This window comes from Nipponia nippon, unplaced genomic scaffold (assembly GCF_047370975.1).
Source record: "Nipponia nippon isolate SJK-2023a ecotype South Korea unplaced genomic scaffold, ASM4737097v1 scaffold_51, whole genome shotgun sequence".
NCBI lineage: Eukaryota > Metazoa > Chordata > Aves > Pelecaniformes > Threskiornithidae > Nipponia > Nipponia nippon.
In genome coordinates, this window is record NW_028262371.1 from 719,684 (window position 1) to 832,500 (window position 112,817).

At 67.5% G+C, this 112,817-nt stretch overlaps 9 protein-coding genes and 2 long non-coding RNA genes across 57 annotated transcripts in view; 5 read left to right on the forward strand and 6 right to left on the reverse strand.

Annotated features, from left to right (window-relative positions):
- Positions 1-1,153: 1,153 nt before the first annotated feature.
- MRPL52 (mitochondrial ribosomal protein L52) lies at positions 1,154-3,062 on the reverse strand. The gene is made up of 5 exons (XM_087735004.1): positions 3,035-3,062; positions 2,422-2,491; positions 2,233-2,300; positions 2,044-2,108; positions 1,154-1,352 (listed from the first exon to the last, which is right to left on the reverse strand). The coding sequence occupies exons 1-5, from the start codon at positions 3,060-3,062 to the stop codon at positions 1,221-1,223; spliced, it is 363 nt and encodes a 120-aa protein (XP_087591130.1). The 3' UTR covers positions 1,154-1,220.
- Positions 3,063-3,341: 279 nt separating this feature from the next.
- OXA1L (OXA1L mitochondrial inner membrane insertase) lies at positions 3,342-10,019 on the reverse strand. 7 transcript variants are annotated; one of them, XM_087734954.1, is made up of 10 exons: positions 9,782-10,019; positions 9,118-9,201; positions 8,582-8,863; positions 7,889-8,032; positions 7,078-7,163; positions 6,416-6,580; positions 5,833-5,937; positions 4,299-4,458; positions 3,625-3,705; positions 3,346-3,487 (listed from the first exon to the last, which is right to left on the reverse strand). In XM_087734954.1, the coding sequence occupies exons 1-10, from the start codon at positions 10,002-10,004 to the stop codon at positions 3,384-3,386; spliced, it is 1,434 nt and encodes a 477-aa protein (XP_087591080.1). In that variant the 5' UTR covers positions 10,005-10,019; the 3' UTR covers positions 3,346-3,383. The 7 variants fall into 7 exon arrangements, with proteins under 7 accessions (XP_087591076.1, XP_087591081.1, XP_087591080.1 ...); XM_087734953.1 differs by having other exon boundaries at positions 3,348-3,487; positions 8,578-8,863; positions 9,765-10,019; XM_087734949.1 differs by having other exon boundaries at positions 3,352-3,487; positions 8,578-8,863; positions 9,782-9,913.
- Positions 10,020-10,072: 53 nt separating this feature from the next.
- On the forward strand, positions 10,073-30,770 carry LOC148051926 (E3 ubiquitin-protein ligase RNF31-like). Of its 4 annotated transcripts, XM_087734944.1 has the most exons (24): positions 10,073-10,261; positions 10,622-10,948; positions 11,492-11,650; positions 13,104-13,259; positions 13,763-13,816; positions 14,039-14,090; positions 17,348-17,590; positions 18,142-18,411; positions 19,694-19,873; positions 20,529-20,747; positions 21,590-21,763; positions 22,450-22,548; positions 22,627-22,716; positions 23,529-23,643; positions 23,751-23,869; positions 24,531-24,644; positions 25,298-25,355; positions 25,462-25,558; positions 27,459-27,956; positions 28,054-28,237; positions 28,336-28,569; positions 29,263-29,652; positions 30,409-30,524; positions 30,603-30,770. In XM_087734944.1, the coding sequence occupies exons 1-24, from the start codon at positions 10,088-10,090 to the stop codon at positions 30,675-30,677; spliced, it is 4,197 nt and encodes a 1,398-aa protein (XP_087591070.1). In that variant the 5' UTR covers positions 10,073-10,087; the 3' UTR covers positions 30,678-30,770. The 4 variants fall into 4 exon arrangements, with proteins under 4 accessions (XP_087591070.1, XP_087591071.1, XP_087591074.1 ...); XM_087734945.1 differs by lacking the exon at positions 29,263-29,652; XM_087734948.1 differs by lacking the exons at positions 28,054-28,237; positions 28,336-28,569; positions 29,263-29,652; positions 30,409-30,524; positions 30,603-30,770 and adding exons at positions 15,280-15,346; positions 16,731-16,828; positions 17,124-17,245 and having other exon boundaries at positions 27,459-27,819.
- A 759-nt stretch (positions 30,771-31,529) lies between these two features.
- On the forward strand, positions 31,530-39,384 carry REC8 (REC8 meiotic recombination protein). The gene is made up of 13 exons (XM_087735005.1): positions 31,530-31,585; positions 31,675-31,743; positions 32,818-32,955; positions 35,105-35,216; positions 35,437-35,508; positions 36,092-36,185; positions 36,837-36,878; positions 36,962-37,008; positions 37,137-37,259; positions 38,170-38,236; positions 38,300-38,388; positions 38,482-38,530; positions 39,215-39,384. The coding sequence occupies exons 1-13, from the start codon at positions 31,530-31,532 to the stop codon at positions 39,268-39,270; spliced, it is 1,014 nt and encodes a 337-aa protein (XP_087591131.1). The 3' UTR covers positions 39,271-39,384.
- Positions 39,385-40,003: 619 nt separating this feature from the next.
- IPO4 (importin 4) lies at positions 40,004-59,061 on the reverse strand. The gene is made up of 33 exons (XM_087735006.1): positions 58,579-59,061; positions 58,337-58,384; positions 56,625-57,082; positions 56,451-56,537; positions 56,290-56,369; positions 56,166-56,207; positions 55,451-55,580; positions 55,082-55,261; positions 54,912-54,977; positions 54,511-54,612; positions 53,716-53,799; positions 52,714-52,881; positions 52,040-52,093; positions 51,334-51,441; positions 50,638-50,746; positions 49,666-49,789; positions 48,616-48,729; positions 47,829-47,942; positions 46,852-46,959; positions 46,439-46,461; positions 46,334-46,356; positions 46,164-46,241; positions 45,328-45,385; positions 45,044-45,131; positions 44,183-44,372; positions 43,930-43,971; positions 43,715-43,837; positions 43,405-43,616; positions 42,868-42,985; positions 42,055-42,159; positions 41,362-41,431; positions 40,725-40,843; positions 40,004-40,094 (listed from the first exon to the last, which is right to left on the reverse strand). Exons 1-33 carry the CDS (start codon positions 58,685-58,687, stop codon positions 40,065-40,067), a joined length of 3,564 nt encoding a protein of 1,187 aa, XP_087591132.1. The 5' UTR covers positions 58,688-59,061; the 3' UTR covers positions 40,004-40,064.
- On the reverse strand, positions 58,931-62,552 carry TINF2 (TERF1 interacting nuclear factor 2). The gene is made up of 11 exons (XM_087735007.1): positions 62,401-62,552; positions 61,524-61,695; positions 61,314-61,421; positions 61,132-61,233; positions 60,392-60,502; positions 59,999-60,098; positions 59,795-59,864; positions 59,670-59,725; positions 59,508-59,563; positions 59,315-59,357; positions 58,931-59,010 (listed from the first exon to the last, which is right to left on the reverse strand). Exons 1-11 carry the CDS (start codon positions 62,418-62,420, stop codon positions 58,931-58,933), a joined length of 918 nt encoding a protein of 305 aa, XP_087591133.1. The 5' UTR covers positions 62,421-62,552.
- Positions 62,553-63,830: 1,278 nt separating this feature from the next.
- On the reverse strand, positions 63,831-73,491 carry TGM1 (transglutaminase 1). Its single transcript, XM_087735019.1, has 15 exons — positions 73,260-73,491; positions 70,998-71,223; positions 70,194-70,373; positions 69,304-69,573; positions 68,820-68,938; positions 68,302-68,409; positions 67,316-67,490; positions 66,680-66,818; positions 66,322-66,425; positions 66,066-66,154; positions 65,821-65,974; positions 64,999-65,277; positions 64,675-64,835; positions 64,443-64,579; positions 63,831-64,166 (listed from the first exon to the last, which is right to left on the reverse strand). The coding sequence occupies exons 2-15, from the start codon at positions 71,218-71,220 to the stop codon at positions 63,929-63,931; spliced, it is 2,376 nt and encodes a 791-aa protein (XP_087591145.1). The 5' UTR covers positions 71,221-71,223; positions 73,260-73,491; the 3' UTR covers positions 63,831-63,928.
- Positions 73,492-74,522: 1,031 nt separating this feature from the next.
- On the reverse strand, positions 74,523-81,352 carry RABGGTA (Rab geranylgeranyltransferase subunit alpha). 3 transcript variants are annotated; one of them, XM_087735011.1, is made up of 17 exons: positions 81,208-81,352; positions 80,586-80,687; positions 80,351-80,475; positions 79,575-79,741; positions 78,756-78,950; positions 78,531-78,614; positions 77,053-77,135; positions 76,839-76,940; positions 76,603-76,711; positions 76,469-76,520; positions 76,049-76,137; positions 75,824-75,912; positions 75,689-75,756; positions 75,634-75,652; positions 75,307-75,420; positions 75,140-75,227; positions 74,523-74,776 (listed from the first exon to the last, which is right to left on the reverse strand). In XM_087735011.1, exons 1-17 carry the CDS (start codon positions 81,208-81,210, stop codon positions 74,628-74,630), a joined length of 1,638 nt encoding a protein of 545 aa, XP_087591137.1. In that variant the 5' UTR covers positions 81,211-81,352; the 3' UTR covers positions 74,523-74,627. The 3 variants fall into 3 exon arrangements, with proteins under 3 accessions (XP_087591137.1, XP_087591136.1, XP_087591138.1); XM_087735010.1 differs by having other exon boundaries at positions 75,634-75,756; XM_087735012.1 differs by lacking the exons at positions 75,634-75,652; positions 75,689-75,756.
- Positions 80,591-94,505, forward strand: LOC148051932 (uncharacterized). Of its 36 annotated transcripts, none has more exons than XR_015699395.1 (8): positions 81,379-81,586; positions 88,442-88,544; positions 92,500-92,548; positions 92,740-92,803; positions 92,893-92,911; positions 93,032-93,072; positions 93,158-93,195; positions 93,762-94,505. XR_015699395.1 is itself a non-coding variant. In XM_087735014.1 (7 exons), exons 1-6 carry the CDS (start codon positions 81,379-81,381, stop codon positions 93,045-93,047), a joined length of 459 nt encoding a protein of 152 aa, XP_087591140.1. In that variant the 3' UTR covers positions 93,048-93,072; positions 93,158-94,505. The 36 variants fall into 36 exon arrangements, 6 of the variants coding, with proteins under 6 accessions (XP_087591140.1, XP_087591142.1, XP_087591144.1 ...); XR_015699396.1 differs by having other exon boundaries at positions 94,089-94,505; XR_015699402.1 differs by lacking the exons at positions 88,442-88,544; positions 93,158-93,195; positions 93,762-94,505 and adding exons at positions 82,370-82,520; positions 89,931-89,987; positions 90,239-90,381 and having other exon boundaries at positions 81,422-81,680; positions 92,500-92,534; positions 93,032-93,134.
- Positions 94,506-110,547: 16,042 nt separating this feature from the next.
- LOC148051933 (uncharacterized) lies at positions 110,548-111,356 on the forward strand. Its single transcript, XR_015699428.1, has 5 exons — positions 110,548-110,601; positions 110,699-110,761; positions 110,851-111,025; positions 111,105-111,158; positions 111,261-111,356. It is a non-coding gene; the product is annotated as an uncharacterized LOC148051933 (long non-coding RNA).
- A 1,337-nt stretch (positions 111,357-112,693) lies between these two features.
- Positions 112,694-112,817, forward strand: part of LOC148051934 (uncharacterized) — a 487-nt gene continuing 363 nt past the window's right edge. The window contains exon 1 of the long non-coding RNA XR_015699429.1: positions 112,694-112,743. This is a non-coding gene — a long non-coding RNA (uncharacterized LOC148051934). The remainder of the gene's footprint in view (positions 112,744-112,817) is intronic.

The following is a 112,817-nucleotide window of genomic DNA, read 5'->3' on the forward strand; positions in this document are numbered from 1 at the left end:
AAGGCAAATGGGGGTTACTGGGAGCACTGGGAGGGGATTGGGGGCTACTGGGAGCACTGGGAGGGGGATTGGGGGTTACTGGGAGGACTGGGAGGGGATTGGGGGCTGCTGGGAGCACTGGGAAGGCAAATGGGGGTTACTGGGAGCACTGTGAGGGGATTGGGGGCTACTGGGAGCACTGGGAGGGGGATTGGGGGTTACTGGGAGGACTGGGAGGGGATTGGGGGCTGCTGGGAGGACTGGGAGGGGGATTGGGGCAACTTGGAGGACTGGGAAGGCAAATGGGGGTTACTGGGAGCACTGGGAGGGGGTTGAGGGTTACTGGGAGCACCGGGAGGGCATTGGGCCTTACTGGGAGGGGATTCGGGGCTACTGGGAGCACTGGGAGGGAGATTAGGGGCAGCTGGGAGGACTGGGAAGGCAAATGGGGGCTACTGGGAGCACTGGGAGGGGATTGCAGGCTGCTGGGAGGACTGGGAAGGTAAGTGGGAGTTACTGGGAGCACTGGGAGGGGATTGGTGCTTACTTGGAAGGGATTGGGGGCTACTGGGAGCACTGGGAGGGGGATTAGGAGCAACTGGGAGGACTGGGAAGAGAGAAGGGGGTTACCGGGGGCACTGGGAGCACCAGAAGGGGATTAGGGCTTACTGGAAGGGGATTAGGGGCTACTGGGAGCACTGGGAGGAGTGCAGGGGGTTACTGGGAGCACTGGGAAGGGCGCAGGGGGTTACTGGGGTTACTGGGAGCACTGGGAAGGGTGCAGGCGGTTACTGGGGTTACTGGGAGCACTGGGAGGGGCACGGGGGGTTACTGGGAGCACTGGGAGGGGCACAGGGGGTTATTGGGGTTACTGGGAGCACTGGGAAGGGCGCAGGGGCTTACTGGAGGGGCACAAGGGGTTACTGGGAGCACTGGGAGGGGCACGGGGGTTACTGGGGGACACTGGGAGGGGCACGGGGGTTACTGGGGGACGCTGGGAGGGGTGCGGGGGGTTACTGGGGGTTACTGGGAGGGGTGCGGGGGGTTACTGGGGGACGCTGGGAGCTGGCGTCGCCCCCAGTCCCGTGCCTGGGCCGGCCGCCCGCGCGCTGATGTCATCAGCCGCCACATCTGGCGCGGGGGCGGGGAGGCGCGTGACGGGCGCGACGCCGCGTTTCGGGGTCGGAACGCCTGGTTTTTATTAACGCCTCGGCAGAGAAAGGGGGGGGGTTGCCGGCTCCTCACTGGTCCGTACTGGTCCGTACTGGGGGGCGCTGGGAGCCCTTGGGGCGCAGGCGGGGGCCGGGCTCCTCCTCGCGCTCCCCCCGCTCGGCGGCCGCATCCAGGACCTGGCTCAGCTTCACGGCGCGGCGCTGGGGGGGGGGCGGACGGGGAGGGGTCGGGGGGGTCCCAGCACCCAGGGGGGTCCCAGGGGTCTGTGGGGGACCCAGGGGTCCAGGGGGGTCCCAGCACCCAGGGGGGTCCCAGGGGTCTGTGGGGGTCCCAGGGGTCCGGGGGGACCCCAGCACCCAGGGGGTCCCAGGGGTCTTGGGGGGGGGGGTCCCAGGGGTCTGTGGGGGACCCAGGGGTCCGGGGGGGTCCCAGCACCCAGGGGGGTCCCAGGGGTCTTGGGGGGGGGGGGGTCCCAGGGGTCCAGGAGGGGTCCCAGCACCCAGGGGGTCCCAGGGGTCCATGGGGGGTCCCAGGGGTCCAGGGGGAGACCCCAGCACCCAGGGGGGTCCCAGGGGTCTTGGGGGGGGGGGGGGGTCCCAGGGGTCCAGGAGGGGTCCCAGCACCCAGGGGGTCCCAGGGGTCCATGGGGGTCCCAGGGGTCCAGGGGGAGACCCCAGCACCCAGGGGGTCCCAGGGGTCCGGGGGGGGGGGGGTCCCAGGGGTCTGTGGGGGACCCAGGGGTCCGGGGGGGTCCCAGCACCCAGGGGGTCCCACGGGTCTTGGGGGGGGTCCCAGGGGTCTGTGGGGGTCCCAGGGGTCCGGGGGGGGTCCCAGCACCCAGGGGGGTCCCAGGGGTGGGGGGGAGGGGGCACGGCCGGGCCCCTCGCTCACCGCTAAATCCTCGTTCTCCCGCAGGCGGCGGAGCTGCCCCTTCCACAGCGGGGCCGGGCGGCCGTCTGGGGGGGGAGGGGGGGCTCAGGCACCCGCGTGCCCAGGGAACCCCCCGTTTTGGGGCGTGTGTGTCCCCCCCCCCGTTTTGGGGCGTGTCCCCCCCCCCCCCGTTTTGGGGCGGGCGCTCACCGGCGAAGCTCCAGTCGGGGCGGTCGCGCAGGGGCCCGTACCCGGCCGTGCTGGGGGCGAAGCCCTGCCTGGGGGGGGGCAGGGCGTGGGCATGGGGGGGGTCCGGACACCCCCCCCCCCCCCAAGGCCCTGGCCCCCCCCCCCACCCCCCGTCCCTCGCCCCCCAAACCCCGCCCCCCCGGGCCTTACGCCACTCGCCATTGGCCGATCCGCTGGGCGGGGCGGGGCAGGGGCCGGAGGGAGCGGGCCTGGTGCTCAGCTGGGGGGGGGGGGGGGGAGAAAAGGGTGGGGTCAATCACGCCCCACCCACAACCCCTTAGCCCCGCCCACACCCACATAGGCCCCGCCCACACCCCTTACCCCCACAAGCCTTTAATCCCGACCCCCCCCCCTTAGGCCCCGCCCACACCCCCTTAGGCCCCGCCCACACCCGCTTAGGCCCCCCACAACCCCTTAAGCCCCCGCCCCCCCCCATACACGGCTTTGCTGCCCCCCGGCCCCGCCCCGGGCCTCCAGGCCCCGCCCACACCACATTAACCCCGCCCCCATCCTCTTAGCCACGCCCCCGCCCCATTCACCCCCATTGCCAGGCCCAAGCCACGCCCCATCCCCTCCTTTAGACACCACCCCCCCCCCCCCCCCCCCCGCGCGCCTTTTTGGCCGTTTCCCCCTCCGTACCCCACGGCGGCCCCGCCCCCCCGTAACCCCCCCCCTCAAAGCCCCGCCCACACCCATCCAAAACCCGCCCACCGCCGTGACCCCACCCCCAGCGGCCCCCCCCCCCCGCCCCGTCGCCCTCTACCGATCCGCATGGCCTTGCGCGCCGCCATGGCTACCAGCGGAAGTGACGCGCCGCCTCCCCCCACGTGACCCTCGGGGGGGGGGGGCCCCGCACCACCCCGCCCGGCCCTCCCCTTCCGCCCCGCCATCTTGTACGGCGCCGCCGCCGCTGCGCGCCGCCATCTTGCCCCGGCCGCCATTCCGAGCGGGCGGAGCGCTACGGCGGCCGGGCGGGGCCGAACCGCGCAAACGGCGCCCGCGGACCCCCCCCCCTCCCCCCCCAAAAAGCGGGCGACCGGACCCCCGCAAACGAGAGCCGAGAGCACAGGCGAGTGTGGGAGCGCGTTTATTTGGGGGGGGGGGCCCCCCCTTCAGCCCAGGGTCTCCTTCCAGGGGCGCTTGGGGGGGGGGGGCGGGGGGGGGGGGGCCCCCGGCGGGGCCAGGGGGTTGTGGGCGAAGGTCTGGCGCAGCGGCCCTGGGGGGGGAGGGGAGGGGAGGGGAGGGGAGGTCAGGGAGGGGCTCCGGGGAGGGGTCCTCGTGCGAGGGGTCCTCGTGCGAGGGGTCCTCGTGCAAAGGAACCTCCCCCCCCCGCCCCCCCCCGCGCGCGCTCACCCTTGGCGGCCAGGTCGAGGTGGTGCCGCAGGCGCCATCGCCGCTCCTCCCCGCGCTGCGTCGCCTGCGCCTCCCGCCACTCTGCCCCCGCGGCTCAGACGGGGGCGCGGGACACACGGCCCCCCCCCCCCTCGAGCCCCCCCCCCCAGCCCCCCATCACCCCCCCCCCCCCCCACGACCCCCCAGCCCCCCGTGCGCTCTGTGAGCCCCATCGCCCCCCCCCCCAAAGCCCCCCCCCCCCGGGCCCCGTCACCCCCCTGAGCCCCCCCAAAGTGCCCTGTGTCCCCCCCAAGCCCCCCTAGCACTCTATGACCCCCCCGCAGCCCCCCAGTGCCCTGGGACCCCCCACAGCCCCCCACAGGCCCCCCAAAGTGCCCTATGCCCCCCCCGAGCCCCCCGAGCCCCCCCAAAGTGCCCTATAGCCCCCCCAGAGCCCCCCCAGTGCCCTGGGACTCCCCCAGAGCCCCCCAGAGCCCCCCAAAGTGCTCTATGCCCCCCCGAGCCCCCTTATAGGGCTCTATGCCCCCCACAGCCCCCCCAAAGTGCCCTATGCCCCCCGAGCCCCCCAGTGCCCTATGCCCCCCCATAGCCCCCCCAGTGCCCTATGCCCCCCCCCGAGCCCCCCCGAGCCCCCCCAGTGCCCTATGCCCCCCCCGAGCCCCCCCCTCACTCACCCTGGCGCAGGCGGCCCAGGACCCCCCCGGGGGCGGGGGTGGGGGCGGGGGCGGGGGGCGCGGGGGGCACGCGCAGGCGGGCGCGCAGGGCCGGGAGGCGCAGGAGCCCCGTCTGCGCCAGGCTGAAGGCGTTGGACGTCAGCCAGTAGGTGAACACCGCCTGCGGGGACACGCCCGCTAGCCCACCGACACGCCCACTAGCCACCGACACGCCCGCTAGCCCACCGACACGCCCGCTAGCCACCGACACGCCTGCTAGCCACCGACACGCCCACTAGCCACCGACACGCCCGCTAGCCCACCGACATGCCCGCTAGCCACCGACACGCCTGCCAGCCCACGGAGAGGCCTGCTAGCCCACAGACACACCCACTAGCCCACCAACACGCCCGCTAGCCCCCAACACGCCCGCTAGCCACCAACACGCCCGCTAGCCCACCGACATGCCCACCAGCCCACGGACAGGCCCGCTAGCCACCGACACGCCCGCTAGCCACCAACACGCCTGCCAGCCCACGGAGAGGCCCGCTAGCCACCGACACGCCCGCTAGCCACCGACACGCCCGCCAGCCCATGGACATGCCCGCTAGCCCACCGACACGCCCGCTAGCCACCGACACGCCCACTAGCTACCGCACACGCCCGCCAGCCCACGGACACGCCCACCAGCCCACGGACAGGCCCGCTAGCCACCGACACGCCCGCCAGCCCACGGACACGCCCACCAGCCCACCGACACGCCCGCTAGCCACCAACACACCCACTAGCCACCGCACACGCCTGCTAGCCGTGGGACACAACTGCTAGCCTGCAGAAACGCCCGCTAGCCACCGACACGCCCACCAACCCACAGACACACCCGCTAGCCCACCGACACACCCGCTAGCCACCGACACGCCCGCTAGCCACCGCATGGGCCCGCTAGCCGTGGGACACGACTGCTAGCCCACGGACATGCCCACTAGCCACAGGCACGCCCACTAGCCATGGACACGCCCGCCAGCCACCACACACGCCCACCCGCGGCCCCACCCGCTCTGACTGGCACCCCCCCGTGGGGAGGCTCCTCCCACTGGCAGGGGGCTCCACCCCCTCCTAGGACGCTCCTCCCACTGACAGAGGCTCCACCCCCTCCTAGGACGCTCCTCCCACTGACAGAGGCTCCACCCCAAGGAGGCTCCACGCCCTCCTAGGAGGCCCCACCCTCTCCTAGGAGGCTCCACCCACACCCCAATAGGCTCCACCCCTCTCCTCAGAGTCCCCACCCCCTCCTAGGAGGGCCCACCCCCTCCTAGGAGGCTCCACCCACACCCAAAGAGGCCCCACCCCCAGCATGGAAGCCCCACCCCTCCCCTAGAAGGGTCCACCCCCACCCAACAAGGCCCCCCCGCTCTGAGAGCCCCGCCCCCTGCCCTCAGACCCCGCCCCCTCATAGCAGAGCCTCTCCCCACCGAGGGCCCCACCCTCCGCTCCCGCCCCGCCAGGCCCCGCCCCGCCAGGCCCCGCCCCCCCCGCCAGGCCCCGCCCCACTCACCGTGGGGAAGTGGATGATGAAGGGGAGGAAGAAGAGGGGCAGGAGGCGCAGGACCTGCCGCACCGCCCCCGCCCCCGGGCTGGCCACGCCCGTCTCCGCCCCCACCTGCGGGCGGGGCGCGTTGACGTAGGGCCTGCCGCAACCCAACCCCCCCCCGCCGTGTTTACGTAGGGCCTACGCCAACCCCCATCCCCCACCACGTTGACGTAGGACCTACTGCAACCCCCCCCCCCCCCCCGTGTTTACGTAGGGCCTGCCCTAACGCCTACGTTTAGGTAGGACCTACCTTAACTCCTGCGGTTACGTGTGCCCAACCCCAAAACTTTGTGTAGGACCTACCCAAACCCCCCGTGACCCCCAGAATTCCTGTAGGACCTACCCAAACCCCCCCGTGACCCCCAGAATTCCTGTAGGACCTACCCAAACCCCCCCCGTGACCCCCAGAATTCCTGTAGGACCTACCCCAACCCCCCCTGTGACCCCCAGAATTCCTGTAGGACCTACCCAAACCCCGAGGGCCGCCCCTGCGCCGCCCCGCAGCGCCCGCCCCGCCGTTGCCGCGGGCCCCCCTCGCCCCCCGCACCTCGAGGACGAGCCAGGTGGAGGCGGTGACCAGGAGCGGGAGGACGTAGTAGGGGTCGGGGGCCGCCAGGTCGGGGAACCAGGCCAGGCCCCCCCGGTGCAGCCCCGGCACCGGCGCCGCCGCCATCTTCTGCAGCGCCAGGAAGAAGGAGACGAACAGGGGGGTCTGGGCGACCCCCCACCCTCAGACGGGGGGGCCCGGACCCCTGGGTCCCCCCCTGCACCCCTGGATCCCCCCACCGGACCCCAGGGTCCCCTCCCCGGACCCCTGGGTCCCCTCCTCGGATGCTGAGGACCCCCCCGGACCCCTGGATCCCCTCCCCAGACCCCAGGGTCCCCTCCCCGGACCCCTGGGTCCCCTCCTCGGATGCTGAGGACCCCCCCGGACCCCTGGGTCCCCCCCGGACCCGTGGATCCCCTCCCCGGACCCCAGGGTCCCCCCCCCCGGTCCCCTGGGTCCCCCCCCCCGGCCCCCCGGTCCCCTCCCCCGACCCCTGGGTCCCCCCTTGGACCCTTGGGTCCCCTCTTCGGACCCCTGGGTCCCCCCCCAGACCCCTGGGTCCCCTCCTCGGATGCTGAGGACCCCCCCGGACCCCTGGATCCCCTCCCCAGAGCCCAGGGTCCCCCCCCAGACCCCAGGGTCCCCCCCGTCGCCCCCCTCACCTGCACCAGGGGCACCAAGAAGCCGCGCAGGGGGTTGACGTTGTGGCGTTTCTGGTAGGCCGCCAGCTCCGAGTAGGCGCGGGCCACTGCGGGAGGGCGGGGCTTGAGGGGAGGTGGGTCTTGCGGAGGGCACGCCCCCCTCCCTGCCAGCCCCGCCCCTTTCCAAAGATGACCCCCCCTCCTTGTTTTTATATAGAACCTACTACCCCTTTAAAACCCCAACTGGCCTAAAGCCCCGCCCCCCCGCCCCAGAGGCCCCACCCCCAGCCCTGAAGCCCCTCCCCAAGCCCCACCCACACCCCTTCCATACACCCGCCCTGCTGGTAAAGCCCCGCCCCCTCACAGCAGCAACGCCCCTTCCCCAGGCCCCGCCCACAGCCTCAGCCCCTTACTGGAGACCACGCCCCCTCCCCCACCCACCCTGCTGCTAAAGCCCCGCCCCTTCCCCAGGCCCCAGCTCCTTACCGGAGGCCACACCCCTTTCCCCACACCCACCCTCCTGCTAAAGCCCCGCCCCCTCGCAGCAGCCGCGCCCTTTCCCCAAGCCCCGCCCACACCCCTTCCCTACACCCACCCCGCTGCTAACCCCCCGCCCCCTCACAGGAGCCCCGCCCCTTCCCCAGGCCCCGCCCCAAAGTGCCCCCACCCCCTCACACAAAGCCCCCGCCCCACCTCACGCACCACGCCCCCTCCCCCAGAAGCCCCGCCCCCTCCCCGGAGCCTCACCCCAGCCCGCAGCCAGCACAGCTTCCCCGCCCCAGCCCATCGGCCCCGCCCCCCCGCCCCCCGCCCCGCCCCCGGCCCCGCCCACCCCGGAACTGGTCGGTGCCGCGGCGGGCCTCGGCCAGGCGCTGGGAGAGGAGCTGGAGCTGGGGCAGGTGGGCGGCCAGGCGGGCGGCCTCGCGCTGGCCCCGCACCAGGAGGGGCAGCAGGGCCAGGCGGGCCCCCAGCGTCCCTGCGGGCACCCGGCGGGGGTCAGGGGGGGCCGGGACCCCCAGCCCCATGGGGGCCTCTGCCAGGGCCCCGCTGAGCCCCCCCGAGCTGCTGTTCTGCCCCACAGGGGCCTCCTCCAGCCCCACTCAGCCCCCCCAGACCCGTAGGGGCCCCCTCCAGAGCCCCACTGAGCCCCCCCCAGCCCCAGAGGGACTCCTCCGGCCCCATAGAGACCTTCTCCAGCCCCACAGGGCCCCCCAGCCCCCTAGGGACCTCTCCCAGCGCGCCCCAGCCCCACAAGAAGCCCCCCCCGAGCCGCTGTTCTGCCCCATAGGGACGCCCTCCAGCCCCACTGAGCCCCCCAGCCCCATGGGGCCCTCTGCCAGAGCCCCACTGAGCCCCCCAGCCCCCTAGGGACCTCTCCCAGCGCCCCCCAGCCCCACAAGAAGCCCCCCCCCGAGCCGCTGTTCTGCCCCATAGGGACGCCCTCCAGCCCCACAGGGAGGCTTGCCAGCCCCACGGAGCCCCCCAGCCCCACAGAGCCCCCCCCCCCCCGGCCCCGCTCACCCACGGCGATGGCCCCCCACCAGGGCAGCCCCACGTCGAGGTGGAGGAACTGCAGGAAGTTTTGTACCAGCCCCACGGGGGTGAAGGCCCCCAGCCCCAGCTCCTCCAGCCGCACCTCCTCCTCCAGCCCCACGGCGGGGGGCTCTAGCCCCGCGGCGGCTGGGGGGGGGTCCTGCCCCACGGCGGCGGGGGGCTCCTGACCCGCGGAGGGGGGGCTCTGCCCCACGGCGGGCTCCGTCCGACCCACGGCGGGGGGCTCCTGCCCCAGGGCGGCTGCGGGGGCTGCCTGGGAGGGGGAAGAGAGGGGCTGTCACGGGGGGGGGCTGCCCCACATCCCCCCCCAGAACCCCCGATCTGCCCCCCAGATCCATCTACTCCCCGCAGCCCCCCAGAGCCCCTGTCCTGCCCCCCGGCCCCCCCAACCCATCCAACCCCCCCCGAGCCCCCAGCCCCCCCAGAGCCCCTGTCCTGCCCCACGGCCCCCCCAGCCCCATCCAACCCCCCCAGCCCCCCAAGGTGCCCCCCCCGAGCCCCCCCTACCTGGGCGCTGGCAGTGGCGAGGGCCCGGGGCGCGGGGCCCGGCCCCAGGGGGGGTCTGTGGGGCCAGCGGGGCCCCTGCAGCGGCTGGGGGTAAAAACGGGGGGGGGGGGGGGGGGCACACGCGTGACGTCACGGCCCCCGGCGTGATGGCACGGCCCCCGGCGTGGTGCCACCGGCGCCCGGCCGGGGGCCGAGGCCTCCCTGACCTCCCCCCGCCGAGCGCCAGCCAGGGGGCGGCCTCCATGACGTCAGCACGGCCCCCCCCCCCCCGAGAGAGGAGCGCGGGGGGTGTGACGTCGGAGCGGGCCGCGACGTGTTGGTTTTTTTTTTTAAAAAAGCGCGGGAAATGGTCTCAGAGCGGGGGGGAAACCGCGGTGGGGGGGGGACGCACACGCACATGACGGACACACACTGAATTCGCGCGATCCCCCCCGGGCCGGGGGGGGGGGCCTCGCCGTGACGTCACGGCTCCCGGTGACGTCACGAGAAGGCGGGGGAACGGCGGGGGGAGGGGGGAAGCGGGGAGAGAGGGGACCCCCCCCCCCCCCCTCAGAGCCGCCGGGCAGCCTCCCCCGATCGGAGTGACGTCACGGCGCGGGCGTGACGTCACCGGAGGGGCCTGAGGTCACCCCCGAGGTCCCCCTTACCCCCGCTCCCGCCTCACCCGCGCCCGCAGGGCCCGGAGCAGCGGCCGGAGCCGCGGTGCCGCCGCCGCCATCATGGTGGCCTGAGGGGAGAGAGGAGGGGAGAGGGGGCGGGGCCGCGCAGGCGCAGGCGGCGGGGCGACGCCGCGCTCCGCCATGGCGGGCGAGGGCGTGCCCGGGAGGGGGCGTGGCCGGAGCGGCCCGCGCAGGCGCAGGCGGCGGGGCGACGCCGCGCTCCGCCATGGCGGGCGAGGGCGTGCCCGGGAGGGGGCGTGGCCGGAGCGGCCCGCGCAGGCGCAGGCGGCGGGGCGACGCCGCGCTCCGCCATGGCGGGCGAGGGCATGCCCGCGGGGGGGGGCGTGGCCGTGCGGCGTGACGTCAGTCGGGCGGGAATCCGCTTTCCTCCCCTCTTCCGCCGCCGCCGCCATTTTGAAGGCGCCGCCGGTCGGGGCGGTCGCTGCCGCCGCCGCCTCTGCCTCTCCCCGCCCCCGGCCGCTGAGGTAGGCCGGGGCTCCCCGCTGTGGGGTTCTTTTACCCCCCCACCGCCACCGGGGCCCCCGAGTTCTTCCCTGGTACCCTCACCTACCCGCTGGCAGCGGCCCTCTCCTCACACGGGCGGGAGCCCTCCCTGGCTCAGCTTCCCTCACACAGCGGCCCGGGGGGGGGGGGGACGGGGACGGACACGGGACCCCCACACAGGGAAACCACCCCCCCCGGGGGGGGGGGGGTTGGGGGGGGGGCAGCGGGGCAAGGACCCCTCGGGGACCCCAGGTGAGGGGTGCGCCCGCCGATTCGCGCCGCCGTTACACTCGTTCGCCCCCCAAAACCGCCTTTTTCTCCTCATTTTCCACCCCCCTCAGGTGACGATGGCGGAAGAGGCCCCGGTGCCGGCGGAGGGGGGGTCCCCCCCCATCGCGGACGCCTCCCAGGGGTCACCCCGAGATCCTGCGGGGTCCCCCCAAGCCGCGGGGTCCTCCGAGGGGTCCCCCCAGGCCTCGGGGGGCTCTGAGGGGTCCCCCCGCTCCGGCCTGGGGGCTCTGCGGGCGGCGCTGGAGGCGGCTCTGGTCCGGGACCCCGGGGAGGCGACGCCGGCCGAGCTGAGCCCGCTTTTGGGGGTCCCCCTGCCCCCCCCGGACAAGTGTCGGCACCTGGACGGGGCCCGGCTGCTGCGGGACAACCTGCGCCTGGTGCTGGGGGGGGGGGGGCACCCCGAAATGGGGGTGGGGTGGGGTATGGGGGCGATTTGGGGGGGCGATAGGGTGATCTGGGGGGGGGGGGGGACTTAGGGGGGCGGCGGGGTGATGGGGGGGCATGGGGTGATCTGGGGGGCGTTGGGGTGATTTTGGGGGGCAATAGGGGGATTTGGGGAGATTTCGGGGGGCTGTGGGTGGGTTTAGGGGTCTGGGGGGCGGTGAGGTGATTGAGGGGGGTGATGGGGCGATTTGGGGGGATTTTGGGGTACAACGGGGTGATTTAGGGGTCTGGAGGAGCCAGGGGGTGATTTAGGGGGGACATGGGGCGATTTGGGGGGATTTTGGGGTACAATGGGGTGGTTTAGGGGTCTGGGGGGTAACGGGGCGACTTAGGGGGGCACTGGAGGCATTTAGGGGGGTGATTTGGGGGGCGCACCTGGGGATTTAGGGGTCTGGGGGGGCCGTGGGGGGGTTGGGGTCTGGGGGGGCCGTGGGGGGGTTGGGGTGCCCCCCTGACCCCCGTTCCCCCTCCCCCAGGGCCCGGGGCGGGTGCCGGAGGGGCTGGGGGGGCTGCGGACGGCGCTGAGCATCCTGGAGAAGTACGGGCGCAACCTGCTGCAGCCCCGCCCCCCCCGCCACTGGCGCGCCGTCCGCTTCCGCAACCCCGTCTTCCGCGGCACCGTCGGCGCCATCCAGGTACCCCAAGATCCCCTATAGCACCCCTATAGCGCCCCGATATCTGCCTGTACCACCTTAGTACTTTCTGTAGCGCCCCAATATCCCCCCCAGAGCACCCCAGTATCCCCTACAGCACCCCAGTACCCCCCAGAGCTCCCCAGTATCCCCCTATAGCCCCCTAGTATCCTCCTATAGCACCCCAGCATCCCCCTATAGCACCCCGATATCCCGCTATAGCACCCCGCTGCCCCCAGAGCACCCCAATATCTCCCTATAGCACCCCAGTACTTTCTATAGTGGCCCAATATCCCCCTCAGAGCACCCCAGCATCCCCCTATAGCACCCCAGCATCCCCCTATAGCGCTCCAATTCCCCTCTGTCACCCCGCTATTTCCCTATAGCACCCCAGTACCTCCCCATAGCACCCCAGTGCTCCCACTAGAGCGCCCCAGTCCCCCCTGGGGCACGCCAGTATCCACCTATAGGATTCTAATTCCCCTATAGCACCCCGGTATTCCACTGTAGGACCCCAGTCCCCCCTGCGGCACCCCAGTATCCCCCATGCGATCCCAGTCATCCCATATCACCCCAGTATCCCCCTGTATCACCCCAGTATCTACCTATAGGACCCCAATATCCCCCCGTATCACCCCAATATCTGCCTATAGGACCCCAGTTCCCCCTGTGGGGCCCTAGATTCTCCCTATAGGACCCCAGCATCCCTCTATAGGCCCGCAATATACCTCTACGTCGCCCCGATATCGCTCTGTATCAGCGTAGTATCTATAGGAGCCCCGCGTCCCTTAACATCACCCCAGTATCTCCCGTATCGCCACGATGGTTCTCTATAAGGGCTCCCTGTCCCTATGTCGCCCCAGTATCTCCCTATAGGACCTCGCTGTTTCTCTACCTCAGCCTGGTGTCTCTTTGTATCGTCCCGCTCTCCCGATGTATTGCTGTGTCCCCCCATATTCCCCTATAGGACCCCCGTCTCCCCCTATAGGACCCCAATATCCCACTGCAGGGACCCCCCGTTCTCTCATTGTCCCAGTATCTTCCTGTAGGCTCCCAGTATCCCATCGTGTCACCGCGCTGTCTCCCTATGGGCCCCCAACGTCCCTCCGCGTCACCCCGATAGCCTTGCGTATCGCCCTGGTGCTTCTATGGCACCCGGGCATCCCATAATATCACCCGAGTGTGCTCTTACCGGACCTTAGTGTCCCCCCAGATCACCCCCATATCCCCCATACGCCCCCAGTATCCCTATATCACCCCAGTATCCCTAAATCACCCCAGTATCCCTCTGTAGGCCCCCAGTATCCCTCTGTAGGTGCCCAGTATCCCTATGTCAGCCTAGTATCCCCCCATAGGCCCCCAGTATCCCCCCGTATCGCCTCAGTACCCCCCATAGGCCCCCCGCCCCCCCCCCCCCGTCCCCTATAGAGCCCCAACCCCCGTGGCGTCCCCGCAGGGGGGGCGGGGGGTGCTGCGCCTGCTGGGCTACACGGAGGAGACGGGGGAGGGGCTGAGCTTCCCCCCGGGGGCGGGGGCTCCCCACGGCCCCCGCGTGGCCGCCGTCACCGCCGACGTCCTGCTGCTGCGCGCCGAGCTCGACCTCCTGCTGGCCGTGAGCGCGGGGGGCGCTGGGAGGGACTGGGGGGGGCACTGGGGGGCACTGGGGGGGGCACTGGGAGGGGCTGGGGGCACTGGGAGGGACTGGGGGAACTGGGAGGGGTATTGGGAGGCACAGAGGGGCACTGGGATGGACTGGGGGGGACTGGGAGGGGCACTGGGAAGGACTGGGGGGCACTGGGAGGGACTGGGGGAACTGGGAGGGGCACTGGGATGGACTGGGGGGACTGGGAGGGGTATTGGGAGGCACAGAGGGGCACTGGGATGGACTGGGGGGCACTGGGAGGGGCACTGGGGGGGACTGGGAGGGGTATTGGGAGGCACAGAGGGGCACTGGGATGGACTGGGGGGCACTGGGAGGGGCACTGGGAGGGGCTGGGGGGGCACTGGGATGGACTAGGGGGCACTGGGAAGGGCACTGGGAGGGTCACTGGGACATGCTGGGGGACGCTGGGCCGTACTGGGAGTAACTGGGCGGGCTGCGACTCCTCCCCCCAGAACCAGCACCCGAACCCCCAGTTCTTCACCGACATCCTGGCGGGGGGGGCCGAGGTGAGCGGGGACTGGGGGGACTGGGAGGCACTGGGAGGGGCACACGGCTATACTGGGAGGGACTGGGAGGAGGTTGGCATGCACTGGGAGGGATGGGCGGGGCAGGGGGCTGTACTGGGGGTGCCCAGGGATGTACTGGGGGGGGGGTGTGTTACGGGGCCGTACTGGTCCGTACTGGTGCATACTGGTGTGAACTGGGCGGGTCTCCTCTCCCCACCCCAGGGGCCGCTGGTGCCCGACTCGCTGCCAGTGAGGGATGGGGACAGCCCGGCAGGTACGGGGGCTATAGGGGCCCTATAGGGGGGCTCTATAGGGGCTGGGGGGTCTTGGGGGGGCTCTATAGGGGCTGGGGGTGGGTATAGGCTGGGTTCTGTAGGGGCTGGGGGGTCTTGGGGGGCTCTATAGGGGCTGGGGGGCTCTATAGGGGCTGTGGGTGGGTATAGGCTGGGTTCTATAGGGGCTGGGGGGTCTTGGGGGGCTCTATAGGGGCTGTGGGTGGGTATAGGCGGGGTTCTATAGGGGCTGGGGCGTCTTGGGGTGGCTCTATAGGGGCTGGGGGTGGGTATAGGTGGGGTTCTATAGGGGCTGGGGGGTCTTGGGGGGCTCTATAGGGGCTGTGGGTGGGTATAGGCGGGGTTCTATAGGGGCTGGGGGGTCTTGGGGGGCTCTATAGGGGTTGGGGGGCTCTATAGGGGCTGGGGGTGGGTATAGGTGGGGTTCTATAGGGGCTGGGGCGTCTTGGGGTGGCTGTATAGGGGCTGGGGGTGGGTATAGGCTGGGTTCTATAGGGGCTGGGGGGTCTTGGGGGGTTCTATAGGGGCTGGGGGGTCTTGGGGGGCTCTATAGGGGCTGGGGTGGGTATAGGCTGGGTTCTATAGGGGCTGGGGCGTCTTGGGGTGGCTGTATAGGGGCTGGGGGTGGGTATAGGCTGGGTTCTATAGGGGCTGGGGGGTCTTGGGGGGCTCTATAGGGGCTGGGGGTGGGTATAGGCTGGGTTCTGTAGGGGCTGGGGGGTCTTGGGGGGCTCTATAGGGGCTGGGGGGCTCTATAGGGGCTGGGGGTGGGTATAGGTGGGGTTCTATAGGGGCTGGGGGGTCTGGGGGGCTCTATAGGGGCTGGGGGTGGGTATAGGTGGGGTTCTATAGGGGCTGGGGGGTCTTGGGGGGCTCTATAGGGGTTGGGGTGGCTGTATAGGGGCTGGGGGTGGGTATAGGCTGGGTTCTATAGGGCCTGGGGGTCTTGGGGGGGCTCTGTAGGGGCTGGAGGGGGTCTATAGGGGCTCTATAGGGTCTGGGGTGCCTATAGAAGTTGCGGTGTCATTGTATAGAAGCTGTGGAGCCTCTGTGGAGGCTGGGGAGCCCCTGTGGGGTTTGGGGGGGATCTGTGGGGTCTGGTATAGGGCTCTGGGGGAGGGGGTGGGTCTATAGGGGCCGTATAGGTGCTGAGGGTCCTGCCCCCCCCAGGCGGGACCCCCCCCGGCCAGCCCCGCCCCGGCTGCGCCCCCCTGCGCCCGCCCAGCCCCCCGAGGGGCTCCCAGGTAACCTATAGCGCCCCCGAACGTCCCCTATAGCGCCCCGAACGTCCCCTATGGCCCCATGGGACGCACACATCATCCCCAAATCCCCTATAGCCGACCCTATAGCAGAGCCTATAGCCCCATGGGACCCCCGTACCCCCCAACTCCCCTATGGCAGCCCCATATCCCCCCCCCCTGCACCCCCCTATAGCCCCATAGGATCCCCCCCACCCCGCCAGATCCCCTCCGTCCCCCCCATCCCCCCTATATCCCCCCAAATCCCCTATATCCCCCCTCTGTCCCCCCCTACATCCTCTCAAGTTCTCCGCATCCCCCCCGCGTCTCTTCTGCATCTCCTTACATCCCTCCTATATCCCTGCAGATCCCCTATATCCTTCCTGCACCCTCTCAAATCCCCTATATCCCTCCTATATACCCCCGAATCCCCTATATCCCTGCTATATCCCTCTATATCCCTGTATATGCCTCCTATATACGCTCAAATCCCCTATATCCGTGCTATACACTTCCTCTATGCCTCTATATCCCTCCTATATACCCCCAAATCCCCTATATGTCTGCTATGTGCTTCCTATATCCTTCTATATCACTCTATAGGCCTCCTATATACCCCCAAATCTCCTATATCTCTGCTATATGCTTCCTATATCCTTCTATATCCCTCCTATATACCCCCAAATCCCCTATATCCCTGCTATATGCTTCTTCTATCCCTCTGTAGCCCTCCTATATACTGCCTAATCCCCTATATCCCTGCTATATCCCTCTATATCCCTGTATATGCCTCTTATATACTCTCAAATCCCCTATATCCCTGCTATACACTTCCTCTATGCCTCTATATCCGTCCTATATACCCCCAAATCCCCTATATGTCTGCTATATGCTTCCTATATCCTTCTATGTCCCTCTATATCCCTCCTGTACACCCCCAAATGCCCTATATCCCTGCTATGTGCTTCCTATATCCCTCTATAGCCCTGTATATGCCTCCTATATACCCCCAAATCCCCTATATCCTTGCTATACGCTTTCTCTATCCCTCTATATGCCTCCTATATACCCCCAAATGCCCTATATCCCTGCTATACGCTTCCTATATCTTTTTATATCCCTCTATAGCCCTCCTGTATACCCCCAAATCCCCTATATCCCTGCTATACGCTTCCTCTATCCCTCTGTAGCCCTCCTATGCCCCCCCGTGCCCTGTTATATTCCCCTATACTCCACCTATATCCCCCTATACCCCCCCGTACCCCTTCTGCATCCCCATACGTCCCCCTAGATCCCTTTGTATCCCCCCTCCGTCCCCCATAGGGGCTCGGGGGGGGGCGGGCGGGGTATGGACACCTATAGATTCTCACCCCCATTTTTTCCCTCCCCCAGCTCGTCACCCCCGCCATGGCCGTATGGCGCTCTGGGACCGCCCCCCGCCGCTCTGGGACCGCCCCCCACCGCTCTGGGACCGCCCCCCGCTGCTCTAGGACCACCCCCCGCTGCTCTAGGACCGCCCCCCGCTGCTCTAGGACCGCCCCCACTGCTCTGGGGCCGCCCCCCACTGCTCTAGGACCACCCCCCGCTGCTCTAGGACCGCCCCCCACTGCTCTGGGGACGCCCCCACTGCTCTAGGACCGCCCCCTACCGCTCTAGGACCGCCCCCCACTGCTCTGGGACCGCCCCCCACCACTCTGGGGCCGCCCCCCACCGCTCTAGGACCGCCCCCCACTGCTCTGGGACCGCCCCCCGCCGCTCTGGGGCCGCCCCCCGGCAGCACCGGCGAGGGGGGGGGCTGGGCCTGCGCCTCCTGCACCTTCCTCAACCCCGGCCCCAGCGTCCTCTGCGGGGTCTGCGAGCGCCCCCGCCTCGCCCGCCGGCCGCCCCCCGCCCCCCAGGTGGGTCCGGGGTCCCGGGGGGGGCTGGGGGGGGGTCCCCGGGGGTCGGGGGGGGGTCCCCGGCGCTGACCCCCGCCCCCCTCCCTCCCCCCCCCCCCCCAGGGCTGGCGCTGCCCCCACTGCACCTACTGGAACCAGGGCCCGGGGCGGGCCTGCGCCGTCTGCCACCGCGGCGGGGGGGACGCCGCGCCGCCCCCCGCCCCCCCGCGCCCCGCGACGGCGCCGACGCCGATGCCGACGGCGGCGGGGGAGCCCCCCCCCGCCCCCAGCCCTTCCCAGGAGGCCGAGCGGCGGCGGCAGGAGCGGCTGCGGGAGGACGGGCAGCGCCTCGTCGCCCTCGTCAGGGTGAGCCCCCGCGCGTCCCCGGGGCTTTGGGGGGGCCCCAGGGGGTTTGGGGGGGGGCCCCAGGGGTGTCCCTAGGGGGGGTGAGGGGTCCCCACGGGTGCCCCCGGGGGTTTTGGGGTGCCCTTACAGGTGGCCCCATGGCAGTGGGGTGCCCCCAGGGTGTCCCCAGGGGTTTTGGGGGGTCCCCAGGGGTTTTGGGGTGTCCCCCGTGGGTCTTGGGGGGGGTCCCCGTGGGTCTTGGGGGGGGTCCCCAGGGTTTTTGGGGTGTCCCCCATGGGATCTGGGGGGTCCCCGTGGGCCTTGGGGGGGTCCCCGGGGATTTTGGGGTGTCCCCCATGGGTCTTGGGGGGGGGGGTCCCCGAGGGTCTTGGGGTTCCCCCCCCGGGGTTTGGGGGGGTCCCCGTGGGTTTAGGGGTGCCCCGTGTCTCTCCCCATGGCAGCGGGGTGTCCCCCAGGGGTTCGGGGGGGTCCCCGTGGGTGCCCCCCCCCGGGTGTGGGGCGCCCCCGGGGCCGGCGTGACGGGGGGGCCGGTGTGACGGGGGGGCCGGCAGGCGGCGGAGGCGCAGGGGGTGCCGGCGGAGGCGGTGGTGGCGGGGGCGGCGGCGCTGGGGGGCGCGGCGGGGGCGGCGGTGGGGCGGGCGCGGGCGGGGCTGGGGGCGGCGCTGGGGGCGCTGGCGGGGGCGGCGGGGCGGCGGGGGGCGGCCGAGCCGGGGGGGCCGCTGGGGGCCTTCTCCCTGCGCGAGGCCGCCCGCGCCTGGGCCCGCGCCCACGCCCACCCCCAGCGCGCCCTGGAGGCCTGCCTGGGCGCCCGCCGGCGGCAGGTAGGCGGGGCCGGCGTGGGGGCGGGGCCGGCGTGGGGGCGGGGCCTCGCGGGGGGCCCGGTGCGGATGGGGGCTGGCTGGGGGGGGGGGTGTGTGGCTTGGCGGGGGGCGGAGCCGGGAGCAGGGGGTGGGGCTATGGGATGGGGTGGTCCCTGGGGGGGCTGGGGGTGTGGCTTGGGGGGGGCGGAGCTTAGCGCAGGGGTTGGGGCTATGGGCTGGGGTGGTCCCTCTGTGGGGGGCTGGGGGGCGTGGCTTCTAGTGGGGGTGGAGCTTAGAGCAGGGGTGGGGCTGGGGGCGTGGCTTGGCGTGGGGGTGGGGCTTAGAGCAGGGGCGGGGCTGGGGGTTGTTCCTCTGTGGGTGGCTGGGGGTGTGGCTTGGTGTGGGGGTGGGGCTTAGAGCAGGGGCGGGGCTGGGGGCTGTACCTCTGTGGTTGGCTGGGGGCGTGGCTTGGTGTGGGGGTGGGGCTTAGAGCAGGGGCGGGGCTGGGGGCTGTTCCTCTGTGGGTGGCTGGGGGCGTGGCTTAGCGTGGGGGGCGGAGCTTAGAGTGGGGCGGGGCTATGGGCTGGGGCAGTGCCATGTATAGTTGGGGTTGTGGCTTGGTATGGGGGGCGGAGCTTAGAATGGGGCGGGGCTATGGGCTGGGGTGGTCCCTCTGGGTGGATGGGGGCGTGGCTTCCCGTGTGGGCGGAGCTTAGAGCAGGGTTGGGGTTGTCCCTCTGTGGGTGGCTGGGGGTGTGGTCTAGTGTGGGGGCATGGCTTAGGCCAGGAGGCGGGGCTATGGGCTGGGGCAGTGCCTCTATGGGGGCTGGGGGCGTGGCTTAACGTGTGGGCGGAGCTTAAGGCCAGGAGGCGGGGCGATGGGGCTGGGACGCTCCCTCTGTGGGTGTGGCTTAGTGCAGGGGTGGAGCTTAGAGCGTGGGGCGGGGCTGTGGTGCGGGGGGGGGGTGGGTCCCTCTGTGGGTGGCTGGGGGAACGGCTTAGCGCGGGGGGCGGAGCTTAGGCTAGGAGGCGGGGCTGTGGGGCTGGGGCGGTCCCTCTGTGGGAACCTGTGGGCGTGGCTTAGCGCGGGGGCGGAGCTTCCCCCGCAGACCCTGGGGGCGGGCGGGCGGGCGGGGCTTGCTGCGGAGGGGCGTGGTGAGGGGCCGGGGGCGTGGCTAGAGGTGGGGCTGAGGGCCACAGGGCAGGGGCCGAGGGGGCTGCGGGGGGGTAGGGGGGGGGGGCACTGGGCGGGACTGGGCGGGACTGGGCGGGACTGGGCGGGACTGAGGGCCTCTCCCGGCAGCTGCGGGCGCTGGCGGCGCTGGGGTTCGGGGAGCGGGGCGCGGCGGGCGCGGCGCTGTACCAGAACGGGGGCGACGTCTGGGGGGCGCTGGGCGACCTGCAGCGGCCCCGCCTCCAGCCCCTGCTGCGGCGCCTCTGGCTGCCCCCGCCCCCCCTCGACTTCGACTGCCCCGACCAGCAGGTGCCGGGGGCGGGGGGGGCACTGGGGGGGACTGGGAGGGACTGGGGGGGGGATTGGGGGGACTGGGGGGGATTGCGAGGGGGATTGGGGGGATTGGGAGGGACTGGGGGGGACTGGGGGGCACTGGGAGGGGAGTGGGGGGATTGGGAGGGACTGGGGGGCGCTGGGAGGGGATTGGGAGGGGACTGGGGGGGCTGGGGGGGGACTGGGGGGACCGGGGGGCACCGGGAAAGGGATTGGGGGAACTTGGGAGGGGACTGGGGGGCACTGGGAGGGACTGGGGGGATTGGGAGGGACTGGGGGGCACGAGGGGGGATTGGGAGGGGACTGGGGAGACTGGGAGGGGCTTGGGGTTACTGGGAGTGAGCGGGAAGGGGGTTTGGGTTACTGGGAGGAGGTTTGGGGTTACCGGGAAGGGGGTTGGGGCGATGGGGAGTGACTGGGAGAGGGTTTGGGGTCGCTGGGAGGGGGTCGGGGTTACTGGGGGTGACTGGGAAGAGGGTTTGGGGTCGCTGGGAGGGGGTCGGGGTTACTGGGGGTGACTGGGAGAGGGTTTGGGGTCGCTGGGAGGGGGTCGGGGTTACTGGGAGGGCTCCCGGGGGCAGCGGGGGCCCCCGGTCGGGGGAGACGGGCGCCGACGGGTGCCGCGTCGCAGGCGCTGGCGCGGCGGGCGCTGGCGACGCTGGGCCTGGCCAGCTGGGGCCGGGCGCAGCTGCTGGTGGCGCTGGGCCGGGAGCTGGGGCTGGGCCGGGCGCCCGCGGCGCGGCTGGGGGAGCTGGCGGAGGCCGTGGGGCGCTGCCCCGACCGCGCCGTCCTGCGCCGCCGCCTGCGCTGCGAGTGCGCCGTCTGCGGCTGGGGGCTGCCGCGCCACCAGGTACCGCGCCCGCCGCCGCCCCCTCCGCAGCCTCCCCTTCCTCCTCCTCCTCCTCCTCCTCCTCGCCCTCCTCCTCCTCATCCTCGCCCTCCTCATCCTCGCCCTTGTCCTCGCCCTCCTCATCTTCCTCATCCTCCCCCTCGTCCTCCTCGCCCTCCGCCTGCTCCTCATCCTCATCCTCCCCCTCCTCCTCCTCATCCTCCCCCTCCTCATCCTCATCCTCCTTGTCCTCCCCCCTCCTCCTCCCCCTCCTCCCCCTCCTCCTCCTCCTCCTCCTCGCCCTCCTCCTCCTCCACCTCGTCGTCCTCCTCCCCCTCCTCCTCCTCCTCCTTGCCCTCCTCCTCACCCTCCTCATCCTCATCGTCACCCTCTTCACCCTCCTCCTCCTTGGCCTCCTCATCCTCCTCCCCCTCCTCCTCCTCCTTGCCCTCCTCCCTCCTCCTTGCCCTCCTCATCCTCACCCTCCTCCTCATCCTCCTTGCCGTCCTCCTCCTCCTCCTCGCCCTTGTCCTCCTCCTTGGCCTCATCCTCATCCTCGCCCTCCTCATCCTCCCCTTTGTCCTCCTCGCCCTCCTTGTCCTCCCCCTCCTCATCCTCCACCTCGTCACCCTCCTCGTCCTCATCCTCATCCTCGTCCTCCTCATCCTCACCCTCCTCGTCCTCCTCATCCTCGCCCTTGTCCTCGCCCTCCTCCTGCTCCTCATCCTCATCCTCGCCCTCCTCCCTCCTCCTCGCCCTCCTCATCCTTGTCCTCCTCATCCTATCCTTCCTCCTCCTCCTCCTCACCCTCCTCCTCCTCCTCCTCGCCCTCCTCCTCCTCCTCACCCTCCCCCCCCCCCCAGATGCAGTGGCTGACCTCCTGCGAGTGCCCGCTCTGCCCCGACTGCTTCCGCCTGCACTTCACCATCGGGGTGAAGGAGCGGCGGGTGGGCGACCTGGTCTGTCCCGCCTGCGCCCGCCCCGACCTGGCCGACGAGGCCCAGCGCCTCTCCTACTTCTCCACCCTCGACATTCAGGTGTGCTGGGGGCACTGGGAGGCACTGGGGGCACTGGGGGTGCTGGGGGCGCTGGGGGTGCTGGGGGCACTGGGGGTGCTGGGGGCACTGGGGGGCACTGGGGGCGCTGGGGGGTCGGGGGGGCCGACGAGGCCCAGCGCCTCTCCTACTTCTCCACCCTCGACATTCAGGTGTGCTGGGGGCACTGGGAGGCACTGGGGGCACTGGGGGTGCTGGGGGGCACTGGGGGCGCTGGGGGCACTGGGGGTGCTGGGGGGCACTGGGGGCGCTGGGGGCGCTGGGGGCACTGGGGGTGCTGGGGGGTCGGGGGGGCCGACGAGGCCCAGCGCCTCTCCTACTTCTCCACCCTCGACATTCAGGTGTGCTGGGGGCACTGGGGGGGCACTGGGGGGCACTGGGGGTGCTGGGGGGCACTGGGGGCACTGGGGGCGCTGGGGGGCACTGGGGGTGCTGGGGGCACTGGGGGCGCTGGGGGTGCTGGGGGGCGCTGGGGGCACTGGGGGCACTTTGGGCGTTGGGGTCCTGGGGGTCCCAGAGCCGCTGGGGGGCCTGGGGGGTCCCGGGGGTTGGGGGGCCTGGGGGGCGCTGGGGGTCCCAGGGGCACTGGGGGGGACCTGGGGGTGCTGGGGGGGTCCTGGGGGGGCCTGGGGGGGCCGGCCCCGCCCCTCACCCCCGCCCGCCCGCAGCTGCGGCAGTGCCTGGACCCCGCCACCTACCAGCTCTTCACCCAGAAGCTGACGGAGCTGGAGCTGATGCGGGACCCCAAGTTCCTCTGGTGCATCCAGGTGGGGGGCTGGGCGGCTGGGGGGCGCCCGGGGGGGCTCCGGGGGGCGCCGTGGGGTGACCCCCGTCCCCCCCCCCAGTGCTCCTTCGGCTTCATCTTCGAGGCGGAGCAGGGCCCGGCCCAGTGCCCCCAGTGCCGGCAGCGCTTCTGCCCCCGCTGCCAGCGCCCGGTGCGGATGTGGGGAGGCGTGGGGCGGGGGGAGGGGGGGGGGGGGGGGGGAGGGGGGCGGGGGGCGGTGTGGGGTGGGGAGCGGCCCAGGGGCAATGGAGGGGTTGCTGTGGGGCAGCTGGGGGGCTCTGGGGGGTCCCTGTGGGGCGGCTGTGGGTCGCTACGGGGCTGTGGGTCGCTATGGGGCTCCCTGCGGGGTGGCTGTGGGTCGCTGTGGGGCGGCTGTGGGTCGCTATGGGGCAGCGGGGGTCCCTGTGGGGCGGCTGTGGGGGTCGCTGTGGGTCCCCGTGGGGCAGCTGTGGGTCGCTATGGGGCTGTGGGTCGCTATGGGGCTCCCTGCAGGGTGGCTGTGGGTCGCTGTGGGGCGGCTGTGGGTCGCTATGGGCCTCCCTGCGGGGTGGCTGTGGGTCGCTGTGGGGCGGCTGTGGGTCGCTATGGGGCAGTGGGGGTCCCTGTGGGGCGGCTGTGGGGGTCGCTGTGGGTCCCCGTGGGGCAGCTGTGGGTCGCTATGGGGCTGTGGGTCGCTATGGGGCTCCCTGCGGGGTGGCTGTGGGTCGCTGTGGGGCAGTGGGGATCCCTGTGGGTTGCTATGGGCCTCCCTGGGGGTCGCTATGGGGCAGCGGGGATCCCTGTGGGCCGCCGTGGGGCGGCTGTGGGTCACTATGGGGCAGTGGGGGTCGCTGTGGGTCCCCATGGGGTGGCTGTGGGTCGCTATGGGCCTCCCTGGGGGTCGCTATGGGGCAGCGGGGATCCCTGGGGGTCGCTGTGGGTCGCCGTGGGGCAGCCGCGGGGTGACGGCGGCCCCGCCCGCAGTGGGACCCCCAGCACGCGACCCTCTCCTGCGCCGAGTTCGGGGCCTGGCTGAGCGCCCGCGACCCCCAGGCGTCGCCCGTGGGGCTGGCGGCCTTCCTGCAGGAGCACGGCATCGGTGGGTGCCCCGCGGCGGGGGGCCCTGCCCCACGGCGGGGGGGGGGGGGAGGGGGGGGCGCTGCGGGGACGGCCCTGCCCCACGGCTGCCCCCCGGCTGCCCCCCAGCCTGCCCGCAGTGCGGGGTGTGGTACGCGCTGGCCCGCGGCGGCTGCATGCACTTCCAGTGCTCCCAGTGCCGCCACCACTTCTGCAGCGGCTGCTACGGCCCCTTCCACGCCAAGGACGTGAGTGGGGCTGGGGCGGGGGGGGGCTATGGGGCGGGGGGGGGCCCATGGGGCAGGGCGGGCTTGGGGGGCCCCTGTGGGGCGGGGGGGTCTTGGGGGGTCCCTATGGGGCGGGGGGGCCCCTATGGGGCGGGGGGTGCCTATGGGGCAGGGGGGTCTTGGGGGGCCCCTGTGGGGCGGGGGGTCTCTATGGGGCAGGGGGTCTTGGGGGAGGCCCTATGGGGCAGGGGGGTCCCTATGGGGCGGGGGGGTGCCTATGGGGCGGGGGGCTCTTGGGGGGCCCCTGTGGGGTGGGGGGTCTCTATGGGGCAGGGGGGTCTTGGGGGAGGCCCTATGGGGCAGGGGGGTCTCTGTGGGGCACCCTGGGGGGGTCTGTGCGGGGTCCCTGTGGGGCAGGGGGTCTTGGGGGGGCCCCTATGGGGCAGGGGGGTCCCTATGGGGCGGGGGGGTGCCTATGGGGTGGGGGGTCTTGGGGGAGGCCCTATGGGGCAGGGGGGTCCCTATGGGGCGGGGGGGTCTTGGGGGGCCCCTATGGGGCGGGGGGGTCTCTATGGGGCGGGGGGTCTTGGGGGGCCCCTGTGGGGCGGGGGGGTCCCTATGGGGCGGGGGCCCCCATGGGGCGGGGGCTGCCCGGGTGCCCACGGGGCTGGGGGTGCCGCAGCGCTGCCCGGAGCGGGGCTGCCCCCTGCGGGGGTCCCTGCACGGCCACCACCCCCGCGACTGCCTCTTCTACCTGCGCGACTGGGAGCCCGCCCGCCTCCAGCGCCTCCTGCGGGTGAGCGGGGGCAGCTGGGGGCCGCGGGGGGCAGCTGGGGGTCGCTGTGGGGCCGCGGGGGGTCCCTATGGGGCACTTGGGGGTCACTGTGGGGCACTTGGGGGTCACTGTGGGGCAGCTGGGGGTCCCTATGGGGCAGCTGGGGGTCCCTATGGGGCACTTGGGGGTCACTGTGGGGCACTTGGGGGTCACTGTGGGGCAGCTGGGGGGCGCTGTGGGGCAGCTGGGGGTCCCTATGGGGCAGCTGGGGGTCGCTGTGGGGCAGCTGGGGGTCCCTATGGGGCACTTGGGGGTCACTGTGGGGCAGCTGGGGGCCGCGGGGGGCAGCTGGGGGTCGCTGTGGGGCAGCTGGGGGTCACTGTGGGGCAGCTGGGGGTCCCTATGGGGCACTTGGGGGTCACTGTGGGGCAGCTGGGGGTCCCTATGGGGCAGCTGGGGGTTGCTGTGGGGCAGCTGGGGGTCGCGGTGGGGCACTTGTGGGTCGCTGTGGGTCGCTGTGGGTCACTGTTGGGCACTTGGGGGTCACTGTGGGGCACTTGTGGGTCACAATGGGGCACTTGTGGGTTGCTGGGGGGCACTTGTGGGTCGCTGTGGGGCACTGTGGGGCACTTGGGGGTCGCCGTGGGGCTCCCTGACCCCGCCCCGCCCCCCAGGAGGGGGGGGTGCCCTTCGACACGGAGCCGCCGGCCGGAGCCCCAGCCGTGCCCGGAGGTGGGGACCCCCCCCCCCCCGCCCCCCAACCCCCCCCCCCCCGCCCCCCAAGTGTGGGGCGCCCCCCAGGTGTGGGGCGCGGGCGGGCGCTGACGGCCGGGCGCAGGCGGCTGCGGGGTGCTGGAGCAGAAGGAGACGGCGGCGGGGCTGCGGGACGAACCCTGCGGCAGGGAGGCCCCCCCGGGGCAGGCCGGGCTCTGCCGGTGAGCGGGGGCGCGGGGGGCACGGGGGGGGCTCTGTGGGGCACTTGGGGGGCACGGGGGGGGTCTCTATGGGGCACTTGGGGGGCACGGGGGGGCTCTGTGGGGCACAGGGGGGTCACGGGGGGTCTCTATGGGGCACTTGGGGGGCACGGGGGGCTCTGTGGGGCACAGGGGGGGCTCTGTGGGGCACTTGGGGGGCACGGGGGGGCTCTGTGGGGCACAGGGGGGGCTCTGTGGGGCACTTGGGGGGCACGGGGGGGCTCTGTGGGGCACAGGGGGGGCTCTGTGGGGCACTTGGGGGGCACGGGGGGCTCTGTGGGGCACTTGGGGGGCACGGGGGGCTCTGTGGGGCACTTGGGGGTCTCTATGGGGCACGGGGGGCACAGGGGGCTCTATGGGGCACGGGGGGCTCTGTGGGGCACTTGGGGGGCACGGGGGGGCACGGGGGGGCTCTGTGGGGCATGGGGGGGCTCTGTGGGGCACTTGGGGGGCACGGGGGGCTCTATGGGGCACTTGGGGGTCTCTATGGGGCACGGGGGGGCACAGGGGGGCTCTATGGGACACTTGGGGGGCTCTGTGGGGCACAGGGGGGCTCTGTGGGGCACTTGGGGGGCACGGGGGGGCTCTGTGGGGCACTTGGGGGGCACGGGGGGCTCTATGGGGCACTTGGGGGGCATGGGGGGGCTCTCTGGGGCACGGGGGGGCTCTGTGGGGCACTTGGGGGTCTCTATGGGGCACGGGGGGCACAGGGGGGCTCTATGGGGCACGGGGGGGCTCTGTGGGGCACTTGGGGGGCACGGGGGGGCTCTGTGGGGCACAGGGGGGGCTCTGTGGGGCACTTGGGGGGCACGGGGGGCTCTGTGGGGCACTTGGGGGGCACGGGGGGCTCTATGGGGCACTTGGGGGGCATGGGGGGGCTCTCTGGGGCACGGGGGGGCTCTGTGGGGCACTTGGGGGTCTCTATGGGGCACGGGGGGGCACAGGGGGGCTCTCTGGGGCACGGGGGGGCTCTGTGGGGCACTTGGGGGGCACGGGGGGCTCTGTGGGGCACTGGGGGGTCTCTATGGGGCACAGGGGGGCACGGGGGGCTCTGTGGGGCGCGGGGGGGCTCTGTGGGGCACTTGGGGGGCACGGGGGGGCTCTGTGGGGCACTTGGGGGTCTCTATGGGGCACGGGGGGGCACAGGGGGGCTCTATGGGGCACGGGGGGGCTCTGTGGGGCACTTGGGGGGCACGGGGGGCTCTATGGGGCACTTGGGGGGCATGGGGGGGCTCTCTGGGGCACGGGGGGGCTCTGTGGGGCACTTGGGGGTCTCTATGGGGCACGGGGGGCACAGGGGGGCTCTATGGGGCACGGGGGGGGCTCTGTGGGGCACAGGGGGGTCTCTATGGGGCACAGGGGGGCACGGGGGGCTCTGTGGGGCACTTGGGGGGCGCGGGGGGCTCTGTGGGGCACAGGGGGGTCTCTATGGGGCACTGGGGGGGCACGGGGGGCTCTGGGGGGCACTTGGGGGGCACGGGGGGCTCTGTGGGGCACTTGGGGGGCACAGGGGGGCTCTGTGGGGCACAGGGGGGTCTCTATGGGGCACTGGGGGGGGCTCTGTGGGGCACGGGGGGGCTCTGTGGGGCACAGGGGGGCTCTATGGGGCACGGGGGGGGCACGGGGGGCTCTGTGGGGCACGGGGGGGCTCTGTGGGGCACTTGGGGGGCACGGGGGGGCTCTATGGGACACTTGGGGGGCTCTGTGGGGCACAGGGGGGCTCTGTGGGGCACTTGGGGGGCGCGGGGGGTCTCTATGGGGCACAGGGGGGCACGGGGGGGCTCTGTGGGGCACTTGGGGGGCGCGGGGGGGCTCTGTGGGGCGCGGGGGGCCCGGCTGAGGCGCGGCCTGCGGCCGGCAGGGGGCACTACACCGAGTACCTGGTGCGGCTGATCAACGAGCGGCGCCTGGACCCGGCGCGCCTCTACACCGCGGCCGAGCTGCGGGCCGCCGCCGAGCGCCACCTGCCGGGCGGGAGGCCGCCGCGCGGCCCGCAGGAGGGCGAGGAGGAGTACGCGCTGCGCCTGCGCCGCCTGCTGGGGCGGGAGGCGCCGCTGGGGCCGCGCCCCCCGCGCCGGTAGCCACGCCCCGCGGGGAGGGCGAGGGCGGGGCCGGGGGTGGGGCGGAAGCGGAAGTGGCGGCGGGGATCCGGATGGCGGCGGACGGGGGAAGCGGCGGCGGCGGCGGCGGCGGCGGCGGCGGGGGTCGGAAGCTGCGGCCGTGGCTGGTGGCGCAGGTGGAGAGCGGCCGCTTCCCCGGGCTGGTGTGGGACGACGCCGGGCGCTCGGCGCTGCGCATCCCCTGGCAGCACGCGGGGAAGGGCGGGGCGCGGGGCGGGGCCGGCACCGCCCTCTGCCAGGTGAGCGCGCGTCGGGGCGGGGCGGCGGGCGCGCACCCCCTGTTCCCCCGCCCGCCCCGTCCTCCCGGGGTGACGCGGGCGCTACGTCACGGCGCAGGCGTGGGCGGAGTTCAAGGGGCGGCTGCGGCCCGGCGCGCGGCCCGACCCCGCCGGCTGGAAGACGCGGCTGCGCTGCGCCCTCAACAAGAGCCCCGAGTTCCAGGAGGCGCCGGAGCGGTCGCGGCTGGAGGGGCCGCGGCCCTACAAGGTGTACCGCCTGCTGCCGCCGCCGCCGCCCCGAGGTACGCACCGCCGCGGCGCCGGGGCACCGGGGGGGGGGCGGTGCGGGCCGCGGCCCTGCGCACCCAGCCGCCTCCCCCCCCCCCCCCCCCCCCCGCAGGCGCGCAGGCCCCCAAGCGGCCGCGGCCGCCGAGGGAAGCGGCGCGGAGCCCCGGCGGGGAGCCCCGGCCCCGGGACCCGGCCCCGGGAGGCCCCGCCGAGGGACCGGAGGCCGGTGAGGGAGGGGGCGGGGCCGCCGAGGAGGAGCCCGCCCCCCCGGCGCAGGCCCCGCCCCCCGGGCCGCTGAAGCTGGAGGTGGTGGTGGACAGCCCCGAGCCCCTCCCGCCGCTGCAGGGTGAGACGCGCCCCCGGCCCTGGCCCCGCCCCATCCCGCCGTGGCCCCGCCCCCGGCCCTGGCCTCGTCCCCTGGCCCCGCCCCCAGCCCTTGTCCCTGTAACCCCAGCCCCACGCAAAGCCCCGCCCCACCTTCAGGCCCTGCCCCCAGCCCCACACAAGCCCCGCCCCCCGCCCCCCACCTCCAGACCCCGCCCCCAGCCCCCACCTCCAGACCCCGCCCCCCACCTCCAGACCCCGCCCCCAGCCCCCCACCCCCAGACCCCGCCCCCCACCTCCAGACCCCGCCCCCAGCCCCCACACCCAGACCCCACCCCCCTCCAGACCCCGCCCCCAGCCCCCCCCCCCACTTCCAGACCCCAGCCCCACACGGCCCCGCCCCGCCCCTGCCCCCTGGCCAGCACAAGCTCCGCCCCCGTCCACAGTGGCCCCGCCCCCTGCCCCACGGTGGCTCTGCCCCAGAGCGTGACCCTACTCATGGCCCCTACTCGCTGTCCCCGCCCCCTGGGCGTGGCCCCACCCCGGCCCCACCCCCTGGGCCTGTCCCCACCCCACCCTTCCGCCCGAGGGGGTGTGTGTCCCCTGCCCTCCCCCACCCTATGGGCGTGGCCCCACCCCCCGGGCGTGTCCCCGCCCCTCCCCCGCCCCCCGTGGGCCCCGCCCAACGCCCCGCCCTCCCCCCCCCCGCCCACAGGGGAGGCCTGCCTGCAGCTGGGGGTGTGGCTGGGCGGGGCGCTGGCCTGGCGCGGCTGGCTGCCCCCCGGCGAGTACCTGCTGGCCCCGCCCCCCGCCGCCGCCCCGCCCGGCCCCGCCCGGCCCCGCCCCGGGCTGCTGCCCCGCCTGCTGCTGCTGCCCCCGCCCGAGGCCCCGCCCGGGGGCGCGGCCGCCGCCGCAGGCCGGCTGCTGGCGGGGCTGCGCCCGGGGCTGCTGCTGGCCAGCGCCCGCCGCGGGCTCTTCCTGCGCCGCCGCCCCGCCCCGCCCGGCCCCGCCCCGCCCCTGCACCTGCGCGCCCCCCACGCCCCCGCCGGGCCCCTGCCCGAGGGCGCCCTGCTGCAGGCCTTCGACGCCCAGCGCTTCCGCCAGGGTGAGACCCCGCCCCACGGCGCCCCGCCCCGCCCCATGGGGGTCCCTGCCCCGCCCCATGGGGGTCCCTGCCCCGCCCCATGGGGTCCCTGCCCCGCCCCATGGGGGTCCCTGCCCCGCCCCATGGCGTCATGCCCCGCCCCATGGGGGTCCCTGCCCCGCCCCATAGGGCCCTGCCCCGCCCCATGGGGGTCCCTGCCCCGCCCCATGGGGGTCCCTGCCCCGCCCCATGGGGGTCCCTGCCCCGCCCCATGGTGTCCTGCCCCGCCCCATGGGGGTTCCTGCCCCGCCCCATGGGGGTTCCTGCCCCGCCCCATAGGGCCCTGCCCTGCCCCATAGCATCCTGCCCCACCCCATGGGGGTCCCTGCCCCGCCCCATGGGGGTCCTGCCCCGCCCCATAGGGCCCCGCCCCGCCCCATAGGGCCCTGCCCCGCCCCATAGCATCCTGCCCCGCCCCATGGGGGTCCCTGTATCTGCCCCAGGGGGGTCCCATACGGTCCTGGCCCTGCCCCACGGCTGCCCCATGGGGGTCCCTATACCTGCCCTATAGGATCCTCCCCTGCCCCACAGGGTCCTGCCCCTGCCCCACGGGGGTCCCAGCCCCACAGCTGCCCCACAGGGCCCTGCCCCTGCCCCACGGCTGCCCCAGAGGTGTCCCCGCACCTGGCCCTGCCCCGCGGGGGTCCCACAGCTGCCCCGCAGCCTCTGCCCCCCCCCCCCGTCTCCCCCCCCCTGACGCCCCCCCCCCACCCCCAGAAGTGGGGCAGCACCGCGCCGGGCTGGGCCCCCGCCCCGAGCACCGGGTGACGCTGGCCGTGGGGCAGGAGCTGGGCCCCCACGACGGACCCCACAACCGCACCCTCGTCCTGCAGGTGAGGCCCCGGGCGTGGGGGGGGGGGGGGGGCGCGGGCGCGGGGCCGCCCCTCACCGCCCCCCTCTCTGCCCCGCAGCTCGAGCAGGCCTTCGCCCAGCAGCTCCTCGACAGCGCCCCGGACGCCGCCGGCCCCTTCCCCGTGGAAGCCTGAGCGCCCCCGCCCCCCGGGCCCCGGGCCCCGCGGGGGAAGGGGCGCCCGCCCGCGGCCGCGTACCCGCCGACAATAAAGCCGCGTCGGAGCCGCCGCCGTCTTTCTCTCCCCCGGCCGCCATCTTCTCCCCCCCGCCCCCGCCGCCCTCCCGCTGAGGAGAAAGGGCGGGAAAGCAGCGGCGCTCGCTGGTTGGCCGGCGGCGCAAGGCGGGAAGGCTTCCCATTGGCTCAGCCCCGCGCGGCCGTCTCGCGGTGTGCGGGGGGGGGGGGGGGGGGGGGAAACGCTCTGATTGGTCGCCGCTTTCCCGCCTCCCTCGCTCCTCCGCTACCCCCGGGCGCGCCGGCGCTGATTGGACGGCGGCCCTGAGGCGAGCGGCTCGACGATTGGACGGGGCGGGGGGGCGGAGGGCGGGACGGGGCGAGGCTATAAAAGGCGGGGCGCCACGCGCGCTCCCTCACTCAGCCGGCGACGGCGGCGGCGGCGGTCGGGACTCGGCGGCTCCGCGCTCCCCTCAGCGGCGGCGCGGATCGCTCGCCCCTCGCTGGCGGCTCATTCCCCCGAGAGAGGCTGGCGGAGAGCGAGCAGCGGCGGTTTAAATTCACTCGCGGGGGGCGGGGTTGAGCGGGAACCGTTTTGTTTTTTTCTTTTTAAGTCTTTAATTGGGCCGGGTTTGGGGCGGTCTTGACCTAAACCCGGGGTTTTAAAGCCGTAATTTATTGGTTTTAATCGGGCGGATCTGGGGTGCCGGGGCCTCTCGGTTCTTCCGTTGAAGGCCGCCGCCGCCCCCCCCCCCCCCCCCCCCCCCCCCCGGTCTTTTTGGGGTGAATCCGGGGGATTTCGGTCCCCGCCGCCATGTTCTACTACCCGGCGGTGCTGCAGCGGCACACGGGCTGCTTCGGCACCATCTGGTACGGGGCGTCTGCGGGGACGGGGACGGGGACGGGGACGGCGGCTTTGGGGCGAATCGGGGCGAATGCCGGGTGCGTTTGTTCCCCAGGCTGGCGGCCACCTGCAGCTCGCGGCTCCTGCGCAGGGAGTACCTGGGGGTGGACGTGCCCCGCGCCTGGTACCGGGGGGGGGGGGGGGGGTGCGGTTTGGGGCCCGTCCTGCGGCTTTTGGGGTCGTTTGGGGGCTTTTGGGGGTTTTTATAAGGGGGGGAGGGGGGTGAGGGGGTCACGTGGGGTGAAGCCCGCCGCCCTGGCCCCGCCCCTGCCCCGCCCCGCCCGTCCTCCCCTCGGCGGGGTGGGGACGGCGTTCGCGGTGGGTTGGGGTGGCTGGGAGGACCCGCCCCCTCTCGCTCCGCCCCCCTCCCCTCGCTCCGCCCCCCTTGCTCCTCCCTCCCCTCTCGCTCCGCCCCCTCCCCTCTCGCTCTGTCCCCTTGCTCCCCCCTCCCCTCTCGCTCCGCCCCCTCCCTGCGCCCCCTTGCTCCTCCCTCCCCTCTCGCTCCGCCCCCTCCCCCTCGCTCCGCCCCCTCCCCTCTCGCTCCGCCCCTCTTGCTCCTCCCTCCCCTCACTCCACCCCCTCCCCTCTCGCTCCGCCCCTCTCGCTCCGCCCCCTCCCCTCTCGCTCCGCCCCCCTTGCTCCCCCCTCCCCTCTCGCTCCGCCCCCCTCCCCTCTCGCTCCGCCCCCCTCCCCTCTCGCTCCGCCCCCCTCCCCTCTCGCTCCGCCCCCCTCCCCTCTCGCTCCGCCCCCTCCCCTCTCGCTCCACCCCCTCCCCTCGCTCCGCCCCCCTCCCCTCTCGCTCCGCCCCCTCCCCTCTCGCTCCGCCCCCCTTGCTCCTTCCTCCCTTCTCGCTCCGCCCCCCTTGCTCCTCCCTCCCCTCTCGCTCCGCCCCCTCCCCTCTCGCTCCGCCCCCCTTGCTCCTCCCTCCCCTCTCGCTCCGCCCCCTCCCCTCTCGCTCCGCCCCCCTTGCTCCTCCCTCCCCTCTCGCTCCGCCCCCTCCCCTCTCGCTCCGCCCCCTCCCCTCTCGCTCCGCCCCCCTTGCTCCTCCCTCCCCTCTCGCTCCGCCCTCTCCCCTCGCTCCGCCCCTCTCGCTCCAGCCCCCTCCCCTCTCGCTCCTCCCCCCTTGCTCCTCCCTCCCCTCTCGCTCCGCCCCCTCCCGGTGACCCCGCCCCCCGGGCCTGTCTGTCTTCCCCCTCAGCGAGGCGGTGACGGCGTTCGTGATTGGCCGGGGCGGCTGGGAGGACCCGCCCCCGCCGGCCGGGGCCCCGCCCCCCCGCTGCTCCCTCTACCTGGCGGCGCTGCTGCAGCTGGGGCTGGCGCGGGTCTACGGGCGGCAGTGCGGCCTGCTGCTGGGTGCGCCGGGGGGCGGGGGGGGGGGCGGGGCGGGGGGGGGGCGGGGGCGGGGCGGGGGGCGGGGCTGACGGGCCGCTCTCCCCCGGGGGCGCTCAGAGGAGGCGGCGCAGGTCCTGGAGCGGCTGCACCGGGCCCGGCCCCCCCCCAACATCGACGTCAGCCCCCCCCCGGCGGTGAGTCAGCCCCACGGCGCCCCCGGGCTGCCCCATAGCGCCCCACAGCGCCCCCGGGCTGCCCCATAGCGCCCCACAGCGCCCCCGGGCTGCCCCACGGCCGCCCCACAGAGGTGTCCCACAGCCCCATTGCACACTATGGCTGCCCCACAGCCCCCATAGGCTCCGCAGTGCCCTATAGCTGCCCCACAGCGCCGCCATACTGCAACACGGTGCCCCAGAGCTGCCCCATAGCCCTCCCCAGCCCCCCTACTGCCCCATAGCTGCCCCATAGCCCCCCCAGTCCCCCCCAGCCCCCCTGCTGCCCCATAGCTGCCCCCCCGCTGCCCCATAGCTGCCCCATAGCTGCCCCAGAGCCCCCCGCTGCCCCATAGCTGCCCCATAGCTGCCCCAGAGCCCCCCGCTGCCCCATAGCTGCCCCATAGCTGCCCCAGAGCCCCCCGCTGCCCCATAGCTGCCCCAGAGCCCCCCGCTGCCCCATAGCTGCCCCATAGCTGCCCCATAGCTGCCCCAGAGCCCCCCGCTGCCCCATAGCTGCCCCAGAGCCCCCCCGCTGCCCCATAGCTGCCCCATAGCTGCCCCAGAGCCCCCCCGCTGCCCCCTAGCTGCCCCATAGCTGCCCCATAGCTGCCCCAGAGCTCCCCCATAGCTGCCCCAGAGGCCCCCCGCTGCCCCATAGCTGCCCCATAGGTGCCCCATAGCTGCCCCAGAGGCCCCCCGCTGCCCCATAGCTGCCCCAGAGCCCCCCGCTGCCCCATAGCTGCCCCATAGCTGCCCCAGAGCCCCCCGCTGCCCCATAGCTGCCCCATAGCTGCCCCATAGCTGCCCCAGAGGCCCCCCGCTGCCCCATAGCTGCCCCATAGCTGCCCCATAGCTGCCCCAGAGCCCCCCGCTGCCCCAGAGCTGCCCCATAGCTGCCCCATAGCTGCCCCAGAGCCCCCCGCTGCCCCAGAGCTGCCCCATAGCTGCCCCATAGCTGCCCCAGAGCCCCCCGCTGCCCCAGAGCTGCCCCATAGCTGCCCCATAGCCCTCCCCAGCCCCCCTACTGCCCCATAGCTGCCCCATAGCCCCCCCAGTCCCCCCAGCCCCCCTGCTGCCCCATAGCTGCCCCCCCGCTGCCCCATAGCTGCCCCATAGCTGCCCCAGAGCCCCCCGCTGCCCCATAGCTGCCCCATAGCTGCCCCAGAGCCCCCCGCTGCCCCATAGCTGCCCCATAGCTGCCCCAGAGCCCCCCGCTGCCCCATAGCTGCCCCAGAGCCCCCCGCTGCCCCATAGCTGCCCCATAGCTGCCCCATAGCTGCCCCAGAGCCCCCCGCTGCCCCATAGCTGCCCCAGAGCCCCCCGCTGCCCCATAGCTGCCCCATAGCTGCCCCAGAGCCCCCCCGCTGCCCCATAGCTGCCCCATAGCTGCCCCATAGCTGCCCCAGAGCTCCCCCATAGCTGCCCCAGAGGCCCCCCGCTGCCCCATAGCTGCCCCATAGGTGCCCCATAGCTGCCCCAGAGGCCCCCCGCTCCCCCATAGCTGCCCCAGAGCCCCCCCGCTCCCCCATAGCTGCCCCATAGCTGCCCCAGAGCCCCCCGCTGCCCCATAGCTGCCCCATAGCTGCCCCATAGCTGCCCCAGAGGCCCCCCGCTGCCCCATAGCTGCCCCATAGCTGCCCCATAGCTGCCCCAGAGCCCCCCGCTGCCCCAGAGCTGCCCCATAGCTGCCCCATAGCTGCCCCAGAGCCCCCCCGCTGCCCCAGAGCTGCCCCATAGCTGCCCCATAGCCCTCCCCAGCCCCCCTACTGCCCCATAGCTGCCCCATAGCCCCCCCAGTCCCCCCAGCCCCCCTGCTGCCCCATAGCTGCCCCCCCGCTGCCCCATAGCTGCCCCATAGCTGCCCCAGAGCCCCCCGCTGCCCCAGAGCTGCCCCAGAGCTGCCCCAGAGCCCCCCCGCCGCCCCCCCGTGCCCCCCAGGCTGCAGCTGCTGGCGGACGCCCGGGCGCTGATGGCGGCGCTGGAGCTGGCCCCCGACCCCTTCTTCGGGGTGATGGGCCCGGGGCTGCCCAGCCCCACGGCGCTGCCCCAGGTACGGCCCCGCCCCACGGCGCCGCCGCCGCCGCCCCACGGCGCCGCCGCCGCCGCCCCCACCGCCGCCCCCCTCCCCCCAGGTGCGGCGGCTGCTGGAGGAGCTCCCGCCCCCCCCGGGTGAGCGCTGCCCCCCAAGTGTGGGGCTGGGCCCCCCAAGTGTGGGGCTGGGCTGGGCTGACCCCCCCCCCCCCCCCCCCCCGACCCCCGTCGCCCCCCAGGGCCCCCCGACCGTGTCCCCCGAGAGCATCACCCTGCGGGAGCCCGAGCTGCCCCGGCTGCCGGCCCTCGAGGTGGGGCTGCCCCATAGCGGGGGGGGGCGGAGGGATCCCGGGGGGCTGCCCCATAGCGGGGGGTTGGGGGGCTGCCCCACAGCGGGGGCGGGGGCGGAGGGATCCTGGGGGGCTGCCCCACGGTGGGGGGGTTGGGGGGCTGCCCCATAGCGGGGGGGGGGCGGAGGGATCCCGGGGGGCTGCCCCATAGCGGGGGGTTGGGGGGCTGCCCCACAGCGGGGGCGGGGGCGGAGGGATCCTGGGGGGCTGCCCCACGGTGGGGGGGTTGGGGGGCTGCCCCATAGCGGGGGGGGGGCGGAGGGATCCCGGGGGGCTGCCCCATAGCGGGGGGGGTTGGGGGGCTGCCCCACAGCGGGGGCGGGGGCGGAGGGATCCTGGGGGGCTGCCCCATAGCGGGGGGGTGGGGGGGCTGCCCCACAGCGGGGGCGGGGGCGGAGGGATCCTGGGGGGCTGCCCCATAGCGGGGGGGGGCGGAGGGATCCCGGGGCGCTGCCCCACGGTGGGGGGGTTGGGGGGCTGCCCCATAGCGGGGGGGATGGGGGGATGGGGGGGTTCTGCCCCCCGCCGTGGGGCTGCCCCCCAGCGCTGTGGGGCGCCGGCGCAGGAGGAGCTGCCGGAGGTGACGGCGCGGGAGCTGCAGCTGCTGGCCGAGGCGGAGGGCGAGCTGCTGCCCCCCGGTGCGGGCACTTGGGGGGCACTGGGGGGCGGCGGGGCACTTGGGGGGCACTGGGGGGGCACTTGGGGGGCACTTGGGGGGCAGGGGGGCACTTGGGGGGCACTCGGGGGGGCAACTTGGGGGGCAGGGGGGCACTTGGGGGGCACTCGGGGGGGGCAACTTGGGGGGCGGGGGGGCACTTGGGGGGCACTGGGGGGCACTTGGGGGGCAGGGGGGCACTTGGGGGGCACTGGGGGGCAACTTGGGGGGCGGGGGGGCACTTCGGGGGCACTCGGGGGGCAACTTGGGGGGCGGGGGGCAACTTGGGGGGCGGGGGGGGCACTTGGGGGGCAGGGGGGCACTTGGGGGGCACTCGGGGGGCAACTTGGGGGGCGGGGGGCACTTGGGGGGCACTGGGGGGCACTTGGGGGGCAGGGGGGCACTTGGGGGGCACTGGGGGGGCAACTTGGGGGGCGGGGGGGGGGCACTTGGGGGGCAGGGGGGCACTTGGGGGGCACTCGGGGGGGCAACTTGGGGGGCGGGGGGCACTTGGGGGGCACTGGGGGGGGCAACTTGGGGGGCGGGGGGGGCACTTGGGGGGCACGGGGGCGCTGGGGGGGCGGGCCCCACTCGCGGGCCCCAGCCCCACGGCGCGGCTGCCCCGGCCCCGCAGTGGAGGAGCTCCCGGAGGTCCCGGCGCCGCCCCCGCCCCTGGGTGAGCGCCGGGGGGGCAGCGGGGGGGGGGGGGGGGGGGGGCACTTGGGGGGCAGCCCCTCACCGCTCCCCTCCCCCCCGCAGCCCCCAGGCCCCCCGAGGAGCCCAGCCTGCCCCCGCCCCCCCCCGAGGTAGGCGCGGGGCGGCCGTGGGGCGGCCGTGGGGCAGCTGTGGGGCAGCCGTGGGGCGGCCGTGGGGCGGCCGTGGGGCGGCCGTGGGGCAGCCGTGGGGCGGCCGGCGCTGACCCCGCCCCCGCCAGGCGCCCCTCCCCCCCCCCCGCCGCCGCCGCCGCCGCCCGCCCCGCAGGGACCCCCAGCCCCAGGTCCCCCAGCAGGAGTTCCGCGCCCAGCTGCTGCGGCCCCACGGCCACTGCCGGCCCCTGGTGAGTGGCCACGGGGCGGCCCCCTCCCTGGGGCGAGCCCCACATCCATGGGGCGAGCCCCGCATCCATGGGGTGAGCCCTGCATCCATGGGGCGAGCCCCACATCTATGGGGTGAGCCCCGCATCCATGGGGTGAGCCCTGCATCTATGGGGTGAGCCCCACATCTATGGGGCGAGCCCCACATCTATGGGGTGAGCCCCGCATCCATGGGGTGAGCCCTGCATCCATGGGGCGAGCCCCACATCTATGGGGTGTGCCCCACATCTATGGGGTGAGCCCCGCATCCATGGGGTGAGCCCTGCATCTATGGGGTGAGCCCCACATCTATGGGGCGAGCCCCACATCTATGGGGTGTGACCCACATCTATGGGGTGAGCCCCACATCTATGGGGTGAGCCCCGCATCCATGGGGTGAGCCCTGCATCTATGGGGTGAGCCCTGCATCCATGGGGTGAGCCCCACATCCCCGGGGTGCCCCACATCCATGGGGTGCCCCATATCCATTGGGTGACCCACATCCATGGGGTGAGCCCCACATCTATGGGGTGAGCCCCACATCCATGGGGTGAGCCCCGCATCCATGGGGCGAGCCCCACATTCATGGGGCGAGCCCCACATCTATGGGGCGAGCCCCACATCTATGGGGTGCCCCACATCTATGGGGTGAGCCCTGCATCCATGGGGTGAGCCCCACATCTATGGGGTGCCCCACATCTATGGGGTGAGCCCTGCATCCATGGGGCGAGCCCCACATCCCCGGGGTGCCCCACATCCATGGGGTGCCCCACATCCATGGGGTGCCCCATATCCATTGGGTGACCCACATCCATGGGGTGAGCCCCACATCTATGGGGCGAGCCCCGCATCCCTGGGGCGCCCCCCACCCACGGGTGCCCCCGCCCCCCCCAGGTGCTGCTGGAGCCCCCCCCCAAGCGGCGCCGCGCCCCCGCCGAGCTGCTGCAGACCCCCGCGGCCGGTGAGGAGCCCCTCCCCCCCGCCCCTCCCCCTCCCCCCCCCTCACCCTCCCCTCCCCCCGCAGGCCGGCTGCCCCCCGAGCTGTGGGGGCTGTGGGGCCGCTGCGCCCGCCCCCCGCCCCCGGCGCCCCCGGAGCTGCCCAGCGAGGTGGAGGTGAGGCCCCGGCCCCACGGCGGCCCCACGGCGGCGGCGCCCGGGGGTCCCGGCCCCACGGCGCCCTGACGGGGGGGGGGGTCCCGGCCCCAGGTGCTGCGGGAGGCGCTGGAGCCCAGCCTGCCCCCCCTGCCCTCCTGGGGTGAGCGGGGCCGGGGGGCGGCGGCTGTGGGGCGGCGGTAGGGTGCTATGGGGCGGCTGTGGGGTGGCTCTGGGCTGCTATGGGTCACTGTAGGTCGCTATGGGGGGGGCTGTGGGGCGCTGTGGGGCGGCTGTGGGGCGGGTCTGGGCTGCTATGGGTCACCGTAGGTCGCTGTGGGGCGGCAGTAGGGTGCTATGGGGCGGCTGTGGGGCGGCTGTGGGGCGGCTCTGGGCTGCTATGGGTCACCGTAGGTCGCTATGGGGGGGGCTGTGGGGCGCTGTGGGGCGCCATGGGGCAGCTGGGGGGCGGGTCTGGGTTGCTGTGGGTCACCGTAGGTCGCTGTGGGGGGGCTGTGGGGCGCTATGGGGCGCCATGGGGCAGCTGGGGGGCGGGTCTGGGTTGCTATGGGGCAGCGGGGGACGGCTGTGGGGTGGGTCTGGGCTGCTATGGGTCACTGTAGGTCGCTATGGGGGGGCTGTGGGGCGCTGTGGGGCGCCATGGGGCAGCTGGGGGGCGGGTCTGGGTTGCTATGGGGCGGCTGGGGGGCGGGTCTGGGCTGCTATGGGTCACCGTAGGTCGCTGTGGGGCGGCTGTGGGGCGCTATGGGGCACGGGGGGGGGGCGCTGTGGGGCGGGTGCGGGGCACCGGGGGTCGCCGTGGGTGAGGGCGCTGCCCCCGCCCCAGAGGTGACGCTGGAGGCGCTGGAGGAGGAGCCGCTGCCCCCCGAGGAGCGCCGGTGAGCGGGGGAGGGGGGGAGGGGAGGGGGCGACGTGTGGGGCAGCGCCTGACCCCCGCCCCCGCAGCCCCCCGCCGCCCCCCCCCGCCGCCGCCCGAGGCCGAGCTGCCCCCCGCCGCCCTCGACGCGGCCGCGCTGCGCAGGTCGGTGCCCGCCCCACACCCCCCCGCCCCACGGCGGCCCCACGGCGGCCCCACGGCGGCTCCCTGCCCGCAGGCTGGTGGCGGCGGCGGCGCGGCGGCCGGGGGGGGCGGAGCTGGGGGCGCTGCTGCCCCCCGGGACCCCCCGCGGCCTGGTGGGGCGCCTCTTCTACCTCTGCCTGGGTGAGTCGGGGGGCGGCCCCACACTTGGGGGTCAGCCCCACACTTGGGGGGCACGCCCCCCCCCCCCCCAACGGGGTCTGACCCCCAAGTGTGGGTCCGCCCCCCAAGTGTGGGTCCGACCCCCAAGTGTGGGTCCGCCCCCCAAGTGTGGGTCTGACCCCCAAGTGTGGGGCCGCCCCCCAAGTGTGGGGCTGCCCCCCAAGTGTGGGGCCGCCCCCCAAGTGTGGGGCTGACCCCGCCCCCCGCCCCCCCCCAGAGCTGTGCGGCGCCGGCTGGCTGCGGCTGGAGCAGGCCCGGCCCTTCGCCCCCATCGCCGTGGGGCCGGGCCCCCGCGGGCCCCCCCCGCCCTCCCCTCCCCCCCGCCATTAAACCCGCGGGGGGGGGGGGAGGGGCGGCCCCACGCGCACCACAGGCTCCGCCCCGTCGACTTTATTGGCCGCGCCGACGTCGCGCCCGCGCCGCGAGGGGGATGACATCAGCAGGTTCCCGGGGCGTCGGCCAGGCCCTGGGGAGGGGGGGGGGGGGGGGGCGGGGCGGGGAGCGGCCGTGAGGTCACGGGGCGCGGCCGCCATGATGTCACGGGGCGGAGGGCTGTGGGGCAGGGGGTGGGGGGTGGGCTTGCGGGGCGGGACTTGGGGGGCGGGGCTGGACGGGGGTGGGGCTGGACTGGGGGGTGGGGCTGGACTTGGGGGCGGGGCTGGACTTGGGGGGCGGGGCTGGACTTGGGGGGCAGGCAGTTACTTGGGGGTGGGGCTGGACTGGGGGGCGGGGCTGTACTTGGGGGCGGGGCTGGACTGGGGGTGGGGCTGGACTTGGGGGCGGGGCTGGACTTGGGGGGCAGGCAGTTACTTGGGGCGGGGCTGGACTTGGGGGTGGGGCTGGACTGGGGGGTGGGGCTGGACTTGGGGGCGGGGCTGGACTAGGGGCGGGGCTGGACTTGGGGCGGGGCTGTACTTGGGGGGCGGGGCTGGACTGGGGGCGGGGCTGAACTGGGGGGCGGGGCTGGACTTGGGGTCGGGTCTGGACTTGGGGGGCAGGCAGTTACTTGGGGGTGGGGCTGAACTTGGGGGGCGGGGCTGACTTGGGGGCGGGGCTGGACTGGGGGCGGGGCTGGACTGGGGGGGCGGGGTCTCACCAGGGCGTGGCGCAGGCGGGCGGCGTCGCTGTGGGGCAGCCGGGCCAGCCCCTCCCCGAAGGCCGTGGGGCAGCTGCCCCACACCTCCCGCAGCAGCCCCACCACCCCCGCCTCCAGCTCTGGGGGGCGGGAGGGGCATCAGGGACCCCACCCCCACCCCCGGGACCCCCAAGTGCCCCCCCCCCCCCCCCCCCAGAGCCCCACATCTGACCCCCAAGTGCCCCCCCCGCCCCACGTCCCCCCCGGAGCCCCCCAACCTCCCCCCCCCAGCCCCACATCCAACCTCCACCCCCCCAGTCCCCCTCCCTGCCCCCCAACGTCCCCCCCAGCCCCACATCTGACCCCCAGGTGCCCCCCCACCCCGCTCCCTGCCCCCCAACCTCCCCCCATCCCCCCCATCCCCCCCAGCCCCACATCTGACCCCCAAGTGCCCCCCCCCAGCCCCACATCCCCCCCCGGAGCCCCCCAACCTGACCCCCAAGTGCCTCCCCCAGCCCCACATCCAACCGCCACCCCCCCAGCCCCACATCTGACCCCCAGGTGCCCCCCCACCCCCCTCCCTGCCCCCCAACCTCCCCCCCCCCCATCCCCCCCAGCCCCACATCGGACCCCCAGGTGCCGCCCCCCGCCCCGGTACCGGGGGGCAGGCGCCCGCTCCCCACGACGCTGCTGCAGGCCCGGGGCAGCTCGGCCGCGTGCGGCCACAGCTGGGGGGGGAGGGGGGTCAGGGGGGTCAGGAGAGGCCCCACCCCCCCCCGGGACCCCCCAGTGTCTCCCAGTGCCCCATAGAGACACCCCCCCCCGCCCCATAGGGACCCCCAGTGCCCCCCCAGTCCATCCCAGTCCCTCCCAGTGCCCCCATTCCCCCTCCCAGTCCCTCCCAGTGCCCCCCCAGTCCATCCCAGTCCCTCCCAGTGCCCCCAATCCCCCTCCCAGTCCCTCCCAGTGCCCCCATTCCCCCTCCCAGTCCCTCCCAGTGCCCCCCCAGTCCATCCCAGTCCCTCCCAGTGCCCCCAATCCCCCTCCCAGTCCCTCCCAGTGCCCCCATTCCCCCTCCCAGTCCCTCCCAGTGCCCCCCCAGTCCATCCCAGTCCCTCCCAGTGCCCCCATTCCCCCTCCCAGTCCCTCCCAGTGCCACCCCCAGTCCATCCCAGTCCCTCCCAGTGCCCCCAATCCCCCTCCCAGTCCCTCCCAGTGCCCCCATTCCCCCTCCCAGTCCCTCCCAGTGCCCCCCCCAGTCCATCCCAGTCCCTCCCAGTGCCCCCAATCCCTCTCTCAGTCCCTCCCAGTGCCCCCATTCCCCCTCCCAGTCCCTCCCAGTGCCGCTCACCCGGGGGGGGTCCCGGCCGTGCACCCCCACCAGGTACTGGAAGACGGGGGGCTCCTCCCCCAGGTCCTGGCCCAGCGGCAGCGCCCCCAGCACCAGCGGCACCACCTGCCCAGTCACACCAGTACACACCAGTACCCCCCCACTACCCCCCCAGCACCGTCCCAGTACCGTCCCAGGCCCCTCCCAGTCCTCCCAGTACACTCCCAGTGCCTCCCAGTCCTCTCCCAGTCCCCTCCCAGTCCCCCCAGTACACTCCCAGTCCCCCCAGTCCCTCGCATTCCCCCCCCAGTACGCTCCCAGCCCCTCCCAGTACACCCCCAGTCCACTCCCAGTACACCCCCAGTCCCTCGCATTCCCCTCCCAGTCCCTCCCAGTCCCCCCAGTCCGTCTCAGCACACTCCCAGTCCCCCCAGCCCCTCCCAGTCCCCCCCCAGTACACTCCCAGTCCCTCCCAGTACACCCCCAGTCCCTCCCCGTCCCCCCCAGTCCCTTGCATTCCCCTCCCAGTCCTCCCAGTACACCCCCAGTCCCTCCCAGTCCCCCCAGCACACCCCCAGTCCCTCCCAGTCCCCCCAGTCCCTCGCATTCCCCTCCCAGTCCCTCCCAGTCCCCCCCAGTCCATCCCAGCACACTCCCAGTCCCCCCAGCCCCTCCCAGTCCCCCCCCAGTACACCCCCAGTCCCTCCCAGTCCCCCCCAGTCCGTCTCAGCACACTCCCAGTCCCCCCAGTCCCTCCCAGTCCCCCCCCAGTACCCTCCCAGTCCCTCCCAGTCCCCCCCAGTCCCTCCCAGTCCCTCCCAGTCCCCCCAGTACCAGCTCTGGCGGCAGCGCCCCCCCGTGCCGCGCCAGGGCGCCGCAGGCGTTGTCCCGCACCCGGCCCGGCCCCTCCCGCGCCAGCGCCCGCGTCAGCACGGCGCCGCCCGGCCACGCCCTGCGCGTCAAGGAAAAGGGGCGGGGACAGCGGCGCGGGGGGGCGGGGCGACCGGCGGGGGCGGGGCCGCGGGGGCGGGGCTTTGGGAGACGCAGGGGTGGGGACGGGGCTGGGGGGGAGCAGAAGGGCGGGGGCGGGGCCAGGACGAGGGGGCGGGGCCAGGGTGACAGGCGCGCGGTGGGGGGCACGGGGGCGCGGCCAGCCACCGCGGGGGCGGGGCATTGGGGCACGGGGGGCAGGGCTGCTGGCCGCGGGGGCGGGGCCAGGGGCAAGCCGGGGCGGGGCTCGGGGCCGGGGCTTTTGGGACGCGGGGGCGGGGACGGGCTGGGGGGGGGGGGGCGGGTCAGGGCCCGGGGGCGGGGCTCGGGGGCCCGGGGGCGGGGCCCGGCCCGTCGTGGCGGGCAGCGATTGGCGGATACGGTCCGAGGGCGGGGCCGGCGGCCTGGGCCAGGCGCCCCATGGCGAAGAGGGCGTTGCTGCGCACCTCGGGGTGGGGGTCGCGGGCGGCGGCCGCGCCCAGGGCGGGGCCCAGGCGGGGCAGGAAGGGCCCCAGCCCCGCCCCCAGCCCCGCCCCCGCCTCCCCCAGCGTGGCCGCCGCCCACGAGCGCTCCCCCACGCTGCGCCGCCGGCCCTGGGGGGGGGGGGGGGAAGGGGAGACGGTGGGGGAGGGGAGGGCGTCAGCCCCGCCCCCCGGCCCCGCCCCGCCCCCGCCCCTCCCCCCGCGCTCACCAGGGCGGCCAGGAGCGGGGGCAGGGCCTCCTGGAAGAGGGGGGCGAAGGCCGCGCCCAGGGCCCCGCCCAGCGCCACCAGCCCCCCCCCCGCCAGCTCCCGCAGCTCCGCCGCCACCTCGGCCTGGGGGGGGGGGAGGGGAGGGGGGCGTCAGGGGGAGGGGGGCACGGCCCCCGCCCCTCCCCCCGCCCCCCCCAGCGCCCCCCCTCCCCCACCTGCTCCTCCTCGTCATCGTCCTCCTGCTGCAGGCAGCTCACCTGGGGGGAGGGGAGGGGAGGGGGAGGGGCACCGCCTGGCACCGCAGCCCCCACTGACTCCCCCCATCCCCCCCAATCCCCCCCCCCCCTTGGGTCCCCCCATCCCCCCCACCCCCCATTCACCCCATCCCCCCCCTTAATGCCCCCCACCCCCCATTCACCCCCATCCCCACCCCCCCCCAGCTCCCCCTTTACCCCTCCCCCCCCGTACCTTGCCCGCGATGACGTCAGCCAGCAGGCGGCCAATGGGGGGCAGGAGGGCGGGGGGCGGGGCGGGGCCGCCCCCCCCAGGAGCCGCCCCAGGGCCCCCAGCGCCCCCCGCGCCCCCCCCGCCGCCGGGTCCCGCCCCGCCCCCGCCACCAGCGCCCCCAGCGCCCGCTGCAGGGGGGGAGGGGCCGCGCCTGGGGGAGGGGCACGGCGTCAGCGGGGGGGGGGGCGGGGCACCCCAATAGGGGGTGGGGGAGGGGGAGGGGTGTCTCATCGGCGGGGGCGGAGGGGCACCCCAATAGGGGGTGGGGGAGGGGTGTCTCACCGGTGGGGGGGGAGGGGCACCCCATAGGGGAGTGGGGGTGGGGGAGGGGTCTCCCCGTCGGGGGGGAGGGGAGGGGCACCCCAATAGGGGGTGGGGGAGGGGAGGGGTGTCTCACCGGTGGGGGGGAGGGGCACCCCATAGGGGAGTGGGGGTGGGGGAGGGGTCTCCCCGTCGGGGGGGAGGGGAGGGGCACCCCAATAGGGGGTGGGGGAGGGGAGGGGTGTCTCACCGGCGGGGGGGAGGGGCACCCCATAGGGGAGTGGGGGTGGGGGAGGGGTCTCCCCGTCGGGGGGAGGGGAGGGGCACCCCAATAGGGGGTGGGGGAGGGGTGTCTCACCGGCGGGGGAGGGGGTCACCCCCATAGGGGGTGGGGGAGGGGGTGTTTCACCGTCGGGTGGGGGAGGTGCACCCCGGAGCGGGAGGGGTATCTAGGGGGTGGGGGTGGGTGCCCCGAAGGGGGGGCGGGGGGTGTCTCCCCGTCGGGGGGGGAGGGTCACCCCAAGAGGGGGAGGGGGAGGGGGTGGGGGAGGGGCGTCTCACCGTCGGGGGGGGGCGGGGCCCCCCCCAGCGCCAGGCAGAGGCTCCCCAGGGTCTCGTAGGCGGCGCAGCGCAGCCCCGGCCCCGGCAGCTGCGGGGGAGGGGCGGTCACGGCGGGGTCACGGCGGGGTCACGAGGTCACGGGGGGGTCACGGGGGTCCCATAGGTGCTGGGGGGGGGGGGCGGTGGGGACCTGCGGGTCTGGGGGGAGGGGTGGTCCCAGGGGTGCTGGGGGGTCCCGTAGGTGCTGGGGAGGGACGGACGGACGGACGGACGGACGCCCCCACCTGCAGCAGCCCCATCACGGCCTCCAGGCTGGGCTCCAGGTAGGGCAGGAAGGCGGCGCTGGGGGGGGGGGGGGTGTCACACCAGTAACACCAGTGAGCCCCTCCCAGTCGGGCCCGGGCGCCGGCCAGTGCCCCCCAGTGTGCCCCCGCCCCTCCCAGTCCGCCCCCCCCCCCCCCCCCCCCCCGCTCCCAGTCCATCCCAGCGTTGCCCCAGTGCCTCCTAGTGCTCCCATTCCTCTCCCAGTACATCCCATTCCTCTCCCAGTACATCCCAGTGCTCTCCCAGTACATCCCAACACCCCCCCCCCCGTCTCCTCCCAGTAACCATCACCCCCTCCCCCCCCCGAGCGTCCCAGACAGCTTCCAGTTCCTGCCAGGTGCCTCCCAGTATGTCCCAGTACCCCTCAGTGCTTTCCCAGTGCATCCCAACGGCCTCCCGGTCCACTCCCAGTATATTCCAGTAACCGCCAGTCCCCTCTCGTGCTTCCCCGTGTCCTCCCAGTGCCCCCCAGTCCCTCCCAGTGCCCTCGCAGCGTGCTCCCGGTGACCCCCCAGTCCCTCCCAGTGCCCCCCAGTCCCTCCCAGTGACCCCTAGTCCCTCCCAGTGCCCTCGCAGCGTGCTCCTGGTGACCCCCCAGTCCCTCCCAGTGCCCCCCAGTCCCTCCCAGTGACCCCTAGTCCCTCCCAATGCCCTCGCAGCGTGCTCCCGGTGACCCCCAGTGCCTCCCAGTGCCCCCCAGTCCCCCCCAGTGACCCCTAGTCCCTCCCAATGCCCTCGCAGCGTGCTCCCGGTGACCCCCAGTCCCTCCCAGTGCCTCCCAGTGCCTCCCAGTTACCGGCTGTGCTCGGCCACCTCCCCCAGGGCCTCGCAGGCGTCCTCCAGCTCCTCGGCGTAGGCCCCGCCCACTTCCACCCTGGGGGCGGGGAGAGGGGGTGAGGGGCGGGGCTCTCCCAGGCCCCGCCCCTCCCCAGGCGCCCCGCCCCCTCCAGGCGCCCCGCCCCTCACTCGATAAGCTCCTCCTCCTCCTCCTCCTCGGTGGCATCATCATCCATTGGCTCCGCCCCCTCCTCCTCCTCCTCCTCCTCCTCCTCCTCCTCGAAGAGCAGGAACGAATCAGGAGCCTCCGGGGGCGCCTGGGCGGGGCAGGGGGCGGGGTCAGGCCGAGGCCACGCCCCCTCCCCCCGGGGCCACCGCGGCCGGGGGGGACTCACCGGGGGGGGGGTGGGGGGGGGCTGTTTGGGGTCCGGGGGGGGGAGGGGACCCCGGGGGGGGGGGGTGTCACTCACTGAGGGGGGCGGGGGGGGTGGGGGAGGAGACCCGGGGGGGGTGTCACTCACCGGGGGGGTGGGGGTGGAGGGGACCCCGGGGTCGGGGGGGTCACTCACCGGGGGGGCGGGGGGGAGGGGACCCGGGGGGGGGGTCACTCACCGGGGGGGTGGGGGGGAAGGGACCCCGGGGTCGGGGGGGGTCACTCACCGGGGGGGGCGGGGGGAGGGGACCCCGGGGGGGGGGGTGTCACTCACCGGGGGGGCGGGCGCCGCAGCGTGGCCAGCAGGACCGGGAGGACGCGGGGCAGGAGCGGCCCCATCCCCTCCCCCAGCGCCTCCGCCACCGCCCCGGCCAGCACGAACCTGGGGGGAGGGGAGAGGGTCCGGGGGGGGCGAGAAAGGGGGGATTCGGGGGTCCCGGGGGGGAGAGAAGGGGCCGGGGGGGGCTGGGGGGGCATTGGGGGGTGCAGGGGACCCGGGGGGCTGTGGGGGGCCATGGGGGGGTAAGGGGGTCCTGGGGGGCCCATGGGGGGGTTAGGGGGTCCTGGGGGGGCTGTGGGGGTCCTGGGGGTCCCGGGGGGGCCATGGGGGGGCCCATGGGGGGGTTAGGGGGCCCGTGGGGGTTCCAGGGGGCCCATAGGGGGGTTAGGGGGTCCTGGGGGGGGTCCCGGGGGGCCATGGGGGGCCCATGGGGGTCCCGGGGGGCTGGGGGGTCCTGGGGGTCCCGGGGGGCCATGGGGGGCCCATGGGGGGCCCATGGGGGTCCCGGGGGGCTGGGGGGTCCTGGGGGTCCCGGGGGGCCATGGGGGGGCCCATGGGGGGCCCATGGGGGTCCCGGGGGGCTGGGGGGTCCTGGGGGTCCCGGGGGGCCATGGGGGGGCCCATGGGGGGGCCATGGGGGTCCCGGGGGGTCCCGGGGGGCTGTGGAGGTCCCGGGGGCTGGGGGGGCCATGGGGGGGTCCCGGGGGGTCTCACATCACGCGCCGGCCCTCGGGCTCGTCCTCCTCCTCCGCCAGCCCCAGCGCCGTCTCCAGGGCGGCCACCAGCCCCTCCCCCGCCACCGGCCGGCCCAGGGCCCCCAGCACCCCTGGGGGAGGGGGGGGAGGGGAGACACCGGGGTCCACCACAGCCCCCCCCAACCCCCCCGCGCCCCTGGGGGGGTCCCGTCCCATCCCCCACGCCAGGGGGTTCCCCCGCCCCCCCCATCCCCCCCCCCGGGGACCCCCACTCACCCAGGGCCTGGAGGCGCCGGGGCCGGGTCTCGGGGGGTCCCGGCTGCAGGAGGGGGCTCAGCGCCGCCAGGATCGGCCCCGCGTGGGGCTGGAGCTGCTCCCCGGCCGCCGAGGCTGCGGGGGGGGGGGGTGTGTCAGGGGGTCCCCAAAACCGGGGGGGGGGGGATGGGGGAACCCCCGGGGGGGCAGCATGTGGGGGTCCCGGGGGGGGTTGGGGGGAGTTGGGGGTCCCTGGGGGGGGGGTTGGGGGGGGTTTGGGGGTCCCCGGGGGCTGGGGGCAAGTTTGGGGGGAACTGGGGGGTCCCAGCAGGGATTTGGGGGTCCCCAGGGGGAATTTGGGGGGTCCTGGGGGGAGAGAGAAGTGCCCAGGGGGAGCTGGGGGGCCCGGGGGGGGTTTCGGGGGACCCGGGGGGTTGGGGGGCCCCGGGGGGATTTGGGGGTCCCGGTGGGGGTTGGGGGGTCCTGGGGGGTTTGGGGGTCCTGGGGAGGTTTCGGGGGCCCCAGGGGGGTTTGGGGGTCCCGGGGGGGATTTGGGGGCCCCAAGGAGGGGTTGGGAGTCCCGGGGGGATTTGGGAGCCCCGGGGGAGGTTTCAGGGGTCCCGGGGGGGGTTGGGGGCCCCAGGGGGGTTTGGGGGTCCTGGGGGGATTTGGGGGTCCTGGGGGGATTTGGGGGCCCCGGGGGAGGTTTGGGGGGCCCCGGGGGATTTGGGGGCCCCGGGGGAGGTTTCAGGGGTCCCGGGGGGGATTTGGGGGCCCCAGGGGGGGTTTGGGGGTCCCGGGCGCTCACCGAGGGAGTGGAGGGCGCTGAGGCCCAGCTCCCAGTCGCGGGGGGGCCGCGCCGGCTCCAGCGCCCCCAGCACGGCCTCCAGCACCGGGGGCAGCCAGGGCCCCACCCCCTCCCCTGGGGGGGGACGGGATCCTGGGGCCCCTCCCCCACACCCCGGCCCCCCCCCCAGTCCACCCCAGTCCCCTCCCAGTACACTCCCAGTGCCCCCCAGTACACCCCCAGTCCCCCCCAGTGCCCCTCAGTCCCCCCAGTACACTCCCTGTGCCCTCCCACTCCACCCCAGTCCCCTCCCAGTGCCCCCCAGTCCCCTCCCAGTCCCCTCCCAGTCCCCCCCAGTGCCCTCCCAGTGCCCCTCAGTCCCCCCCAGTACACTCCCAGTGCCCCCCAGTCCACCCCAGTCCCCTCCCAGTGCCCCCCAGTACACTCCCAGTCCCTCCCAGACACCCCAGTACACTCCCAGTCCCCTCCCAGTCCACCCCAGTGCCCTCCCAGTGCCCCTCAGTCCCCCCCAGTACACTCCCTGTGCCCCCCAGTACACCCCCAGTGCCCCCCAGTACACCCCCAGTCCCCTCCAGACACCCCAGTCCCCTCCCAGTGCCCCCCAGTACACTCCCAGTCCCCTCCCAGTGCCCCTCAGTCCCCCCCAGTACACTCCCTGTGCCCTCCCAGTCCACCCCAGTACCCTCCCAGTGCCCCCCAGTCCCCTCCCAGTCCCCCCAGTGCCCTCCCAGTGCCCCTCAGTCCCCCGCAGTACACTCCCAGTGCCCCCCCAGTCCACCCCAGTCCCCTCCCAGTCCCCTCCCAGTGCCCCCCAGTACACTCCCAGTCCCCCCCAGACACCCCAGTACACTCCCAGTCCCCTCCCAGTCCACCCCAGTCCCCTCCCAGTGCCCCCCAGTACACTCCCAGTGCCCCCAGACACCCCAGTACACTCCCAGTCCCCCCCAGTGCCCCTCAGCCCCCCCAGTACACTCCCAGTGCCCTCCCAGTGCCTCCCCCTCTGCCCCAGTTCCCCCCCATCCCCCCCAGTGCCCCCAGTGGGGTCCCTACCGAGGCACTGGATCAGGCTCTCCAGCAGGTACCAGGCCTTGGCGGGGGCCCGGCCGCCCGCGCCCCCCCCCAGCGCCGCCAGCGCCCCCGGCAAGGCCGCCTCCGCCACCGCCGTCACCTCCGGCTGCGCCAGCACCCACCAGTACGGACCAGCACGGGCGGGCGCGACCGCGGGGGCTCCCAGCAACGCGCCCCCCCCCCCGCCCCGAGCTCCAGGGGCCTCCCAGTACGGCCCCAGAGCCCTCCCAGTAAGCACCAGTGCAGTTTGGGGCCTCCCAGTACGGCCCCAGAGCCCTCCCAGTAAGCACCAGTACAGCTTGGGGCTTCCCAGTACGGCCCCAGAGCCCTCCCAGTAAGCACCAGTGCAGTTTGGGGCTTCCTAGTACGGCCCCAGAGCCCTCCCAGTAAGCACCAGTGCAGCTTGGGGCTTCCCAGTACGGCCCCAGAGCCCTCCCAGTAAGCACCAGTGCAGTTTGGGGCTTCCCAGTACGGCCCCAGAGCCCTCCCAGTAACCACCAGTACAGTTTGGGGTTTCCCAGTATGGCCCACAGCCCTCCCAGTGCCTCCTGCTATGGCTTAGTGCCTCCCAGTACAGCCCAGGGTGCTCCCAGTGCCCCCCAGTAGAGTTTAGAGCCTCCCAGTACAGCCCAGGGCCCTCCCAGTGCCCCCCAGTAGAGTTTAGAGCCTCCCAGTACGGCCCAGGGCCCTCCCAGTGCCCCCCAGTAGAGTTTAGAGCCTCCCAGTACGGCCCAGGGCCCTCCCAGTGCCCCCCAGTAGAGTTTAGAGCCTCCCAGTACAGCCCAGGGCCCTCCCAGTGCCCACCAAACAGAGTTTAGAGCCTCCCAGTGCCTCCCGCTATGGTTCAAGGCCTCCCAGTACGGCCCAGGGCCCTCCCAGCACATCCCGGGCCTCTCCCAGTCCATCCCAGGATGGCCCAGAGCCCTCCCAGTAGATCCCAGTAGGGCCCAGTACCTGCAGGCAGTCGGCCAGGCTGCGCAGGGCGAAGGCGGCCGCCCCCCGCACGCAGGAGTCGGGGTCCCCCAGGCCCCCCCCCAGCACCGCCAGCGCCGGCCCCAGGTACCTGGGGGGAGGGGGGCGCAGTGACCGCCCTGACCCCCCCCAAACCCCAACACCCCCCTCACCCCCTCCCCCACCCCCCAAACCCCCAACCCCCCCGGACTCCTCCAACCACCCCAAAGCCCCCCCCCCCAAACCCCCAAATCCCCCCCCAAAGCCCCCCAACCCCCCCAAAAGCCCCCCGCACCCCCCAACCCCCCCAACCCCCAAATCCCCCCAAACCCCCCGGAGCCCCCAAACCCCCCCGGACTCCCCCAACCCCCCCAACCCCCCCAAATCCCCCCCAAAGCCCCCCAACCCCCACCAAAGTGCCCCGGACCCCCCAACCCCCCCAAATCCCCCCAACCCGCCCCCAACCCCCCAACACCCCCCGGACCCCCCCAACCCCCAAAGCCCCCCTCCAAATCTCCCCCAAACCCCCCCCAGGCCCCCCCCCCCAACCCCCCCGGCCCCCCCGCCCCCCCCCCCGGGCCCCCCCCCCCCCCGCCGCGCCCCCCCCCCGGCCCCCCCCCCCCCCCCCCCCCGCCGCGCCCGCCCCCCCCCCCCCCCCCCCCCCCCCCCCCGAAGCCCCCCCCCGGCGGGGTCCCTCACCGCCGCCGCAGGGGCTCCCCGCAGCCCTGGCCCAGGGCCCCCAGCGCCAGCAGCCCCCTTGCGGGCGCCCGCCCGGGGGCTCCCCAGCGCCTGCTCCAGCAGCGGCAGCTGGGGGGGCGGGGGGGGGTCAGGGGCACCCCCAAATCGGGGGGCACCCCCGAACGAGACCCCGCAGCCCGCGGCGGCCCCCCCGCACCCCCCCCCCAGGGACACCCAAATACCCCGGGGGGCCCCAAAGAGCCCAGGGACCCCCCCAAATATCGCGGGGACCCCAAAATCCCCTAAGGGACCCCCCCGATATCACAGGGACCCCATGGGGACCCCCAAATATCCCAGAGACCCCCCCCAAATACCCCGGGGACCCCATGGGGACCCCAACCCCCCCAGGGACCCCCCAAAACCCCCCAGGGACCCCCCAAATACCCCGGAGACCCCATGGGGACCCCAACCCCCCCCGGGACCCCCCAAAACCCCCAGGGACCCCCCAAATACCCCGGAGACCCCATGGGGACCCCAACCCCCCCCCCCAGGGACCCCCCAAAACCCCCCAGGGACCCCATGGGGACCCCAAGCCCCCCGGGACCCCCCCAAATGCCCCGTAAGGGCTCCGATACCCCCCCCCCCATGGACACCCCCCCCCCCCCCCCAAAAACCCTTGGGGGGCCCCAAAATCCCCCCGCCCCCCCCGGGGCCCCCCCAAACCCACCAGCTCCTGGAGCAGCTTTTCGGGGGGCAGCCCCACGGCCAAGGCGTCCAGGGCCTGCGGGGAACGGGGGGGTGGGGGGGCGCCCCCAAAACCGGGGGGAACGAACGGCCCCAAAATGGGGGGGCCCCCCCGCCCCCCCCCCCCCGAGGCAGAGACCCCCGAACCCCAGGGAAATCCCCCCAAAACCAGGGCGCGGAAGGGCAGGGACCGGGGGGGTCCCCCCCAAAATGGAGGCTCCGAAAGTGGGGGCCCCCCCCAAAGGAGCCGAGGGAAAGGAGCTCAAACGGGGCCCAACTGGAAAGAAACTGGGGACCCCCCAGATAGAGACCCCCCCCCAAACTGGGGGGACCCCCCCAAACTGGGGGCCCCCCCCCAAACTGCCCCCCCAAACTGGGGACACCCCCCCCAAACTGGGGACACTCCCCAAACTGCCCCCCCCAAACTGGGAGGACCCCCCCCAACTGGGGACCCCCCCCCCAAACTGGGGGGACCCCCTCCCCAAACTGGGGACACCCCCCCCCCAAACTGGGGGGACCCCCTCCCCAAACTGCCCCCCCCAAACTGGGGACCCCCCCCAAACTGGGGACACCCCCTTCCCAAACTGCCCCCCCCAAACTGGGGACACCCCTCCCCAAACTGGGGACCCCCCCCCAAACTGGGGACCCCCCGCTGACCTGGGCGGCGGCGTGTCGGGGGCTGGGCCCCCCCCGGCCTTCGCCCCCCCCCTCCTCCTCCTCCTCCTCCTCCTCCTCGGGGTCGGGGTGCCCGGGGCGGGGGTCGGCGCAGAGCGGGGCCAGGAGCCCCCCCAGGACGGGGGCCAGCAGCCCCCCCCGCAGCAGCGCCTGCACCAGTACCGCCCAGTACGGTCCGGTGCCCTCCCAGTATAGCCTAGTGCCCTCCCAGTGCATCCCAGTGACCCCCAGCATGACCTAGGCCCCCCCCCCCAGAATATCCCAGCGCCCCCCAGCGTAGCCTAGTGCCCTCCCAGTGACCCCCAGCATGGCCCAGTACCTCCCAGTGACTCCCAGTATGGCTCAGATCCCCCCTCGGTTCTCTCTGACTCCCCCCAGCATATCCCAGTGCTCCCCAGTATGACTCGTGCCCCTTTAACGCCCTCCCAGTATGTCCCAATCCTCCCTCCAGTACGGTCCGGTGCCCTCCCAGTACATCCCAGTGACCCCCCAGCATGACCCAGTGCCCCCCTAAGCACCTTTTCCCTCCCCCAGAATATCCCAGTGCCCTCCCAGCACCCCCCAGCATGGCCCAGTACCTCCCAGCGACCTCCAGCATGGCTCAGATCCGCCCTTGGTTCTCTCTGACTCCCCCCAGCATATCCCAGTGCTCCCCAGTATGACTAGTGCCCCCTTAACCCCCTCCCAGTATGTCCCAATCCTCCCTCCAGTGCCCCCCAGTGCCCTCCCAGTACATCCCAGTGACCCCCCAGCACGACCCAGTGCCCCCCTAAGCACCCCTTCCCTCCCCCAGAATATCCCAGTGCCCTCCCAGCACCCCCCAGCATGGCCCAGTACCTCCCAGTGACCCCCAGTATGGCTCAGATCCCCCCTGAGTTCACGCTGACCCCCCCCAGTACGTCCCCGTGCTCCCCAGTATGACTCACGCCCCCCCAGTGCCCTCCCAGTACGCCCCAGTCCTCCCCCCAGTACACCCCAGCTCACCTTGGGACACTTCTGGGCGAGGAAGGTGACGGTGGCCAGAGCCCTCACCCGCACGGCGTCACCCCGCGACTCGTCCCCGGCCACCTGCGGGCCCGGACGCCTGGGTCCCCCGGGCACCTGGGACCCCCCGGACCCCCCCCAGATGCCTGGGACCCCCCCCAGACACCCATGGGACCCCCCCGGGACCCCCCCAGGCACCCACGGGACCCCCCCAGGCACCCAGGACCCCCCGGGCACCCACGGGACCCCCCAAACCCCCGGGACCCCCCCGGGCACCCATGGGACCCCCCTCAGGCACCCCCAGACACCTAGGACCCCCCAAACGCCCGTGGGACCCCCCCAGACTCCCAGGACCCCCTGGGCTCCCACGGGTCCCCCCCAGACCCCTGGGGACCCCCCTGGTCCCCCCTGGGCACCCACGGGACACCCTGGGACCCCCCCCAGACCCCCAGGACCCCCCCGGGCACCCACGGGACCCCCCTCAGGCACCCCCAGACACCTAGGACCCCCCCCCAAACGCCCGTGGGACCCCCCCCCCAGACCCCCAGGACCCCCTGGGCACCCACGGGACCCCCCAGACCCCTGGGGACCCCCTGGACCCCCTGGGCACCCACGGGACACCCTGGGACCCCCCCAGACCCCCAGGACCCCCCGGGACCCCCCTCAGGTGCCCCCAGACACCTAGGACCCCCCCCAAACACCTGTGGGCCCCCCGCAGACCCCCAGGACCCCCGGGCACCCGCGGGTCCCCCCCTGGACACCCGTGGGACCCCCCCGGGACACCCCCGGCGTCACCTGAAGGCAGAGGCCAAGCAGGGCCGGGAGGTGGGGGGCGGCGGCGGCGGCGTCGGCCTCCAGGAACTCGTCCAACACCTCCAGGGCCGCGCTGCCCCGCTCCTGGGGGGGGGGGGGGGGGGGGGGGGGCCGGTTTTGGGGGCCCCCGAACCACCGAGAGCCCCCGAACCGGCTTTGAAACCGCCCGGGGCACCCCAAAACGGCTTGGGGGGGGGGCGGCGGTGGCAAAACACCCCCCGTTGTCCCCGCGCGCCCCAAAACCGGCCCAGGGAACCTGCGGGGAGCCTTGAAACCACCAAAAAAAGACCCCAAAATCCTTCAGGGGGGCTCCAGGCCCCCCCAAAGTGGCCAAGAGCCCCCCCCCCCCCCCCCCCCAAAAACACCCCCCCCCCCCAAATCACCTCGTCGGTGTCAAGCAGCTCCCTCAGGGCCCTCAGGACGTCGGGGAGCAGCGACCGCAGCAGCTCCTGGGTAAAAAAAGGGGTTCGGGGGGGGGGGGGGGCTGGAAACCGCCGCGGATCGGGGGGGGGGGGGGGGGGGGATGGGACGCCCCGAAAGCGCCCCCACTCACCGTCCGGGTGCCCCCCAGCGCGGCCGCCAGCCCCCCCAGGGCCCGCAGGCTGTAGGCCACGGGGCCCGGGGGCGCCCCGGGAGCGAGGGCCCCCCGACAGAGGGCGGCCAGCGCGGGGCCGTGGGGGGCCAGGGCGCGGGGGGCCGCCTCCAGCGCCGCGCTCAGCACCAGCAGGGCCGCCTGGGGGGAGGGGGGGGGCCGGGAGCCTCGGGATGGGGGGGGGGGGGGGGGGGGCTCGAAGCCCCCCGCTCGCTGCCCCGTGCAAACCCCGATTTGGGGGGGGGCAAAACGGGGCGGGGGGAGCGCAGACCCCCCCCGGGGGGGGAATTCGGGGGGATCCCCCCCCCCCCCCCCCAAAAGCAGCCTTACCCCCTGGCGGGGGGGGCGGGGGTCGCGGGCGGCCGCCTGCACCCAGGCGCCGAGGGGTCCCCAGGCGCCGAGCCCCCCCCGGCGCAGCACCAGGGCCGCCAGCGGGGCCAGGGCCACCGTCACCGCGTGCCTGGGGGAGACGGGGGCGGGGGCTGGGAGCCAGCGGGGGCCTGGGGGGGCCCCCAAACCCGCCAGTATCGGGGGGGGCACCCCAAACCCGCCATCAGGGGGGGGGGGCACCCCAAACCCGCCAGTATCGGGGGGGGCACCCCAAACCCGCCAGTATGGGGGGGGGGCACCCCAAACCCGCCAGTATCGGGGGGGCCCCCCAAACCCGCCAGTATCGGGGGGGGGGCACCCCAAACCCGCCATTATGGGGGGCACCCCAAACCCGCCATTATGGGGGGGGGCACCCCAAACCCGCCAGTATGGGGGGGGGCACCCCAAACCCGCCATTATGGGGGGGGGGGCACCCCAAACCCGCCAGTATGGGGGGGGGGGCACCCCAAACCCGCCAGTATCGGGGGGGGGCACCCCAAACCCGCCAGTATGGGGGGGGGGGCCACCCCAAACCCGCCAGTATGGGGGGGGGGGCACCCCAAACCCGCCAGTATCGGGGGGGACGACCCCAAACCCGCCAGTATCGGGGGGGGCACCCCAAACCCGCCAGTATCGGGGGGGGGGGCACCCCAAACCCGCCGCCCTTCGCACTCACTCCGTTTCCCGCTCCAGGGCTTCCGACAGCAGCGCCGGGAGGCTGCGGGGGGGGGGGGGGGGCAGGTGTTAGCCCCGCCCCCTCTCCGCCCCGCCCCCTGCCCCCCCCCCCCCCCAGCACCCACCTCTGGCGCAGGGCCGGGTCCAGCCGCCGCCATCGCCCCAGCAGCCGCCGGCGCAGCAGCACGGCGGCCAACTGCCGGACCTGGGGGGGGGGGGGAGACGGAGGCGGGAAGGGGCCCCGACCCCCGCGGGGGGCAGCGGAGCCCCGGGAGGGCGGCGGTACCTGAGGGCGGGGGGCGGCGCTGAGGAGGAGGCCGAGGCGGGCGGGGGTCTGGGGGTCGGCGAAGGCCTCGCGGAGGCGGGCGGTGGCCTGGGGGGGGGGGGGGGCGGGGGAGGCGCGGTCAGCGGGGCCCCGTTGCCGTGCGGCCCCGCTCCCGTGCGGCCCCGCGGCCGTTACCCGGCGGAGAACGTCGCTGTCGGGCTCCAGCAGCTCGGCGAGGAGCCGCTCCAGCTCGGGCGCCGCCATTTTGAAAGAGGGCGGGGCGCCGGAAGGGGCGGGGACAGAGCCGCTCCGGCCGCCCGGGAGGACTGGCCGGGCCGCGACTCGCTGCTCTCTTAAAAGGGCGCCGGCGCAATTAAAGGGGCGACAATTAAAGGGGCCCCGAGGGGGGGCGGCGCCAATGACATCACACGCCGCCAGCCTGACATCACCAGCTTTATTAAATAGAGGAGCGTGCGAGGGGCGAGGCCTCAGGGCGGGGCGGGCCCCGGGGGGGCGGGGCTGAGGGAAAGGGGCGGCGTCCGGCGCGGGCCCCGCCCCCTCACCGCGGCGCCACGCCCCCGCGCAGGGCGAGGACAAGATGGAGGACGGAGCCGCCCTGGATCTTGTAGTCGGCCGCCGTCTTCTCGTCGTTCCTGGGCGGGGGCGGGAGTGGGGCGGGGCTCGAGGGGGGGGGCCACGCCCCGCAGGCCACGCCCACCGCGAGCCCCTCCCCGCGCAGACCGCACCCCTCCGAGACCCCCTTCTCCCCCAGCCCCCTCCCTCCCTTATCCCACCCCAGCCCCGCCCCCTCGGCCCCCACCCTCCCAGGCCCCGCCCCCTCGGGCCCCGCCCCCCCGGCCCCGCCCCTCACATCTGCTTGCCGCTGTAGATGAGGCGCTGCTGCTGGGGGGGGATCCCCTCCTTTTCCTCCACCCGCTCCTTGATCCGCTCCACCTGCCCCGCGGCACCATGGGATGCTGGGGGATGGGACCCCACCCCCCGCCCCGCCCCGCCCCGCCCCGCCCCAGGGCATTCTGGGATGCTGGGGGGGACACACCCACCCCCACTCCCACCCCCACCCCCCCGGGGTCAACCTCGGACACAGCGTGAGGCTCAAAGTGCAGCTGGGGGGGGGGGGGGGGGGGGGCGAACCTGCCCCAGGGCATCATGGGATGGGGGAGACCCTCCCCAGGGCATCATGGGACAGGGGAGACCCTCCCCAGGGCATCATGGGATAGAGCAGGACCCCCTCAGTGGGACATGGCCCTGCCGCAGAGCATCATGGGATGGGGGAGACCCTCCCCAGGGCATCATGGGATGGGGGAGACCCTCCCCAGGGCATCATGGGATGGAGAAGACCCTCCCCAGGGCATCATGGGATGGGGGAGGACCCCCTCAGTGGGACATGGCCCTGCCCCAGAGCATCATGGGATGGGGGAGACCCTCCCCAGGGCATCATGGGATGGAGAAGACCCTCCCCAGGGCATCATGGGATAGAGCAGGACCCCCTCAGTGGGACATGGCCCTGCCCCAGAGCATCATGGGATGGGGGAGACCCTCCCCAGGGCATCATGGGATGGAGAAGACCCTCCCCAGGGCATCATGGGATGGGGGAGGACCCCCTCAGTGGGACACGGCCCTGCCGCAGAGCATCATGGGATGGAGAAGACCCTCCCCAGGGCATCATGGGATGGCGGAGGACCCCCTCAGTGGGACACGGCCCTGCCCCAGAGCATCATGGGATGGGGGAGACCCTCCCCAGGGCATCATGGGATGGGGGAGGACCCTCCCCAGGGCATCATGGGATGGGGAAGGACCCCCTCAGTGGGACACGGCCCTGCCCCAGAGCATCACAGGACCCCAGGGCAGAGCTAAAGGCATGCTGGGAAGGGGGCGGGGCCTCCTACCTTGTCCGTGGGCTCGATGTCGATCTCGATTTCTTTCCCCGTCAGGGTCTGGGGGGGGGGGGGCTGTCAGCGCCCCCAATCCCACAATGCCCCGGGGCAGCCCACCCCCCCCCCACGCCATGTCCCCCAATACCCTGGGCGGCCCCCCGCTCCCACAATGCCCTGCGGCGCGGCCTACACAGCCCCCCCCCCCGCCCCCCCCCTCGCCCCCAGCCCCCCCGGGGCCGCCCCCCCGCTCCCACCTTCACTTTGATCAGCATCGTGGCCGCCCCGGCTCCTCTCCCTCGCCCGGAAGCGGAAATGCCCCCCCCGAGCCCCGCCCACTACGTCACTTCCCGCCACACCCCCCATAGCCGGACCGCTGCTGCCCAGCGACAGAAAATGGCGGCGCCCGCGCGCGCAGAGGCTGCCGGGAGTTGTAGTTCCGCTCCCCTCCCCTCCGCCGCGCGCTATTGGGCAGGCAGGCCGCCGCTCAGCCGCGCCGCGGCCAATCAGCGCGCAGGGCCCGCCCCGCCGCCGGAGCGCACCACCGCGGGGCGGAGGGGGGGAAACCAGGGGGAGGGAAATGGCTTTTTTCTCCCCAAATCGCGCGGTTCAGGGACTCGAGCCCATCATGCCCCGCGGCCCGCCCCTCCTCAGCACTGCCGCGCTCCCATTGGCCGCCTCCTTCCCTCCTAAAAGCCGATTGGCCCGTTTCACACACACACACACACACACACACACACACACACACACACCCCACCCCCCCGCGCGCGTTGTGGTACGGCCCCACTGAGGGCAATGGGAGGGATGGGTGGAGCCGCTCCCGTTCCGGGGGACCAATGGCGTGCGAGCGCGGCTGGGACTGGACCAATGGGACGGGGGGGGGGGGGGGGGGGGGGGGCGGGGCCGAATGTGCGGCAGCGGCGGGGGCGGGGCACAATTAACACCGGGGCCTTAACGACTTGATACGGGGCCCATCGGGCGCGCGGCACTCACCGGGGCGCGGCGCGGCGCGGCGGGGCAGCGGCGGGGCCCGGGCCTGCGGGAGAGCACGGGGGTTAATTGCCCCTCCCCCCTCCCCCCCCCGCCCTTCGCTGCCCCGGCCTCGGTCGCTAATTACCCCCCAATTACCCCCCAGCTGTTAATTAGCCCCACAGGACACCCCCAGTGCCCCCGCCCCCCCCCCCACCTTTCTGCGCGGGTAATCCTCGTCCTCCACGTCGCTGATGACGCCATCAACAAACTCTGCGGGGGGGCGGGGCAAGTGAGGGACCCGGGCGCGCGGGTTCCCCCGCCCCCCCCCCCCCCCCACCGGGGGCGGGGCTGGAGACCCCCTCCCCTCCGTACTCACCCAATGGGGGGGCCTTGAGGGGGCGGAGCCTCTGGAGGCTGGGGCGGGGCTGTAGCCTGGAGGGGGCGGGGCCAGATGGTTAATTAGGGCGGGGCTGGAGGGGCAGAAGGGGCGGGGCTGCTCACCGGGTGGGCGGCTCCTGGCAGACGGACACGGGCGGGCGGGCAGCGGCGGTCAGGGGGCGGGGCACAGGGCCTGGAGGCAGGGCTTAGAGTCGGGCGGGGCTTGGGGGGCCACACCCTCCACAAAGCCACGCCCCTTGCCCCTTGGCCCACCCCTGGCATTAATCCTTCAGTTAAGCCCCGCCCCTCGTCTTAAGCCCCACCTACCGCAGTGGGCGTGGCCCATGTCAGCCAGGTACCGGCTCAGGATTGGCAGGTCACAGGGGCGGAGCCCGGGAGGGGCGTGGCTCCACACCACCTCATGGAGCTGGAAAGGGTGGGGTCAGGTGGGCGGGGCTGAGCTCAGGCCCCACCCCCTTGTCTTGAGCCCCACCCCGTGGCCCTGTCATGGCTCAGTGGGCAAGCCCCGCCCCAGCCTCCCAACCGGGACCCACCCCCTCCATTTAAGCCCCACCCCCCTTCCCAAGCCCCACCCACTCCCATTACGCCCCACCCCAAGGCCTTTCCTCCCCCCCCCCCCAAGTCCCACCCCCTCCACGGGCCCCACCCTCGAGGCCCCACCCCCTCCCTGAGGCCACACCCCCCCGAGGCCCCACCCACCTGCTGCAGGTCCGGGGGGGGCAGGGCGCTCTCCAGCCGCTGCAGGTACTCGTAGAAGAGGTGCTCGAGCGCCTGCAGGAACGGCTCCCCGTACTCCTGCCCCACCGGGCCCTGGGGATACTGGGAGGCACTGGGGGGCACTGGGAGCCCCTCCCGGGGTACCCAGGACCCGCCGGGACAGATTGGGGGATGGCGGGGGGCACCGGGAGGCAACGGGAGGGCACTGGGAGGCATTTGGGGGATGCTGGGATAAACTGGGAGAGCACTGGGAGGCGTTTGGGGGATGCTGGGATAAACTGGGAGGACTGGGAAGGCCCCTCGCAGACCCCCTGGGCACCCAAGACCCATTGGAAGGGATGAGGGAGGAACTGGGAGGCACTGGGAAGCGATGGGAGGACACCCTGGGCAGACTAAGGGGTGCTGTGGGGAACTGGGAGACAGTGAGGGGCACTGGGGGGAGCTAGGAGGCACTGGGAGGACACTGGGAAGAACTGGGAGACAGCGGGAGGCACTGGGGGGGGACTGGGAGGAACTAGGGAGCTACCGGGAGGGCACTGGGGGACAGCAGGAGGCACTGGGCCATACTGGGAAGCAGCAGGAGGCACTAGGGGGGACTGGGAGGAACTAGGGAGCTACCGGGAGGGCCCTGGGAGGCACTGGGGAGCTACCGGGAGGGCACCGAGGGGAACTGGGAGCAACTGGGAGGCACTGGGGAAGCCAGCGGGGGCACTGGCAGGTACCTGGAGGTAGGCCGCCCGCCGCCCGCGGTCGGCCAGCAGCGCCAGCACCAGTTCGCGGAAGCTCTCCTGCGCCTCCCCCACCATCGCCAGCTCCTGGGGGGTCTGGGGGAAGGGGGGGGGAGGGGGGGGGGTGAGGGCCGGCCCGCGCCCTCCCCCCGCCCCCCGGCCCCCGCCTCACTCACGGCCTGGCCGTGGCCGGCGGCCGGCGCCTCCCCCTCGGGGAAGAAGGAGTCGATGGCGTCGAGGACCTTCCCGTCGGGCTGGGCCTCCTGCAGCAGCCGCACCACCACCTGCGGGGCGGCGGGGCAAGATGGCCGCCGGGCGGGGGGCGGCCCCGGCGAGACGGCCGCCGGCCCCGGGGCAGGCTGGGAAGGGGGCGGGGGGCTACTCACGGCGGCCTGCAGGCCGAGGCGCAGGCGGGCGCCGTGTCGGAAGCGGAGGGCGGCGGGGGCCGCCCGCCCCACGGCCTCCAGCAGCCCCAGCACCCGCGGGAACTGGCCCGGGCTCCGCCCGCGCACCACGTGCCACGCCCCCGCCAGCACCACCCGCAGGGCCACGCCCGGGCTGCCGGTGGGGGGCGGGGTCAGGGCCGGCACCGCCCCCTGGCCCCCGCCCCAGGCTCACAGACGCGCCCACTGTCCCATGGCCCCGCCCCCAGGGCCACAGCCACGCCCGCTGCCCCATAACCCCGCCCCCACAGCCCTAGCCCTGCCCACTGCCCCACAGCCCCGCCCCCAGGGCCACAGCCCCACCGCCCCGCCCCCACAGCCACACCCACTGCCCCATAACCCCGCCCCCACAGCCCTAGCCCTGCCCACTGCCCCATAGCCCTGACCCCACAACCCCGCCCCCAGGGCCACAGCCCCACCCCCACCCCCACAGCCCCGCCCCAGGGCCACAGCCCCACCCACAGCCCCACAGCCCCGCCCCCACAGCCCCACAGCCCCGCCCCCAGGGCCACAGCCCCAGGGCCACAGCCCCGACCCCACAGCCCTAGCCCCGCCCACTGCCCCATAGCCCTGCCCACACAGCCATAGCCCCGCCCCATGTCTGTAGCCACACCCACCACCCCTCAGTCCTGCCCCCCGCCCCGTAACCACACCCATAGCCCCGCCCCCCGCCCCGTAGCCACACACCCCCCGCCCCGCCCACCCCCAAGCCCCGCCCCGGCCCCACCCGGCCCCGCACTGCACCGCAAGCACCGCCCCCCCAAGTCCCGCCCCGCCCCCGCACGCTCTCCTCCCTCTCCCCCCACCCCGCGCCGCTCACCTGACGTCACGTCCGCCCATGCTGCGTGGGGCGAGGGGCAGTTTCGTCACTTCCGGGGGGGAGGGGAGGGGAGGGGCGGGCACGCGGCGGCACCGGCGGCGCCGCGAACCTGGCGGCGGCTCCGCGTGGCCGCCGCACCGGTAGTGACGTCAGCACGCCGGCGTGCCGCCCGTTAAAGGCGCGGTCCCGCCCCCCGCCCGCCCCAGTGGCCGCCGCCGCGACCAATCGCCACTCGCTCTCCCCGCGACGTCACTTCCTCCTCCCTGCGCGGCACCGCCCCCCTCAGTGACGCCAGGGAGCCGTTGTTTCGTCACAGCGCTTTATTGAGCGCGTGCTGAGAGCGCGTCGGGGAAGGGTGGGGGTGACGTCGGGGTGGGTGTGAGAGAGGCTCGATGACGTCACTGGGGCGGTTTGGGGCGAAACACGGGAAACTGGGAGTGGGTGGGGCCAAACTGGGGCACTGGGCGGGGCGGGGCTCTCCCAGTGCTCCCAGTGACCCCGCCTGGCCCCAGCCAGTGCTCCCAGTAGAGCCCAAGCCCGGTCCCAGTGCTCCCAGTGTACCCCAAGCCTGGTTCCAGTATTCCCAGTAACCCCTCCCAGTGCTCCCAGTATACACCAAAACCGTGTTCCCAGTGCCCCCCAAGCCTGGTCCCAGTGCTCCCAGTCAGCGTCCCAGCAAACCCCGTGACACCCCATCGTGCTCCCAGTCCTCCCAGTTACCCCCAAACCTGGTCCCAGTGCTCCCAGTCAACCTCCCACTACCCCCAGTAACCCCTCCCAGTGCTCCTAGTAGAGCCCAAATGTGGTCCCAGCGCCCCCAGTCACCCTCCCAGTGCCCCCAGTATCCCCTCCACGCCCTCCCAGCGCCCCCAGTCACCCTCCCAGTGCCCCCAGCGCCCCCTCCACGCCCTCCCAGCGCCCCCAGTCACCCTCCCAGTGCCCCCAGTATCCCCTCCACGCCCTCCCAGCGCCCCCAGTCACCCTCCCAGTGCCCCCAGCGCCCCCTCCACGCCCTCCCAGCGCCCCCAGTCACCCTCCCAGTGCCCCCAGTATCCCCTCCACGCCCTCCCAGCGCCCCCAGTCACCCTCCCAGTGCCCCCAGCGCCCCCTCCACGCCCTCCCAGCGCCCCCAGTCACCCTCCCAGTGCCACCAGTATCCCCTCCACGCCCTCCCAGCGCCCCCAGTCACCCTCCCAGTGCCCCCAGCGCCCCCTCCACACCCTCCCAGCGCCCCCAGTCACCCTCCCAGTGCCCCCAGTATCCCCTCCACGCCCTCCCAGCGCCCCCAGTATCCCCTCCACGCCCTCCCAGCGCCCCCAGTCACCCTCCCAGTGCCCCCAGCGCCCCCTCCACGCCCTCCCAGCGCCCCCAGTCGCCCTCCCAGCGCCCCCAGTATCCCCTCCACGCCCTCTCAGCGCCCCCAGTCACCCTCCCAGTGCCACCAGCGCCCCCTCCACGCCCTCCCAGCGCCCCCAGTCACCCTCCCAGCGCCCCCAGTATCCCCTCCACGCCCTCCCAGCGCCCCCCGTCACCCCCCGGTGCTCCCGGCGGGGGGGGGCGCGCGACGCCGGGCGCGTCGTGGGCGCCGGGGGGGGCTCCCGGCGTTCCCAGTGCTCCCAGCAGGGCCGGGAGCGACGTCGAGCTGGAGGACGCCGTGGAGGGGCCCGAGCTGGGGGCTCTCCAACGCGGCCACCAGGCGCCGGCGCCCCGGGCGCAGCGGCACCACGGCCTGGCGCAGCCGCACCGTCTGCCCCGCGCCCACCGACCTGGCGAGGGGGACGCGGGGTCACACGGTGACGCCCCCCACCCCACCCCCCACCCCCCACCCCCCGGGACCCCCTCCCGACCCCTGGGTCCCCCCCCCCACCGGGACCGGGACCGCTGGGGTCCCCTCCCCGGCGCCCGGGGTCCCCCGCCCGCATCCCTGGGTCCCCTCCCCGGGTTCTTGGGACCCCGGCGGATGACCCTGACCCCTGGGGTCCCCTCCCCGGACCCCTGGGTCCCCTCCCCGGCGCCCGGGGTGCCCCCGCCCGGGTGCTCACCCCATGGGGAAGGGCTTGGGGCAGGAGATGCCGGCCCCCTCCATCCGCAGGGTGGCTCCGCTCAGGGTCTCGGGCAGGGGGTTCTGGAAAACCACCTGGACCGGGGTCTCCTGTCCCACCACCGCCGGGGCCAGCAGCTGCCGAGAGAGGGGACGCGGGCGGCCGGCGGGGGTGACCCAGGCGTCCTGGGGGCCCCCCGGCGCCCGCTGGGCCCCCCGCCGCCCGGCCGTACCGTCAGGGTGAGCTCGGGCGTGTGCAGCCGGACCCGCAGCTCCTTGGCCACCACTTGCCCCGTCTCCTCCACGGCTCCGGCCACCGTCAGCTTCAGCGCGTCCTGGTCCCCCACGTGGGGGCTGTACTCGGCGTAGGCCACCGTCATCGTCACCGTCTCCTCTGGGCGGGGGACACGCGGCGTCAGCGCCCCGGGCCGCCCGCGCCCCCCGGCTGACCGAGGGCCGCCACCGCGCCGACGCCGCCCTCGGGGACGAGCGGAGCAGAGGGGACGCGGGCGCGCGCGGGGGGCGGCGCCGAGGGGACGCGGGCGTCCGGGTCTCACCCTGCCCCGGCGGCACGGCGCGCCGGTGCTGCTCCTGCCGGAACGGGGCGCCGGAGACCCCGGTGTAGCGGACGGCGGAGAGGGCCAGGCGGAGGCGGAGCGTCCGCGGCTCCAGCCCGTCGTTCCGGGCCACCGCCCGCAGCTCCAGCTCCGCCCCCGCCACTGCCGGCCCCGCCCCCACCGTCACCGTCACCTCCCCGGACGACGGGGTCCCCCGGTTGCGGGGCCGGGAGCCGTGGGAGGTGGCGGTGGAGACGGCGCGGCGCTCCTCCTCCGAGCCTGAGGGGGCAGAGGTCAAGGGTCAGGGGGCGCCGGGGGGGGGGGGGTCAAGGTTGAAGTTGTGCCGTGGGGTCGAGGGGTCGCGGGGGTCAAGGGTCGGGGGCGCAGGGGGGCGGCGGTCATGGGTTGCGCTGTTGGGTCATGGTCTTAGGTCAATGGGTCAAGGGGGGCTGGGGTCAAAGGGGTCATCGGGTCAGGGGGCAAGGGTCGGGGGTCAACAGGTCAAGGGCTGTGGGGTGCCGGGGTCAAGGGGTCGATTCCTGGGGTCAAGACCGACGAGATCAAGGGTGGCTGGGTCACAGTCACGGTGTCATGGGTTGTTGGGTCATGGTGTCATGGGCCGCAGGTCAATAGGCCAAGGGTCATGGGGGCTGATGGGCTGTAGGTCAAAGGGCACAGGCGATGGGGTCGGGGTCGGGGGTCAACGGGTCGAGGGTTGTGGGGTCGATGGGTCGAGGTTCAACCCTCGGGCGAGGAAGGAGGGGGCCAAGGGCGGGTGGTCGGGTCACGGGGGCCAAGGGGCGTCGGGGGGCGGGGCCTCACCCTCGGGGTGCTTGTACTGGTGGGTGATGTCCAGCCGGGCGCCGGATCCCGCCCCCAGGGTGCTGATGCGGCGCCCGATGGCGCCTTCCTCCACGTGCACCACGGTGAAGGCGCCGTTGGGCTGCCGCTGCCAGTAGACCTTGTCGCTGTTCACCTGAGGACGGGCCCCGCCCTTAGCAGAGGCCACGCCCACCGCGGCGCCGCCGCGCCGCCGCGCCCGCTGGGGGGTCGGCCCCGCCCCCTACCTCGGCGAAGACGAAGGGGGTGTCGTACTTGAGGAAGACCTCGCCGTTCTTCACCGCCGTCACCGAGCACGGCCCGCAGCAGAACAGCCCTGGGGGCGTCGCCAGTACAGACCAGTAAGGACCGGTATGGGCCGTTACGAGCCACTGAGCCCCTGCCGTGGCTCTCCCCTCTCCCGCTGGCCACAAGCCACCCAGCCCCGGGGACCCCCAGGCCTCCTCCCGGTGCCTCCCAATATAGACCAGTATAAACCAGTACCGCTGCTGGTCTCCTGGGGGGTGGCGTCGACCACCTGCCACCCGTCGTAGCCTTCGGGGAGGTCGGGGCGCTTCATCCAGCAGTCGTTCCACACGTGGAAGTTCCTGCGCAGCCCGGTATAAACCAGTATGGACCAGTACGGACCAGCGTGGACTGGCGCAAACCAGCACGTACCAATATAAACCAGTATGCGCCAGAACGGCCGAGGATGAGCCTCCCAGCTCCTACTTCAGCTGTTCTCGCCCCCCACAGCCCCCAAACCACCTCCCCGCACCCCCTTCCCTGTGACTCCCGTCCCGCACCAGTAGAAACCAGTAGAAACCAGTAGAAACCAGTAGAAACCAGTAGAAACCAGTACCAGACAGAGTCAGTGTTGAGGCGCTCCAGGGGCCGCATGTTCTCGTCGAAGTAGATGTCGGTGGTGAGGGAGACGTCGGTGTCGTGGGCCGAGTTGTAGTTGGTGACGGTGCGGGTGGGGAGGCCCAGGCACCGCAGCACTGGGGTACACCAGTACAAACCAGTATAAACCAGTACAGACCAGTACAAGCCGTTATCAAAGCACATGTCTCGGGGTTGACTTGTTTCCCTGCGAGAGGCTCCCATTTGCCTTCCAGTGGCTCCCAGGGCACACTGGACCCCTCCCAGTACAAACCACCCTATAACTGAGTCAAACCAGTATAAACCAGTATCAAGAATACATTTTAGGCTTCGCTTAGCGCCGTGCTAGAGGCTCCCATCTGCCTTCGCGTGACTCCCAGCGGCTCCCCAGGCGCCCTAGACCCTCTCCCAGTATAAACCTGGGCGAGACCAGTATCAGCCAGCGTAGACCAGTAGGAAGCCAGTATGAAACCTGGCACCTTACGCCCAACTCCTCTCCCTTTTAGCGACTCCACCCGCTTCCTGGCGGCTCCTGGGGGCGTCTGGGCCCTCCCGCCACGCTCCCCAGCCCACGCCAGGGCCGGACCGGTATAAACCGGTCAGGACGGGGACGCACCGGTGGTCATGACGCCGGCGAAGACCCAGCACTGGCCGTAGCGCACGGGGGCGCCGGCGCTGTGGTAGGCGCGCAGGATGTCGACGGAGCCGGCCCAGGCCGAGGGGTTGGTGCCCTGCGCGTAGTCCCCCGTCCAGTTGCCCACCAGCACCCCGTTGTCGTCCAGCGAGTTCACCTGGGGCGCCCCAAAGCCGTCAGCGCCCCCCCAAAGCCGTCAGCGCCCCCCAAAACCCTGCGCCCCCCCAAAGCCATCAGCACCCCCCAAAGCCGTCAGCGCCCCCCCAAAGCCCTGCGCCCCCCAAAGCCATCAGCACCCCCCAAAGCCGTCAGCGCCCCCCAAAGCCGTCAGCGCCCCCCAAAGCCCTGCGCCCCCCCAAAGCCATTAGCACCCCCCCAAAGCCGTCAGCGCCCCCCAAAGCCGTCAGCGCCCCCCAAAACCCTGCGCCCCCCCAAAGCCGTCAGCGCCCCCCAAAGCCGTCAGCGCCCCCCAAAACCCTGCGCCCCCCAAAAGCCATCAGCGCCCCCCAAAGCCCTGCGCCCCCCAAAGCCGTCAGCGCCCCCCAAAGCCTGCGCCCCCCAAAGCCGTCAGCGCCCCCCAAAACCCTGCGCCCCCCAAAGCCATCAGCGCCCCCCAAAACCATCAGCGCCCCCCAAAACCCTGCGCCCCCCAAAGCCATCAGCGCCCCCCAAAACCATCAGCGCCCCCCAAAACCCTGCGCCCCCCAAAGCCGTCAGCGCCCCCCAAAACCATCAGCGCCCCCCAAAACCCTGCGCCCCCCCAAAGCCGTCAGCGCCCCCCCAAACCAGACAGCGGACCCCAAAACCCCACGGTGGTCCCCCGATCCCCACATCCCACCCGCAGGCCCATGGTGCCCCCCCCCCAGCCCCCTTAGAGCACCCCAAAACCCGCGTCACTCCCGTAGGTCACCGCGGACCCCTCCCCCCCCACTCCCCCCACATCCCCCTCGTTCGCCCCAAAACCCCACCATGGCGGAGACGACGCGGGCCACCATGACGGGGTCCCCCCGGGCGCTGTGGGGCATCCCCCGCCGGTCCAGGATGTACAGGCACGCTTCCAGCACCCCCGCGTCGAACTGGGGGACGCCCCCGAGTCAGGGGTGTCCCCAAATCCCCCCCAAATCCCCCCCCAAATCCCCCCGCCCCCAAAGGCAGAGAGTGGTTCCAGGGTGTGCCCCCCCGACACTACGGGCATCGGGGATGGTTTTGGGGACCCCCCGATGGTTTTGGGAACCCCCCTGATGGTTTTGGGGACCCCCCCCGATGGTTTTTTGGGTATCTCCCAATTTTTAGGGCCCTCTGTTTTAGGACAGCCCCAGATTTTGGCCCCCCCCCCCCCCCCATTTTTGGGGTCCCCACCGCATTTTAATGCCCCCTGTCCCATTTCCCACCCAAATTTTGGGGTCTCCCCACTTTGGGGGGGGGGGGGGATTCTACCACTTGCGGGGTCCCCGTTCCCTGGGGTGCCCCCCCGCGGGCGGGGTACCTGCCCGTAGTTCCAGGAGCGCTCGGCGATCTGGTCCTCGGTGCCGTAGAAGATGCGCCCCGTCTCGTTAAGGACGTACTCGCTAAGGTCGCTCGTTTTCTCCATGTAGACGTGGTCATCTGGGGGGGGGGGGGCACCCCAAAATCAGGGGGGGGGTCCCCAAATTCCCCCCCCCCGACCCTCCCCCAACTACCACATGGAGATTGGGGAGCCCCGAAACCACCGAATCCCACCCCGGGGAGCCCCGAAACCGCTGAATCCCACCCTGGGGAGCCCCGAAACCGCCGAATCCCACCCTGGGGAGCCCCGAAACCGCCGAATCCCACCCCGGGGAGCCCCAAAACCGCTGAATCCCACCCCAGGGAGCCCCGAAACCGCCGAATCCCACCCCAGGGAGCCCCGAAACCGCCGAATCCCACCCCGGGGAGCCCCGAAACCGCCCAATCTGGAAGCCCCCGCGTTGCCCCAGGTGGAGCCGCCTCACCCGGGCACCAGGGGTTGAAGAGGAGGAAGAAGTCGTTGGCGTCGTCGAAGGGGGCCGCGTACTCCCCCGCCCGCGTGCGGGTCTTGATGCTGAGGCGGTAGCGGCCAATGGGAGCGTCGGGCGGAGCCGTGAGGCAGAGGTTGAGGGCGGGGCCTCCGGGACGCTCCGCCCCCTCCTCGCTCTCCTCTTCCTCAGCCGTCCAACCGGTGGCCGAGGATTCGCCCAATGGGATGAGGACGTGGGTCCCCTTTGCCACCTGCGGGTTGGGGCCTGCGGGGTGACATCACCCCCTCGGGCGTGAGGTCATCGCCCGGGCGGGTGAGGTCATCGCACCCCGGGTGATGCCACCGCACCCCCCAGCAGGGGAGGGGCGAGGCCGAGGGCACCCCAGGTGAGGGCGTGGCAGCCTGGGTGACGCCGTCGCCCCGCCTGGGTGACGCCATCGGGCCCTGGGTGATGTCACCACGCCCTATTGCGACACGCAGCTGCCCCCCCCCAGCCTCCAGTTGCCCCCCAGACCCTCCAGTTGCCCCCCAGTTGCCTCCCTCAGCCCCCAATTGCTCCCCCAACCTCCAGTTGCCCCCTTCAACCTCCAGTTGCCCCCTTCAGCCCCCAGTTGCCGCCCCAACCTCTCCAGCTGCCCCTCAGACCCCCCAGTTGCCCCCCTCGGCCCCCAATTGCCCCCCCAGTTGCCCCCCAGACCCCCCAATTGCCCCCCAGTTGCCTCCCTCAGCCCCCAATTGCTCCCCCAACCTCCAGTTGCCCCCTTCAGCCCCCAGTTGCCGCCCCAACCTCTCCAGCTGCCCCTCAGACCCCCCAGTTGCCCCCCTCGGCCCCCAATTGCCCCCCCAGTTGCCCCCCAGCCCCCCCAGTCGCCCCCCCGGCCCCACCGAGGGTGAGCTCCACGCAGAGGTCGTCGTCCTGGGGGTCGAAGGGCCGGGGCAGGAGGACGCGCAGGTCGAAGGGCTGGCCCCGCCGCACCACCAGCCGGGGGCAGGCGAACTCGGAGGTGTGGTGGGCGGCCCGATCGGCCGGCGAGCCCACGACCAGCCCGCGGGGGGCCAGTAGGCCTGGGGGTGGGAGATGACACAGCGGGCGGCGAAAACCCCGCGCGAGTCCCACCCCCGGAACCCCCCCAAATGGCCCCAGAACTCCCCGGGGGGGGCCTTGAAACCGCCGTTCCCCCCCCAGCCTGGAAATGGCCCCAAATGGGCAGTTTTGGATCCAAAATGGGAGGTGGGGGGGGGTGCTGGAGGGGGGACCCCAAACCCCCTAAATTTCTCTTGGGGGGGGGGGGGGGCATGAAACCTTGAAAACAGCTCGGGGGGAGGCCTAGAAACTGCCTTTTCCGCCCCAGGAGAGCCGGGAAGTGGCCCCAAAACGGTGCCTTTTGCCTCAGAATGGGGACGGGCAGAGAGAAGGGAGGGGGGCGGAGGGGAGGACGCCCCCCCACCTCCTCGTCTGCTTGGGGGGAGCCCCAAAACCGCTCTTCTTCCTCACGGGGAGCCCCAGACCCGCTCTTCTTCCCCCCAGGAGGCCCCAAAAGTGCCCTTTTTCCACCCAGGGAGCCCCAAAACTGCTCTTCTTCCTTACAGGGAGGCCCGAAACCGCCTTTTTTTCCACCCGGGGAGCCCCGAAACCGCCCTTCTCCCACCCGGGGAGCCCCGAAACCGCCGCCGTCCCCCAGCACTGACCAGGCCGCAGGGGCTGGGGGGGGCGGCGCCCCGGGACCTCGCCGGGGGGGGGCTCCCAGTCCTCGGTGCCGCGCCGGCAGCAGCCGCAGCAGCCGCAGCAGCCGCCCAGGCGACGCCAGAAGCCCCGGCGCGGGCGGGGGGCGGGGGCGGAGGGGCCCCCCCGCGGGCGGAAGCTGGCGGCCGCCCAGCGGCCCGGGTCCAGGCGGGGGTCGGCGTCCGGCATCGCCTGCGGGGCACCAGCGAGACCAGTTTGGACCAGTACGGACCAGCAGAAGATGGTAGGAAGTGGTGCGGGCCACCACAGACCAGTAAGATCTTCTGGAATGGCCCGTTAACGCCTCCAGACCCTTCCCAGTGTGACCAGTAAGACCAGTATGGACCAGTACAGGTCACTGAAGGCTAGCATGGACCTGTAAACACCAGCATGGACCAGTAGAAGACAGCAGAAACCGCCACGAACTGGGAGGACCTTTCAGAATGGCCCATCAATGCCTCCAGACCCTTCCCAGTATAACCAGTAAGACCAATATGGACCAGTATAGTTCATCGAAGACTAGCATGGACCCATACACACCAGCATGGACCAGTAGAAGATGGCAGAAACCAGTAGGAACCACCACAAACCGGTAAGACCTTCCGGAATGGCCCGTTAAAGCCTCCAAACCCTTCCCAGTATGACCAGGAAGACCAGTATGGTCCATTAAAGACCAGCATGGACCAGTAGAAGATGGCAGAAACCAGTAGGAACCACCACGAACCCCTAAGACTTTCCAGAATGGCCCGTTAAAGCCTCTGGACCTTTTCTGGTGCAACCAGTAAGACCAGTATGGCCCAGTATAGTTCAATAAAAAGATCAGTATGGACCAGTAAAGGCCCACACAGAGCAGTGTAAGACAGCAGGAAACCAGTATGGACCACCATAGGCCGGTAAGACCTTCCTGAATGGGCCATTAAAGCCTCCAGACCCTTCCCAGTATGACCAGCAAGACCGGCATGAACCAGTATGAGATCATACAAACTAACATGGACCAGTATAAGCCATTAGAAACCAGCAGGAACCAGAGTGGACCACCACACACCAGTAAGAGCTTCTAGAATGACCAACTGAAGCCATCAAGCCCTTCCCAGTATGCCCAGTATGGCCCAGTTCCTCCCAGTCCTTCCCAGTACAGCCCCATAACCTCTCCCAGGCTCCCAGTACAGCCCGGTAACCTCCTAGTCCCCCCCGCCACTACAGCCCAGGAACCCCTCCCAGGCTCCCAGTATGGCCCAGCTCCCTCCCAGTCCTTCCCAGTGCCCCGCCCGAGCCCGGCGCCGGAGGGACCCAGGCGTCCGGGCCTGCCCGAGCAGCTCCCCCCCCCCGGCCTCCTCCCCCGCCGCGGCGGGGACCCAGCCGTCCGGGAGCGCTCCCAGCCCGACCAGTTCCCCCAGTCTGCCCAGTTCCCCCCTTCCAGTGCTCCCACTGCTCCCAGTAGCCCCCCCAAGTGCTCCCAGTAACCCCAGTTACCCCCTCCCAGTGCTCTCAGTAACCACAGCACTCCCAGCTGGCCCCTCCCAGTGCTCCCAGTAACTCCAGTGCTTCCAGTTCCCCCCCCTAGTGCTTCCAGCAACCCCAGTAACCCCCTCCCAGTGCTCCCACTCTGCCCAGTGCCTCTGTTTGCCCCCCACTCGGTCACCTCAGTGCTCCCAGTAACCCCCTCCCAGTGCTCCCAGAAACTCCCTCCCAGTGCCCCCAGTAAGCCCCTCAGAGTCTTCCCAGTAGCCCCTTCCCAGTGCTCCCAGTAACCCCCTCTGTGCCCTCCTGGTAAGTCTGCTAACTAACTTCTCCCAGCCCTCCCAGTTTGCCCAGTACCCCCCTCCCAGTCCTCCCATTCACCCCCTCCCAGTGCTCCCAGTACCACCCAGTCCCCCCAGTAAACCCCTCTGGATCCTCCCAGACCTTTCAGTAACTCTGTTAACCCCTAGCAGTGCTCCCAGCTTGCCCAGTAATGCCCTCCCAGTGCCCCCAGTAGCTCCAGTTATCCCCTCCCAGTGCTCCCGGTAGCTCCCCAGTCCCCTCAGTAACCCCCTCTGGGTCCTCCCAGTAACCCTACTAACCCCTCCCAGTGCTCCCAGTTTGCCCAGTAACCCCCTCCCAGTGCTCCCAGTAAGCCCAGTTCCCCCCTCCCCAGCCTCCCACTCCTCCCAGTTTGCCCAGTTACCCCTTCCAGCCATCCCAGCACCCCTGATCCTGTCTCCCAGTCACCCCAGTGGCTCCAGTACCTCCCAGTAGCTCCCAGCACTCCCAATGCCCTGCACTCACTGGTGCTGGCAGATCAAGGGAAAGGGGCGTGACCGTGGGAGGAAGGGGCGGGGCTCACAGAGACCACGCCCCTTATTGCCCCACACCTGGGGGGGGAGGGGTGTCTGGGCAGGGGGGGCCCAGGCGTCCGGGCACGCCCTCTGCCCCGCCCTGGATCACTATGTGGCAGGGGGGGTCCCATGGAGTGGCGTGATGGCTCACTATGTGGCAGGGGGTCCCAAGGCGGGGCAATGGCTCACTATGTGGCAGGGCTCCCTGGGGGGCGGGGCAATGGCTCACTATGTGGCAGGGGGGGTCCGTGGGGTGGGGCAATGGCTCACTATGTGGCAGGGGGGTCCGTGGGGCGGGGCAATGGCTCACTATGTGGCAGGGGGGTCCCTGGGGCAGGGCAATGGCTCACTATGTGGCAGGGGGGGTCCGTGGGGCGGGGCAATGGCTCACTATGTGGCAGGGGGGGTCCCAAGGCGGGGCAATGGCTCACTATGTGGCAGGGGGGGTCCCTGGGGCAGGGCAATGGCTCACTATGTGGCAGGGGGGGTCCCAAGGCGGGGCAATGGCTCACTATGTGGCGGGGGGGGTCCCTGAGGCAGGGCAATGGCTCACTATGTGGCAGGGGGGGTCCCTGGGGCAGGGCAATGGCTCACTATGTGGCAGGGGGTCCCAAGGCAGGGCAATGGCTCACTATGTGGCAGGGCTCCCTGGGGGGCAGGGAGCTGGGGTCACCGGCAGGTGAAGTTGGGGCAGGGCTGCAGGCTCACTATTTGGCAAGGGGGCGCTAGGGGCGGGGCTGCCCCGGGGCCGGGAGGAGGACTCACTATTTGGCAGGCGCAGCCCCCTGTTTGGCCGGGGGCCACCTCCGGGGCGGCTCTCTATTTGGCAAGGGGGGGGGGGGGGCTGCGGGGCAGGGCCGGCTCAGTATTTGGCAGGGCCGCCGCGGGGCCAGGTGACGCAGCCGAGCGGGTCCTGCCGCTGCCCCGCCCCGCTTCCCCCGAAAGAGGGAGGCCCCGCGCGCCTCGGCCGCGGCTCGCGGCGCCCAGGACGTGCCCGGACGCCATGGTCCCTCCCGGACGCCAGGACCCACCCGCGATGGCGCAAGAGGGCGGCGGTTCGGGTGTGGCCCCGATGAAGCAACTGGTGGCGGGGAAGAGGAACTGGGAGGGACTGGGAGAGCCGGATGCCTGGGCCCCCCCCCCGCCCGGCTCCCCCGCTCATCAGCCCCGCCCTCATGACACCACTTTATTAGAGGCCCCTTTAAGAGGCGGGGCCGAGCCACGAAGGGGGCGTCGACAGCAGCAGGGCAGGTGGGTGGAGCTCCAGGCACCAGCCAATCAGGCGAGGGCGACATCGACGCGGGGGAGGAGCTGGGCCAGGTGGGCGGCGACCCCGGGTGCGCTGGCCAGGGGCGTCTCGGCCAATCGCAGGCGAGTCAGCCGGGGGCAGGCAGCCAATGGCGCCAGGGCAGAGGCGTGGCTTATGGCTGGAAGGGGCGGTGTCAAGGAGGACATGCCCAAAGAAGCCCTGCCCACCGTGACCCCACCCAATGAAGCCCCTCCCACCCTCATGCCCTGCCTCTCTCCTAAGCTCCACCCCTGCAGGCCCCACCCTCATTGGTCCCAATAAGCTCCTCCCCATACACCCCAGCCCCACCCCCAAACAAGCCCTGCCCCATTCAGCCCTGCTCCACCCTGTTAAGCCCCGCCCACCCACCCAAACCCCACCCACCAGCCCCACCCTTTGTGCCCCTCCCATCAGCCCCCACCCCATTCAACCCCACCCCCAGCCCCAAGCCCCACCCACTACCCCGAAGCCCCGCCCCCACAAGCCCCGCCCCCCCGGATACGGTTGCCGTCCAGACGCAGCTCCTCCAGGCGGGGGAGGGGCGGGAGCCCCCGCAGGGTCGTGACCCCGTTGTGCGACAGGTCCAGCACCTGCGGGGGAGGGGGGGGTGACCCTGGCGCCCGGGGCCCCCCCCGAGCGCCGCCCCTCCCCCCCCCGCCCGGCCCCCACCAGCAGGCGCCGCAGCCCCCCCAGGGCGGGGGGCAGCCCCCCCAGGCGGTTCCCGGCCAGCTGCAGGTGGGTCACCAGCACCATCTGCTCCAGCAGCGGCAGCGACGTCAGCGCCTGTGGGCGGGGCCAGAGAGACGGGGGTGGGGCCGCTGCCATAGGCCCTGCCCCTAGAGACCCCGCCCCAAGCCCCTCCCAGCCTGCTTACCTTGGCCCCACCTCCTCGTGCCCCTACCCCGCCCCTCCCACCCCCCACCGCCCCGCCCACTCTGCCCCACCCGCTTTGAGACCCCGCCCCCACAACCCCGCCCCATCAGGCCCCGCCCCTACCTTCCCGGGGAGGCGGAGCCTGATGGCCCCATCAGGCCCCGCCTCCTGCCGCAGCACCCCCAGCGCCGCCTCGGCCCGCGAGGCCACGTCGGCCACGAAGCCGCTCCGCAGCGGGTCCGCCTCCTGGGGGCGGGGCCGCGTCAGTCCACGCCTGCCTCCCTGAGCCCCGCCCCCGCCCCGCCCCGCCCACCTGGAGGTCCCGCAGGCAGCGCCGCGTCTCCTCCTCGTGGGCCAGCGGGTCCAGGGCCGACAGCAGCAGCACCAGGGTCAGCAGGCAGCCTGCCCGCACCCAGGGGTCAGGGGGGGCCGGCGCCCAGGGGGGACCCCGGGGGGGGACCCCAGTGCCCGGGGGGGGGCACCCCGGCGCCCAGGGAGGGCCCCCGGCGCCCAGGTTTCGGGGGGACGGGGGGCTCACCCCGGCTGCGGGGCTCCAGCTCCAGCAGCTGCCGGCACGTCTCCACCTGCCCCGCCAGCACCGCCGCCTCGGCCACGCCCACCTCCGGCCTGGGGGCGGGGCATGCGGCAGGGGGCGGGTCCTGCCCCCGGCGGGGCGGGGCTCGGCCCCCAGCCGCAAGGGGAGGGACGACGGGGTGAGGTTGCCCAGGGGGTGGGGCTTAACCGAGGGGGCGTGGCCCCAGGGGGCGGGCGGGGCTTGGCTGGAGGGGAAGGGCCTGCTGCCTGAAGGGGGCGTGGCCAGCGCCTCATTGCAAGAGCGATGCTTAAAGGGAGCGGGGCTGGTGGGGGTGTGGCTGGGGGAGAGGGGTGGGGCCTTAAGGGGGCGGGGTGAGGCTTAGGGGAAAGGGGTGGGGCTTAAGGCGGTGGGGGCGTGGCTTACCAGAAGAGCTCCCGGGCTACGATTGGCTCCTGCCACCAGGCCTCGTTCTCATCTGGGAGGAAAGGGCGGGGTTAGAGAACGGCGCGGCTTAAAGGGGCGTGTCTCACGGGGGAAAAGGAGGCGTGGCGCCTTACCTGCGGGGAGCGTCACCTCCCGGTGGGCGGGGTCGGGCTCCCAGGTGACACGGAAGTGGAGGCGGGGCCGGGTGGGGGGCGGGGCCGGGCCGGGGGGGAGGTCGCAGAGCTGCCGCCTCCGTCAAGGAACCCAGGCGTCCGGGAGGCGCCCCCTCCCCCTCCCCAAGGGGACCCCGGCGCCCGGGGGCATCCCCCCTCCCCCGCCCCAGGGGCCACCCCGGTGTCCGGGCGGATACCCAGGTGTGGCTGGGGCGTGGCCGCCCCTCCCCCGAACGCCACGCCCCTTCCAGGGCGGAGCCGTCCACCGTCGCTGTCAGCGCCGAGCTCTTCGTCCCCACCTGCGGGACCCAGGAATCTGGGGTCAGGGGGGACCCGGGCGTCCGGGGGGGACCCAGGCGTCCGGGAGGGGACCCAGGTGTCCGGGGAGGGGACCCAGGCGTCCGGGCTCACCATGACGGGGCGGGAGAAGGTCACGGCCAGCGTCGCGTCCTCCCGGTTGACGTAGAGGCAGAGGATCCTCGGCGGGGGGGAGGCTGCGGAGGGGGACCCAGGCGTCGGGGAGGGGACCCAGGCATCGGGGAGGGGACCCAGGCGTCGGGGAGGGGACCCAGGCGTCCGGGGGGGACCCAGGCATCGGGGAGGGGACCCAGGCGTCCGGGGGGGACCCAGGCGTCGGGGAGGGGACCCAGGCGTCGGGGAGGGGACCCAGGCGTCCGGGGGGGACCCAGGCATCGGGGAGGGGACCCAGGCGTCCGGGGGGGACCCAGGCGTCGGGGAGGGGACCCAGGCGTCCGGGGGGGACCCAGGCATCGGGGAGGGGACCCAGGCGTCGGGGAGGGGACCCAGGCGTCCGGGGGGGACCCAGGCGTCGGGGAGGGGACCCAGGCGTCGGGGAGGGGACCCAGGCGTCTGGGGGGGACCCAGGCGTCGGGGAGGGGACCCAGGCGTCCGGGGGGGACCCAGGCATCGGGGAGGGGACCCAGGCGTCGGGGAGGGGACCCAGGCGTCCGGGGGGGACCCAGGCGTCGGGGAGGGGACCCAGGCGTCGGGGAGGGGACCCAGGCGTCTGGGGGGGACCCAGGCGTCGGGGAGGGGACCCAGGCGTCCGGGGGGGACCCAGGCATCGGGGAGGGGACCCAGGCATCGGGGAGGGGACCCAGGCGTCCGGGGGGGACCCAGGCGTCCGGGGGGGACCCAGGCGTCGGGGAGGGGACCCAGGCGTCGGGGAGGGGACCCAGGCTTCCGGGGGGGACCCAGGCGTCCGGGGGGGACCCAGGCATCGGGGAGGGGACCCAGGCGTCGGGGAGGGGACCCAGGCGTCCGGGAGGGACCCAGGCGTCCGGGGGGGACCCAGGCGTCGGGGAGGGGACCCAGGCGTCTGGGGGGGACCCAGGCGTCGGGGAGGGGACCCAGGCGTCGGGGAGGGGACCCAGGCGTCCGGGGGGGACCCAGGCGTCCGGGAGGGACCCAGGCGTCCGGGGGGGACCCAGGCGTCGGGGAGGGGACCCAGGCGTCCGGGGGGGACCCAGGCATCGGGGAGGGGACCCAGGCATCGGGGAGGGGACCCAGGCGTCGGGGAGGGGACCCAGGCGTCCGGGGGGGACCCAGGCGTCGGGGAGGGGACCCAGGCGTCGGGGAGGGGACCCAGGCGTCCGGGGGGGACCCAGGCGTCGGGGAGGGGACCCAGGCGTCCGGGGGGGACCCAGGCGTCGGGGAGGGGACCCAGGCGTCGGGGAGGGGACCCAGGCGTCCGGGGGGGACCCAGGCGTCGGGGAGGGGACCCAGGCGTCGGGGAGGGGACCCAGGCTTCCGGGGGGGACCCAGGCGTCCGGGGGGGACCCAGGCGTCGGGGAGGGGACCCAGGCGTCCGGGGGGGACCCAGGCGTCGGGGAGGGGACCCAGGCGTCGGGGAGGGGACCCAGGCGTACCGCGGGAGAGGATGCAGCGCAGGTAGACCCAGGCGCTCTGGTCGTTGGGGTCGGTGAAGACGGCGTTCTGCACCAGCTCCAGCTCTGCGGGGGAAAGGAGCCAAAAGGGGGGGTCAGCGAGGGGACCCCGGTGTCCGGGAGAACCCCAGCACCCAGGGAGGACCCTGGCATTCGGGGGGGGGACGACCCCGGTGCTTTTGGGACCTGGGGGTGTCGGGGACTCACCTGTCTGGAGGCGGTGGGGTGGCAGCGCCCCGCTCCCGGGGGACCCCGGCGTCCGGGCAGGCGCCAGCAGCCGGCCCCGGTGGTGCCAGGCGGAGAAGTTGGAGAAGTCGCGGCTGAGCAGGGTCCCGGTGAAAGCCAGCTCGGCCTCGGGGTCCTCCTCGGCCGCCAGCGCCCGACGGTGCTCCCAGGCGTGGACTGGGGGCCGCCAGTAAGGAGCAGTGGGCGCCGGTGCCCCCCCCCAGAGCCCCTTCGCCCCATTCCAGTAACTTCCAGTATAAACCAGCAACCCTTGTCACCCCAAAACCCACTCCTAGCGTGGCTTAAGACCCCCCAGACTTCTTTCCACCAGCTCCCACCTTGAAACAGTGAGCCCCGCACCCCCAAAAGTCTCTCCCAGTAGGTCCCAAGACCCCCCAGGCCCCCTCCCACCAGTTCCCAATACAAACTGGTAAGCCCAGCAACCCCCAGGTTAGCTCTAGCTTTGAGCCACTACAGCTCAGCACCCCCAAAACTCCCTCCCAGTACAGCCCAGCAGCCCCCAGTCCCCTCCCAGCACAGACCAGTCAGCCCAGAAGCTCCTACACCCTCCCAGCGTGGCCCAGCAGCCCCCAAGTCCTCCTCCCAGCGCATCCCAGTACAAACTAGTGTCTCTATGCTTTCTCCCGTCCCAAACCAGTACAAACCAGTATAAAACAGCACCCTCTGAAATGCAGATTCGGGCTTTAAAGCCCCCCCAGTGCGCCATAACTCCCCCAGGCCCCCCGAAAGCCCCCCTCGACCCCCCCCGGTGCCCCCCAGTATGGCCCAGCACACGCTCACAGTTGCGGGGGTCGGCGGCCAGCAGGCGATCGCAGAAGGCGCGCTCGGCGGAGGCCGGGGGGGCCGTGGGGGCGCGGCGCAGCACCCAGCCCCGGTGGTGCCAGGCCCCGTAGGACTTGGGGTTCACCCCCAGGCACCCCCCGACGAAGGACAGCTCCCCCGGCACCCTGCGGGGACCCCAGTGGCAACCCAGTAAAGCCCAGTTCCGCCCAGTGCCCCCCCAGCAACCTCCCGGTGCCCATAAACCCTGCCCCAGTGTCTCCCAGTGCCTGCAACTCCGCTCCCAGAAGCTCCCAGTGCTCCCCAGTGCCCACAAATCCCCTCCCAGTAACCTCCCAGTGCCCCCCAGTACCCACTAATCACCTCCCAGTACCCCCCAGTACCCACTAATCACCTCCCAGTACATCCCCGTGCCCACAAATCCCCCCCCCAGCAGCCTCCCAGTGCCCCCCAGTGCCCACTAATCACCTCCCAGTACATCCCCGTGCCCACAAATCCCCCCAGCAGCCTCCCAGTGCCCCCCAGTACCCACTAATCACCTCCCAGTACCCCCCAGTACCCACTAATCACCTCCCAGTACCCCCCAGTGCCCACGAATCACCTCCCAGTACATCCCCGTGCCCACGAATCACCTCCCAGTACATCCCCGTGCCCACAAATCCCCCCAGCAGCCTCCCAGTGCCCCCCAGTGCCCACGAATCACCTCCCAGTACATCCCTGTGCCCCCAGATCCCCCCCAGCAGCCTCCCAGTGCCCCCCAGCGCCCCCAGTCCGACCAGTCGGCGGGCTCAGGGGGCAGGGCGCCGCGCCGCAGGTTCCAGCAGGTTCCCACGTCGGGGTTGGCCGCCAGGACGGCGCCCGTCAGTGCCAGCACCTCTGCGTCCAGCTCCCCCCGCTCCCGCTGGGACGGAGGTCAAGGGGCAGGGGTCAGCGCGGGGTCAGGGGTCAGCAACACCCGCAGGGGCGTGTCCCACCCAGGGGAGGGGTCAGAGGTCAGGGGTCAGAGGTCACCTTCTCCAGCAGGGTGGCCATGGCTGAGCGGTAGAGGCGGAGCTTCTCCTCCCGCTGCCGGCGGCGGGCGGCGTCCGGGGGGCGGACCTTCAGGCGGCCGTGCTGCAAGGCATTGTGGGGCACTGGGGGTCACTGGGGGGGACTGGGAGGAACTGGGGGGGACTGGGATGGACCGGGAAAGCAGTGGGAGAAACTGGGGGGCACTGGGGGTTGACTGGGGGGCACCGAGAGTCACTGGAGGGTGACTGGGAGGCTCTGGGAGGGGCTGGGAGAGCACTGGGAGGGACTGGGAGAGCACTGGGAGGGACCCGGGGGCACTGAGAGTCACTGGAGGGTGACTGGGAGAGCACTGGGAGAGACTGGGAGAGCACTGGGAGGGACCCGGGGGCACTGAGAGTCACTGGAGGGTGACTGGGAGGCTCTGGGAGGGGCTGGGAGAGCACTGGGAGAGACTGGGAGGGACCCGGGGGCACTGAGAGTCACTGGAGGGTGACTGGGAGGCTCTGGGGGGGACTGGGAGCGGTGCCGCAGTGCATCATGGGGCAGTGGGGGTCCATCCCGGGGGGGTGGGGGGTGGGTGTCTGCCCCGAGGGATTGTGGGATCGGGGGGGGGCTCCCTCACCATGGCGACGGTTCGGGGGGGGGGGGGTCCGGCAGCTGCGGGGGAGAGCGGCAGTCAGGGACCCCCGGCCCGGCCGCCGTTAACGGACGAGCGGGAACAAACCGGAGCCGGAGGCGGCGGGAGGGTCCGGGGCGGCGCAAGGGCCGCCGGGAGAGGGCAGGGCCGAGGGGCATGCTGGGATACAAAGAGGCAGCAGGGCGCCGCCATCTTTCCTCCTCCCACCCTACGGCGGCCGGCGGGGGCCAAGCCGCGCAGGCGCTGTACGGCGGCCGGCGGGGGTCAGCCCGGCCTTCCCGCCCTCCCGCGCGGTGCATCCTGGGAAGGCGGCGGTCTCCGCCGCCGTGGCGCTGCGGCTGGGGTTCCCTGAAGTGTTGCGAGGGTCTGTGAGCAGATCTGGGGGCGTGCTGAGAGGTTCTGGGGGCTGTTTGAGCCCCTAGGGAACGTCTGTTGCAGCATCACGGGGGTTTGGAGGGGTCTGTCAGTGGATCTAGAGGGATTTTGAGGGGATTTTGGGGGTTCCTGGGTGGGTTTTGGGGTCTGTGAGCAGATTCGGGGGTGCCCTGAGAAGTTTTGGGGTCTGTGAACCTATATTGCAGCATCGTGAGGGGTTTGGGGGGGGGGGGGGGAGTCTGTGAGGGGATCTAGAGGGATTTTGAGCGCATTTTGGTGGTCCCTGAGGGGATTTGGTGGGATCTTGATGGGAGCTGGGGGTCCCTGAGTGGGTTTTGGGGGCTGTGAGCGGATTTGGGGGTGCCCTGAGGGGTTTCGGGGCTCTGTGAACATACGCTGCAGCATCATGAGGGGCTTTGGGGGGGTCCGTAAGCGGATCTAGAGGGATTTTGAGGGGGTTTGGGGTTCCCTGAGGGGGAGTTAGGGCTTCCTGAGGGTTTTGGGGGCTTCCTGAGGGCATTTTGGGGTCTATTATAATTTACTGCGTCGGCCCCCCGCCGCTGCCCTTCGCTGGCTGTGGCGTCCCCATTTCCAGTACGGGTTGCTTTCTCTGTTCAGCGCTTTGCACTCTCTGAGCTTAAGGCCGATGAGCAAACTCCCTGCCGCTCCTGCGGCCGCCTCTACACCGTCCGGTGGTCCGCCCGTCCCCTTTCCCGGCTGAACGCACAGGCTCTCCTCAGGGAGCTCGTTCTGCCTCGTTTTTCCCTTTCAGCCTCTCCACGGGGCGACGGGAGGTACGACAAAAGTCACGAGAAACGCAGCGTACACTGTCCAGGCCTCCGCGTCGCAACACGCAGGGCCGAATGTCGCACAAGCCCCATCTCGGAAAGCAACGGCTGCGTTAAGGGACGTTAAAATATGCTGTGAGTTATAATATACTGGGTCGCCCTCCCTGCGCGTGGAGCCGTGTGAGGCCCTGGCCTGCGGGCAGAAGTGCCTATACTGGTGCCCTGGAGCTGCTCCCGGTGCCTTACTGGCACCCTTGAAAGTCTCCTGGTCCCTTACTGGCACCATTGAAAGGCTCCCAGTGCCATACTGGTGCCCCAGAGCTGCTCCCGGTGCCTTACTGGCACCTCAGAGCCGCTCCCAGTGCCTTACTGGTGCCCCAGAGCTGCTCCCGGTCCCTTACTGGCGCCTCAGAGCCGCTCCCGGTGCCTTACTGGCACCCTTGAAAGGCTCCCAGTCCCTCACTGGTGCCCCAGAGCTGCTCCCGGTGCCTTACTGGTGCTGCAGAGCCGCTCCCAGTCCCTTACTGGCACCCTTGAAAGGCTCCCAGTCCCTCACTGGTGCCTCAGAGCTGCTCCCAGTGCCTTACTCGTGCCCTGGAGCTGCTCCCAGTGCCTTACTCGTGCCCTGGAGCTGCTCCCAGTGCCTTACTGGTGCCCCAGAGCTGCTCCCGGTCCCTTACTGGTGCCCCAGAGCTGCTCCCAGGGCCTTTACTGGCACCCTTGAAAGGCTCCCAGTGCCATACTGGTGCGCCAGAGCTGCTCCCAGTCCCTTATTGGTGCCCCAGATCCGCTCCCAGTCCCTTACTGGCACCCTCAAAAGGATCTCAGTGCCTTACTGGTGCCTCAGAGATGCTCCTGGTCCCTTACTGGTGCCCCAGAGCTGCTCCCGGTCCCTTACTGGTGCCCCAGAGCTGCTCCTGGTGCCTTACTGGTGCCCCAGAGCTGCTCCTGGTGCCTTACTGGTGCCCCAGAGCTGCTCCTGGTGCCTTACTGGTGCCTCAGAGCTGCTCCCGATGCCATACTGGTGCCCCAGAGCCGCTCCCAGTCCCTTACTGGTACTCTTGAAAGGCTCCCAGTGCCTTACTGGTGCCTCAGAGCTGCTCCCAGTCCCTTACTGGTGCCTCAGAGCTGCTCCCAGTCCCTTACTGGTGCCCCAGAGCTGCTCCCAGTCCCTTACTGGTGCCCCAGAGCCACTCCCAGTGCCTTACTGGTGCCTCAGAGCCGCTCCCAGTCCCTTACTGGCACTCTTGAAAGGCTCCCAGTGCCATACTGGTGCACCAGAGCTGCTCCCAGTGCCTTACTGGCACCCTTGAAAGGCTCCCAGTGCCATACTGGTGCTCCAGAGCTGCTCCCAGTCCCTTACTGGTGCCCTAGAGACGCTCCCAGTGCCATACTGGTGCCCCAGAGCCACTCCCAGTCCCTTACTGGCACCCTTGAAAGGCTCCCAGTGTCATACTGGTGCCCCACATCTGCCCCCAGTGCCTTACTGGTGCCCCAGAGCTGCCCCCAGTGCCTTACTGGTGCCCCGGAGCTGCTCCCAGTGCCATACTGGTGCCCCAGATCTGCTCCCAGTGCCTTCCTGGTGCCTCAGAGCTGCTCCTGGTCCCTTACTGGTGCCACAGATCTGCTCCCAGTCCCTTACTGGTGCCCCAGAGCTGCCCCCAGTGCCTTACTGGTGCCCCAGATCTGCTCCCGGTGCATTACTGGTGCACCAGAGCTGCTCCCAGTGCCTTACTGGCACCCTCAAAAGGCTCCCAGTGCCATACTGGTGCCCCAGAGCGGCTCCCAGTCCCTTACTGGTGCCCCAGAGCTGCTCCCAGTCCCTTACTGGCACTATTGAAAGGCTCCCAGTGCCATACTGGTGCACCAGAGCTGCTCCCAGTGCCTTACTGGCACCCTTGAAAGCCTCCCAGTGCCATACTGGTGCCCCAGAGCGGCTCCCAGTCCCTTACTGGTGCCCTAGAGATGCTCCCAGTGCCTTACTGGTGCCCCAGAGCTGCCCCCAGTGCCTTACTGGTGCCCCGGAGCTGCTCCCAGTGTCATACTGGTGCCCCACATCTGCTCCCAGTCACTTACTGGTGCCTCAGAGCTGCTCCCGGTGCCTTACTGGTGCCCCAGAGCTGCTCCCAGTACCTTACTGGTGCCCCAGAGCCACTCCCAGTGCCTTACTGGTGCCTCCGAGCCGCTCCCAGTCCCTTACTGGCACTCTTGAAAGGCTCCCAGTGCCATACTGGTGCTCCAGAGCGGCTCCCAGTCCCTTACTGGTGCCCTAGAGATGCTCCCAGTGCCATACTGGTGCCCCAGAGCCACTCCCAGTCCCTTACTGGCACCCTTGAAAGGCTCCCAGTGTCATACTGGTGCCCCACATCTGCTCCCAGTGCCTTACTGGTGCCTCAGAGCTGCTCCCGGTCCCTTACTGGTGCTCCAGAGCTGCTCCCAGTCCCTTACTGGTGCCCTAGAGCGGCTCCCAGTGCCTTACTGGTGCCCCAGATCTGCTCCTGGTGCCTTACTGGTGCCTCAGAGCTGCTCCCAGTCCCTCACTGGTGCCCTCAAAAGGCTCCCAGTCCCTTACTGGTGCCCCGGAGCTGCTCCCAGTGCCATACTGGTGCCCCAGAGATGCTCCCGGTGCCTTACTGGTACCACAGATCTGCTCCCAGTGCCTTAGTGGTGCCTCAGAACTGCTCCCAGTGCCTTACTGGCACCCTCAAAAGGCTTCCAGTGCCATACTGGTGCTCCAGAGCTGCTCCCAGTGCCATACTGGTGCCTCAGAGTTACTCCCAGTCCCTTACTGGCACCCTTGAAAGCCTCCCAGTGCCATACCGGTGCCCCACATCTGCTCCCAGTGCCTTACTGGTGCCCTAGAGCTGCCCCCAGTGCCTTACTGGTGCCTCAGAGCTGCTCCCAGTCCCTCACTGGTGCCCTCAAAAGGCTCCCAGTCCCTTACTGGTGCCCCAGAGCGGCTCCCAGTCCCTTACTGGTGCCCCAGAGCCGCTCCCAGTCCCTTACTGGCACTATTGAAAGGCTCCCAGTGCCATACTGGTGCACCAGAGCTGCTCCCAGTGCCTTACTGGCACCTCAGAGCCGCTCCCAGTGCCATACTGGTGCCCCAGAGCTGCTCCCAGTCCCTTACTGGTGCCCCAGAGCTGCTCCCAGTACCTTACTGGGACTAACCTAACCCTAACCCTAACCCCGGCCCCTAGCGACAGGCCCCGCCCCTGGCAACGGCCCGGCCTGGCCCCGGGGCCTGGGCCCCGGGCCCCGGCTCCGGCCCCACCCCCTAGCAACAGGCCCCGCCCCTGGCGACGGCCCGGCCTGGCCCCGGGGCCCCGGCCCTGGCCCCTACCGACAGGCCCTAACCCTAACCCTAACCCTAACCCTAACCCTAACCCTAACCCTAACCCTAACCCTAACCCTAACCCTAAACCCTAACCCTAACCCTAACCCTAACCCTAACCCTAACCCTAACCCCAGCCCCAGCCAGGGGCGGGGCCTGTCGCTAGGGGCCGGGGCCGGAGCCAGGGGCCGGGCCCGGGCCCCGGGGCCAGGCCGGGCCGTCGCCAGGGGCGGGGCCTGTCGCTAGGGGCTGGGGCTGGGGCTTAGTCTAGGGTTTATCCTTCTCTGAGTTTGCTGTCCCTATTTTTCAATTATTTACCTTTATTTCCCTAATTCCCGTCTGCTCTTTAAATGTTCTTTCTCTGCCAAATTTTGTTCGCTTTCCTGTTTTTAAAAAAATTATTTATATCCCCGCCCAGCAGGGGAACGGCACCACCCCTAGCGACAGGCCCCGCCCATGGAGACGGCCCGGCACGGGAACGGCACCACCCCTAGCGACAGGCCCCGCCCATAGAGACGGCCCCACAGGGAAAGGGCACCACCCCTAGCGACAGGCCCCGCCCATGGAGACGGCCCCACAGGGAAAGGGCACCACCCCTAGCGACAGGCCCCGCCCATAGAGACCGCCCCGCAGGGAAAGGGCACCACCCCTAGCGACAGGCACCGCCCATAGAGACGGCCCCACAGGGAAAGGGCACCACCCCTAGCGACAGGCCCCGCCCATAGAGACGGCCCCACAGGGAAAGGGCACCACCCCTAGCGACAGGCCCCGCCCATAGAGACGGCCCCACAGGGAAAGGGCACCACCCCTAGCGACAGGCCCCGCCCATAGAGACGGCCCCACAGGGAAAGGGCACCACCCCTAGCGACAGGCCCCGCCCATAGAGACCGCCCCGCAGGGAAAGGGCACCACCCCTAGCGACAGGCCCCGCCCATGGAGACGGCCCCACAGGGAAAGGGCACCACCCCTAGCGACAGGCCCCGCCCATAGAGACCGCCCCGCAGGGAAAGGGCACCACCCCTAGCAACAGGCACCGCCCATAGAGACGGCCCCACAGGGAAAGGGCACCACCCCTAGCGACAGGCCCCGCCCATAGAGACGGCCCCACAGGGAAAGGGCACCACCCCTAGCGACAGGCCCCGCCCATAGAGACGGCCCCACAGGGAAAGGGCACCACCCCTAGCGACAGGCCCCGCCCATAGAGACGGCCCCACAGGGAAAGGGCACCACCCCTAGCGACAGGCCCCGCCCATGGAGACGGCCCCACAGGGAAAGGGCACCACCCCTAGCGACAGGCCCCGCCCATAGAGACCGCCCCGCAGGGAAAGGGCACCACCCCTAGCGACAGGCACCGCCCATGGAGACGGCCCCACAGGGAAAGGGCACCACCCCTAGCGACAGGCCCCGCCCATGGAGACGGCCCCACAGGAAAGGGCACCACCCCTAGCGACAGGCACCGCCCATAGAGACGGCCCCACAGGGAAAGGGCACCACCCCTAGCGACAGGCCCCGCCCATAGAGACCGCCCCGCAGGGAAAGGGCACCACCCCTAGCGACAGGCCCCGCCCATGGAGACGGCCCCACAGGGAAAGGGCACCACCCCTAGCGACAGGCACCGCCCATAGAGACCGCCCCGCAGGGAAAGGGCACCACCCCTAGCGACAGGCCCCGCCCATGGAGACGGCCCGGCACGGGAACGGCACCACCCCTAGCGACAGGCCCCGCCCATAGAGACGGCCCCACAGGGAAAGGGCACCACCCCTAGCGACAGGCCCCGCCCATGGAGACGGCCCCACAGGGAAAGGGCACCACCCCTAGCGACAGGCACCGCCCATGGAGACCGCCCCGCAGGGAAAGGGCACCACCCCTAGCGACAGGCCCCGCCCATGGAGACGGCCGGCTGCGTCGCCTCTTCTGCGCCGGCCTGCACCAGCTGTGCCATCCTTGTTTGCAGTAGGGGTTGCTTCCACCGTTTAGTGTTTTACACGCTCTAAATTTAAGGCAGATGAGCAAACTCCCTGCTCTTCTTTTGGCCGCCTTTACGCCTTCTGGTTTTTCGCCCCTGCCCTTTCCCAGGCGAATGTGGGCAGGGCGGTGGGCGAGCCCTGCGGCATAGGAGCCGCAGCCTCTGTTCAGGGAGCTCATTTTGCGTCTAGGCTTTTCTGCTGTCGGTTCTCTGCTGCTTTTTTATTCGATTGTAGCTTTTGAGTTGCTTCAGCTCTTTGGGCAGGTGTATTTTGACATTTAGAGACAGAGAGGTGTCTTTTTGAGGCAAGGGCTTCACAACCAGTCAAGGTTCAGCAGCATATATAGTAGAAAGCACATGGGCATGCAGTTTGTTGGTATTTTTTTTTTTCCAGGTCAGTACTTTTGTTTTGGGTGTTCAGGGGTGGCAAAATGGTTTAACAATATGTGTTTTGTTCTGTTTTGTTTTTTTCCCTGAAGTGCTTTGTATTTTCCCGAACTTCTTGATTTTATTGAAGATGGAACCTTGTTTCTTTCACCAGGTTCGCTGCACACTGTGCAGTTGTTGACACCATCTCAATAGGGCTGATGGTGAGATGATCTAGCAGGGGTTAAGGTGGGCATCTGGTATGCGTTTGCGCACGGGGTTTCAGCATTTCTCAAGAAAGCAGCAGGGACATCAGGCATGGTGTCTTTCAGGGTGCGGAACAGCTCATCGCCTTTCCCAGTTGCCGACAGAGTATCGTGTTTTCCCTAGAACCTCTGCAGTTTGCTGTAGGCCCCTCACAGATCATAAGCATCAGGACTTCACTTATTCTGTGGGCCTGTAGCAGAGCCCAGAGTCTGCGGGAAGGTGAAAGGTAAGGGGTGCTCACAGAACAGGGCACAGCTCAGAAGAGCAGCCCCCAAGGAGCGGCTGACGCGGGGGGTTTAGGGGTGCAAATACAAGGCGGGAACTATCAGGAAGGAGTGGGCTTCTTTCCCTGAAAGTTCAGGAGAAGAGAAGGGGTTTCTAAAGTTCTGGGACTGGGGGATGGTTGGGAAAGGGAGGTGGGTTCATCAGCCTTTCTCAGATGGGTTTTGCAGTTGGATTTAGGTTTTGCTGAGGTCTGTTCCGGCTTTGCCTCTCCACAGGCGATGGGAGGCACGAGGAAAGTCATGAGAGACACGGTGTAAATTGTCCAGGCCTCCGCATCACAACGTGCAGGGCCAGATTTCAGACAAGTCTCATCTCAGAAAGCATTGGGTACACTGAGATACATTAAAATATAGCCTCCAGAACCCTGAGGTCTCCAGTGCCTCCCTGTGCGCTTTGTGTGCTTTATAGTGCAGTGTTATCTAATAGTAGCATTGTGGATGCAAGCAACTCGGGGCAGCCCAGTCTCCTGTCCCGTATATGTCAGTGCTCTCGTGTGAGCATGCTGTCTACCGAGGGGTTCTCCGTGCTGCAGTTCATGGAGTCATTTAGGAGTTATTTATCCATAAAGGAAGACTCTGTCATTACAGCAGCCGCGGTCATTTGCTACCGGTACCTCTTTTGGCAGCTGGCCTCTCGGTCTCTGCCTACATTTGAGTCGTCTGGCAGTAACTGTAATTTTTGTGTGTCGGCAGGTGGATTGACTCATTCTTGCAGTTTAAGTAATAGGTCTGGGCTGAGCGGGACAGTCGAGCAAGGCATGAAACAAAGGCGAGCAGACGGCGTTGTGGGCTGTGACGGGGGAGCGAGGTCGATCGTTTGGGTTTTGTGGTTTTGGGGTCCTGTGTTGCCTGAGTATATAAGTCAGTCAAAGGGATTTGTTAGTCTGCTTTGCATGGTGGGCTCTCTTTTGGAAGGCAATATACAACATCTGTGTGCCTCTCCACGCTTTCCCAAGGGGGGCCTGGCATCGAATGTTATGGTTCCTGCGTCATCGGAGAAGGACCGACTATACGAGCAGGCGCCTGACATGGACGCTGACCCCAGAGGCGTGGCACGGGAGGCAAGCAGATCCGTGTTAGCCTGCTGGGGGAAAGGACGAGTCCTGGATGTGGCTATTGGGGAAGAGGGAAGAGTGTATACTGCGTAGGGGTATTACTGTTTGGTTTTTTTCTTGAACTCACTGATGTTGCTGCATCAGCCTGGCAGGTCAGAGTGCAAAGCGTGAATCGACAAGGTTAGCGGAGTGAAGAAGTCAGAATGGGGAAGGTTCACTGTTGGCGAAGGTATTTGTCAGCATCCGTTTGACTTTGTATTGTTGTCACTGCAGATGCACAGTAGGGAGCTGGACACCGAAGGGATGAGGCAAGCAGAGCGTTGTGAGAAGGTAGGTCGGCACGCAGCGATAGAGGGAACGTGCCCCTGTCGGTGCCTATGCGACTAGCTAACGCTCTGTTTTGAAGGTATAAAGTGACTCACAAAACTACGTGCAAAGCAGAATGTCCACCCTGAGCTTGTCGGGCAAGTTGAGCAATGAACAGCAAACCATAGCAGCAGTTATTTTTGAGGTGTAGAATTGTTCGTGAGTGGGCGACCGCTTCCAGGCACAACGATCGCTTCGTATATCTGGTTTTCTAGGTGCCACGGGTGATGCTGGCCACAACATCTGGCGTTAGGCTGGGAGCAAGCAGAATGCCATGGCACTTCTGAGGGCGTCATTGCAGAAGAGTGATGGTACTCCATGTTTGCAGATGATCCAGGCAATTGCAGGAACATCCTAGGTAGCCTATGTGGTCTTTGCAAAAGATGATCTCTGACCCCCAGCCCTCTGAAAGACAAGTTGAGGGGCTGATGCTATCTTTGTGTGGGTGGTTGTTTGGGTGGGGGGAGCACAGGTGGGGCAGGCAGGGGTTTTAAAATCAGTGTAGTGGAGAAGGCGGTTTGAGATCAGGCACATTTGGGCATGGAGAGAGCGTGAGGTCCTTTCCGTAAAACATGAGCATCTGCCGGGCAGGGCAGGTCCAGCCTGTGTCTGTGTTACTGTGTAGTCTTTGTAGTCTGTCTTCTGTGTCTCATACCATACCTTACTCAGGTCTTCATGTCTCCACTGTTCTCTGTGCCTAGTGGGCACATCAGTAGCAATATTGGGGGTCTCGCAAGCCTCCGCTCATCAGTGTAACGCTAACCGAGTGCTTCCTTTCTCATGTTTTGAGTCTAACACGTGGATCTGTCTTGCACGTCTCGCGTATTAGAAGTTTACAGATGGTCATCTTTTTGCAGTGGTGATTAAGACAGCATCAGCATTGCTGCTCAAGAGCAGTCTGTTTGCCTGGAGCCCTTTTCTGGGACTTTTTTTGTAGTTTGTCTTTTGTGTCCCATACCGTACCTTATTCAGCTCTTGATGTCTCCATTCTTCTCTGTGTCTGGCAGGCACATTGCAATACCTGGGGTCTCACAAGCCTCGGCTCATCAGCATAATGCGAACTGAGTGCTTCCTTTCTCACATTATAAGTCTATCACGTGGATCTGTCCCGAGTCTTTCGCATAGCAGAAGTTTATGGATGGTAATTTATTGTGGTGGTGATTAAGGCAGCGTCAGCATCGCTGGTCATGAGCGGTCTGTTTTCCTGGAGCTCTTTTCTGGGACTTGTTCCCTGCATCTTGACGTTCTTGGGTCTTTAAGCCTGGCTTCTCACACATTCATTGTCCCAGTTATGGACATATCTTTTTATCGCTGGCGATGGCATTCGACTTTTGGGGGGCTGCCGTAGGTTCTTCCTTGTGGCCCCATTGATCTCGCCCGATGGCATCTCCAGGCCAGTACTCACTCCTCTTGCCGAGTTTTCTTAGATCTCTGGGTTACGTTGTTCGTAGTGTTTGTGTGCGGTGTCAGTCTGTGTGTGTACGTGTCTGGGCTGGAGCTGCTCTGCCTGGGGGCGTAGCGATGGTAGAGTCAGGGGAAGATTAGCACTAAGAGCGTATGCTTGATGTTAATATGGTGTCCTGGTTTCAGCGGGGATAGAGTTGATTTTTTTTCTTCCTAGTAGCTGGTATAGTGCTGTGTTTTGGATTTAGTATGAGAATAATGTTGATAACACACTGATGTTTTAGTTGTTGCTAAGTAGTGCTTACACCAGTTAAGGACTTTTCAGCTTCCCATGCTCTGCCCGGTGCACGAGAAGCTGGGAGGGGGCACAGCCAGGACAGCTGACCCAGACTGGCCCAAGGGCTGTGCCATACCGTATGATATCATGCTCAGTATATAAACTGGGGGGAGTTGGCCAGGGGGCAGCGATCGCTGCTCGGGGACGTGCTGGGCATCGGTCAGCAGGTGGTGAGCAATTATATAGTGTATCACTTGCTTTGTATATTATTATTGTATTATTATTATTAATACTGTTCTATTCATTTTACTTCAATTATTAAGCTGTTCTTATCTCAAAGTCTTCTGACTTTCACCCTTCCAATCCTCTCCCCCATCCCACTGGGGCGGGGGGAGTGAGCAAGCAGCTGTGTGGTGCTTAGTTGCCGGCTGGGGTTAAACCACAACATATGCCTAGACTGTTTTGGCAAAGGCCATACAGCCTATTCCAGAGCAAGCAGCCATCGGCAGCAGGCGAGGACAGTAATTTCCATAGCATTCAGCAGGTGCCGAGGGGATGATCGGAGCTGTCTGGGAGACTTAGCTTGAATGCTAGAGTGCTGCTAGTTGAGCAAATTGAATCTCAAAGGTGTTAAGGCTTGTATATGTAGGGCTTAATATTCGAGTTACATATTTCTTTTAATAGCAGGCTGTACTTGAGCTCTAGATGGTATTGCTAAATGGGAACAAGACCACTGGAATTCTTAAGCTATCACTCGGCATCCGGGTGACTTGTTTGATATTATTGTTTTTGCAGATGCAGAGGGACAAGCCATGCAGGGCGATGGAGAGGTGAGCGGAGGAAGGTGTGACTGGTGGCTGTACGACTAGGTCATGGTTTGGGGTTTTTGTTTTATTTTGAAGGTGTGGAGCCATGTGGGGTGTGGGCTGACTTGGGCATGGTAAGCAATGACTAGTGGGCTGATGTAGCAGTTACTTTTCAGGTGTCAGATTGTTGGTGAAGCTATAAGCATCCCTTGTTGTTTGGGTTTTACAGGCGGTACCCGCACCTCAACACGGCAACCTGAAAACAGCAGAGGCAGCACAGGCACCTGGCCGAGGTAAAGGAGCAGGGGATGGGAATCAGTGTGGGCAGGCTCTTTTTTTGGGTAGTATCTCAGCATGTGTTATTTGCTTTGATTTTTTGCAGGTGGTGCACATAGCATCAGGTGAGTGAAGCAGCACATTGACGAGCAGTCCAAGAGCTGAGGGGGTTGTTGGCTGAGTTGGCATCTGAGAGTAAAGTATCCTGTGGCAACTCAGGGAAGCTTTTATCTTTGGTTTTGCAGGTTCTGTGCAGGCTGACTTTGGAACTGGATGAGCGTTTGAGGCGAGCTGGGTAGCAGAGAGGAGGAGCATGGGACTGGTGATTTATTACAAGTGCAATGGTGATTTTGTGTCTCTTGGTGTATTAGGTGCCACAAGTAACGTCAGCCGCAGGGGTGCCCCTGAGGTGAGCTTCTGTGACCCCTTGTGCTTCAGTTCCCTTTTGAGCTTACTGTATCCCCAAGACAATGAGTTCCCCTCTTTCTCTGTTCTACCTCTCTGTTTTCTTTTTCTCTTTGTGCTTCTGTCTTGTTCCCTGTCCCTCTTTTTCATCCTCTCTGTCCTGCAGCCCATTGCTATTTTTGTCTTTCTCCATCTATCTGTATGTCTTCCTATCCCATTTTTTTTAATTTCTCCCCATCTGTCCTTTAGCACTTCACCATTCCCATCCCTCCCGGTCTGTCTCCATGTCCCTATTTTTCAGTTCCTCTCTCTCTGCCCTTCAGCTCATCAAGGTTTTTTGGCATTTCTCAGTTTCTCTCTGTCCACCTCACTTTCCACGATTTTAAACCCTCCATCTCTGCCTTGTGGCCCGTCACCATTCTTTGATTTTTCTCCATCCCTCTCAGGCTGGTTCCCTGTTGCTTCCTCCTCTCTGGCCTGTAGCCCATCGCTATTTCCTTCCCACCCCCCGTGCCTCTCCTTCTGTGGCTCCCTTTCCCTATTTTTCAAACCCTCTTCTCTGCCCTGTAGCCAGTCGCTGTTGGATTGAGTTTACATGGCAAGGTTTTGGTAGCTGGGGTGGGGCAGCGGCTGCAGGGGTGGCTTCTGTGAGAAGACACCAGGAGTTGCCCCCACGCTGGGCACAGCCAGTTCCAGCTCCAAGATGGATCTGCCGCTGGTCAAAGCTGAGCCCATCGGCAATGCTGGTTGTGCCCCTGGGATGGAAGGGGTAAAAAATGCTGTGCAGAAGCTGTGACAGAGAAAACGTGAGTGTGAAACAGCCCTGCAGACACTAAGGTCGGTGAAGAAGGAGAGGGAGGAGGTGCTCCAGGCACCGGAGCAGAGATTCCCCTGCAGGCTGTGGTGAAGGCCACGGTGAGGCAGGTCGTCCTCCTGGCGCCCGTGGAGGTCCGCGGTGGAGCAGACATGCACTCGCAGCCCATGGAGGACCCCGTGCCGCAACAGCTGGATGTGCCTGAAGGAAGCTGTGACCCCATGGAGAGCTTGCGCTGGAGCAGGCTGCTGGCAGCACCTGTGGCCCCGTGGAGAGGAGCCCACACTGGAGCAGAAGAGCACGAGGAGGAAGGAGCGGCAGAGATGACGTGTGATGAACCGAGTGTGACCCCTGCTCCCTGTCCCCCTGCATTGCTCAGGGGTGGGATGTAGGGAAGTCAGGAGTGAAGATGAGCCCAGGAAAAAAAAAAGTGGGACACTTTTTAGATTTGTTCTTATTTCTTATTATCCTAATCTTGATTTTGATTGACAATAAATTGAATTAATTACCCCAAGTTGAGTCTGTTTTGCCTGTGACAGTAATTGGTGAGTGGCCTCTTTGTCCTTATCTTGACCTACAAGCTCTTTTGTTGTACTTTGTCCCCCTGTCTTGTTGAGGAGGGGGAGCGATAGAGCTGCTTGGTGGGCACCTGGTGGCCAGCCGAGGTCAACCCACCAGAGTTGCCTTCTATGAGGCTCCCTGTCCCTAATTTTTAATTCTGGCCTATGTTTCTTGTACCCCATCACTTTTGAAAATTTCTTTCTACCTCTCCCTATTTATTAAAATCTTGCACATGTTTCTCAAACTCAGTTGCTTTTTACATGTTCTTGCTACCTTTCCCTCTTTCATTTCTTGCCAGTGTTTCTTGTATCCTGCTGCTCTTCAAATTTTCTTCCTACATCTCCCCCTATGCAGCTCCAGGTACTTATATGTTAATTCTCATGTATGATTCTTGTATGCTGTCACTTGCAAAATTTTCTTTCTACATCTCCGTCTATCCATCTCTGTCTCTAATTCTTAATGCTTCCATCTCTGTCTCTAATTACTAATGCTTCCCTCTCTGTCCTCTACCCTGTCACTTTTTACACTTTCTTTCTACATCTCCCTCTTTCTAGCTCCCTGTCCCTATTTGTTTGTTAGTTCTTGCCTACCTTTCTTGTACCCTGTTGCTTTTTGAGAATTTTCTTTCTATGTCTACCTCTATTGGGCTGTTTCTATTTTTTTAATTTCTTGCCTATGTTTCTTTTCCCCTATCACTTTAGATTGTTTTCCCCATCCCTTGTCTTGTCTCTATCTTGTCCTGCTTGTCCCTTCTGCCTTTCTCTCCTGCTCCCTCTCTTATTTATTCCTCCATCTCTCTGCACAGTTGTCCCACTCCCCACACCTCTCTTGTTCGTAGCATCCCATTTTCTGGCTTCCTGTCTCACATCTCTTCTCTATGTCCCTCTGTCCTTCCTCCTGCTTTTCTCTTTCCCTTTCTCCCTCTCTCCTCCTGCATTTGGGCACTGAGCCTTGCAGCCAACTCGCCGCCAAGATTTCTTACGTGCATTAATGAATAAACCTTTCCTGCCTCCTCTGTGCCCCTGGATGTGTTTGCAGCCCCTGGGTGCAGAGCTGGTGGGTGCGGGCAGGTGCAGGGGAGGGGGTGATGTGCTGTGGGGCTTTGGCAATGGCCCCTATTGCTGATGGGCTCCAGCTGGGTCTGGGGCAGCCCCAGGTGTGGCCAGTGAGGCTGAGGATGGGGCTGGCCCTGCTGTGTGAAGGGGCTCCAGCTGTAAAGGGGGCTGCCTGGGCATGCCTGCTTGAGAAGGCTGATGAAGGGGAACGGGCTGAGGAGGGAGTCCTGCAGGCAGGTGCCTCCTGCAAGGAACGGCCAGTCTGTGTGGCGAGGAAGGATCCCTCCGAGCCGTCCCCGACAGGGCAGGCACCAGCACGCAGCGCTGCCATGCATGTGAGCTGCCACATATCAAGGAAGCCTTGCAGATAAGAAGCATGGAGGTGCCCGCTGCATGCTGCTGAATGGGCGAGGGTCCGGCGTGCAGCACTGCAGAGGAGGAAGGGGCAGAGGCAGAGAGAGAAGCGTCGAGGCGGTGAAGGTCTCCTGCCGGCACCAGGAGCTGCGGTGAGTCACGCGTCCTCTCCTCTACGTCCTGGCCCATCTCTGCCACCCTTCTCCAGATGTCTGCCTGCCTGCCTCCCTCCGTCTGCCTCTCTGCCCATCCACCTACCTGTATGGCTCCCCAACACTTGTCATTCTTCTCCCAGCTCTGCTCAGTACCCTGTTACCTTTTAAATTTTTTCTATGTCTCTCTCTGACTGGCTCCCTCTCCCTGTTTCCTAGGTTTGTTTAATTTTTCCTATTTATTTCCCTAATCGCTGTCACTTTTTAGATTTTCTACTTTTATCCCATTTGCAGTGTTTACTTTGCTGTCTTTTAATTATTACTTGTGTTTCATTAGTACTCTCCCTTTCTGAGTTTCCTTTCTATATCTGTTTTAGTTCGCTGTCCCTATTTCATAATTTTTTCCTTTCTTTCCCTAATATCCATTGCTTTTTAAGTTTTCTTTCTATGCCTACTTTTTTCCCTTTGCCATCTTTTTAAAATTATTTCTTCTCTTGCTTCTTTGCCATCACTTTTTAGAGTTTCCTTTTCTTTCTACTTCTGTTTTAGTTCAATGTTGCTATTATTTAATTTTTATTTCCTTAACCCTATTTGCTTCTAAAATTTTCAGTCTACTTTTATTGTTAGCTGCCTTTCTTTTTTAATTATTTTTTGTCTTTCCTTGGTGTCTTTGCCTTTTGAATTTTCTTTCTCCATCTCTGTTTTAGTTTGCTTTCCCTATATTTAAATTTGTTCTCTCTATTTCTCTAATTCCTGTTGCTTTTTAGATTTTCTACTTTTATCCTCTTTGCTGTCTTTTTAAAATTATTTCTTGTCTGTCCTTATTGCCCTTGCTTTTGAAATGTTCTTTCTACATCTGTTTTAGGTCCCTTTCCCTATTTTTTTAATTTTTCCTTTTATTTCCCTAACCCTCTCGCTTTTTAAATGTTCTTCCTACACCTATTTTTATTCCCTTTGCTGTCTTTTTAAAATGTTCTCTCTTTCCTTAGTGCCCTCACTTTTAGGATTTTTCTTTCTGTGTCTCCGTTTTAGTTTGCTGTCCCTATTGTTTAGTTTTCCCCTTTATTTCCCTAATTGCCGTCACCTTTCAAGTGTTCTTTCTCTGCCTGCTTTTATTCCCTTTGCTGGTTTTTTTTTTCTTAAATTTTATCTTAGTGCCTTTGCTTTTGAAACAGTCTTTCTTATTTCTCCATTTCAGTTTGCCATTGCTGTTTTAAAATTTATTTCCTTAATCCCCGTTGCTTTTAAATTTTTGTCTACTTTTATCTAGTTTGCTGTCTTTATTTCACTGCCTTTTCCTTCCATTTTTTCTTATCTTTCCTTAGCGTCCTCTCTTTTTAAAGCTTCGTTCTACATCTGTTTTAGTTCGCTGTCCTTATTTCATAACTTTTTCCTTTATTTCCCTAGTATTTGTTGCTTTTAAAATGTTTTTTTTTCTATGCCTACTTTTATTCCCTTTGATGTTTTTAAAATAATTTCTTGTCTTTCCTTAATGCCGTCACTTTTTAAATTTTCTTTCTACGTCTACGTTTTAGTTTACTGCCTGTATTTCATAATTTTTCCTTAATTTCCTTAATCCTCTTTGCTTTTTAAATTTTCTACTTTTATTTTTATACATTTTATATATTTTTTCCTTGCCGTTTTTATTTTTGTTGCCTTTTCTTTTAATAAATTCTTGTCTTTCTTTAGTGCCCCCTTTTTTGAAATTTTCTTTCTACATCACTTAGTTTGCTGTCCCTATTCTTTAGTTTTTCCTTTTATTTCCCTAATCCCCCTTGCTTTTTAAATGTTCTTTGTATGCCTACTTTTATTCATGTTTACTATTCTTTGAAAATTATTTCTTGTCTTTCCTTAGTGCTGTTGCTTTTTAAATTTTCTTTCCATGTCTCTTTTGCTTCGTTGTCCCTGTTTTTCATTTTTCCCTTTATTTCCCTAATGCCCGTTGCTTTTTAAATGTTCTATGTCTACTTTTTTCCCTTCGATGTCCTAATTTTTATTTCTTTTCTTTCCCCAGTGCCCTCACTTTTAAAATTTTATTTCTACATCTCTGTTTCAGTTTGCTGACAGTATTTATTAATTTTTTCCTTATTTCTTTAAGCACCGTTGCTTTTAAAATTTTCCGTCTCCTTTTATCCCCTTTGCTGTCTTTATTGTGCTGTCTTTGTTTTAAATTTTCTTTCTCCGCCTTTAGTTTGCTGTCCCTAGTTTTTAGTTTGCCCCTTCATTTCCCTTACACTCGTTGTTTTGCATGTTTTCTTCCTATGGCCACTTTTATCCTATTCAATGTTTGTAGTTTTTAATGATTTCTTGTCCTTCCTTAGTGTGGCCGCTTTTTAAAATTGCTGGTTATGTCCGTGTTGTAGTTCACCATTGGTACTTTTTTAGTCCTTTCTTCTCTCAGTCCTTTGGCTTTTAAAATGTTCTACTTTTATCTCATTTGCTGTCATTAGCTTTTAATTGTCCTTTCTTGCCTTTCCTCGGTGCCACTGCTTTTTACATTTTCTTTTCCCTCTCCGTTTTATTTCACCGATGCTATTTTTTAATTTCTTCCTTATTTCCTTCATCGCCGTTCCCTTTAACAGTTTCCGTCTCCTTTTATTTCCCCGTCTTCATGTTTTAATTATTTCTTGTCTTTCCTTGGCACCCTTGTTTTTTTGAATTTTCCTTCTCCATCCCTTTAGTTCCCTGTCCTATTCTTTCGTTTTCCCATTTACTTCCCTAATCCCTGTTGCTTTTCCAGTGTTCTAGGTTTACTTTTTCCACTTGGATTTATTGATTTGTAATTAGTTCTTCTCTTCCCTTACTGCCCTCACTTTTTAGATTCTCTTTCTACACCTCCGATCTTGTTCGCCGTCGGTGTTTATTAATTTTTGCCTTATTTCTTCAATCGCCGTTGCTGTTAAAAGTTTCTGTCTACTTTTATTCCATTTGCTGTCTTTATTTTTTAATTATTCTTCATCTATATTAGTACCTTTGCTTTTTCCATTTTCTTTCTAAATCTCTGTTTTAGTTAACTGTCCTCTTTTTATGTGTTTTTTCTCTTTGTTCCTCTAATCTCCGTCATTGTTGAAGTGTTTGCCTTTTATCCCATTCCCTGTCTTTACTTTGCCGTCGGTATTTTTTCATTATATCTGGTCTTTCCTTAGTGCCCTCCATTTTAAAATGTTGTTTCGACATCTCTGCTTTAGTTTGCCATGGCTATTTTTTCATTTGCTCAATGTGGCCCCCTGACAACATCTCTACTGTGTTGAAATCCCCCTCAGAGTTCCTCGTTGTTATCTGTGAGGCTTTGCCGAGCTCTCGTGAGACATCCCCTACGCCCTAGAGCCCCGTTTTAGCTCAGCAGGGCACTTTGCACAGCTCTTTTCCCCTCTGAACCCTTCCTGAGTCTGCCTCTGTTACCCCAGTCGGTCTTTCTGTCCTCTCACCTGTTCGGTGCACCTCTGTTCAGTCCCCGGTCCCTGAGGACATCCGTACTTTGTTCAACTCCCTTTTGAGCTCACTGCATCCTCGAGACTTCTTTGGTCTCTCTGGCCCCTTCGGAACCTCTCTAATCCCTGTGACCGTGCCTCTTGTTCTGTCAGAACCTCTTCCAAAGCCATCTTTGTGCTCCACAGCAGTCTGTTTGGTTTTTTTTGTCTTATACTACATTTCTATTTGGTAGCTGGTACCCCAAAGATGTCTATCATCGGCTCAGATCTCCTCTTGAGTTTTTCAGAGAAGGCGATAGCCTTCATCTATTTCTATCAACTCATCTCCCATGGTGGTTTTTGTTGCGTTTTGCAATTTATATTTGTTCTAGCTACTTACGTCTTAATTAGGCTGCTTCATACAGCCTCTCAGACATTTTTTGTATTTCTATGGGGTTTTTGTGGTTTTTGTCTTTTAGGACTCATCTAGTTCTATTAAGGGAGTCTGTCGGAGAGACTGTCGAGGTGTCTCTGAATTGTCAGTGATTTATAGTAAATAACTCACTTTGCAACCAGAGACATTTTTGAGAAGGGGTTCTTATGGGATCTAATTCTGCTTTGTCATTCAGTCCTATCTGGAACGTACTTCCAGTAGAAGTTAGGTAGCATGCGTGGTCTTGCTGGAAACAAAGTGTAACCCCATATAATTCTGTTTTTTTTTTTTTTTAGAGGAAACTAAAGAGCATAGTTTTTGATAATATTGCTATTGTGCTTAATGAGCTATTTTCCTACATAGCCTCATATGACATCTATCTTGTTCTATCCACACCCCAGAAAAATTGTGTATAATTCCCTACCTGGTCATATCACTGATGCAACAGATGTAGTTGTAGTAAAAGAGCAGATCTTGTCATTTGCAGTAACTGTTGCTTTCTCTGTTCAGTGCTTTGCATGCTGCAAAGCTAAGGCATAGGAGAAAACTCCCTGCTGCTCCTCCGGCCGCCTTTATGCCTTCTGGTGGTTTGCCCCTCACCTTTCCCAGGTGAGTGTGGGAAGGGTGGTGGGCGGGGCCCAGGGTGTAGGAGCTGCAGCTGCTGCTCAGGGAGCTCATTCTGCTCCTGGGCTTCTCTGGTATTAGTGCTCTGTTCTTCCTTCAGTTGACTGCAGATTTTGGCCTGCCTCAGCTATTTGGGCAGGTGTGTTTTGATGCTGAGAGAAGCAGAAGTGTTTGAGGTAAGGGCTTTGAGACTAGTCAAGGTTCAGCAGCATATATAGTAAAAAGTACACTTGTGTGCAGCTTTTTTCTTTTTTTTTTTCTGGTCATCACTTTTGTATTGGGTGTTCAGGAGTGGCAAGGTGGTTTAATAGTCTAAGTTTGGATTTTCTTTTTCTATTCTAAGCACACTGTATTTTTCTGGAATTCCTGGTTCTATTGAAGATAGAACCTTGTTTTCCTCATTAGTTCTGCCATGCAAGTTCTTGACACTATCTCTTAATAGGGCTGATGGTGAGAAGATCTAGCAGGGGTTAAGCTGGGCATCTTGTATCCATCTGTATATGGAGGTTTGGCATTTTTCAAGAAAGCAGCAGGGACATAAGGCACAGTGTCTCTCAGGGTATGGAATGGTTCATTATTTTTCTCAGTTGCTGACAGGGTACCGTGTTGTCTCCAGAACCTTTGCGGATTGCAGCAGGCCCCTCACAGATCATAAGCGTGAGGACTTCACTTATTCTGTGGGCCTGTAGCAGAGCCTGGAGTCTGCGGGAAGGTGAAAGGTAAGGGGTGCTCACAGAACAGGGCACAGCTCAGAAGAGCAGCCCCCAAGGAGTGGCTGACATGGGGGGGGGGGTGGGTTGGCGTGCAAATTTAAGGCAGGAACTATCAGGAAGGAGTGGGCTTCCTTCCCTGCCAGTTCAGGAGAAGAGAAGGGGTTTCTCAAAGCTTTGGGACCAGGGGATAGTTGGGAAAAGGAGGTGGGTTCATCAGCCTTTCTCAGATGGGTTTTGCAGTTTTATTTGGCTCTTGCTGAGGTCTGTTCTGCTTTTGTCTCCCCACAGATGATGGGAGATAGAACAAAGTCACGAGAGATGCAGCGTAAACTGTCTGGGCTTCCACATCGCAACATGCAAGGCTGAACATCAGACAAGTCTCAACTCAGAAAGCATACATTAAGGTACATTAAAATATACCCTCTGGAACTCTCAGGTCTCTGCTCCTCTGTGCCGCTTGCTTATTTCATTTCCTGACCTAATTTTTGCATCCATCCTTTTCACTGTCCATCAGGATGCCACAGAAATTGTAACTTAGAGGCATTGACTAGGCACTTATTTCCAGTGCAGGCTTGAGTCACTCTCTTCCCTTGTGCTTCTTGGAGAAGAGGATGTGTATTTGTGCTTTTAAAAGTCTCCAGGGAGGGGTGTGTCTCTTATCAGAGTCCTGGGCCTGCAAGCTTTTTCTGTTTTTCTCTTTTTGCCTTTTTCCTGAAGTGTCCAATGAGGCTTACTCTAGTGTTGGTCATGACAACGATGTTCATGTTTATAGTGTTTTTAGCACCGGTTTCTGTAGTTGTAAGGTGTCCATTTTAGATCTTTGAGTCACTGTGTCATGCCGTTGTGGCTTTTCCATTGGCAGACTGCCACTGTAATTCTCTAAGGGGCTTTGTAGGTAATCGGGCTGAAGGGTCTCAAGCCTCTTTCGTGGCGGACCTCTAGTCCTTGTGGCTTCACCCATTGGGCAGTCTCAGTTGCTGCACAGTGCAATGTTCTGGGTTTTTTTTTGAGCTTCCTGGGTTTTTAATATTTTCTGGGTTTTGGTTAGAATTTTTTGCAGGATTTCTGCTGCTTATTCCTGCAGGTAAGGTCAGGTTGTCTTCTGACATCCAGGTCCCTGTGGCTCTCTTTCCTCTCTCTTTGTTTTTCCTTTTGTAGTTATCCTCGCCAGTGTTTTCCCACGACGGGAAAGCAGTATATAACATCTGTGTGTGTCTCCACAATCTCCCAAGGTGGGCCCGGCATCGAAGATTACAGTTCCTGAGTCATTGAAGATGCTCTCACTATGAGCAGGCCCCTGACATGGACGCTGACCCTGGAGGTGTGGCACGGGAGGCGAGCAGAGCTGCATTAGCGGGCTGGGGGAAACGATGAGTTGGGGATGTGGCTATTGGGGCAGGGGAAAGAAGAGGGAAGGGTGTCTACTTCTTATGGGTATTACAGTTTGTCTTGTGTTTTTTTTAACTCACTGATGTTGCTGCATAAGCCTGGCAGGTCGGAGCACAAAGCATGAATTGGCAAGGTTAGCAGAGCGAAGAAGTCGGAATGGGGAAGGTTCACCGTTTGCTAGGGTATTTGTCAGCATCCGTTTGACTTTGTATTATTGCCATGGCAGATGCACAGTAGGGAGCTGGACACCGAAGGGATGAGGCAAGTGGAGCGTTGTGAGAAGGTAGGCTGGCACGCAGCGATGGAGGGAGCGCGCCCCTGTCGGTGCCTATGCGACTAGCTAATGCTCTGTTTTGAAGGCATAAAGTGACTCGCAACACTACGTGTAAAGCAGAATGTCTGGCCCAAGGTCATTAGGCAAGGTGGGTGATGAACAGCAAGCCATAGCAGCAGTTATTTTTGAGGTGTAGAATTGTTTGAGCACGTGACCGCTTCCAGGCACAACGGTTGCTTTATATTTTTAGTTTTCTAGGTGCCACGGGTGATGCTGGCCACAACATCTGGCATTAGACTAGGAGCGAGCAGAATGCCACAACACTTCTGAGGAGGGTGTCATTGCGGAAGAGGTCAGTGTTGACCGGTGTGATGCTGACTGATGGCACTCCATGTTTGCAGATAAGGAAGAGGATCTGGGTGATTGCAGCAACATCCTAGGTAGCTGATGTGGTCTTTTTAAAAGACGGTTTCTGACCCCCAGCCCTCTGAAAGGCAAGTTGAGGGCTGAAGCTATCTTTCTGCAGGTGGTTGGTTGGGTGGGGGAAGTGCAGGTGGGGCAGGCAGGGGTTTTAAAATCAGTGTAGTGGGAGAAGGTGGTTTGAGATTGGGCACATTTGGGCAGAGAGAGGGCACGGGGTCCTTCCTGTAAAACAGGAGCGTCTGCCGGGCAGGGCAGGTCCAGCCTGTGTCTGTGTTACTGTGTAGTCTTTGTAGTTGGTCTTCTGTGTCTCATACCATACCATAATCAGGTCTTGATGCCTCCATTCTTCTCTGTGTCTGGCAGGCACGTTGCAATATGTCACAAGCCTTGGCTCGTCAGCATAATGCTAACTGAGTGCTTCCTTTCTTGAATTATAAGTTTATCATGTGGATCTGTCTTGTGTATCTTGCATATCAGAAGCTTATGGACAGTAATTTATTGCAGTGGCAATTTAAGGCGGTCTGTTTTCCTGGAGTCATTTTCTGGGATGTGTTCCCTGCGTCTTAACATTCTTAGGTCTTTAAGCCTGGCTTCTCACACATCCATCATCCCATTTACAGATGTATCTTTTTATATATCTTTTATCACTGGCGATGGCATTCGACTGTTGTGGGGCTGCCGTAGGTTCTTCCTCATGGCCCCATTGATCTTCTCGCCTGATGGCATCTCTGGGCCAGGACTCATTCCTCTTGCGGAGAGTTTTCTCAGATCTCTGGATCATGTCATCTGTAGTGTTTGTGTGCAATGTCGTTCTGTGTGTGTATATGTGTCTGGGCTGGAGCCGCTCTGCCTGGGGGCATAGCGATGGTAGAGTCAGGGGAAGATTAGCACTAAGAGCGTACGGTTAATGTGAATATGCCTAGACTGTTTGGGCAGAGGCTGTACAGCCTATTTCTGAGCAAGCAGCCATCGGCAGCAGGCGAGGACAGTAATTTCTGTAGTGTTTGGTGGGTGCCAAGGGGATGACCGGAGCCACCTGGAAGACTCGGCTTGAGCGCTGGAGTGCTGCTAGTTGAGCAGATTGAATCTGAAATGTGTTAAGGCTTGTTTATGTAGGGCTTACTATTTGAGTTACATACTTCTTTTAATGGCGGGCTGTAGCTGGGCTCTAGATGGTATTGCTAAATGGGAACAAGACCACTGGAATTGTTAAGCTATCACTTGGCATCCGGGTGACTTATTTAATGTTTTTGCAGATGCGGAAGGATGAGCTGTGCAGGGTGATGGAGAGTTAAGGAGGGTCGGTGTGTGGTGTTAGAGAGAAGATGTGACTGGTGAGTATATGACTAGGTTACGGTTTGGGTGTTTGGCTTTATTTTGAAGGTGTGAAGCCATGTTGGATACGGGCACTGGAGCCGACTCAGGCATGGTGAGCAATCACTAGTGGGCTGATGTAGCAGTTGGTTTTCAGGTGTCATATTGCAGTGAAGCTTTAAGCATTGCCTCTTGTTTGGGTTTCACAGGCGGTACCCACACCTCAGTGTGGCAAGCCAGAAACAGTGGAGGCAGTGCTGGAAGCCGGCCAAGGTAAAGGAGTGGGAGATGGGAATTGCTGTGGGCAGGCTCTCGTTTTGGGTAGTATCTTGGCATGTGTTATTTGCTTTGATTGTTGCAGATGATGCACATAGCATCAGAGGAGTGAAGCAGCAATTTGCTGAGAGGTCTGAGAAGGTGAGGCGGTTGTAGGCCTGTTGGTGCCCAAGAGTAACGTATCCTGTGGCAACTCAGTGAAGCTTTTCTCTTTGGCTTTGCGGGTTCTGTGCGGGCCATCTCTGGAATTGGATGAGCATTGGAGGTGAGGTGGGAAGTAGAGAGGATGAGCGTGGGACTAGTGACTTTTCACAAGCGCAAAGGTGATTTTGCATCTCTTGGCATCTTAGGCGCCACAAGGAATGACGGCTGCACCCTCCAACTCTGGAATTGGCGTGGAGGAGGCGAGCAGAATGCCACGGTGCTTCTGAGGGTGAAGGTGGTGCAGAAGAGGTCGGTGTCCACAGTCATGATGCTTACTGCTGGTGCCGTGGGGTTTTGTTTTGCAGATGAGGAAGAGGAACCTGGGGACCACAGGAAAACATCAGCTAGCTGATGTGTATGTTGTCAAGGATGGATGCAGACCCCCAGCCCTCTGAAAGATAAGTTCAGAGGCTGGCACTGGGAAGGGGGTGAGGAGACAAGGTTGGCAGTTGCAGGAAGGGGTTTTGAAAGGTAGGGCAAGGGAGAGGGCTGTCTGGGAATGGTCCCCTCTGGGCAGGTAAAGGGAGCGGGTAACTCATCAGCATGATGCCAGCATGTACTGGGCAGGGCAGTTCCAGGTTGTCTGTCATTGTGCAGTTTGTGTGGTCTGTCTTCTGTGTATTAGGCCTTCCTTGGCTCTCGATGTCATCTCCGCACCCAAAGAGGGCGGCATGTGCCTCAGGCACCATCCCTGCTGTCTTGAACACTTGTGCTTGTTGGCCTAGTGCCGATCAGGTGCTGCTTTTCTGGCATTACAGGCGTATGGTGTGGATCGGTCTGGTGTCTAGGAGGTTTCCGGGTGGCCCTCTCTTGTGGCATCATTCTCGGCTGTGTCAGCAGCTCTGCTCTCTTGCTGTCCGTTTTTGCAGACTGGGCTTTCTTGCCTGCATCCTTACATTCTTAAGTCTTGAAGCTGGGCTTGTTGTGCCTATGCCCTCTCAGTTTTGAGAGTAACTTCTTGTGAGGGGCTGTGACATTCCACTCTTTCTGGCACTGCCATAGAGCCTCATCATGTCACTGTCATGGTACCACAGGTCTTCTTCCTCCATGGCGTCTTCTGTCTGGCTGTCGTTATTGCCGAGAGTTCTCTCTCGTTTTTGAGGCACGTTGTTTGTAGTGTTGTGTGTGGAGGGTAGGTCTGTGTGTGTGTGGCCTGGAGCCACCCTGCCTGGGGGATGTAGAGTCAGGGGGTAGGTGGAATAGTGATAACAGTTTAAGGTTAATGTGTTGCTCTACCTAGACTGTTGAGGGAAAGGTGGTACAGTCATCTTGGAGTGAGTAGCTGTTGGTAGTGGGTGAGGACAGCAATTATTGTAGTGTTAGGCAGGTGCTGAGGGGATGGCTCTAGCGGTCTTGGGGGAGGCAGCTCGAGTACAAGCTTGCTCATTCTGCTCGAGTGGAATGAATCTCAAAGATGTTAAGGCTTGTATGTGTAGGCCTTAATATATTATATATTTCTTTCCATAGTAGACTGTGGTTGGCCTGTTTGATGGTATTGCTAAATAAGCACAAGACCTCTGGAATTGTTAAGGTGTTACTTGGCATCCAGGTGACTTGTTTGGTATTATTTGATTTGCAGATGCAGAAGAACGAGCTCTCCAGCGTGACAAAGGAGAGGTGAGGTCAGTGCTGTAAGAAGGTGGGTCGGTGTGTGGCGTTAGAGGGCAGACGTGACTGGTAGCTATTCTATTGCATTATGCTGTATTTATCTTTCTCTTTTTATTGTGAAGGTTCCAACTGAGGAGCAATGTGGGATATGGGTGCCGGAGCTGACTCGGGCAAGGTGAGCGGGGATCGGTGGCCTGAAGGAGCGGTTATTTTTCAGGAGTTGTGTACAGCTGGTCCAGTTCTAAGCAGCCCCTGTTGTTTGGGTCTTTCAAGTGGTGCGTCATCCTCGAAGCAGCGATCCAAATTGACAGAGGTGGGGCTGGCAAGCTGTTCAAGGTAAAACGGGGTGAGATGGGGATCGGTGTGGGCAGGCTGTGGTTTCAGGCAGTATCTCAGCATGTGCCTTTTTTCTTGTGCTTTTGCAAGTGCAGCACATAGGCTCAGAGGGGCGATGCCGCCTGCCAAGGAGCGGTCCCGGAAGGTGAGGTGATGGTGGGCCAGGTTGGAGTCTAATAGCCAAGTATTGTATGGCCACTGAGTCGCAGTGTTTCTCTTTGGTTTTGCAGGTTCTGTGGGGGCTTCCTTTGGAACTGGAGGAGCATTTGAGGTGAGCTGGGTAGTAGGGAGTGTGGGGCTGGTGATTTCTTGCAAGTGCACAGGTAATTTTGTGTCTGCTGTTATCCTAGGCGCTGGAAGTGACGACAGTCGTGGCCTCCGACTCTGGAATTCACGTTGAGCAGGTGAGCGGCGCGCCATGGCATGTCTGAGGCAGTGGGTGTTGTGTGAAAGCTCAGCGTTGACCGATGTGATGCTGACTGACGGCATGGGTTTTGTTTTGCAGACGGTGGAGCGGAACCTTGCAGACCGCAGGACGGATCCAGCGGGCTGAGTGTAGTTTTCCTTGTCGAGGATGGATTTGGCCTCGTGGCTGTCTGCAAGCTAAGTTGAGGCACCGGTGCTGGAGAGGGGTTGGGGGAGGCATGGTATGAGGTTGGCCATTGCAGGAAGGCGTTTGTAAATGTAGCGCAGGGGAGAGGGCTGTCTGGGAACAGTCCCCTCTGGGCAAGTAAAGGGAGCAGGTTAGTCTTCAGCAGGATGCCAGGGTGTGCCGGGCAGGGCAGTTCCAGGCTGTGTCTGTTGTCGGGTAGTTTGCGTGGTCTGTCTTCTCTGTCTTAGGCATTCCTGGTGTCTCCGTGTCCTCTTTGCACCCAAGGAGGGTGGCATGCGTCTTGGGCGTAATGATTCAGGCGTCATCCTTTAGCATCTTGAATACCTGTACCTGTCTGAATAGTGCCAATCCGGCACACTTTTGGCATTTCAAGAGTGTGGTGTGGATTGGTCTGGCATCTTGGAGGTTTCCGGGCGATCCTTTTGTGCGGCGTCATTCTCGGCTGCGTCAGCAGCTCTGCTCTCTTGCAATCCATTCTTGCGGACTGGGCTTTCTTGCCCGCATCCTTACGTTCTTAGGTCTTGAAGCCGGGCTTCTTGTGCCTACGACTTCTCAGCTTTGAGAGTCACTTCTTGTTGGGGGCTGTGATGTTCCACGCTCTTTCTGGGGCTGCCTTAGAGCCTCGTCACATCACCGTCGCGGTCCCACAGGTGGTCTTGCCGGACAGCATCTTTTGTCTTTGCGTTGTTCTTCTTGCTGAGAGCTCTCTCTCATCTTTGAGGTGTGTTGTTTGTACCTTTCTGTGGAGCCTCTGTGTGTGTGTTGGCCCGGAGCTGCCCTGCCAGGGGGGTGTGGAGTCAGGGGGCAGGTGGAATAGCGATAAGAGTCTGTGGTTAATGTGTTGCTATGCCTAGACTGGGGAGGCAAAGGTTGTACAGTCATCTTGGTGTAGCTGAGGGATTAGAGGGAAGATGTGATTCGTGGCTCTTTGACTATGTTATGGTGTTGCTGACATGTTGGGTGGGTTTTTTATTGTGAAGGTTCCAAGCAAGGAGCAAGTGGAATATGGGTGCTGGAGCTGACTTGGGCAAGGTGAGTGGGGATCGGTGGCCTGAAGGAGTGGTTACTTTTCAGGCATTGTGTGCGGGTGGTCCAGTTTTAAGCAGCCCCTGTTGTTTGGGTCTTTCAGGTGGCGCATAAGCCTCAAAGCGGCAACCCAAACTGACAGAGGTGGGGCTGGCAAGCTGTTCAAGGTAAAATAGGGTGACGCGGGGATTGGTGCAGGCAGGCTGTGGTTTTAGGCAGTATCTCAGCATGTGCCTTTTTGCCTGTGCCTTTGCAGGTGTTATTTGGAGGGGTGATGCTGCCTGCTGACGAGCAGTCCCGCAAGGTGAGGTGGTTGTGGTTTGGGTTGGTGTCTCATAGCCATGTATTGTATGCCCACTGAGTTGCAGTGTTTCTTTTTGGTTTTGCAGGTTCTGGGGGGGCCACCTTTGGAATAGAGGAGCATTTGAGGTGAGCTGGGTAGTAGGGAGCACGGGGCTGGTGATTTCTTGCAAGTGTACGGGTAACTTTGTGTCTCTTGGTATCCTAGGTGCAGGAACCAATGACAGCTGTGGCGTCAGACTCTGGAATCGCCAATGAGCGGGTGAGCAGCATGCCATGGCCTGTCTGAGGTGGCGGATGTTGTGCGAAAGATCAGCATTGACTGCTGTGACGGTGACTGGCGGCATCAGTGGGTTTTGTTTTGCAGATGTGACGAGGAACCTTTGTGACTGCAGGATGAATCCAGCAGGCTGAGTGCGGCTCTTTGTGTCGAGGATGGATTTGGACTCGCAGCCATGTGCAAGCTAAGTTGAGGCTCCGATGCTGGAGGGGGGTCGGGGGAGGCATGGTATGAGGTTGGCCATTGCAGGAGGGGGTTTGTAAATGTAGCGCAGGGGAGAGGACCGTCTGGGAACGGTCCCCTCTGGGCAAGTAACGGGAGCAGGTTAGTCTTCAGCAGGATGCCAGGGTGTGGCGGGCAGGGCCGTTCCAGGCTGTGTCTGTTGTTGGGTAGTTTGTGTGGTCTGTCCTCTGTGTCTTAGGCATTCCTCAGCTGTCCGTGTCATCTTTGTGCCAAGGAAGGTGGTATGCGCCTCGGGTTTTGTGAGTCGGGCATCATCCCTAGCGTCTCAAATGCTTGTACCCATCGGTACAGGGCCAATCAGGCACTTCCTTTCTGGCCTTACAAGCGTGCGGTGTGGATCGATCTGGTGTCTTGGCGGTTTCCGGGCGGTCCTTTTTTGCGGCGTCATTCTCGGCTGCGTCAGCAGCTCTGCACTCTTGCCATCCATTCTTGAGGACTGGGCTTTCTTGCCCGCATCCTTACGTTCTTAGGTCTTGAAGCCGGGCTCGTTGTGCCTACGTCCTCTCAGTTTTGAGAGTAACTACTTGTCCGGGGCTGTGACGTTCCTCTCTTCTTGTGGGGTTGCTGTAGAGCCCGGTTACGTGACCATCACGGTCCCGCAGGTCTTCTTGCTGGATGGTGTCTTCTGTCCGGGTGTCGTTCTTCTTGCTGAGTTCTCTCTTGTCTTTGAGGCATGTTGTTTGTTGCACTCTGTGGAGCCCCTGTGTGTGTGCGTGTGTGTGTGTGTGTGTTGGCCTGGAGCCACCCTGCCTGGGGGGTGTAGAGTCAGGGGGTAGGTGGAATAGTGATGAGAGTCTGTGGTTAATGTGTTGCTATGCCTAGACTGGGGAGGCAAAGGTTGTACAGTCCTCTTGGACTGAGTAGTTGAGGAATTAAAGGGAAGATGTGACTGGTGGCTCTTTGACTACGTTATGATGTTTCTGACATGTGTTTTTTTCTTTTTTTTAATGTGAAGATTGCAAGTGAGGAGCAATGTGGGATATGGGCGCCGGAGCTGACTTGGGCAAGGTGAGCGGGGATCGGTGGCCTGAAGGAGCGGTTATTTTTCAGGCATTGTGTACAGCTCGTCCACTGCTAAGCAACGTCTGTTGTTTGGGTCTTACAGGTAGCGCGTCATCCTCGAAGCAGCAACCCAAATTGACGGAGGCGGGGGAGGCAAGCTGTCGAGGTAAAACAGGGTGAGATGGGGATTGGTGCAGGCAGGCTGCAGGTCTGGGCAGTATCTCAGCATGTGCCTTTTTGCTTGGGTTTTTACAGGTGCTATTTGGATGGTTAATATCGCATGCTGATGAGCGGTCCCAGAAGGCGAGGCGATAGTGGCCTGGGTTGGTGTCTCATAGCCGTGTATTGTATGCCCACTGAGTTTGCAGTGTTTCTCTTTGGTTTTGCAGGTTCTGTAGGGGCTGCCTGTAGAACCGGAGGAGCATTTGAGGTGAGCTGGGTGGTAGGGAGCGTCAGGCTGGTCACTTCTTGCAAGTGCACAGGTAATTTTGTGTCTCTTGGTATCCCAGGTGCCGGAAGCGACGACAGCCGTGGCGTCCGACTCTGGAATCGGCGATGAGCGGGTGAGTAGCACACTGTGGCACGTCTGAGGAGGTGTATGTTATGTGAAAGGTGGTTGACCGATGTGATGCTGACCGATGGCATCGGTTATTTCTGTTTTGCAGATGGTGAAGAGGAACCTTGTGGCCACAGGCTGATTTCAGCAGGCTGAGTGCAGCTCTTTGTGTCGAGGATGGATTCGGACTCGCAGCCACGTGCAAGCTACGTTGAGGCTCCGGTGCCGGAGAGGGGTCGGGCGAGGGAGGGTGCGAGGTTGGCCGTTGCGGGGTGGGGTTTTTAAGCGTAGCGCAGGGGAGAGGGCTGTCTGGGAACGGTGCCCTCTGGGCAGGTAAAGGGAGCGGGTTAGTCTTCGGCAGGATGGCAGCGTGCGCCGGGCAGGGCGGTTCCAGGCTGTGTCTGCTGTTGCGCGCTTTGTGTGGTGCGTCTTCTGTGTCTTAGGACTTTGTCGGGTCTCGATGTTGTTGCCTTTGCGCCCAAGGAGGGTGGCACGCACCTCGGGTTTTGTGACTCGGCGTCATCCCTAGCGTCTCAAATGCCTGTACCCGTCGACTTAGCGCCAATCCGGCGCTTCTTTTCTGGCGTTACTAGCGTGCAGCGTGGATCCGTCTGGCGCCTGGGAGGTTTCCGGGCAGTGCTTTTTTGCGCCGTCATTCTCGGCTGCGTCAGCAGCTCTGCTCTGTTACGGTCCATTTTTGCGGACTGGGCTTTCTCGCCTGCGCCCTTACGTTCTTAGGTCTTGAAGGCGGCATTGCTGTGCCTATGTCTAATTGGCTTTCAGAGTAACTTCTTGTCGGGGGCCGTCACGTTCCGCTCTCTCTCCGGGGCTCCCGTAGAACCTCGTCGCATCGCCGTCACGGTCCCGCAGGCCGTCTTGCCGGACGGCATCTTCCGTCCGGATGTCGTTCCTCTTGCCGAGAGTACTCTCTCGTCTTTGAGGCACGTTGTTTGTAGGGCGCTGTGGAGCGTCGGGGTGTGCGTGCGTGTGGCCTGGAGCCGCCCTGCCCGGGGGGTGTAGAGTCAGGGGGTAGGTGGCGTAGCGCTGAGAGTCTGTGAGGTGTGTTGGTATGCCTAGGCTGTTGAGGCAAAGGTTGTACAGTCAGGTTCGACGGAGTAGCTGAGGGGTCAGAGGGAAGGTGTGACTGGTGGTTCTTTGACTACTTTATTGTGTTTCTGACTTGTGGGGTGTGTGTGTGGTGGTGTGTGGTTTTTTTTTTTTTTTTTTTTAATGTGAAGGTTCCAAGCGAGGAGCCATGTGGGATACGGGCCCCGGAGCTGACTCGGGCAAGGTGAGCGGGGATCGGTGGGCTGAAGGAGCGGTTATTTTTCAGGCGCTGTGCGCGGCAGGTCCGCTTCTAAGAAGCAATCCCTGTTGCTTGGGTCTTACGGGTGGCGCATAAGCCTCAAAGCGCCAACCCAGATTGACGGGGGACGGGCAGACAAGCTGTTCAAGGTAAAGGAGAGGGAGATGGGGATCGGTGCGGGCAGGCTGTGGTTTTGGGCAATATCTCAGCGTGTGCCTTTTTGCTTGGGTTCTTGCAGGTGCTATTGGGATGCTCAGCGTTGCATGTTGACGATCGCTCCCAGAAGGTGAGGCGGTAGCAGGCCGGGTGGGTGTCTAATAGCCAGGTGTTGTACGGCCACCGAGTTGCGGTGTTTGTCCT

Coding starts and splice junctions, on each gene's coding strand:
- MRPL52 (XM_087735004.1), bottom strand. CDS start 3,062: ATGGCGGCGCGCAAGGCCATGCGGATCG. Junction 2,301..2,421: donor ATCGGCCAATGGCGAGTGGC/GTAAGGCCCGGG, acceptor GCCCCCCCCCAG/GCAGGGCTTCGCCCCCAGCA. Junction 1,353..2,043: donor GGGAGAACGAGGATTTAGCG/GTGAGCGAGGGG, acceptor CCCCCCCCCCAG/CGCCGCGCCGTGAAGCTGAG.
- OXA1L (XM_087734953.1), bottom strand. CDS start 10,004: ATGGCGGAGCGCGGCGTCGCCCCGCCGCCTGCGCCTGCGCGGGCCGCT. Junction 8,033..8,577: donor GTGGGGGGCCATCGCCGTGG/GTGAGCGGGGCC, acceptor GGGTGCCCGCAG/GGACGCTGGGGGCCCGCCTG. Junction 4,459..5,832: donor TCATCATCCACTTCCCCACG/GTGAGTGGGGCG, acceptor GTGTCCCCGCAG/GCGGTGTTCACCTACTGGCT.
- TGM1 (XM_087735019.1), bottom strand. CDS start 71,220: ATGCCGGACGCCGACCCCCGCCTGGACCCGGGCCGCTGGGCGGCCGCC. Junction 69,574..70,193: donor CTGCGTGGAGCTCACCCTCG/GTGGGGCCGGGG, acceptor GTCACCCCGCAG/GCCCCAACCCGCAGGTGGCA. Junction 68,410..68,819: donor GCTCCTGGAACTACGGGCAG/GTACCCCGCCCG, acceptor GGCGTCCCCCAG/TTCGACGCGGGGGTGCTGGA.
- IPO4 (XM_087735006.1), bottom strand. CDS start 58,687: ATGGGGGGTGTGGCGGGAAGTGACGTAGTGGGCGGGGCTCGGGGGGGG. Junction 53,800..54,510: donor TGCTTGGCCTCTGCCTTCAG/GTGACGCCGGGG, acceptor CCGGGCCCGCAG/GTGGCCGGGGACGAGTCGCG. Junction 43,838..43,929: donor ACGATGACGAGGAGGAGCAG/GTGGGGGAGGGG, acceptor CCCCCCCCCCAG/GCCGAGGTGGCGGCGGAGCT.
- LOC148051932 (XM_087735014.1), top strand. CDS start 81,379: ATGCTGGGATACAAAGAGGCAGCAGGGCGCCGCCATCTTTCCTCCTCC. Junction 81,587..88,441: donor TTCCCTGAAGTGTTGCGAGG/GTCTGTGAGCAG, acceptor TGTTTTCCCTAG/AACCTCTGCAGTTTGCTGTA. Junction 88,545..92,499: donor AGTCTGCGGGAAGGTGAAAG/GTAAGGGGTGCT, acceptor TTGTTTTTGCAG/ATGCAGAGGGACAAGCCATG.
- REC8 (XM_087735005.1), top strand. CDS start 31,530: ATGTTCTACTACCCGGCGGTGCTGCAGCGGCACACGGGCTGCTTCGGC. Junction 35,217..35,436: donor GCCCCACGGCGCTGCCCCAG/GTACGGCCCCGC, acceptor GTCGCCCCCCAG/GGCCCCCCGACCGTGTCCCC. Junction 36,879..36,961: donor GGCGCCGCCCCCGCCCCTGG/GTGAGCGCCGGG, acceptor TCCCCCCCGCAG/CCCCCAGGCCCCCCGAGGAG.
- LOC148051926 (XM_087734944.1), top strand. CDS start 10,088: ATGGCGGGCGAGGGCATGCCCGCGGGGGGGGGCGTGGCCGTGCGGCGT. Junction 23,644..23,750: donor CCTGCAGGAGCACGGCATCG/GTGGGTGCCCCG, acceptor GCTGCCCCCCAG/CCTGCCCGCAGTGCGGGGTG. Junction 28,238..28,335: donor GCCGCCGCCGCCGCCCCGAG/GTACGCACCGCC, acceptor CCCCCCCCGCAG/GCGCGCAGGCCCCCAAGCGG.
- TINF2 (XM_087735007.1), bottom strand. CDS start 62,420: ATGGGCGGACGTGACGTCAG. Junction 61,422..61,523: donor GCCTCGGCCTGCAGGCCGCC/GTGAGTAGCCCC, acceptor GCCGCCCCGCAG/GTGGTGGTGCGGCTGCTGCA. Junction 61,234..61,313: donor CCGCCGGCCACGGCCAGGCC/GTGAGTGAGGCG, acceptor CCCTTCCCCCAG/ACCCCCCAGGAGCTGGCGAT.
- RABGGTA (XM_087735010.1), bottom strand. Junction 76,521..76,602: donor GGAGGTGACGCTCCCCGCAG/GTAAGGCGCCAC, acceptor CTTTCCTCCCAG/ATGAGAACGAGGCCTGGTGG. Junction 76,138..76,468: donor GTAGCCCGGGAGCTCTTCTG/GTAAGCCACGCC, acceptor CCCCGCCCCCAG/GCCGGAGGTGGGCGTGGCCG.